The 144179-nt window shown below is 33.6% G+C and overlaps 2 protein-coding genes and 4 pseudogenes across 2 annotated transcripts; 1 reads left to right on the forward strand and 5 right to left on the reverse strand.

Annotated features, from left to right (window-relative positions):
• The first annotated feature begins 2097 nt into the window (after positions 1-2097).
• Positions 2098-39827, forward strand: LOC120197499 (actin-related protein 2/3 complex subunit 3-like). Its single transcript, XM_039199005.1, has 6 exons — positions 2098-2210; positions 2499-2607; positions 2696-2965; positions 18166-18319; positions 33537-33541; positions 39816-39827. The coding sequence occupies exons 1-4, from the start codon at positions 2208-2210 to the stop codon at positions 18306-18308; spliced, it is 525 nt and encodes a 174-aa protein (XP_039054936.1). The 5' UTR covers positions 2098-2207; the 3' UTR covers positions 18309-18319; positions 33537-33541; positions 39816-39827.
• Positions 21931-39013, reverse strand: LOC120197498 (annotated as a pseudogene).
• A 23832-nt stretch (positions 39828-63659) lies between the features above and the next one.
• LOC120197369 lies at positions 63660-67191 on the reverse strand (annotated as a pseudogene).
• Positions 67192-69395: 2204 nt separating this feature from the next.
• On the reverse strand, positions 69396-70490 carry LOC120197651 (CLIP-associated protein-like). The gene is made up of 4 exons (XM_039199095.1): positions 70396-70490; positions 70161-70312; positions 69898-70053; positions 69396-69811 (listed from the first exon to the last, which is right to left on the reverse strand). Exons 2-4 carry the CDS (start codon positions 70164-70166, stop codon positions 69671-69673), a joined length of 303 nt encoding a protein of 100 aa, XP_039055026.1. The 5' UTR covers positions 70167-70312; positions 70396-70490; the 3' UTR covers positions 69396-69670.
• A 17445-nt stretch (positions 70491-87935) lies between these two features.
• On the reverse strand, positions 87936-92320 carry LOC120197383 (annotated as a pseudogene).
• A 25995-nt stretch (positions 92321-118315) lies between these two features.
• LOC120197370 lies at positions 118316-123465 on the reverse strand (annotated as a pseudogene).
• Between the last annotated feature and the right edge of the window lie 20714 nt (positions 123466-144179).

Here is a 144179-nt window from a genome sequence, read left to right on the forward strand (position 1 = left end):
ATTCGATTATAATATGTTGTTTTGTTGAGTCATTGACTATTGATAAAAAGTTATAAAATAATCTCCGACTATAAGACGTTGTTTTGTTGAGTTCTCTAACTATTAAAAGTTACAAAATGATCATTTGAATATTCATATGTTTCAAATTCGTTATTTTTCATTAAGAAAATTGACAGCGTATAAGTTTGATGTTAATTTACTGATTTAGATATGATAAAATTTGATCTCATAATCCCAAACGACTATACAACTCAAATAGTTATATGATCAAATTTTATCATACAACTTAGACGATCGTTAATTTTTTAACGAAAAAAGATGAGTTTGGAATATATGAATGAATAATTAGATAATCATTTTGTAACTTTTAATAGTCAATGGACTCAATAAAGTAAAGCGTTATAGTTTGAGAATCATTTTATAATTTTAATAGTAGAGAGATTCAACAAAGTAACATCTTATAACCAGGAGACCATTTATGTATTTTACCCTTATTTTAAATACAATATTTTGTGGGGTAAATTCTATAGTTCGTCACTGTACTTTACACTCTCTCCTATTTTACTCATCATACATTCAATTTTTCTATTTTGCTCATTGAACTTTACAAATTGAATAATTTTGCTCACTCTATCGTTATCTCTCTAACGTTGTGATGATGTGTCATTTTTTATTATTATTTAATATAAAATAATTGAAAATATAAAGTGTAAATTACATCGTTCTTCACTGTATTTTATTCTCTCTTATATTTTGCTCATCCAACTATAAAATAAAAAACAGAAGATGATCAGATGTCACCGTCGACACTGTAGATGGTGACCATTCGGTCCCAAATTTCATGGGTCGCTTCACCTCGGCACTTTGAGTCCGAATCCGACCTCCATTTTCTCGGAACTTGCTCCGAAGTCCACGAGTTAGAGATTGAAAGTGAAGAAGCCGAAATCTTTCAGTCGAGATTCATGGATTTTGGGACAATTTTCGGTGAAACAACCACCATATTCGGACTCAGGGGTCAAGACGAACCGACCCATGAAATTTGAGATCAAACGTCCACCATTTACGACGGTCGACGATGTTCGAGATGGGGAGAAATAAGATGATTCAAAATGACGTCGTTTTGGTTTATATTTGAGTTTTTCAAAACGAGATCGTTTTGATGCTTGTGTCATGTCATACCATCGTTAAAAAGTTAACGACTAAGTGAACAAAATAATTCAATCTGTAAAGTTCAGTGAGAAAAATATAAAAAATTAAAAGTACAGTGAATAAAAAATGAGAAAAAGTAAAATTCAGTGAAAAAAAAGACATAATTTACCCTATTTTGTGTTTAAACTAATGATGTTCAACTTCCAAATGGAAACTTAATTAAATGGTACCTTAAGTAACTAAAATATATATTGTTTAATTTAACGAATAAAAATGTAAAAATATAAAAAAATATAAGTAACGAATATAAATTAAATTTGATGTCAAGTTTTAATTGAGTTACGCCGAATTTAAGACGTGTTTAATAATTTTGAACATACTTTCGAATTGATCCAAACTTAACTTTAAGCTTTTTAAATAACGAGCTCAACAATAGGCAGACCCAAATCAAGCTCTAGTAGGATAGGATCAAAACGGAGTAAGGCCCAGTTAAATGGTTTAATCTCCAAAGGAATCAAGCAAAGGTAGGTTAGGGAGTTGAAACTTTACTTCAACTCGGGCGTTGAGTTGAAATCGTTTGTTGGCAGAAAGTTGCTCCATCTTTTATTCTGTTTTTCTCCCATTTCGTCCTTATGTTTGCATGGATCTACACCCAATTGGTTGATTTTTCTTGGTTGAGATCAACCATCAAATTTTGTTGGTATAATTTTCGTCTTCTTTCCCCTTAAAGATTTCTACATGTTAATCTTTCTTTGCTCATTATGCAGAATTTACTGGATTTCCATTGCTATAATGGGTTTGTCTTGATTTTTCATTTAACTGCTTCTTTAATTTGATGAGTTTATGTTATATTTTTAATATCTCGGGTCTTGCTTAATTCCATATAAAGAAACTATCTGAATTTAGTATTTCATATGTTCTTTTTGTTATTATATATTGTTGATTAGGGAATTTCTCAGTTTTCTGGAGAAAAGACAACTTTTGATTGGAATTTGGTCTTGTACAGTTGTTCTTTGCAGAAACATTTGGTGTTTGTTTGGGAAAAGAAATCTAAGAAAATGGTATTTGAAGCAATCTCTGTCCTTATTACCCCTTCGCTAGATTGTGCATGTAGTAATTCACAATAATTTAACAGTGATAAGAGACAAACTTAAAATTTTATGTCAGTGGTGCAAATTTTTAGCAAGTTAAATTAAAATTTTAGGGGTGTGAAATTATATCATAGATAGAAAATACCTGAACTATGTGTGAATTTGAAATTTCCATGGGTCTAACCTCACCCTCTCGGTCTATCCTTGATTATGATAATTTGGTTCCTATTCCGATTAGAGGTAGTTGTTAAATGCCAGGTTTATCACTCTAGTTTTGTCGATGAGGAAGGAATTACTAAAGCTTGTGGCTTCCCTTTACTTCCTTTGAAAAGTCACATAAGGGGTCCTGCACCTGTTGCAGATCAAGGTTGGATTGATCAGCTTCATTGGATAGTTCTCGATGTTATACCCATTCTTATCTTTTGAGTTGGTAATTTAAGATGGTTTTTTTGCAGGTGAAATTGATATTGTCGATGAAGCAATCACATTCTTTCGTGCCAATGTGTTCTTTAGAAACTTTGATATCAAGAGCCCCGCGGATAAGCTCCTTTTATATTTGACATTCTACATAAATGTGGCTTTGAAGAGGCTTGAGGGCTGTAGGACGTTGGCTGAAGGTACTATGGCAATCATTAACTTGGGCTTGGAAGACATTCCCGTACCTAGAGAATCTGGTTTTCCTTTTCCAGGGCTCTTTGTGCTTCCACAATCTCAAAAGGAAGCAGGTAATTCTTTTACATTTCGAAATATCATATAAAATACATAGATTATTGAAGTGTTGGGTAATTGTGAAGCATGTTCCAAGTATCATAACAAGTCGCAGTGAACTCTTTTAGTCAGTTAGTTGCCTCTCCTTTGTACTTGATATTTTTGTTGTAGATCTGTAGACATTAATTTTTTCATATTTTTATTAATATTATATTATTATTATTATTATTATTTATAATATAATAATTATTTTATTACAATTCCGGGCCCAACCCGGATGACCCAATATGAGATCCAAACCCTTTAGGGTTTGTGACATTTCAGCTAGGGTTTTCCAACCATAGCCCCAGCCTCCAATGATCCAGAAGCCCAGCCGCCGCCTCTACCGACGTTTCCTCTGCCAGATGCCACAACACCCTTCTGTCGACGCCTTGCTGCCATGATGCTGCCCCAAGGAAGACTCCAGAACGCCAGATGGCAACCAACAGCCATCCCTACGGTGAGTCACCAGCCTAGCTTTGGTGACTCATCGAGGTTTCGCTCTCAGGACCGGTCCAAACAGAACTCCGTGGTGGCTATAAAAGCCACCGAATCCTGCAAAAGAAAGAAAGCAGACACAGAGCAAGAACAACATAAAAGAACAGAAAAAAAAAACAGAGAACCACGAGAGCAACTAAGAGAACAGAAGCCAAACGACACACAATAAATAAACCCACAACAGCAAATAGAAAGAAAAGAAAGAAGAGAGAAGGGAACTTACACCGAGGAGCCTTTACGAGCCACCAGAAACCGAAACGTTTAAGAAAAAGATCCTAGATCTACAACGATTGGTAAGAGTTTAGGTTAAAAAAACTTTAGATTCGGGTATAGAAAAATAGAGACTTCGATTTAAGGGGGGTTTTGTAATTTTCGGCCACCGGATACGGTGACCGACGGTGGTGCTGGCGTCGGAGCAAGGTGGCCGGTCGATTTCCTTCATCGAAGAAGGCAGAGAGAATTTTTATCTCTCTTTTTAGAGAGATTTTTTATCTCCCTTTTTAGAGAGAAAAAGGAAAGAGAAAATGAAAGGCTTAAAGCCATTCTCAGCCGATTAATGGGTATTTAAACCCCTCCCCGAACGACGTCATTTTGGGGAGGGGGTATCTCTGTAATTACCATCAAGGGTAAAACCCTTTCCGTGGCCTTTCTATGTTTATATCTTTACACTTTGGTCACTAAAATCAATTATTGAGCCTTTCAATTCGGTATTTAAATTTTATTTTCTTTACATTTTAGTCCTTACCCGTAATTATATATATTTTAGGATAAATACCTTATTTAGTCCTCTAATTTTATTAGTTGATATTTTAATCATGAATAACAGGTTTTAATTTGTTTTAATTTAATATTTGAATTTGATATTTATTTATTTTAATCCCTAAATTAATAAATTGGTAAAATAACATGTTTAGCCACTATATTTTTAAATAACTAAATTAGGGTATTTCAATAGTATTTTAATTATGTTATAATTTATTCATTTAATTTTTAATACTTTTATTTATTTTATAATTTTATTACCTTTTATATTTTAAATATTATTTAGTCGCTATTCGTATACTTACATATTTACGGTAAATACCTAATTAGTCCCTGGTAATTTTAATAAATTTTATTTTAACCCGAATAAATATAAAGGCTAAATCACACTGTTAGTACATATTTTTTAAATAATTCAAATTAGGATCTTTATGTTTTATATTTTACATTTTAGTTAATAATTTTTAATAATTTTCATTTTTGTATATTAATTCATATATTATGTATTTTAATACTATAGTTTTAATTTTCTTTTAATCATTGTTTAATTATATTTAATTTTGCCTTTATTTTTCAATATGTTTAAATTCTTACTTTAATTATTATTTTTTTATTTTCATATTAGTCATAAATATTTATATAATAAGTGATATTTATTTTATGGTATTTTTAGATAAAAATTCTATTTATAAATTTGATTTTATATAAATCATATTGTCATATTTATTTTTTATACTAAGAAAATGATTGTCTTAAAGTACCTAAAAGTTTTTTTTCTAATATTTCTAAATAAACAAATATCTTACTTTTATAAATTATATCTATTTTTTAATTATTTTTAGATAAATGTTTTAATATTTATTTATTTTTTAATATTAAGAAAAGAGCTGTCTTAAAGCACCTAGAAGTTCTTTTCTGATATTTCTAAGTAAATAAATATCTTATATATAAATACATTAATATATTTCTTAAAACTATATTAATAAATTTAAAGGATTATGAATTAAATATATTTTTGAATTTTTTCCAATAATAGAGAATTTATAATTAATAAGTACCAATTTTGGGTATTGTGGGGGTGTTAATCCTTCCCCAAACGTAACCGACCACGAATCCCTTTTTATTATTAAAAAGAACGAATTTTTGGTTAAAACGCAGAACAGTTATCTTTTAACTGATGTTTTATTAAACACTCTTTTAAAAGATAATTTTTAGGTATTCTACCTACTTGACTCAAAAGGCCGATGGCGACTCCCAAAACATTTTAAAAACCATTTATTCATATCATTTTTTTCGCCAAGTAAAATTTTCGTGCCAGGACGAAAACCAGTTACGACAGCTTGGCGACTCCGCTGGGGACCAGTCAAACTTTGAAATTAATTATAAATTGTCTCTATCGATTAGAAATTAAAAATTCATATATTTAATTTATAATATTTTCTTTTTAAATCTTTTATATATACTTATTATTTTCATATATATATATATATATATATATATATATATATCTTTACTTTATTTTCATGTATTAAATTTTATTATTATTTATTTGTCAGAGGTTTGAACATTTCTCCTCACACACATCACTTGCATTACATAACATAAGCTTTAAAATCAAGCTTGTCCCTTTTAAGTGGGAGTGAAAGCGACGTCTTTGTGAGAATTTATTCTCCGTGTCAGACCTAGTAAGTAACTTCCGGGGTTCATATGCTCTATGTCTTCGTGAGAATTTATTCTCCGTGTCAGGCATAGAGAAATGTGTCCCCTCGAATTGAACTCGATCCGCTTAAGTCTGTGATGGACTAGGATTGAGGGTTTGGCAGCTTAAGGGGGCACCAATAAGGACAGTTCAGGTACCTTTACTTTTAGAACCAAAACCCTGCATATAATAAACCCTAGAAATTCTCCTGATATAAGACAGTACTGAACTCTGTCCGTAGGTGTACACAAATGAGAAATAAACTCTAGTTTTTAATTTAATTTATTTTATTTTTCCTGAATAAATGCATGCGAACTAGAAATCATGCAGTTAGGTTAATTTTTCCAAACAAAGCATGGAACTAGAAAGCATGAAGTTAGGATTTATACCTTGATAGATAAAATTTTTCTTTCCATTAATTGGTACTAACCAATTTATTTTTTCCTTTTTATTTTTCATACATTTTGTTTTGCTTTAACCTATTTATATTAATTTCTTTTGGTTGCATTGCATGATCATAGCATAACCAAAAGGTGTTGGCTTGAAAGACTGTTCATCAAATTGGAAAGAAATCGTAAATGGACAAAAAGTTTTATGATCAAACAAATTACGATGCGACCAAGGAAAGACATCCTGAGGAAACTCCGAGGATGGAAGCAAGCAATGCACACAAAGATCCTGTTATATTAATACCAAAAGTACTCCACAAAGATCCTGCCAGATTGATACCAAAAGTAGTATATGGTAAGAGCATCAGTCAGGGCATTCAGAGTAGAGGAGGTTTTTATGAAGCTCAAGCATGTTATTTGAAGGACTTGAATGACCAAAACAAGAAATTGAGCACAGAAGTGGAAATCGTGCATGAAGATTTCCAGAAGGTCAGTCAAGCCTTTCAAAATATCAGCCTAGGAAACATTCCAGAAGAATGGATAATAGGGGCCACCAAGTTGAAAAAAAACTGCAACATATATGAAGATCTAATCCAAGAACTTCTTGGACAGAAAGTTTCTCTTACAAAGGAAAATGAGCAACTCCGAGAAGTGATACAGAAGATGAAGAAACACCAGATTGTCATGGAAGAAGCTACAGTCCAGACAAGCAATATGACCCATAAGTTGATAGACCAAGCTGACTTTACGAGGAATTGAAGCAGACTGATAATTCAACTGTTGAGCATGAATGGAAACTAACTTGGCTTTAGAGAAGTTAAGAGGGAAAGTTATCCCCTATATGTAAAGTTTTGTTGAAGTTAGAACTGAAAGTTGTCCCCTACATGTAAAAGTTTTGTTTGATGCACATAAACTTTTGTGTTCAATGAAATCTGTTCTAAGATGATCACTCTTGAGTAACACTTTTTCATACATGCATTTGCACTTTGCATCTTTGCATTTTCATTTATACTTTTATGTTTACTTTTGTATTGTACAATTTGCATTTTTATTGTTACATTCACATATTTACATTTGCATTTACATTTACATTTTGCATTTTTTTTCATTTTTACGTTTGTATTTACATTTTTATTTTTGCATTTGCATATTTTCATAATTACATTTTATTTCAAACTATTTTACATACATTCAATCATGACAACGTGGAATAATTCGTGGAGAATTCCATGACAGAATTTTTGAAATCAAAGTGGAGCTAACTTGGTCTTCCTAAATAGGGATAATAGCTATAAATGAGATTTTAGCAATGGTTGGTAGAATCGAGAAACTACAAGAGCAACTTATCAAGACTCAACAGGATATGATTGATCAAGTAAAAAAATTCCAGGGTGAACAAATGGCTCAAGCAAAAAAATTCCAAGATAATTCAAAAGAGCAAATGACAAAACTAATGGATATGGTGAGTATTGTGATCCATGGAGAGAAACCCTTAGAGGATCCTGTTGTGAAAGATTTGAATGGGATTATGAATGATGTAGCTGATGCAATAGAAACAAATGACCAAGAACTCGTCAAGAGATGTGGAAATCCAATAAAGCTCCCAGAAAAGGCAATAAAGATCAAGCTAACGCGAAGCATAGAAGAGGTTCAAAAGCCATTGAAGAAAGCTAAGAAAGGCAAAAAGAAAATGATACATCTCATTCCAATTCCAATCTCATATTTAGATTTATTACCATTTCTTTTTGAAAATGACCTCATAACACCAATTCCTCCAAGGCCTAATACCTATTTGCGTCTATATTGGCAGGTGTCAAGAATTCATGCAATTATCATTCTGGAGAGTTTAGTCACTCTACGGAGAATTGTAGGATTGTGAATTTAAAGGTCCAAGATCTTATAACAGAAGGATTGCTATGTTTTGAAGATGGGAAACCTAAGATCCTAAAAAGCTCAAAACTGGTTGAGAAAGAGAAATTTTTGAATTACTGTCCGTCTCATGATGTTCAAGAGTCAAACATTCAAAGCAAACATTTTGATCATCATTCACATGGTCTTCAAGAAAGCAAAGTAAGCAATTGTAAGGAGACAATGATGTTAAGGGAAATTCTACCCAAGTTTCCTTCAATTCCGTGCAGCAAGTTATATCTTGAGTTACTCAAAGCCCATATTATTACTCCATGTTGAGCTAAGCCTTTGTGGCTTCCATACCCTAGTTGGTATAATGAGAAACTCTTTTGTGATTATCATCCTGGAGCCCGATGACACTCTATTGAGAATTGTGGTCGCTTTAAACGACGAGTTCAAGACCTTTTGGTTCAGGGAATCATAGAAGTGGATGATCAGTCTGTTTTGGTTAAACAATCGGGAATCAAACCCCAAAGTGGAGTTGATAGTATCAAAACAAGTGAAGTACATGCTACAGAGGAAGAAGAAAACAAAGTACTTGAGCCAAAGATAAAACGTTCAACTCTCAATACTTCTCTGATTATAAATGATAGAAAAGTAAAAGGAGAGGTAATTCGAGATTGGCTCACAGGTTTAAGAATGAATGGGAAAGATGAAACTCTGAAGAAACCTCAAACGTCTGTATCAGATTTTTTGAAGACTAGTGAAAAGAGTCTGGTGAATATTACTCCAATTACAGCCACAATATGTGTTCAGAATCAGGACAAGGCTATCATCCTTAATAAAAGTTGTTCTGAATCCAAAAATGAGCTCAATTATCAGCCAGAGAAAAAAAAGATGATGATGGAGACTGCTCAGAATAAAACAGAGTTGTGTATCTGAAGGCTTACCCAAAGAAGTTGACATAAAAGATGATCAAGAAATGGGGGGCAAATGAGGAAAATCTTGGGCCAAATACACACCCAATATTAGAGGAGTAATGATGCATAAACAAGTGGAAGTACTATCTACCACTGTAGTACCTTTTTATTTTCAGCATCTTGTTTGCACTTGTTTTTGTTCCTTTCTTCGCCTTTTGTGCAATAAATAATTTTGTGTTACTTTTAAGGTTATGAGCATTGAGTCAATTTTGCAATCTTGCAGTTCTTTGAATATTAACTGGATTAAAAAACTCTTCATGATTAGAGTTATAATCTTTGACAAGAATATCAAGATTGAAAACCAGAAAAACAAGGACCCTTGATCTTACCTCAGATGAAATATACCCAAACACTATCCTATTACAAATATGAGATAGCCTACTCCCATTGAAAGGAATTACAAAAAAGATTGGTATTTATATATAGGAGCATACAACATGGGGCATCATTGGTGTATTACATTACAAAACCGACTAGAATATTTTTCTATTGATGACGTTCGATTATGAACGTAATCTTCACAAATAGGTAAATCTAGTTTAAGTCAGTTTCTTGAGAATTGAACTCTAACAAAGAGATTTTCTGAATTCCACCAAAACACCTAGACTATAACAGGTTCTTCTTAACAAGCTTAAGAAATTGGATTTGAATACCCATGTTATATTATTATATACAATAAAGCTTGAGTTGTTCCTCTAGAGCAATTGGTTAATCGCCCTGGCTTTATGGATAATATTCAGCTAGCCTATTATACTATTATATGTAATAAAACTGTCCCTCTAGAGCAATTGGTTAATCGCCCCGGCTTTATGGATAAGTTTCAATTAACCTGATAAAGGTGATTATATTATTATATACAATAAAGCTGAATTCAGCTAGCCAAAATGGCAAATGTGTTAACAAATGGACTAAGGGAGTTGTGAAACACCTGTTATGGTCAACTTCACACAAGCACTCAGAAATTTCATTTTTAGGCCGATATTTTCGCACTACTTCGATTAGATGAGTCTAAATGAAAGATTCCAGAGAATTGAAATAGAAGAACTCTAGAAGGTCTAGTGATTGGCAATCCTAGTTGCGTAATTTTGTGCGCATCCGGTTAAAATACCAAGTCCTTAAAGTGAGGCATGTGACAAAGTTCACAAAGAGCGAGAGATAAGTGACATTTTAAATAGATGTAACCATAGAAAATAGGAAATCCATCCTGAAACCAAACCAAATCTTGTCAAAAAACTATAATTCTCAAACATTAAAGAATTGTTGATTCTTTTGATATTCTTTGAATTCATGCTTATGATTTGATTTTATTGTGAACCTGTGATAACCAACATTTTACAAAATTCTTTCATTCTTCGATAAAGAAAGGAGAAAAAACATTTTCAAACAGGACAGTCTCAAATGAGGAAGGTCATTGAAGTAAGTTGTTGCCTATTCTACCTTTATTTAAGAGAAATAATAAGTTAGGCCAAAATGATGAAGCACTCTTGAAATCAAGTGGTCTGAGAAGCCAGAAAGTTTTGAGAATTGAACTTATGATGCCCTCCTGTGACATTAACAACAACTTATCAAGAATGATTACCTTGTTCTAAAGGGAGATACTGAAAGCCCATTTCAACTAAACCTTTCCATGGTTTGGTAAGAGTGGGATATGTAAGTGTGTATCTTGAAGCAGCAGAGGAGGCAGTTACTGTAGCAGTCATTGCAAGAAAATGCACAAACAAAGATTTTCTAGTACATCCCGATGATGTTTATTGCTTCCAGTAAGGTTGTTACACGGGATGCCACCAACAACAAGGTCGAATTCGCCAAATCTACTCATTAATTGCTCCAGTCGATCACCATTCTATTCTTGTACATCTGTTTTCAAAGGTATGCCAAGACAGTAAAATGCAACATCTGTATCACTGATTCTAGAGAAAAGAGACAGAACATTGATACCACTAGAGAACATGTCTCTAGCAGATCCTCCTCCTCATGTATGGTTTTTAAGGAAATCTAGAAGTATTTCCACTTCATCAGGTTCAAGTGGAGCAACTTTTTTCCTTCCAACCCATACCAAATTCCATTTTCGGCACTCATCAAGAACATACTTCTGGACACTCGAAGGTGGCTCATCGTCATAAGCTTCAAGAGCCTTACGGATCCTTTCTGTTAATTTGGCACTTCCTGTACATGTTTGTAAACAGTTCAACTTTGTTCTTGGATCCCAGGAAGGCCACCAGTTTTTCGTCAATGGAAAAGCATCATGTATGGTGTATGGAGGAAGCAGAATAAGAGGAAATATGTTCTCAATTAGCAGATTATGAACATAGCCCCTTTTCTGTGCAGCAGCACAAAAATATTTCGAATCTACAAATTCTGGCTCTACATCGTATAAGTACCGTGACATTTCAGTCCAAGCACCAACTGGAGCAAGTGCCACGTTCTCATAGTAGAAATAAAGAGGCCCAATAGCATCTTCTGGAAGTGTTCTCTGAGTTATCTGATTTGTTTCGGTGGGAACCCCAAAACCAATCATTGGATTTAAAAGAGGAACTGCATGATCGTCTTCATTAAGAAGCTTCTTTTCAAGCTTCCTCTGCTTCTCCCTTTTACAAAAATCATAGCCTGAGTTTCGCCTTTTCTTGTCATTGGGATTATTGCATAATAACTTCCTATTTTCTACCAGAAGAAGTACGTCAGCAGCCTTAGCCATTTGAGCATCACATATAAAATCTATCAACTCTGCAATTGATGAATTCAGACCACATCTCTTCATGGTTATTGAAGCCTCAGCCTCTGAGTACCCTATTTTCGTCAAGTATAACAGTTTATTCTCCTCATCAGAATCAAAATTCAGGATTTCCTCGGTATCAGAAGAGCTATCAATATCTGTGAAATCATCCTGAAAGATCGCTTCATAATCAAATGAGTAGTTATCAGAATCCACATGTTGCATGGGTGCAGATTTTCCAAGAGCCTGTACCACTATATATATGTAGTCTTGCTATTACATCAGATTGCTGTTCACATAAATTGGTTTCTCTCCCACAGAAAAGTATATTCCAAAAATAGCCTTCACTGAAAACAAGGTTCACTATGTCAGCCTAGAATAATTACCAAATGATTTATACCACTCTGTCTGACTAAGATCCCTCCATATTCAAAAGATGGAACCTCATTCAGAAGAGGCACATATCTCAGACATTTCCGTCTGAATAATTGATTCTTAAGTTTGTGACAACATGAAGAGAATTTCTCAAATTACTTTACAACTGTTGATTAGTGACATCAGAATGAGAGTATTCAAGATAAACAGATTTGAGGTACAGATAAAGCCACAAGTACCCATAACAGTGCAGACATTGAGAGTGAATCAGAAACAAAATGTTGGGGCAGGATGAAAGCCCATTTCAATCAGAATTAGGAACGTTTGTGTATTTTGAACGTTCATATCAGTAAATATTGGGGCATGCTGAAGGTCCATATCATCTTGCAAAAAGATCATTGATTTGAGCAAATATTTCCAATGAGACGGAAAGATATGAAGAATGAAAATGGTGAAATAGTGATAGTCGAGCTAACTGTACATAATTGCTTCGTTCATCAAGAAGTTACATTGGGATCATGTTGTTGAACAAATATCTACTCAGCAAGAATGGTTTCAAATACTCAATATTATTAACCATGTGCCACATGACAACGTGTTCTTTGTTAAGCTACATCACGGTTGCATGGATAAAGATGATCCCCAGGCAGACTATTCGATCCAGGATTCAGTTCCTCAAAATTTCAACTTTGAATTTTGTATTCTGTGTGTCGGTGATGATTGGAAATATTTCTTTGAGATTCCTAGCAGTTAGTTTCAATCATATTGTTGGGGTTACGAAACTGTTTTTCACATCAGTTTTTACTTACTTGATGACAGTGAAAAGAGAGGCTCAACTTATGTTATTCTTATTCCCATTGTTACTGGGTTATCATTGTCAGCTAGGCTGAACTAAGTTTTCATCTATTTTGATTTTATCATGTGCATTTCATCCCCAGCAACAAGAATTCCATGAACTCCCTTCTGTACATGGCTCCTATATATGATGTGTTTCTACTTCCTAAAACACTCATTATAGAAGAAAATGTGATCGATATCACACATTGCCCTTGCCCTAGAAAATATCAAGATCAGTTGTCATATCTTATTCAATTCAGCACTAGCATATCTTGTGAATTTGACCAACTTTTTGGTCATGAAACACGCCATCATCTCATTTGTATTTCCACTGAGTTTTATTCTCATGTGGTCTTGTGACATCATTCAAAAGCTTTGAACACTGTGCAAAGAGCTTCTTTGACCAGAAATTTGTGTAGAAGTCACAGCTGGATGAATGTGTTGTCAAATGTTTTACGAGTATTTGAGCATAAACCACAATAAATGATGAATGTGTTTTACGAACCAGTAATTATGGTGCTGAACTAATGTTGTGATCATATGGTTTCCATTTATTGATCCAAGATGAAGTTTGATTTCTCCAACCCCAAGGTTAGAAGTGAGATATGATGAAGATTTCTTTTCACAGAAGGGAACCAGAAATTTTAACAACAAGAAACTAGTGGAGCCAACTAAGGTTGAACGACAGGTTGTTGTTAAGCATCTTGACATGATATGGTCCAAATTGCCTTGTTCAAGATCTGATTAGATGTGGAAACATGAAAGGAATTGGGATAAATCCTCCTTGTGATGTGTTTTAAGAGTCAAAACAGAACAGTCGCTACTCTCCTAATTAATTTGCTGAATCAGACATATCTACATCTACATCTTCAAAGATGATAGATTCTCTCTCCGAAGATGATAGATTCTTTTTCAAAGATGAAAGCTTTATTGGATTTCTACACAAATCCAAGCAAAGAAAGTCGATGTTATCAAAAATAAAAATGGGGCATCAAGGTCATAATTACGGCAAGAGTTCTATAAATGAAACATTTCTTCTGAGACTTTCATGAAACAAAGAAGACACGAAGATACAAGTTGATCAAATGGTTCTTCAGCTTTATGACATATGTTGCTACACTGATATCTAAAGGTAACCCTGAAAATGAATGATAAAGTGAAAGAAGACCAAGTTCACCACTTTGAAGTCAAATGAAGATTGCATCAACATTCATGCATTCATAAGAACATCATTTACACAATAGACAATGCATTACATTGATACATCTGAGTGCATTCAAACATGAAGTTTTACATATCTTCGTATGAACAAGAATATTCATGATGAAAAATACCTTACAAGAAGGTAGAATTCAAAACCTCAAATGCAGGAATCACGCAAACATTTGAAGAAGAGATGGACGCAATCCACAGAAGAAGTATTATTTTGGGGCATGTTACCCAATCAACAAGTTATTTCAATGAGAAAACGATTTCCAAAATTTTTCATTTAATCTTTTATGAAAATGAAATTGTTGAATAGTAAGAAAACGATTTCCATAGTTTCTTACTTATTAAACTATTTCCCACTATCCGTAAGACCTGCAGTGCAGGATGTTTTCAAAAAGCCTTCGGGAGCTTTTCCATATTTTCAAAGCCTTCGGGTCATCTGTAAGCCCTTCAGTGCATGATGTTTTCAAAACCTTCGGGTCATCCGTAAGCCCTGCAGTGTAGGATGTTTTTAAAAAGCCTTCGAGAGCTTTTTGATATTTCCAATGCCTTCGGGTCATCTGTGAGCCCTTCAGTGCATGATATTTTCAAAGCCTTCGGGTCATCTGTAAGCCCTTCAGTGCATGATGTTTTCAAAACCTTCGAGTCATCTGTAAGACCTACAGTGCAGGATGTTTTCAAAAAGCCTTCGGGAGCTTTTTGATATTTTCAAAACCTTCGGGTCATCTGTAAGCCCTTCAGTGCATGATGTTATCAAAGCCTTCAGGTCATCTATAAGTCATTCAGTGCATGATGTTATCAAAGCCTTCTGGTCGTCTGTAAACCCTTCAGTGCATGATGTTTTCAAAACCTTAGGGTTATCCGTAAGCCCTGCAGTGCAAGATGTTTTCAAAAAGCCTTCGGGATCTTTTTGATGTTGTCAAAATCTTTGGGTCATCTATAAGCCCTTCAGTGCATGATGTTTTCAAACATTTCCATCCTACTCAAAAGAAGCTAAATGAAAAAATTATTGTCTTCTTCGTCTTTGCTCTATTCTTGTTCACACAAGAACGAGCAAAGAGGGGTAGCTGTAGACATTAATTTTTTCATATTTTTATTAATATTATATATTTTTTATTATTATTATTATTTATAATATAATTATTATTTTATTATAATTCTGGGCCTAACCCGGATGACCTAATATGAGATCCAAACTCTTTAGGGTTTATGACATTTCAACTAGGGTTTTCCAACCCTAGCCCCAACCGCCAATGATCCAAAAGGCCAGTCGCGCCTCTGCCGACGTTTCCTCTGCCAGATGCCACAATACCCTGCTGTCGACGCCTTGCTGCCATGACGCCGCCTCAAGGAAGACTCCAGAATGCCAAATGGCAACTAACAACCATCCATACGGTGATTCACCAACCTAGCTTTGGTGACTCACCGAGGTTTCCCTCTCAAGACCGGTCCAAACAGAACTCTGTGGTGGCTATAAAAGCCACCGAATCCTGCAAAAGAAAGAGAGCGGACACAAAGCAAGAACAACATAAAAGAACATAAAAAAATAGAGAACCACGAGAGCAACTAAGAGAACAGAAGCCAAACGACACACAACAAATAAACCCACAACAGCAAATAGAAAGCAAAGAAAGAAGAGAGAAGGGAACTTACCACCGAGGAGCCTCTATGAGCCACCAGAAACCGAAACGTTTAAGAAAAAGATCATAGATCTACAACGATTGGTAAGAGTTTAGGTTAAAAAAAACTTTAGATTCGGGTATAGAAAAATAGAGACTTCGATTTAAGGGGGTTTTGTAATTTTCGGCCACCAAATTCGGTGGCCGGCGGTGGTGCTGGCGCCGGAGCAAGGCGGCCGACCGATTTCCTTCATCGGAGAAGGCAGAGAGAATTTTTATCTCTCTTTTTAGAGAGAAAAAGGAAAGAAGAAAATGAAAGGCTTAAAGCCATTCTTAGCCGATTAATGGGTATTTAAACCCCTCCCCGAACGACGTCGTTTTGGGGAAGGGGTATCTCTGTAATTACCATCAAGGGTAAAACCCTTTCCGTGGCCTTTCTATGTTTATATCTTTACACTTTGGTCACTAAAATCAATTATTGAGCCTTTCAATTCGGTATTTAAATTTTATTTTCTTTACATTTTAGTTCTTACCCGTAATTATATATATTTTAGGATAAATATCTTATTTAGTCCTCTAATTTTATTAGTTAATATTTTAATCATGAATAATAGGTTTTAATTTAATATTTGAATTTGATATTTATTTATTTTAATCCCTAAATTAATAAATTGGTAAAATAACATGTTTAGCCACTATATTTTTAAATAACTAAATTAGGGTATTTCAATAGTATTTTAATTATGTTATAATTTATTCATTTAATTTTTAATACTTTTATTTATTTTATAATTTTATTACCTTTTATATTTTAAATATTATTTAGTCACTATTAGTATACTTACATATTTACGGTAAATACCTAATTAGTCCCTGGTAATTTTAATAAATTTTATTTTAACCCGAATAAATATAAAGGCTAAATCACACTGTTAGTACATATTTTTTAAATAATTCAAATTAGGATCTTTATGTTTTATATTTTACATTTTAGTTAAATTTTTTTTAATAATTTTCATTTTTGTATATTAATTCATATATTATGTATTTTAATGCTATAGTTTTAATTTTATTTTAATCACTGTTTAATTATATTTAATTTTGCCCTTTATTTTTCAATATGTTTAAATTCTTACTTTAATTATTATTTTGTTATTTTCATATTAGTCATAAATATTTATATAATAAGTGATATTTATTTTATGGTATTTTTAGATAAAAATCCTATTTATAAATTTGATTTTATATAAATCATGTTGTCATATTTATTTTTTATACTAAGAAAATGACTGTCTTAAAGTACCTAGAAGTTTTTTTTCTAATATTTCTAAATAAATAAATATCTTACTTTTATAAATTATATATATTTTTAAATTATTTTTAGATAAATGTTTTAATATTTATTTATTTTTTAATATTAAGAAAGGAGTTGTCTTAAAGCACCTAGAAGCCCTTTTCTGATGTTTCTAAGTAAATAAATATCTTATATATAAATACATTAATATATTTCTTAAAACTATATTAATAAATTTAAAGGATTATGAATTAAATATATTTTTGAATTTTTTCCAATAATAGAGAATTTATAATTAATAAGTACCAATTTTGGGCGTTGTGGGGTGCTAATCCTTCCCCAAACGTAACCGACCACTAATCCCTTTTTATTATTAAAAAGAACGAATTTTTGGTTAAAACGCATAACATTTATCTTTTAACTGATGTTTTATTAAAAACTCTTTTAAAAGATAATTTTTATGTATTCGACCTATCTGACCCAAAAGGCCGATGACGACTCCCAAAACATTTTAAAAACCATTTATTCATATCATTTTATTCGCCAAGTAAAATTTTCATGTCAGGACGAAAACCGGTTACGACAAGATCAAATTGATTTTGCATGGAAGATTTCAGAATTATGCAAACAAAATGTACTTTCTACTTTATGGTTGTAGTTTTGAATAATATACGAAAGCCATCGGACCAATTAAAAGATTATAACCCTAAAGTTGTTTGAAAAGCCTCAATTTCGGTGAAATGAAAATGTAAAATCTGTTGATTTTCCAATAGTGCTTTGAATATGACAAGTGTTGTAGCCTATAGGAAGTATGCAATGCTTGGAATACTTTGTAAAACTCTTCATTTATGTTTGTTACATCAAACTCTTGATCCTTTGTTATGTTATTTACAACTTTGAGTACTGAGGTCTCAATAATTGGCTACCGTATAATTCGTTGATTTCTTAAATGCAGAACTGCTTAGGAATTATCTGAAGCAAATAAGAGAAGAAACAAGTGGGAGACTGTTGAGTGTTGCCTATAGGCCCAATGGAACTCCAAATAAATGGTGGTTAGCTTTTGCAAAAAAGAAATTCATGAATATAATTGTTCCATGAAAAATATAAATGTCACAAATTCAATTGAAAGTAACTTGTAAAATCCTTCGTAAGATGATGTATTTCGAAATGTCCGTAATAAAATTAACTTGTCCATTTAACCACATTCTATTGATGGAAATTAGTATGTTGGTTATCTTGTTTGCTTCATGAGACAAGGAAGCAAAAAAAAGGATTATTTAAAGCTTTTTATTATGCTTTCTGTCTCTGGTATTATAACTTGGTTATTAGTTAAATTTCTGACTTGTCTACTTGGAGCTTATAAGGAAATACCCCAAGTCCAACCATAAAGACCCTTCAAATACATGGAAAAGCTCACCCGAGTTCGAGTAAATTAGCATACGGAGGACTCGGATTATCTCATATCATTGAGATTTTGCTTATTTGTATCCCATTTTAAAGCTTCAATGCTCATGAAAGCCTGGGACCCAAAGGTAGTTTATATGATGTTTAAGCAATGAATTCTTAAGATTCCTGCCTTTGCTCTGCATTATTAATATTGCAAATGCTTGTTTTTGTCATCGTATGTACCACAACACTGTCTCAGCTCATATTAGAGAACTCTTGGCAAGTCTTGGAGCCTTCAACTGTAAGAATTTCAATTGTCCCTTATGTTCAATGTTGTTCCAGGTACTTGTTCTTCTCAAGTTTCATTCTTGCAGTTGGCTCTAATTTCTTGATTTGATGCATTCGAAGCTTCGATGACATTAAAAATATTAGTTGTGCGTTTCATTCATTGCTAGTCTTGAAGCTCAACCGACATTGCTTTCCTTTGATGGCTATTATCTTGGTTGTTCCGTCTGCTGAAATTGCTAAACTGAGACTTTTCTTTTATACATTATTAAGCCAAATTATATCAACAGTGGATGATTATCGAATGGCTAGAAGTAGCAGGGATTGTGACTAGTATACTATTTTTCAGTCTCAAAAACACTGTCAAGCCTGGCTCATGGGGGAACAGCAAGAGCTCATCTTCCGCCTTCAGAGCTTCACTGTCTTGACATCTCGCCCTCACAATCCCAAACAATTTTTAATTTCTCATTCTCTTCATCCCTCTCATTAGTTCATTAAACTTTAAATTAAATGTATCTTTTTTCGAGTCTCTTTAGTAATTCTCTCAGGGCTCGTTTTTGAGTTTTTGTTAAAGATTTCGAAAATGTTAGAGAAGATTCTGAACATTGTTATATTTGTTCTTGCAATCTGGGAAGAAATGTGGATTTTAACAGTGTTGGTAACCCTCAAGAGGGTAAGAGCTTGCAAGTCTACATTGTTAAGGAAAAGTATTTTGGAAGGGTATCTATAATACCTCTCCTTCCCTTCCTTGTTGAATAGTAGATGACAAGGCCATCGCACACGTCCCGCCGCTGTCATAGTCCTGCTCGTGGTTGTGGTCATATGTATCTTTGACACGTCAGTGCGCTCGTTCTATCTTTTTAGAACAAATCTGGAAAAACAATTAGAATAATATTTGAAAAACTTATTACATCAAATTATCAACTATTACTTAAATGAATTAAATCAGAGTTCATAATTATTTTTTTAAATGGATGATTTTAACTCCAGTTTCAAGTCTATAAATAGAAGATCATTCTTAGCTCTCAAAATCATCCAAAACAATTCATTTGATCTCTTAAAAAATGTCCTAACTCAAATCCTTTTACCCGTAGCTGTTTAATAGAGAAGAGCAGTACCATTGTTGTCCGCTCCAATTTTTAGGTGTTTGAATATTCGGAGATATTATGTTAACCTCGAGAGTCGATCGCTTACTACAATAATTACACACATTGAGACAAATTCATTTTTAAGATAGTGGTTCATACCACGAAACAATTATTCGTTTGATGTTTATTTATTTTATTATTTTTCAAACAATACTAACGATTTTATTTTACAGTATCTTTACCATCAAACAATAGGAAGAGTCAATGGAATCTACCAAATTTGCTAAATTAAGTAAATCCTAAGAACAAGAGGGTTTACTGTAGAAAAGACCCTTAAACAGGTTTTGGTCAAGTTTGCATATCTTAAGTATTGTATATATGAATATAAATGTTAAAGATATTTATGTATTTATGTCATATTCATGGTTTTGATGATGAAATTGATTGGGGGAGAGTTGGTTTAATACAAAAACTGAAAATGTAATCCAAGAGTTGAATATATATTTTAAATTATATATATAATTTCACAATTTATAAACAATGTACGCTCATTTTCAATTTCAAATCCATATATATGTATAATCAGTTATGATTAATAATGTGAAATATTTAACTCTAAATACTTAAATTCATAAGGGTAAAGTATATAAATGGTCCATTGATTATAAGATGATGTTTTATTGAGCCTCTCGATTATTAAATGTTACAAAATTATCTCTCGGCTATATGACGTTGTTTTATTCAGTCCCTTGACTATTAAAAGTTATAAAATATTAACTTGATTGTTCATATGTTCCAATTCATCATTTTTCATTAAAAAATTGAAAATCGTATGAATTGGATGATAACTTGTTGATTGTGATATGAAAAAGTCATTTTAATTATGTGTTCTGGCACTACCGTTGCTGTCAAGCACTGGTTTGACAACATAATGTTTCAAGCACTAGCTCAATGAAATACTGTAAACATAGAGTCAATCAATAAAATATAGCTCAAACGATTATGAGATCAAATTTTATCTTATCTCATTCAACATGTTAACATCTAGCTTAAATGATCATCAATTTTTTAACAGAAAATGATGAGTTTAGAACATATGAATAGTCGAGTGACCATTTTGTAACTTCTAATAGTAAGAAAACTCAACAAAACAACACCCTATAGTCGGGGGATTGTTTTATATCTTTTACTAATCAGTGACTTAACAAAACAATATCCCATAGCCAAGGGAGCATTTGTGTACTTACCCAATTCATAATTAAAACACGACTGAGAATATCAAACCGTGTAAGAAGTGTTAAACTATGATAATGAAGGGTTCAATTATCGCTTAACTTAGGTTTTTTTTCTTCTACATATTAAGGATTACATCCATATGCGAGTTCAAGCCTTTCAAGCCAATACAAGGCTTGAAGCTCTATTAATGGCCAGAAAATGGGGCAAGTTTGTTTGAAGATTAGTAGCTCTGAGCACGTGGAGATGGGAATGACTGCTGTTGTTCCGATTTTATGGCCCTTGTGCGTACGAAGGCTACCGGAAATCGACTTTGAAGCATTGTAGAATGGTCAAGAAAGCAGTCTATAACTGGAATAGTCTTCTCAATCAAACAGATGATATCATATGCAGGCTATAATACTAACCAACAATCAATGTCAAAAGAAAACGTTGAATTCGATAAGCAAATACCTCATGCCAATGACTTTGGGGGCAAATCCCAATTTCTCATGTATTCTAATCGCTATCCAAAACTCGAACTTTACATGGTCTAGAGCCGCTGAGCGAAAAAATATACGAAAAGTTTCAAGTGTTAGCCCTTACAGGGTATTGGAACAGCAGTTTGAGCATCCTCTGAGAGCTATGGTTTACTGAAATGTGAGGGGTTGGAATAAAGCGGTTTTCGCACGAGACTTGAGTCGAACTTGCAGAGTTCTCTGAACTCGGAACCTACCAGTCTTTGTATATCACTTACGAATCTCGGAAAATCGGCTGTGGCATCCACTTAAGGTTGAGATTAAGTTTTCCAGATTTAGCTCCCTCTAGTGGCAGGCAATCTGTGTATTCCCCTTCTAATATAACCCTTGTCAAAGTCAAAATGCACCTCCCCATGTAATCATGCAAGAACAACATTGAAAGAAAAAAGAAAACAGACACCGGAATTTATATGACTTCTAGAGAAGAATCAACAGTTATAGCAAATAATTTACCTTCCCGAAAGTGTCATGGTCCCAGACTTCAAGGATTAGCATATCGTGTAATCCGTCCTCGAAAACGAAATCAAAAGTTTGATTCCAAACAGGATTCGAGCTGTTGTTCACAACCTAACAGAGGAAACAACTATAAGGGACCAAACATTCTTTCTGCCTTAAGGATAGAAAACAATAGGCAAATCTTACCCTAGTTCTGTTTATTGCATCGGATTTCTTCATTGTGAGTACAGCATAGGGATCGGACTTTCCCATTAAATCTACAATCGGCAAATCTCCAGCGGATATCACAGTTACAGACAGAACTCTAATAATGGCCTCTCTTTTCTTATGTGTATCTGCTTTCTCATTTTCGATGCCATCTGTTCCATTTGCTCCTCCATTTTTAAGAACCCTCTCCAAAGAGGTCATTGAAATGTCGGAGGAAAAGGGGTTCTTAAAACTGTTCTCCATGCCAAAGGGACAGTAAAAGAGCTCCAAGTGCACCTAAAATCAGCATAACAATTTCATAGAAATACAAAATTTCTAGGAAGAGAAAACACCTAACCTAAAAAAAAAATCAAGAAATCTTATAATGAGGCGTGCAACCACATATAGCACTTTGTACCTACTGCAGGCATCACAATTTGAAAGAATAAAATGATACCACATAAAGGAATTTCCCTTGAATAAATTCGATTTAGTGAAAATACGTGCAAGCATGTGAATGCTTAAACTATTATTAATTTATTATCTACTGAGGAGGATAATCAATGTGCTCACTTGCCCCCTGTACTTAGTGTATCTCTGGATCTCCAAGTCTTTAACCAGATTCAACCAGACGTCCTTCACTTTACCACCAGGTTCAAGTTCACTTAGAAGTATTTGAGCACACCCAATGAGCTCAGCTGCCTGAACCCCTTCATCATCATAAATTCTTACCACCATGTGCTGAGTTGTTGCATCCTCGATGATAAATTCAAAGTGTTCATTCCATATAGGATTCCACCGATTGTTTTACTGAAATAATTTGTCTTTCTCTAGGAATGAACAAAGAGGAAGCAAGGAAGGGAATGAGAACTTACAATTGTTTTACTTTTTTTTTCTTCTGTCAGGTAAAGGGCGTACAAATAAAACTGCATAGGGATCCGATTTTCCAATAATATCTTTGTTTGTTAGCTCACTTGCCTGGATAAGCTTCACCTCTAGCATTCCAACCGGCTTTAACTCCAAATCACTGAAAATATAAAGACATCAAGTTCTTTGACCGTCAAATTTGCCCCTACTTAGATGTTAAAGGAGAGACAGAGTGAGAAAGCCCTTTGTATGTTGTCCATACGTTAGCCTAAAGTCCCTAATACTTTCTTCTTTTCTACATTGAACAAGATTAATAAATATTATAATGACAAAAAAAGGAAAAGAAATACATGTAGTCTCCAGGCAAAATGAGAATAATTTTTCTCACAGGCCACATGATAGAATCTTCAATAGCAATCATGGATTGTGCTCTGGACGGAAAAAAATATGTTAAATCTTTTCGAGGTATTAATAAACCTTCCATCTCATAGAGTTCAAACCCCCCAAAAATAGACTTAGGATAATATATAACCATGTGAATCATGAAGCGCAATATCAGAGGTCAATTACTAACTGATATGAATGGTACAGCAGTACAGCACGCCTAACCATATAAAAGGAGAGGTACATAAGATTTTTAGATTATGTTAACCGTTAATCATCTCATATAGAATACAAAGCTCACGTGACGCCACAAAAGATTGCATGAGTTTACATATATAGAGAAGTTACAAGTTAAAATCATCTCAAGAGCCAAATCCTAAGGCAAGATATTCACTCTGGACAGTCTAATTGTTATCTAACTAGGCAAATAATTTAGTTTAAGAATAAAAGTCAAATTCATGAACAACTTGCATTAATAAGGAAGGGTTACAAAAGTCAACTTCTACAAGCTGAATACTATTACATGCTTTCTGAAGAAAGTTGATTTACTGGAGGAGAAAGAAAAAAATGTTTCACATATTTTTTTCTTTGATGGTTACAGCAGGGTTTTATACAAGAGTAGAGTCCTAGCTAAGGTAAGAGTTCTAGCTAAGTTAAAAAATATCTACATCTACTATCAGGGCTAGAGCTAGAGTTAGGATAAAACTCTATTATTTACAAGGTATACGTAAAATAACTCACACTCCCCCTCAAGCTGGGGAGTATATATTATAAAGACCCAACTTGGATGTAATCTCGTCGAAAGTCGACCTTAGAAGTGCTTTGGTCAAAATATTCGCTAATTGATTTTTTGAAGAGACATAGTTTAGCCTTACTGTTCCACCATTTACTTTCTCTGCAATAAAGTGTCTGTCAATCTCCACATGTTTCGTTTTATCGTGATGTATCGGATTATTAGCAATGCTTATGGTTGACTTATTGTCACTCTGAAGTTCAAAGTAGTTGTTACATACCTCTAATTCCGTTAAAAGCCTTTGTAACCAAACACCTTCACAGATCCCTAGTGCTATTGCCCGAATATCTACTTCAGCACTACTCCTGGAAACTACGGCTTGCTTCTTGCTTCTCCATGTCACCAAATTTCTCCATACCAAAGAATAGTATCCCGTAGTCGATCTCATTGCTATTAGTTCTCCAGCCCAGCTAGAATTTGAAAAAAAAATTATTGTCCTATCTTCATGATTTCTGAAAATTAACCCATGTCCCGGAGTCTTCTTTAAGTATCTCAGAATTTGATACACAACTTCTAAATGTTCTTCTCTCGAATTATTCATGTACTGACTCACAATACTGACCTGAAAAGCAACGTCTAGCGTAGTTAATGATAGATAAATGAGCTTACCTACCCACCTTTGATATTGTTCCTTATTTACGAGACTACATTCTTTTTGTAACTTCAAATTTGCTTTCATGAGAGTTTCCGAAGGTTTGCAACCAGTCATCCCAGTCTTAGAAAGTAAATCCAATATACACTTCCTTTGGTTTATAACAATCCCTTCGCTTGGTCTCGCCACTTCCATGCCCAAAAAATATCTCAAGGTCCCCAAATCCTTAGTTTCAAATTCTCTTGCTAGTAATGCCTTCAATCTCTTCATTTCCACCAAGTCATCATTGTGATGATGATATCATCAACGTAGACAATTAAGATTGCATTTTTCTTGTTTGGTGCAGTATTTACAAATAGAGTGTGATCAGATTGACATTGTCTATAGTTATGTCGCAAAAGTACCTTTGTGAATCTATCAAACCAAGCCCGAGGATATTGTTTTAGACCATATAACGACTTCAAAAGTTTGCACACTTATTGATTCCTTGGTTTTATTCAAACTCTTGGTGGAACTTGCAAGTAAACCTCATCTTCAAGATTACCGTTAAGGAATGCATTCTTGACATCTAGCTGGTGAATCATACAATCCATATTTACTGCTAAGGATAGTAATACACTCACAATATTGAGTTTTGCAACCGGAGAAAACGTCTCTTGATAGTCTACTCCAAGAGTTTGAGTGAATGCTTTTTCCACGAGTCTAGCCTTATACCGTTCAACACTGCTATCCGCCTTATATTTCACAGTGAAGACCTATTTGCAACCAACTGGTTTCTTGTCTTTGGTAAGATCGACAATAATCCAAGTTTTGTTACTTTCAAGTGCCGAGAGCTCTTCTTCAACCGCCTTATTACACTCAGGATGCTTTAATGCTTTTTCCACTGTGTTGGGATGTGAATATTGTCAAGTTTAGTTGTAAAATTCTTAAAGTCAGACATTAGTTTACCATAAGCAACAAACTTATTAATCGGATGGGTTGTACACTGTCGCACTCTCTTTCTTTGAGCAATGGGTAACTCAATGGTATCAACCAAAAATCCAACTTACTCTGACCTCCTCCTTCAATGTTAAAGAACGCATCGATACACTGTAGAATGTACCAATGCACTTCAAGGGAAAATAGAATTATACCTTTCTTTTGGTCTAAGAAATGATAGATTAGAATATATCAATTGGATATTGTTATGTATCAATGTATGATTATATAGATATCGAGCACGAACAAGTTCTAGAACGATTATCAAGTTAAGATTGATCGAAAGAGAGGAAATCATAAAAGTGGATTGGAACTTAATGAGGCCAAGGTGAGTGCAATTTTAATTGTACTTATATTATTGAACGAATATTGACTTGCGATGAGCCAGTGACGGAGTTACTATGGTAAGAAGTAACTTCTAAAATGTTATGTGATTATTATGTGTGCATTAGTACATAGAAATGGATGTATGTTCTTATAGGTTACATGATATGACATGCGAGTTTACATGAACAAATGAGAAATGATATAAGCCATATGAAATGATCTACGTGAATACATACACTTTAGATATATGTGATATTAATATAAGTAATTATAGGAATATGTAATATAAGTGTTATATGAAATGTGACTATGTGATATGTGAACATAAGTGACTAATTGACATGATCTATGTGACTATTTGAAAGCAAAAACATGTGACATGAAATACATGATAAGAAGATATGATACTCTGTAAGGATATTACATGATATAAAATAAAAGAGTTATGAGTTATATGCATATGTGATATATGTTTACACATACATATGTATGTGACAGAAGAGAAAGAAATATATGATCATATGAAATGTGATAAAGAGCTATGTAAAAGAACAAGTGATATGAAATGTATAAATGATAATGCCCATGTTATGTGATATGAAAGCTAGGGGTATAGTTGGCATGCCAAGAGTCGAGGGTTTACCTATGTTCTACGGAACATATGGACAGAATTACCTATGTCTTTCGAGATATATGAACAATATACCTATGTTCTAAGGAACATATGACAGTTTACCTAGGTTTTTCGGGACCTATGGACAGTTTTTGAGGTTCTTTATGACCTCTGAATAGGTCCTTCGGGACATTTATACGAGTTGTGGTGACAGCTTAGTGGTGCACAACCTCAATGTACTCACACACCTTAAGTTCTCAAAAGTATACATAGGCTAATACATAGACTTTAAAGAGAGTAAATAAATCAATTGATATGATATGATGTGTGTTCGGTTGTGAACTGATAAATGTGTACCATGATGTGTATAGAAATGTTTAGTATAGGTTTATACGATAAAAAGAATTAGTGACATGCGTACATGGGCTAATAAGAGATAACATTGAATACAATGTATGTGATATATATATGTTATAAGATATATGATATGAACATAATGGATCATATAAACAAGGGAATAGAAATATAAATGGTAATAATATGATAATGATAGGAAAGAAGATTATTATATGCATGTGCGGATTTGATAAGTGAATGGATATATGTTTGGGTATGATGTGATAGCAATAATTGTTCATGCATGATTACAAGTTATAGTTTACATTATATGTTTATTGCCTCACTAAGTCATAGACTTAGCATGTGATTGTTTCACACGTAGGTTACAGAAACGAGAAAAAGAGTAAAGAGCAATGTGGAGCAAAACAGTCAGTTCTCCTTACTGAAGGTCAGATCAGAAGAGAAGTGAATAATATGTATTTTAATATATAAAGTCCTAGTTGGCATGTACTCAAAAGAATATAGTGTATAAGCTCTGAATAGTTCTATAAACATTTTGAATAAGTTATATGTTATAAAAGTTATAAATTACTCGCTATTTTATACAAGTAAATGTTTTAAAAAGTCAATGTGACACCTCAGACTCGAATCCGGGTCAGATACGGGTTGAGGGTGTTACAGTGAGCCATTTTTAAAGTTGGTTGTTTCTTGAATTTTTGGTTTGGTTTTGAGTCCTTGGGCAGTATAGAAGTTTAAGAAAGCTTAAAGATGATTAGAAGCTATGGGATTGATGAATTAATGGTGAAATTGGTAAAATGGGTTTTTAAGGAGTTAATGAAAATTGAGTAGTTTTCGGATTTTAAAGGTATAATTGAATTGTCAAAGGTTTGAATAGGGTATTTGAAGTATTAGAATGGATTGGAAACATGATTGAAGAATGAGTGTGATTTTTAGTTTTAAGTGTTCTAGTGAAAATTTTGGATGTTAAAGGGATTTAATGGATACAAGTTAGTTGTGATAAGTATTATTAAGTTTAAGGGTTTAATTGGAGTTAAAAGTATGAGATTTAAGTGAGCTTTGGGTAAAATTCAAAGTGAAATGAGTGAATTATGGGCAAGGGTATCGGTACTGGAAGAACAATATCGATACTGTATGAATCAGATGAACATAATCGATACTGAAGAGGTAGTATCGATACTGGGGGTATCGATACCAATAGTATGGTATCGATACTGTAATTGAAAAGGAAATTCCATAATGCAATTTGGGTATTGATACTGAGGTAGGTATCGGTACTATAGAAGGGAAGTATCGATACTGGGTATAGAGTATCGATAACCAGAAATTATAAATTAGGGGTTTTATTTAGTTGATGTAAATGCTGATGGGTTAACAACTATTTGAGATCCAGTATTCATTTTTGTTATTTTCATATGTAGACTTCGATCAAGAGCAAGTACAGAACGACTCAAAGTAGTAAAGAGATTAAGCGAAAGTGAAAAGGATTTTGCTTAAGACTTAAGTAAGGCAAAGGTGAGTATAATTTATTTATTTTATTTTATATTCTATATGAGGAAGGCTTGCGATGAGACAACCTCAAAGGTTTTCGATCGAAAACTGTTTGAATTATTTTATGTAAATTTTATTGTTTTACTTAAATTGTATTTCATAAGCATTATTTTGATTTCGGTACTATGAGTATATGTGTTCTATGTGAATGAATGATCATTTGAAGAATGCCATGTGAATACTTATATGGTTAAAGCTCAAAGTATGTGTTATGAGAATTAGAGGTATAATTGGCATGCCAAGAGTCGAAGGTTCTACGCGGTCCTTCGGGACAATTCTATGTGGTCCTTCAGGACAATTCTATGGGGTCCTTCGGGACAAATCTATGTGGCAATTTGATGCATATTCTACGTGGCACTTCGATGCAAATTCTACGCGGTAATTTTGACTGCAATTACAGTGCACAACCTAAAAGTACTCACATACCTTGAGTTCTCAGTGATATGCATTGGGCTAATTACACAAATTTGATATGGATTGAAAGTGCATAATAGTATATGCTATTTATATTAAATGTATCATGTTTCCATATTCAATGTTTTCTCCGAAATGTTTAATCAAGTGATTTATTATTTTATTATGCTCATTTATGCCTCACTAAGTCAAAGACTTAGTGTGTGAGTGTTTTCACATGTAGGTTCAAAGAAGACAAAGAGTAAAGCTAGGTCGGGAAAGTATATCTCTGGTGAAGATCAGATCAGACCGATTTGAACAGTAGGTGGTTTTGTTATTTTGACATTTTGTTGGCATGTACTACAAAGGTTTAAATCGTAAATGCTCTAATCTATTTTGTAACTATATTATTTAAAGTTTATGTAAATATATTAAGTATTTATTTTCATCGTGAAATATTAATTTTTGATATTAACTTTTGTATAAGGGTTTCACCACTAAAATAAAAGTAAAAGTTTTAAATTTTAAACGGATTTTCAAAGAGTAAAAGCGTTGAAATGTCAATATGACACCTCAGATTTGTATCCGGGTCTGGTACGGGTTGGGTATTACAGAAATAGTGTAATTGGTAATTCAATAATAACCGGGAAAGACTGAAATTCGAACTCACTCACACGCTCCCCTAGATTTTAGACTTAGAGAAAAAATGTTTGCTTTCAAGGAAGGTAACATCCATTGAAGAATACACTTTTTTTATAAAAGGAAAATAACACCGACAACCCTTTTAAAGCGAAAAGTACCCAATGAAGACACACCTAATGGCTTGTGGATCAAATTTAGACCTAGAAGGGTTATGATCGTGAGCAAAAATTGTACAACCAAAGACACAGAGAGGAATGTTAGCAGTCAAATGTTTAAAGTGAGGGAAAAATTGAGTAAGGATATCTCTCGGACACTTAAAATTAAGAACTTTACTTGGCATCGATTAATGAGATAAGTAGTAGTTAAGAGAGCCTCACCCCAAAGATACTTAGGAACATTGGTAGAAAAAAGGAGAGACCTGGCAACTTCAAGAAGATGACGGTTTTTTCGTTCAACAACCCCATTTTGCTGAGGAATATTGACACATGAAGAGAGGTGGATAATACCTTTTTCCTGAAAGAAAGATGTCAATTCCTGAAAAAAATATTCAGAACCATTGTCAGACTTAAAATGTCAATAGAACCTTGAAATTGGTTCTCAACCATTTTATGGAATCACTTAAAAATGTCACCAGCCTCAGATTTATGAGGCATAAGAAATGTCCAAGTAGTACGAAAATGGTCATCAATAAAAGAAATAGACCAACGAACCCTATTTAAGCTTTTGACACAAAAGTGACCCCAAATATGACTATGTATAATTACAAAAGGTTTGGAAGAACGATATGAAGAAGGGTGATATGTACTTCGTATTTGTTTGGCAAATTGACAAATATCACAAAAAAAGGATGCTGGATTTTTGTTAAGGAAAAGTTTGGGAAACAACTTAGCAAGATAGAAAAAATTGGGATGACCTAACCTAAAATGCCACAAAACAATCTCACCGTAGACATTAGTAAGAGATATCGAAACAAAGGATTAGGGTGTATGTGGTTTGCAATTGAAGGAGAGGCTTCAAGAATGTATAGTCCACCACGAAACCTAGCATTGCCAATCACCGTCTCTGAGCTCAAATCCTTAAATTCACAAATATCAAAGTTAAAACGTGTAGTGCAACCCAAATCCGTAGACAATTGACTAACCAGAAGGAGATTGCAAGCCAAATTCAAAACGTAAAGAATAGAAGATAAAACAATATTGTGATTGATCTGAATAGAACCACTTCCAGCAATAGCCGAAAGCGAACCATCAACGGTTCAAATATTAGAGGAAGAGTCCGTGTGGCGAAAATTCTAAAAAAGTGTCAAGTCTCCCGTCATATGATCACTAGCGCCAGAATCAACAATCCATGAAACTAAATTGGGCGAAGAAGAGGATGAAACGGAACTACCTTCATGCACACTACATGCGTGTTTTGGTTCGACAGACATATTAACCTGTCCCAAGAACTTTTTGTTCTCCTCCGGCTGTTGTCGTGTAAAATCACCAAAAAATTGGGCAGATGAAATAGATTTCGCGTTTGAGAACTTCTTCCTAGCTTCATTGGTTTCCTCAATTTGCACTTTTGAGGAATTTGAGCCTGATTTCTTCTGAAAAACACTATCCATTCCAAATTCGGCAAAGAAGCTTGATGATTTTGGTAGAGTAACATGATTAAGGACTTGTGGGCCCACTGTGATTGGACTCATTAGATTGGATATTTTCTACGTACTCAAAACGAGATGGGAAACATGAACCAATGGGTGCCACATCTACAGCAGTAGAATGGCCCTGATGGTCGCTCGTTGACCGCTTTTTGGAAGACTTCTCCTCGGTAGAGCCGATAAAAATCATCGTGGCAGGGAGAGGTCAAGGCAAGATCTACCTAAACTGATACCATGTAGAAAGTTGATTTACTGGAGAAGAAAGAATAAATTTTTATTCACATATTTTTGCTTTGATGGTTACAGCAGGGTTTTATATAAGAGTAGAGTCCTAGCTAAGGTAAGAGTTCTAGCTAAGTTAAAAATATCTCTATCTACTATTAGGGCTAGAGTTAGAGTTAGAATAAAACTCTAATACTTACAAGGTATACGTAACATAACACACTTTCATTTGGGTTGTATAATACATGAATCAATTAAACCACTGGAACATTTTTATTTCTAACTTCTAGACCTTGTACAAGAACAATCAAACTGAAATTATGTTTGCAAACTAACCCGAAGTCATTCCAAAAGAAACACAGCCAACAACTTTCTGATGGACCACCATATAAAAAAATCATATGCATCAGTTTGGAAGAATTCTATCAGGGTCAAAACATATAGAAACTCTGACAGTAACTGCAGCAATAAAATTACCAGCAGTGAAATCCTTGAGTTTAAAACATATTGGTTATCATGGTTGCATATTCTCAAAACTTGTCCACCAAATTATGTTACCTGGACTTGGGGGGTCCATATTTGATATTGTATGTGCACAGTATAGGTGCTCAATTTTTCTAAGTTTTCCACATATTTGGAGGATCATATCCCATAGCCATGTCCAAATATGTGTCAAACTTGAGGTGTTGGGAAAAAAATACAATAATGCAAAAACTAAGACCATATTAATAATTCAAAGTAGACTGATACAGTACAAAATTCATGTATTGACGTAATATGGCAATCCAGCGTAAAAAATCATGCAAACCTCAATAGCATCAGCAAGTCCAGGAACAGATGACATGTCACCACCAATGACTCAGGGTGAAATCCAACTTTTTCTGCAAGGCACAAAAATGCACAATTCACCTACTTATATCAATTGTGTGAATACAAGTGATTCCAGCATGCAGTGTGTGTAATGAACCTGAGCATACAAGAGCACAATTGTACGCCTTCAGTTCAGTGGTGTAGCTAATCGAAAATTAGCTCCATTAGAATATCATAAACAATCACTTCAACTTAAGTTATTTTTTGCATCAGTTTTTACCAATATTTCATATACGGCAGTGCTACGATTCATTTTTAACAATCAAATCAGCACCAAAATAAAAGGCAAAAGACACATGAAACAAGAATGACCTTCAATTACTCCTCTATTAAATGGGAACTAATGCAATTAACACCTGCTTATATCTGCATGAATACAATTGAGTTGCTCAGCGTTTTGACCTTAATCAATTTAATGAACAGCATACCATTAGGAAAATTCCTCCAAGCATCAGATTGCACTTTCTTTGGTTTCCAAAAGTGTGCAGTCAGGGAAATGTTATATGCATCTCAATCACATTTTTTCTATGTCTACAATTTAAGCTTTTTCTCCAGGGTAAAAACGTGTGCTCAACATTGATTAACTGGAAATATCAGATGCAAATAACACACCTTTTTCCTCAGAGAATAACAAACAGCTCCAAAGCAAGGAAACTCATTCACTAGGGGTTTAAATATCAACCTGAAAACTCCAGTGAATCCGATATCTTTCACCTAAGTCAGATGAAAAAAGGAATTAAACAGTTAGAGCTCGTATTGAGGATGAAAAAGCTTAACAACTTGAAACAGGATGCTGTTATATAAGATTAAATCCATTGCCAAAGACAAAAGCATTAAAATAGAAAGAGAGAGAGAGAGAGACTACAATAGGTATACAAGATGTCAAAAGGGAGGGTGGAATAGTTCCAAGCAACAAATATTACTATGAAATATACATCTAGAGGTTGTGTTGTGGTTCTTGAGGTGTTGTGTTAGTCTGCTTTGCTAAAGGTTTCTGCTTTTAGTGTTGTATTATGTGTTATGTTTTTAAGTGTTATGTTGTGAGCAGTGAGTGGTTAGGGATTGGTTGTATGTTATGATTCAGATTAATAAAATTCAGAGGCACTCTTTTCTTCCTTCATATGTCCTTCATGTTACTAATATAATATGTCGGATATGAAAGGGGTTTTTAATGAGGCCTATCTTCTATAAAAAAAAAGTAATAGCTATAAGCCTTCTGCACGAAGTTTTCGAGAAACCCATAGCTAGAGTGTAGCATATTAAAAGATCCCAGAATACTGCATATGTTTGGTCTTCATTTCTTTCAGTGGTTGAACTCATCCATAACCACTGGAAATTCCTTAGTTTTAGAACCGCCATTCATTAAAGATATACTTTTAATCAGATCAACTGAACATATTTTAGGACCATTCAATAGGATTAGCAATGGCAAACCAGAAATTTGACAGCTTACTACATATAATGATGAAAATTCTAGATGTTGAAATAGAGAGAAGAGTATTGAGAAACAATGGCTTAAGTTTTCCATTGATTAAGAGTGGATATATATACACAAGATGGGGCACATAGAAATAGGAAACTAGCCTAGAGTTAGGGGATTACAACTAATTACAAGGCACATAAATAGGAGACTAGTCTAGAGTTAGGGAATTACAACTAATCACAAGAATATTATAATTGATTACAATAATTTAAAATTTAAATAAAATTTTTATAATTAATTCTCTAATATGTCCCCTCAAGATGGAGCTTCGGAGGAGACACCAATCTTGACCCTTAAGTCTTGGAATCGGCTTCGTGGAAGCGGTTTTGTAAGAGCGTCGGCAAGTTGATCTGCTGAGGAAACATGAGTAACACGAAGAGCACCTGATTGAACTTGACCCCGAATAAAGTGATAGTCAAGTGCCACATGTTTCATGCACGAATGAAAGACTGGATTAGAACAGAGATAGGTGGCACCAACATTGTCGCAGTAGATAACAGGCGGTGTAGGAAGAGTGATGCCAAGTTCTGTGAGAAGGGAACAAATCCAATTGAGTTCAGAAGTAGTAGCGGCAACTGATCGATACTCAGCTTCTGTGGAGGATCGAGCAACTATACGTTGTTTCTTGGATGACCAAGAAATAGGATGACGACCAAGATAGATAATATAGGCACTCGTTGAGGTATAGTCATTTTTGTTTCCACCCCAATCAGCATCTGAGAAGGCATGAAGGGAAAGTGGATTTGCCTTGTGAAGGAATAATCCATGAGTTAATGTGCCACATAGATATGGAAGCAGTCGTTTTACAGCATTCCAATGTTCAGACGTCGGGCGATGCATGAATTGAGAAAGCTTGTTAACAACATATGCTATGTCTGGGCGAGTGAGGCAAAAAAACTGTAGACTGCCAACAATTGTTCTATATTCTGTGCAGTTAGTTAGAGCTGTACCTGAATGAAGTGTGAGATTTCCATCTGTAACAAGTGGTGTAGCAAAAGGTTTTGCACGAATCATTTTTGTCCGGGAAAGAAGATCAGTGATGTAGCGTCTTTGAGTAAGCAGCAGACCGGATGGAGTGGTTAGAACCTCAATGCCAAGAAAATAAGACAAGGTGCCAAGATCCTTGATTGAAAATCTTTGTGCCATGAGGTCAATGTAGCGCTGAATAATATTGGTGTTGGTGTCTGTGATAATAATGTCATCCACATAAACAAGTAGATATATAGTAGTGTCACCTGAGTGAAAAATGAATAGGGAAGTGTCTGCATGAGAGTTTGTGAACCCAGACTCAATGAGGAATTGGCGAAGTTCAAGGTACCAAGCCCGTGGGGCCTTCTTGAGTCCATATATAGTCTTCTTTAGTTTGCATACATGTGTTGGATTGTCTTTATCAACAAATCCTAGAGGTTGGGCCATGTAGACGTCTTCGGAAAGATGGCCATGAAGAAAGGCATTATTAACATCTAATTGTCGCAAGTGCCAACCTCTATTGAGTGTCAGGCTTAGAACAAGTCGTATTGTTGTCGGCTTGATAACTGGACTAAAAGTGTCATGATAATCCACTCCAGGTCGCTGATGAAAGCCTTTGGCAACTAATCTAGCTTTGTACATGTCAATAGAACCATTAGGAAGCCGTTTAATACAAAAAACCCACTTACATCCAACAAGATTCTACAGAGAAGTAGATGGAACAAGCTCCCAAGTTCCATTCTGAACAAGAGCATCAAACTCATCATTCATATCTTGTCTCCATTTAGGATCTTTTAGGGCTTGAGAAACAGTATGAGGCTCAATGTCTGATGGTTGAGGAATGATAGTAGTGAGGTTCATTTTGGTTAGGGGTTTGTTGATGTTGTTTTTCGATCTAGTGGTCATGGGATGGGTATTTTGATTGGTGGGTTGCACTATGATTGAAGCAGAAGAGGTCTCAGAATTGTGTGGTTCTAGTGGTAAATGGTCATCGATGGTTTCTTGGTGATTAACCAAGCTGTGTTCGGGTAAAGGAAGGTCTATTGACAGGGATCAACGGTCGAATGATGAGGAAGGGCAGTGATCTGTTTGGGTATTTTGTGACGGATGTTGACATAAGGAATCCCTTTGTGAAGGCGTATTGAGTGAGCCACTTGAAATTGGTAAAATTTGGACCGGGGGAAGCCATTTGGAAATGATCTCTGAGGTGGGACGAGAGTTACCAAGAAAGACACAAGGAGTGGAACAAGAGTTAAGTTTATGCTGAGAATAAGGACGAAGCCACAGATAACATAAACAACCAAACACCCGAAGTTTAGTGTAATTGGGTTGAGACTCAAAGAGTTTCTCAAAAGGAGATGAAAGATGTAATGTGGGTATGGGCATACGGTTGATGAGATATAAAGCAGTGGCAAAGGAGTAAGTCCAATAAGTTAAAGGCATTGATGCATGAGTGAGGAGAGATAAACCAGTTTCAACAATATGTCGATGACGTCGTTCAGAAAAACCATTATGTTATGGTGTATGGGGTGGTGTAGTAAGATGTGATATACCATTGGTGGAGAGGAAAAGATCAAGGGCTTGATATTCACCACCATTATCTGAATAGAAGGTAACAATTCGATATTTAAATTGGTTTTTGACTAATGCCTTGAAACGTACAAAGACATCATACACATGAGATTTTCGTTTAAGGGGATAATACCAAATATATCGTGTATAATGATCAACAAAAATAATATAGTATTGAAAACCATCAAACAGAATAAACAGGAGAGGTCCAAACATCAGAAAAGATAAGTTCAAGCGGGTGAGATGGGGTTAAAGTAGAAGAAGAAAATAGAATTTTATGACTTTTATTGCATGAATAGGCATTGCAATGTGTGAAGGATGATAACGGACTAGACAATGGTAAAGGAAATTTGGAAACAATATTTTTCATAATAGTAAATGATGGATGACCTAGTCTAGAGTGCCACTCGGACGAAGTGGTCTTGACACTGGAAAATGCAAGCAATGGTGGAGAGGAAACTGAAGGGGATGTAGTCGGCCACTCATATACGCCATCCTTAGGTTCACCCATCAAAAGGATTGTCCCCGTGTTTAGATCCTTCACCTAAAAAATAGAGGGTGAGAATTCAACAGAAACATGGTTATGAGTGCAAAATTGATAAATCGAAATTAAGTTCTTTTTCATAGAAGGGACACAAAGAACATTTTGTAAAGTAAAGGTGAAAGAGGAAGTAGGTATGGTGGTAGAACCAGTATGGGTTATGTGAAGGGACGATCCATCACCAATCATGACATCATCAGATCTTTGGTACGAGCTATGAAGAGAGAGATTGCTCAAGTCAGATGTAACGTGGTGAGATGCTCCACTATCCATCAGCCAAGTAGGTGTAGTGTTGTTTCCCAGAATAACATGATTGGCTCGTGGTTGCTAGGGTGTGGAGGGGTGATACCCCTGAGAGCCTTAAGGACGAGATGTTGGTGATTGTTGATTAGTGACAAGCCGAAACATCGGGCATCGTTTGGCAATGTGTCATTGAGTGTTGCATGCTTGACAACGACCCAAATAAAGTTTGGGTTAGCATTGATCATGAGAAGAAAGTATAGTGGTAGGGCCTGATTGTTGTGAATTGGTGGCTGATGGACGCCAATTTGGATGATTCCGAAAGGCCGTGGGATTTGCCGTGGCTGGTAGTGATAGGGAAGGTGGTTGAGCGGTCTGAAGAGATGCTTCTTTGTTGAGAAGTTTCTCATTAAGTTCAACAAAAGAAATTGGTGTGTCACGGGTATTAATGGCATCAATGACAAATTTATACTCATCACTTAGTCCTTTTAGAACCGATCAATAAGATCCTTATCATCAATTGGTTTCCCTAGAAGAGCAAGTTCATCAGTACGAGTCTTTATCGCCTGCATGTATTCACTAATTGATTTTGAGCCCTTGATACACCACTTTAATTGTTCCTTAAATTGTTTAATATGACCACGAGATGGTTTGGCGTAGGTATTAGCAAAGGTTTGCCATGCATCAAGGGAAGTGGTGGTGCGGGCAATAAGCGGTTGTAGTAAAACGGAGATGGCACCAATGAGAGCGCTAAAAAGGTGACGATCTTGACGCTTCCAGGTTATGTATTCCAGATTTGGAGATGTAACACCATTGACGGTGACAGTAGGTTGTGGTGGAGTTTGAGTGCCATCAATAAAGTGATGAAGATCATAACCTTTAAGAAGAGATTGGATTTGAAGGCTCCATGTGAGATAATTGGTAGATGACAATTTGGTGATATTGGAGAGATTTATTGTAAGGAGAGGATGTAGAGGATCTTGAGAGTTTTGGATAGTAATAGGGTCGTTGGTGGAAGAGGAAGTCGTATGGGAAGCCACTGAAGAGACTAGTGGCGTAGTTTTAGATATATGTATATGAAGGATCGTGGTGTTTTTTAAGGAAAAAAGAGAGGAAAATATGCTCTAGAAGATTAGGCTCTGATAATATGTTGAAATAGAGAGAAGAGTATTGATAAACAATGGCTTAAGTTTTCTATTGATTAAGAGTGAATATATATACACAAGATGGGGCACATAGAAATAGGAAACTATCCTAAAGTTAGGGGATTACAACTAATTACAAAGTACATAAATAGGAGACTAGCCTAGAGTTAGGGAATTACAACTAATCTCAAGAATATTATAATTGATTACAATAATTTAAAATTTAAATAAAATTTGTTATAATTAATTCTCTAAAACTAGAAGCATAAAGCATTAATACATCGCCTGAGAAAAAATTAAATGGGGAACACAAGCAAGAAACCATCAGAAATAAGAAAACTCATAAAGATGATACCTGTACAGGTAGTGATACACCAAGATAGGTCTTGATAGCTAGTACTATATTTGAATTTACGTCCCACTGCATTTCTAACTCTATTGTAACACTATCCCCTCCATCTTCAACAATTCTTACTCCTAAAGATTGACATACTTCATAAGGTTACCAAAACTTCTAACCAATTTTTACTATCTTTCACTCCAAAACTCGCCTGGAAAAGTCTCATTTTAATAAAGAAAAATATAAGTGTTTTTGGATTAAGAAAAAGATGTACACAGTATTTATGAAGATTAAAAAAATTGAACTTCATGGTCCATGGATAACAGATAGCTATATACATTATTCCCCTATACTATCATCTAGGACTAGAACAATTATGTTCCAAATTCAAACTGAATTTTATTTTTAGTACATTCCCTAGAAAATAATGCCATAATTTATTTGCAATGCCAAAAAAAATCATTAACTAACCAGTAAACTGTGGCGCAACAATGCCGAGAGTAAACTTGGAGAATTTCAAAGAAGACAATTGTTGAGTTAATCGATTGACGGAATTGGCCAAGAGGGGGGTGAATTGGCAATTAAAAATTTGGTGGAAGCTTTTGCAGAAAATTGAAAGTAGTTGCACAACGATTTAGAGTGATTCGACTTTCTCAATCAAAGTCTACGTCCACTACCTTAGCTATCCACACTAAGGATTTTCCAACAATTCACTAATTTGTTCTTTCTTTTGAGGCCAAAGAGATAACTTTACAACACCCTCAAGAATATACCCCAATTCTTGAGAACACTCTTTCTCAAAGAGAAGATTACAAATTTGCAAACTTACAAGGAAAACCTCACAAGGTAAGATGTTTGCACAATTCTAGAACAAGAAAAGAACACTCACAAATAATTACAAATGAGCACAAATGGTGTTCTTTGAAAGCAAGATGAATATTGAAAGGAAAATTGGCTTGATTTGCACAAACTTGGTGTTTGATGCTTTCTCTCTTGTTTCTCTATAATTTCTTGTTGATCAAGGGCTTCAGAACTTGTTTAAATACACCTTGAATCACTTATGAACGTTGGGGATGATTAGTGAAGATCATATAGCCGTTTTAGTGTGAAAAAATTAATAAAACAGCTTGGAGCGTGGGGGGAATCGTTCCCCCTCATAGGGAATCGGTTCCCTAAGTGTAAAATTCAAATATTTCGACCGTTGAATAGGGGGGAATCGGTACCCCTATGGGGGAATCGGTTCCCTCCGAGCATTCTGGAAATCTCGGAGCCAAACCATTCAGGGGAATCGGTACCCCTTGGGGGGGAATCGGTTCCCTCTGAGCAATCTGGAATTTTTGGCTTTGAAATGGTTCGAAATACTTTGAAAGATTATTTGAAATTGTTTTAAGATTAAACTTAATTTTACACTTAAGTAAGGATTAAAAATGATTTTGAAATATTTGGAGTAATGTTTTGATATTCGAATAATTATATCGAATATACTTAGAAAATCATTTGGAAAATCTTAAAATTCATTTAACTTAATTTGTTATATCGAAATATCAAAATGTTTTCAACAATCTCCCCCTTTTTGATATAACAAAACATTTTAGTAATTTTAAGATTTTGAAATCAAGTTTTGAAATTACTCCCCCTTACTTTAACACTTCTCCCATTTATCATTTTAAAAACACACACTTCTCCCCCTTTTTGTTAAATCAAAAAGATTCAAAGAAACGTGAAAATCATTTAGCCAATTGATTAGGTATATGTATGCATAAGCTGCTAAGATCACAATCAAGAGAAACGTTAGCCATTAGTTACATAATCAATATTCATAAACAATGTGATATGGCAAAATTGGTCATATTGCTAATAATGATGATGTAAATGATGCAATAATGAATAAATCACACCAAACATATAAGTTCACACCATCCATAAATCCAAACAAATTCACAATCCACAAATTCAAACATTCCAAAATATTCAAAATGTTAAAATAATAAGTTTGGAGTTCAAAGCAAAATATAGAATCAAATATCCGTAGGAGGATCGGGAGGAGGAAAACGAGCTCGCATAGCGGCCATCTCGTGTGAGAGTGCATCAATACGTTCATTCATTGAAGCGTTGTTTGTGCGCATCTCTCGGAGAATCTCTAATTGTTAAGCTCCCATTGTGGATAAATGGGACTCTATAGAAGTAAAGCGCGAATCCATGGTCGCATATTGGAAATCAAATGTCTCCATAAAGGATTAAAAATATGGAGGCATTTGAGTCGATTGTTGTGTGTGCTCCTCGGGTTGCTCAGGCTCATCTTCGGCTTCATCGATATCCCTAATTAATTTTTCAAACTCTGGATCTTCGTCAGCTTTGAGTGGAGCTTGTGAAGAACTAGCTCCCGGAGTAGTTGCAGAAGATCGAACCCATTCACCGGTTTTTTTATCTTTGACCCATCCCGCTCTTGTTAAAGAAAGAAGATTGATTTGTTTCTTAAGAGGAAAGGAGGCATCTAGACTAACTCTAAGCTCAGCTTTAGAAAAGAGATTACTAAGGATACAACCGTAAACTAGTGAAGAACAGAGTTTCTTATTTGGCACTAGGTTAACGGTTTCAACAATCTCAGCAAAGATAATCTCGGAAAGGTTTATTTTTATATTGTGTTCAAAACAATGCAACCACCTAAGATCTAAAGCTCTAAGAGTAGAATATCGACCCCCGGATGGTCGAAACCACCAAGTGATCATGAGATGAAGAAAACGCTCATGAAGATCTAGAACACTTGCACTATCATTTCGTTTATATCGAGAGCCTAAAACTTGTTTTTCATTTGATAAACCTTCATTATCCAAGCCTAAGGCATTGGCTATGTAAGCCGGATCAAGATGGAAATATTGACCTAGGAGGTAGGAACGTACTCCTATGGTTTTGGTTTTGTCACGATTTTTGATACAAACGACATTATAATAGAAGATACGAACAAGTTGATGATAGACAACGGGTTCAAGTTCGAAAAGTTTATCAAATTTCCATTCGTGCAAGATAGGGAGATATTTAAAGTTAATAGCAACCATAGCTTGAAGATGGGATACGTTCTTCCCTAATCTTATACGAGTCAAAATATTGGTAAAACCAAAAACGATAATCTTTAAGACCCGGTTGATTGAAACAAGAATTTTGGATAGTCAAGTTAGGATCAAGATTTGGAATAGGAGGTGGATTTGGAGGTGAATTTGGTTGACGACTAGAACGACTAGATGAAGACTTAGCACGTTTAGGATTGGACAAGGTAAAGGAAATCAGAATAGATTGGATAACCTACAATTTTAAAAACAAATGTATGCAATTCAATTAATCCCAAAACTCAATTGAGTACTCAATATTTCAAGGTTCGCTAAATCAATCCTATTAGGCAAAGTTTTTGAAAAACTTTTGACAAATATGGTTTTGAGAAACAATATATATATATATATATATATATATATATATATATATAATATATATATATATATATATATATATAGTTTCATAACAACAATTTAATCAAACACAATAATTTGAAATTAACATTTTTTTTTTTCGAAAATTTTAAAATTTTGTAAAATTCTTGTGTTTTTGATGAATTAGTTTAACATCTAGTTTCTAATCATTAACAATCAATTCCAGATCACTATTTCAACCTAGAACTAATTAAACTAATCCTATGTTCAAATCAATGAAATAGAGAGTTTAGAAAAATTACCTTGAAGATGAAGATTGAGGGGATTTAGATATGTTTGCACGATTTTAATGATTCCAACAGGTTTAGAAGATGATATTTGATTCGAATTCGGATTAATATCGTTGATTTGAGGCAAGAATGGAGATAGGGAAAGAGTTGAGAGGGAACATCGGTAAGAAGAAAAATAAGAGGGTTTTGGGGTTTTGGGGTGTTCTGCCCGATTTTAACAGAACCCCAGGGGGTATCGATTCCCCTGTGGGGGGGAATAGGTTCCCTCATGGGAGGATCGATTCCCTCTGCACCAAAATGCTAAAATCTGATTTTTAAGCACACAAAATGCTAAATTAATCTTCTCTAGTGGTATAAGCAACTCATATATTGAAAAATAATCATGTTCAAATAATTAAATTAATCTTTAATCGATATTTGAACATAAAATTAAGTTTTCATCAAGAATCATAAACTCCCCCTAACTAATAGCAATGAATGCAATCAAAAATTACTATTATGAGCATTTTTCAGTATTTATTAAAAGTGTTGAATTATTTTAAACACTAAGTGAAGATAGGTCAGTTAAACCTAATTCTCTCCTAAGTGTCCAAAACCTTTCCTTATCTAAGGGTTTTGTAAAAATATCCGCTAATTGATGCAAAGTATCAACAAATTCTAGAACTACATCTTCCTTAGTGACATGGACTCTAATGAAGTGACGTCTAATTTCAATGTGTTTAGTTCTAGAGTGTTGGATGGGATTTTTAGTGAGACAAATAGCACTAGTATTGTCACACTTGATAGGAATAGTACCTACTTCAATTCCATAATCAAAAAGTTATTGTTTCATTCATAAAACTTATGCACAACAACTACCAGCTGAAATATATTCTGCTTCAGTGGTAGATAATGCAACACAATTTTGTTTCTTTGAAAACCAAGAAATCAGCATATTTCCAAGGAATTGGCAAGTACCGGAGGTTCTTTTCCTATCTAATTTACATCATCCATAATCCGCATCAGAGAAGGCATGCAAGCTAAAACTAGAGTCTCTAGGATACCAAAGTCCTAAACTAGGAGTGTCCTTAAGGTATCTAAAGATTCTCTTAACAGCTAGTAAATGTGATTTGTTAGGGCATGATTGAAATCTAGCACATAAGAAAACACTAAACATAATGTTCGGTCTACTTGCAGTTAGATAAAGGAATGAGCCAATCATTGACCTATATAATTTAACATCTACATATTTACCTCCTTCATCTAAGTCAAGCTTTGTTGAAGAGCTCATTGGAGTGTCATGAGGTTTCCCATTTTCCAGTCCAAACTTCTTGAGCATATCTTTGACGTACTTAGCTTGATTAATGAAGATGCCATCTTTTCTTTGCTTGATTTGGAGTCCCAAGAAAAATGAGAGCTCCCCCATCATGCTCATCTCAAACTCACTTTGCATTAGCTTAGAAAATTCTTGGCAAAGAACATCATTAGTAGAACCAAATATTATATCATCAACATAAATTTGAACTACTAATAAATCATTACCTTTATGCTTTAAAAACAATGTAGTCAACCTTTCCTTTTGAAAAACCTTTTTCAATTAAAAATTTGACAATCTTTCATACCAAGCTCTAGGAGCTTGTTTTAAACCATAAGAGCTTTTGTCATTTAAGAACATGATCTGGAAATTTTGAATCTTCAAAACCTGGAGGTTGTCCACATACACTTCTTCTTTTATAAAACCATTTAAAAATGCACTTTTAACATCCATTTGATATAATTTAAATTCATGAAAACATGCAAATGCTAATAACATTCTAATTGCTTTCATCCTAGCTACGGGAGCGTATGTTTCATCATAGTCTATGCCCTCTTTTGAGTATACCCTTGAGCAACAAGTCTAGCCTTGTTTCTCACTATATTACCACTCTCATCAAGCTTATTCCTAAATACCCATCTAGTACCTACAGTAATTTATTACTAGGCCTTTCAACTAATGTCCATACTTTACTTCTCTCAAATTGATTAACTCTTCTTGCATAGCCATAATCCAATGTTCATCATTAATGCTTCTTTAATATTCTTAGGCTATGCATGAGATAAATGCAACATAATTACAAATATTTCTAAGAGAAGATCGAGTTGTTACCCCTTTTGATGGTCACCTATAATTTCACCATCCTTGACATAGTTGTACTCTCTTGGATAAGATACTTCCCTTTCTTCAATGGTTGGATTCTCAAGAGGATCATGAGTTTCCTCATTTTTCGTTTCTTCCTTTGATGATGGTTCTCCAACTTCATGTCTAACATCATTTGTATTTATAACACCTACATCATCATTCACACAAGAATCCTTCCTTGGAAGGGGATTATCATCGAAACAACATGTATAGACTCTTCTACAACTAAAGTTCTTTTATTAAATACTCGATAAGCTTTAGAATTTAAAGAGTAACCCAGAAAAATTCCTTCATCACTTTTAGCATCAAATTTGCCAAGGTTTTCTTACCGTTGTTTAAAACAAAACATTTACATCCAAAAGGATGAAATAGCTAATGTTAGGCTTTTATTTTTGAAAATTTCATATAGAGTTTCTTTAAAATTGGCCTAATCATTACTCGATTAAAAATATAACAAGCAGTATTTGTGGCTTCCACCCAAAAATATTTTGGCAAATTATTTTCACAAAGCATGGTTCTAGCCATTTCTTCTAAATTTCGATTTTTCCTCTCAACAACTCCATTTTGTTGAGGGGTTCTAGGTGCTGAAAAATTATGACTAATACCATTAGAATTACAAAATTCAATAAATCCAAGATTTTCAAATTCAGTGCCATGATCACTCCTAACACTAGTTATAGAGTAACCCTTTTCATTTTGGATTATTTTTGAAAATGTGATGAACTGTTCTAATGCTTCATATTTAGTACTTAAAAAGAACCCAAGTATATCAGAATAGTCATCTACTAAGACAATGCATATTGTTTTCCACCCAAGCTAGTAGTCCTAGTTGGCCCAAAAAGATCTACATGGATCAATTGTAATACTCTACTAGTTATACGTCATTAATGGATTTAAAAGAAACACTCTTTTTTTTTCCTTTAGCACAAGCATCACAGATTTTCATTATCAAATTTAAGCTTAGGCAACCCTCGAACTAAATCACCTTGAATTAGCCATTGCAAAACACTCATACTAGCATGTCCTAGTCTCCTATGCCATACCAACTATCATGTTCATCCTTAGCAACTAGGCATAAATTAGTCAATCAATGAATCTAAATGCACCATGTATATGTTCCCTATTCTATGACCAACAAGCATAATCCGATTAGATGCAATGTCAATGACTTTACAACCATTAATTTCAAATAAGACATTGAATCCTTTATCGCATAATTAACTAATACTCAATAGATTATGCTTAATCCATTCACATATAAAACATTTAATTGTATGGAAGAGTTATTACCTATTGTACCAATACCTTCAATGTGACCTTTTGAATTGTCTCCAAAAGTCACTTCTCCATTTTTGGCGTTAAGCTCAATGAACCGGCTTTTGTCTCCGGTCATGTGTCTTGAGCATCCACTATCAAGGTACCATGAATTTGAATTTTTTTCCCGTGCCTTGTAGAAATGCTCCTTTCCCTACAAACATAGATTAATTTTTGATTTTTGGTACCCAATTTCTTTTGGGTCCATATTCATTAGTTTCCAAAATCCTAGTCCCCTTAGGTATCCATTTGTGTAGAATATTTTTATCTTTAGTAGTAATGAGTTCTTTAGGAACCCACATACTTCTAACGATTTTTCCATTAGAGGTTCTTTGAGGACCTCTATGATTGTAGTTTCTAAAACTTTTCTAACAAAGTTGGATTTTGAATTTCCCCTTTTTCAAAATGTTTTGTTCCAACTTTATCAAAAGAAGTTTTAAGATCATCAATTTTTTTTTTATGATCATCATTGATCTTTGAAAGTAAATTTTGCAAATCTAAATTTTTCTTTTCAAACTCTTCTAGTTTGATTTGCAAATCTTTGATTTTACTTTCAAGATCGTTGTTGGTTTTGGATATGAGTTTGTTTTCATTTTTCACTTTTGAAACATCATTTTTATATTTTAAAAATAATTTCTCATAATCCGAAGCCAACCCATTATATTCCTCTAAACTCATCATAGGATAAATCATCAAAATCGGATGAGTTAGAGGTTACCTTAGAATCTTCCCCAAATGCCATCAAGCACAAGTTAGCTACTTCTTGTTCCTCTTCATCGGAACTTTCTTCATCGCTCCATGTAGCCACATGAACCTTGTGCTTATTCTTTGATTGACCCTTTTTCTTCAATTATGGGCAATCATATTTAACATGCCCTGGCTTTTTTGCATTCGAAGCAAATGATTGGGTCATTCTCTTTCGGTTCATTTTTGAGGCTTTCATTTCGTTTGAATTTTCTTCCTCGATAAGGTCTCATCATTTTTCTGAATCGTTTGGCAAACAATGCTATTTCCTCATCATCGTCATCATTATTCGAATCACTCTCATCTTTTGTGGATTTGAGAGCAACTCCAATGTTTTTCTTTCTTCTCCTTCTCCTTTGGTGTCTCGTCAATCTTGTCAAGGTCCACCTCATCTTCGAGCATCATTTCATGAGTGAGGAGTGACCCAATTAGCTCTTCAAGAGTTAAGGACATTAAGTCCTTAGACTCGATGATTGCCGTCTTCTTTGATTGCCACGATTTTGGGAGGGAGTAGACTAACTTCCTCACAAGCTTTTCATTTGAAATGATCTCTCCATATGATTTGAGACCATTGACAATCGTTGAAAATCTATCCTTCATAGCTTTGATATCTTCATTTGGTTTCATCCTGAAATTTTCATAGCTATGCATTAGAATACTAATTTTAGATTTCTTTACCTCATCGGTACCTTCATGAGTGACTTGAAGTTTGTCCCATATTTCTTTGACGGTTGTACACGATGAAACTCTTCCGTATTCATCTGGTCCAAGAGCACAAAAAATGATATGGATGGCTTTGGAGTTGAGCTGGTTGTCTCTCCTTCACTCCACAACCTTGGATGAGTGAGAGGTTTGATGTATCCTTCTTCTACAGCATTTCATTCTCCCATATCACTTGCTTGAATGAAGTAAATCATTCTATTCTTCCAATAGGCATAGTTAGCTCCATTGAAGAAAGGAGGCTTGTTGACGGGCATCGAGTCGAGACCGGAGTCGAAGTTTGAAGCGGAGGCCATTGATGACTTTGATTATCGATATAACTCTTCCCGAATCGACTCAAGAGGCGATTAAACCTTCAAATGAGTTAGGCTCTGATGCCAATTGTTGAGTTAATCGATTGACGGAATTGGCCAAGAGGAGGGTGAATTGGAAATTAAAAATTTGGTGGAAGCTTTTGCAGAAAATTGAAAGTAATTGCACATCGATTTAGAGTGGTTCGACTTTCTCAATCAAAGTCTACGTCCACTACCTTAGCTATCCACACTAAGGATTTTCCAACAAATTCACTAATTTGTTCTTTCTTTTTGAGGCCAAAGAGATAACCTTACAACACCCTCAAGAATATACCCCAATTCTTGAGAACACTTTTTCCCAAAGAGAAGATTACAAATTTGCAAACTTACAAGGAAAACCTCACAAGGTAAGATGTTTGCACAATTCTAGAACAAGAAAAGAACACTCACAAATAATTACAAATGAGCACAAATGGTGTTCTTTGAAAGCAAGATGAATATTGAAAGGAAAATTGGCTTGATTTGCACAAACTTGGTGTTTGATGCTTTCTCTCTTGTTTCTCTATAATTTCTTGTTGATCAAGGGCTTCAGAACTTGTTTAAATACACCTTGAATCACTTATGAACGTTGGGGATGATTAGTGAAGATCATATAGCCGTTTTAGTGTGAAAACAATTAATAAAACAGCTTGGAGCGTGGGGGGAATCGGTTCCCCCTCATAGGGAATCGGTTCCCTAAGTGTAAAATTCAAATATTTCGACCGTTGAACAGGGGGAATCGGTACCCCCTATGGGGAAATCGGTTCCCTCCGAGCATTCTGGAAATCTCAGAGCCTAACCATTCAGGGGGGAATCGGTATCCCCTTGGGGGGAATCGGTTCCCTTTGAGCAATCTGGAATTTTTGGCTTTGAAATGGTTCGAAATACTTTGAAAGATTATTTTGAAATTGTTTTAAGATTAAAACTTAATTTTACACTTAAGTAAGGATTAAAAATGATTTTTGAAATATTTGGAGTAATGTTTTGATATTCGAATAATTATATCGAATATACTTAGAAAATCATTTGGAAAATCTTAAAATTCATTTAACTTAATTTGTTATATCGAAATATCAAAATGTTTTCAACAACAATATAACCGACCTGTATTGTTCCAGCACCGGTTCGACCTAGGCCTTTATCAGATCAGATGATGCCTATAACACCAAATTTAAATAATCTTTTATATAAAAAAACCGAACTCAAATTTTTTTTTTGTTTTATCTTTTGCATTCATTAAGCAAATCTTGACCTCATTAACGTAACAGGGTCGGTCCAATGAGTTTTAATGCCTTGAACGAGATAATAATTTTATGCCCCTATACTTTTCTTCTGTGGTTGAATATTTTCTCGTCAGTTTTTAGATCAGCGGGAGAAAGATGGTGCAAGCTATGGGGTGTCAAAGGGATCAAAATCAGTTCTATGGAGCTTTGTTTGCATAACAAGATTATTTTACTGGTTTAAATGTTTAAAGAATTAGTTTCTCCTCCCTGTTTCTGGAAGTTAATGTTGTAGGCTACCTTTCTTTTACTATGGCTTTGTAAATATATATATATATATATATGTTCCACTTTAAATGGATTTATGATTGTGGATGCTCAATGTGTTAATGAAACACACAATTAGATAAAAAAAAAAAGCTAATTCACAAAAACATTTTGTCAAACAGTTGGTGTACGTATAGAAATATCAATATTTCAATTAAAACTGATCCTAATCAAAAGCTAAATCCATGAATTTGATTCATTAAATTCAAAAAAACATAATTCCCAATCAGAATATGAGCAAAATAGATCAAACACTCAAATTTTGAACAAAAGATTCAAAAACAGTAAACACATCAAGTGAAGTCCTTTTCACTAAAAAAACACATAAGAAAGTCAACATACCAGTACCAGAGATAGATTGATGGAAGAGTACACCTGCAAAGGCCGAGCATATGATATTGATATCAAGCAATACAAGTGCCCAAGTTGCAATAGCAAGAGCCAAGAGGCCAGAGGACTAGAGTTTGAAAGTAGTAGGTTTAGTATTTTGGACTTTAAACCCAAATTGAAACGAAACAGACAATGTCCGTTTTAAAGCCTTGTCCATTACTGTTTAGAAGTAAAATAGAGTTTGCACATTTTATTTGATGAATGAATTTCAATGACTACAAATGGGATTTTATTTTCTACTACTGCCCCTCAATACATGTTGTCTTGGGCTAAGGCCCAGGTGGCACAGGTATTGGGGCCAGCCCCCGGCCAGATCTTCGTAAGGTGCTGATTAAGCCAAGTCAACTTCTGGCACTACGAGAGGGAGCTTCTGCGGTGCAGCGCCTAAAAAATGGCTAAAAAATGACGTGACCGGTTAAACAAGTGATCGGTTAAAATTTAGACCGATTATGTCATATCATTTAACCGGAAATATTATCAAGTACAATAACATATTAGGTAGCGCTTATATAATGTAATAGGTAGCGCTTATATAATAAAATAGGCATTTAACCAGAAATATTATCAAGTACAATAACATATTAAGTAGCGCTTATATAATATAATATATAATGCTTATATTGACCTATTTTATAAGTAAACCGGTATATTTATACCGATAATATTGCAAATTTACCTATTACATTATAATTATCGGTTTCGATGTTTTTTTGGATCGATACAATTTTAAATGTATCGACACTTTATGCATGCACCTCGTTGGACATTCATTCTGGAAAAAATATTGACACAAACTTAAAAAGTGTCGATACATTATTTAGACATATTTTCTCATAAAACCGGTATATATCTGTCGGGTACATTGTAAATTTACGTATCACATTGTAATTATCGGTATCGATGTTTGTGGGATCAATACTTTTAATAAATGTATCGACACTTTATGCGTGCACCCCGTTTGGCATTCATTATGGACAAAAAGTATCGACACAAATTTAAATGATGTCGATACTTTATGCTGACCTATTTTCTTATAAAACCGGTATATTTATACAGTTGCATTGTAAATTTACCTATTACATTATAATTATCGGTTTCGATGTTATTGGGATCGATACTTTTAATAAATGTATCGACACTTTAAATTCTGGACAATAAGTATCGACACAAATTCAAAAAGTGTCGATACATTATGTTGACAAATTTAAATGGCCATTCAGTCTCGCACATGATGACAACGATATCCATATATCGTAAGTATCAACGTGACTCCTATTATGTATAAGAAACATGTACAACAACCTATTGCTAAATTTTCTCGTCTCATACATAATTATATTCACATATAAAATTATAAATCATATACAACATTATAAATCTTATACAAAATTAACCCTACATTAACAAAATTTCCTCTCTTAGTCTACTTTGATTGTGGCTTACGAGACCGTTTAATATTTCATCTGTATCATCACATAAATGCCAACGTAAGGAGTGAATGATTGAACATTACGTATAATAGTTGTATTCAGTTGTTGAAGAATTGTTCTTAATTTTATATAAGGATAGTTGTTATGATATACATTCACGTTTCGGGACCAATTAGTTAGATGCATGCAGTAGCCTATATCCTCGAGGCAGAGCACAAGAAATCTGGCACTTAAAAATTTACCAAGAGCGGTAGCTTTTGCTCTGCATGAAGACCGAACCTATAATCAACTTTGCAATTATGCCTATCATGCTAAAGAGAACCTGCTGAATAATAGGATTTGCACACAACTGCAAGCATTTTAAATGCTAAATCCAACTCCTCACATGGAAAATTATGCAACAGAGATGTCAGGATTTCCCATAAAATGATTAACATGTCTGTTGCATAATTATTCATGTGAGTAGTTGGGTTTAGGGTTTAAAATACTTGCAACTGTGTGCAAATCCTATTATTTAGCAGGTTCTCTTCAGCATGATAGGCATGATTGCAAAGTTGATTCTAGGTTCGGTCTTTATGCAAAGCAAAAGCTACCACTCTTGGTAAATCTTTAAGTGCCATATTTCTTGTTCTCTGCCTCGAGGATATAGGCTACTACATGCATCTAACTAATTGGTTCCGAAATATGAACGTATATCATAACAACTATCCTTATATAAAATTAAGAACAATTCTTACTGATCGCTTTCAATTTTCTTCAATATTGATACGCGGGGGCTCCAATTGAAGGTCATCATCTTCGCAAACAAAGATTGAACTTTTAACCTATAACCATTCAAAAACAGCAAACTTTAAAACCTAACCCCTCTTTCTGAAGACTAACATTCTAAAAAATTAGGGTTTCGACAACATACCTATCGAACACATGAAGGGGAAAAAAGTGTCCAATCTAGAAATCAATACCCTAGCATTCGATAAATTTACATGAATAACTGATCGTAACCGTTATGAATGCTGGTATTCGTCGGAGTGGAAGAGAAAAGAAGCTTTGGGGTTTGTCAATTTGGGGTTTGCATAGCGTTACATATAAATAATTAAGGAAAAAAACACGTAATTTAAAAACAAATCGACACAAATTTAAAAGTATCGATACATTATGTTAACCTATTTTCTCATAAAACCGGTATATTTATACCGGTTACATTGTAAATTTACCTATTACATTATAATTTTCGGTTTCGGTTTTTTTGGATCGATATTTTTTATAAATGTATCAACACTTTATGCGTGCACCCCGTTTTGCATTCATTCTTGAAAAAATGTATCGACACAAATATAAAAAGTATTGATACATTATGTTCACTTATTTTCTCATAAAACCGAAATACTTATACCGGTTATATTGTAAATTTACCTATCACATTATAATTATCGGTTTCGATGTTTTTAAGATCGATACTTTTTAAAAATGTATCGACACTTTATGCGTGAATCCTGTTTTGCATTCATTCTGGACAAAATGTATCGACACAAATCTAAAAAGTGTCGATACATTATGTTCACCTATTTTCTCATAAAACCGGTATACTTATACCGGTTACATTGTAAATTTACCTATTACATTATAATTATCGGTTTCGATGTTTTTGAGATCGATACTTTTTAAAAATATATCAACACTTTATGCGTGCACCCCGTTTGGCATTCATTATGGACAAAATGTATCGAAACAAATTTAAAAAGTGTCGATACATTATGTATACCTATTTTCACATAAAACCGATATATTTATACCGGTTACATTGTAAATTTACCTATTACATTATAATTTTCGGTTTCGATATTTTTTGGATCGATACAATTTTAAATGTATCGACACTTTTATGCGTGAAGCTCGTTGAGCAAAGGCTCGGACAAAAAGTATCGACACAAATTTAAAAGGTGTCGATACTTTATGCTGACCTATTTGCTCATAAAATCGATATATTTATACTGGTCACATTGTAAATTTACCTATTACATTATAATTTTCGGTTTCAATGTTTTTTGGATGGATACTTTTTAAAAATGTATCGAAACTTTATGAGAAACTTTAAGTTTGGAAACTTTATGTGTCGATACATGTTTGTAAGTTACCGATATTTCTAAGTAGGAATAATCAATAATAACATGCATATTAGCTAAGTTGATAAGTTTTGAAAAAGGTAAGTTGTTACCTTATAAATGAAATTTGAAACACTCCGGATGCTTCAATTAAGTAAGTTGTTGTTTGGATGGAACAAAGGCTCGGGCTAATATTTATAGTGGAGCAAAAATTTATATTGAAATTCAAACTCAAATTGAAATTTAAATTCAAACTCCAATTACATATAAAATGAATTTGAAATGCAGTGTTAAATTGAACATGGAAATTGCATAATTGATTCATACTGTTCAAGTAACATGCGTTATGAACCATCAAGCGGGTAAAAGACAATATTGATTGAGTTCAAAGTTGAGTTGTGAGTTGATAGGATTGTCACACTTGTCACATGTTGGGTATAAAGTACTCATATGGAAAAGATAAATAGATTATTTTGTTATGCACAACCCATCCCATCCGAATGAAAATATACACACAACATAATCAAACCAAGACATACATACACAAGAAATTTATACATAACAATGTTCAAATAATGTACCCACAACGAAAATAATCCGATGAAAAAAGGTTATTTCTAACGAAATCTGGAACATTAGGCGCCTTCAACAAATTTTTCGAATACTCTCGTATGTTACCACCTTTTTCTGATATAATATATAAATAATTTAAATTATCAAACTAATGAGGTGCAATTTTACTAACAATAAACTAAATTCGCATAAGCATGAATAAATTTGTGTCATACCTAGAGCATTGTCGCCAGAATGGGAAACAGCGTCAAAGGAATGTGGACATATGTAATTGTATTTCTATATAAACACATAAATTGTTAATGAATCAATGTATGAACACATGTTTAACTGGAAAAACATATTGCATAAATGTAACTTATCGGATTATAAATCATTTTTTTCGTTGAATCATCGACCAACAGTGTATTTAAGTTATTAAAATAAGGAAACACGTTCCAAACATCATTAAGATCTTTACAGTATGTAACATTATCGTATATTTTGCAATTTGCTTGATCATGTTCACAAATAGTCGAACATAAATATGTAGGAATCATAGACAAATAAAAGTCAGCAAACTGTAATGACATTCATCATACCCAAGTGAATAGAAAATGGTCAGACGGTAAAGGTAGTTTCTCAAGTACAGGGTTGATGTTATGCATGAGATTGTAATCAAGTTTGAATGTTAATATTCAATTGTATATTAACGATTTTGGCTACAATAATTCAATTGCTCAATAGTTCTAACCTCATCTTGGAAGACCAAATGGCAACAACAAAATTGTCTATACAAAAATGCGTAAATTTATATAATCTTGTTCTGAGGACAACATCTACAACATGAAGAAACTGAGATTAAAATTTCTACGCTTATATGTTAAAATAATGGATACAAAAGAACAGAATGGGAACTTTTTGGTTGTCTTGGGAAGTAGGCAAGGACACCATTGATATAAAAAATTACAAGTTTTCTTGCAGGCGGCATTGCAGACACGATATACTTGTTTTGATCATCATCATCTTTATCGTCATCTTTATCTTCATTGACCACTTGGTTGTCCACATCTGTTTAAAGAAAATAAAATACATTTCAGAATGTGTAAATGTTTATAAACATAAATAATTAATTACCTAACTCGTTTGAGGTCGTTGACGTAATTCGTCAAGCAATGGTTGGTCGTCTTCATGGCCAATAGGGTCTATTTCCTCCCTCTCTTGATCTAATCTGACATCATTGAAACGCTTCCAATTGACTTTTTCAACAAAATCATATCCCGCTTTTTTAATAAATAATATGTCAATCTTACGGGTTAATCGAACAGGGGCGTCATGCAAAAAATCATCTTCTTTCTTATTCAATAGATGGGTGATGACACATCCATATGGTAGTGAAGTTGAAATTGTTTCTCCCTTTGTGACCATATATACAATTGTATTAAATATTAGTTTAGCAATGTTTGGAGCCGTTTTTGATTTATACTTTGCTATCCACCAATAATCACTGTCTCGAAGCGTTGAATGTTTTCCCCTAGTATACCGGACATACCAAGTGAGCATTTTGTGAAACACTCTCGACTCTACATCTAGATGAATTGGGTTATTTCTAGCAACCCATTCTACTGTAGTATCTAAATCATTTTCATCTGAATCTCTTTTATTCTCGACACCTAGACCCTCCGCAATAGTATCCGGAGATATATATATATATATATATTCCCATGACATGAGTATTAATTCCTATTATATTAGTCTTATTAGGCTCGTGCTGTAAAGAAGCATTGTTGTAGAAGACTCTAACTAGGTTGGGGTAATATTTTGGTTCTACACCAAGGAATTCAAGCCAACCCCAAGATGTAAATATGGATTTAAAACTAAATGCATATTTATCATCGAACAAGAAACCTAGGTCAATGACACGTTCGGGAAGAATCTTCCTTACTTTTAAACTCCTCTGCCATCTTTCTTTCTCCATATCGGATCGAAAGTTCAAAGTTTTGAACGACCTGATTTCCTCAGAATAAGCGATTGTTTGAGAAGGAGGTTGTGGTTGAGAAGACCTGGGTTGAGAAGAGCTTTGAGAAAGATCGCTCTTCTGACGATAACATTTTGGACCATTTTGGGTGTGGATGATGTTATATTGGAACACAAACACATTCAGGAAAAAAAACTTCAATCTATAAATCAATCAAACCCATAAAATATCGATAAATTTACCTGAATATCTTATTGTCATTGTTATGAGAATGGTATTCGTCGGAGAGGAAGAGTTATCTTCTATCTTTAGGTTTAGGGTTTGTCGATTTAGAGTTTGTATCGATTATAATCTATAAATAATGAAGGGGGAAAACACGATTTTTAAAATGGTATCGACACAAATTTAACAATTGTCGATACTTTATGCTGACCTATTTTCTCATAAAACGAGTATATTATACCAGTTACATTGGAAATTTACCTATTACATTATAATTATCGGTTTCGATGTTTTTGGGATCAAAACTTTTTAAAAATGTATCGACACTTTATGGGTGCACCCTTTTAGGCATTCATTCTAGACAAAAAGTATCGGCACAAATTCCAGAAGTGTCGATACATTTTGTATACCTATTCTCACATAAAACTGGTATATTTATACCGGTTACATTGAAATTTACCTATTACATTATAATTATTTGTTTCGATGCTTTTAGGATCAACACTTTTTAAAAATGTATCGACACTTTATGGGTGCACCCTTTTGGGCATTCCTTTTGGACCAAAAGTATCGACACAAATTCCACAAGTGTCGATACATTTTATAGACCTATTCTCTCATAAAACGGTATATTTATATCGGTTACATTGAAATTTACCTATTACATTATAATTATCTGTTTCGTTGTTTTTGGGATCGACACTTTTTAAAAATGTATCGACACTTTAAGGGTGGACCCTTTTTGGGCATTCCTTCTGGACAAAAAGTATCGACACAAAATACACAAGTATCGATACATTTTCTAGACCTATTCTCGCATAAAACCGATATATTTATACCGGTTACATTGAAAAATTACCTATTACATTATAATCATGGGTTTCGATGTTTCTGGGATCGATACTTTTTATAAATGATCGACACTTTATGCGTGCACAATTTTTTTGGGCATTCATTCTGGACAAAATGTATCGACATAAAATTAGAAAGTGTAGATAAATTAAGTAGACTTATTCTCAAATAAAACCGATATATTTATATCGGTTACATTACAAAATTACCTATTACATTATAATTATGGGTTTCAATGTCTCTGGGACCGACACTTTTTAAAAATGTATCGACACTTTATGCGTTTACCATTTTGGGCATTCATTCTGGACAAAAAGTATTGACACCAATTTCAAAAGTGCCGATACATTATGTAGACCTATTCTAACATAAAACTAGTATATTTATACCGATTAAATTACAAAATTCCCTATTACATTATAATTATGAGTTTCGATGTCTCTGGGATCGACACTTTTAAAAAAACGTATCGATACTTTATGGGTGCACCCTTTTGGGCATTCCTTCTGGACAAACAGTATCGACACAAATTCCAGAAGTGTCGATACATTATGTAGACCTATTCTCTCATAAAACCGGTATAGTTATACCGGTTACAATGTAAATTTACCTATTACATTATAATTATGGGTTTCGATGTTTCTAGGATCAATACGTGTTTTATAAATGTATCGATACTTTATGCGTTCACTATTTTGGGCATTCATTCTGGACAAAAAGTATCGACACCAATTTCAAAAGTGTCGATACATTATGTAGACCTATTCTCACATAAAACTGGTATATTTATACCAGTTATATTATAAAATTACCTATTACATTATAATTATGAGTTTCAATGTTTTTGGGATCGATACTTTTTATAAATGTATCGACACATCTGCTTACCTATTTTTTGGAAACTTTACGTTTGGGAACTTTACGTTTGGAAACTTTACGTTTGGGAACCATACTGGACAAAATGTTGAAAACAAATATTTGTGTTTATTAATTTTGTCATTAAAAAGTCAATTTTTACCACCTACATTGTAAATTTACCTATTACTTGAAAGTTATTGAATTTTGTAATTATTGTACATACCCTCAATATGGAATGGCCATTCAGTGACGCACACGATGACAATTATGATGACATTTGGAATAATGCAGATAACAATCTCTATATATCGTAAGTATCAACATGACTCTTACTGTTTATAAGAAACATGTACAACAACCTACTGCTAACTTTTCTCATCTCATACATAATTACATTCACATACAAAATTATAAATAGTATACAAAATTATAAATCTTATCTACATTTACATCATCGTTTCCTTTTGTTATTCTTGTGTCTCATGGAAGCTTTTGTTATCTCCTCTCTTAGTTGATTTTGATTGTGGCTTACGATATCGTTTAATTTTCGCGATCGATCCCACTGTCCAACCTATATTCAAATTGTCAGTACGTTAAGTATTGTAAACCACAACATTCAATCTATGACTTTTAACAATTTAACCACAAACAAATTTTTAATTCCACTTACAAAATCACTAGTTACCCCTGTAGAACCGATTTATTCCATCCGCATCATCACATACATGTCGCAATCATATCTGTTACAAATTTGAATACCACACATTTCAATTATGAAACCTGCATAAATTAAGTTTTCTATTTATGATAACATCTTATACCCATTCACTTGCTCATTCATCTTATACTCCAGAAATTTGAAATTTTTCAAAGGGAACTTTCCTAGAGATCCACATGCTTCTACCCAATTGTGATTCTTATTATAACTATATAATATTTTCATTTGCATTAAAAAATATGAAGTTATGATCCATACAAATTATGCATTATAATTTACATAATTTCATTTCATACATACCAATCTCTTAGCATCATTCACTCTCTATTTAGCTGCTTCAGATGTAAACAAACTATCATATATTGTTGCAACACGATCTACCATATCCAACACCAACAGATACCAATGTGAATTATGGTAGTTTATTATGATCATGATCTGCAACAAATTTCTCACCCAATTTGACAAAATTCAACATTCTATATCCGAAAACATCATTTGCAATTCGTATGGTGTCTTACCTTCTCACAGTCGGTGAATTTCACATAGTTACCCAATATAGGACCCCAAAAGGTAGCAATACCCTCAACACTTACTTTGTTGTTGGAATCCAACACTGTTGTGCAAATTACGCGACAATCATTATTAATTTACCTTCTATAACACTATTTTTCAACATTTATTAATTTAACTCACCGCTAAGTGGTATGGAAGGTAGCCAATCCTCCGGAGTGACTTTTTGGAATGATAGCATATTGTCTAGGTGAGCAAATCAATAACCTAACAAAATTAATTACACAATCAGAACATATTCAATAAGTTTTAACATTTTGTACTTTCGACTTACCACACCGCCAACCCATTCTGTAGGCTTCAACGTTGCAACGTCGAATACATTAGCGAATTGATTTCCCATTGAGATTACAGAATATATGTATGAATCCGTAGGATTAATATCATGTCATGAAATATTTAAATATTACTCACAAAGCAATATATTTCACTTACCCCGATTCTAACCCACTATTCTATAAATAATCACAAATTGCAACTTCGAGGTCATCAATTCTGCTTGGAATATCAGCTTTTTCAACCTACACTTTTGCATACAAATTTTTGTCGCAACAACATGATAAAGATCAAATTAAGTTTTCTTTTATTGAACTTACATTCTGCTTCTTCTTCTAGGGTGCAGGCCATTCTGAATCCAAATCTGCATCTATAACACTCTCTGGTGTATAGATCACATCGACATCCTTCCTCCTCATTTCCTCCATCCTTTCTTCTTTCTCCATCTTTTCTTCTTCCTCCATCTTTTCAGTTCATCGTAATTTTGCTCTACATAGCTCTTCATCTATTTTATTTCACCATTCAATTTTTCCCTTCATCCAAGTATTCATCAACCACCCCATTCATCCTCGTAAGATCACTCCTCAATTCCACAACCTCCTTCACCACTCCATCAATTTTTTCACCCGTCACCATCTTAAGTTCACCCCTCAACACATCAACTTCTTTCACCACTTCACCCCTCAACACCTCAACTTCGCCATCACTCTAACCACCTCTTCCTTCCCCCATGCACGGATGTGTGCCACTTCGTTTCTTTCATAAGCCGACACTACCTCATAGCCCGACCAAAAATTGAACAGTGCAACCTGTATTTATAATAAAATTTATAATTTTATATAATAACTATACTATCATTTTATATAAAAAAACAAAACATTCTTCAACTCATTGACCTCTAAGATTGCTATGCACCCTTTGAGGTATCTTTGGCTGCCCTTTTTAAAGGTGATTATTGATTCAATCAATCTCGAATGGACATATTCAGCCCAATTGAATTCACCCTTCAAGTCTTCATCGCAAATGAGCTTCATATAGTCCTTGTTTGTTGACGTATCACCCGTTGGACAAAGAAAGATCCCGACAAGGTACAATAGAACTAGGTCCTTCAGCACATCCCCCCCATAAGATCCACTTTTGATTTCCTCTTCAAGTTCATCATATGTCACCTTCTGCTTCAAACCATATTTGGAGGCAAGTCTTTCCAATTCTTACTCTTAGAGACTTCTACAACACTTTTTCCTTCATTTACTACCCCCAAGATGGCTGCAGCACATAGGATCCATAGAGGAAATGAATAATCACCATATTTAACAATACATTGTTCGACATCAAATTGCTCCATCAAGGATCGACACAATTCCCTCCGAATAGGTCGATCTCTTACTCCTACCAACGATCCAAACCCCAATTCTCCCAGCACATTCAACTGACCCTTCTCCTTAAGGTGTTTAATTAATGAATTCACCCTTTTAATGTTGCACCTTATCGACACTTCCTACATTTTTTAACAATATATAATGTTATAGTTCTTATATATTTTGTATCAACGTATTTACAAATTTAATGAATACCTTCTTTTCATGTGCTTTCCTCCATTCTTTGTATTCTTCACTATCCATCTTTGATGTGTGATGTAAGGTTCCTTCTCAGCATCACTCATAGAATTTCATTTCTCCAACACATCATTTCTCACCTAATATTAGGCATAAACATTTCTTAATCAATACATTAACGTTAAATAATACTCAATGTCAATTTCAATTTACATACCGAACCGATGTGTTCGCCACCTTCCTTCATCATTTGGCATTTGGTCATACTGTCAACATTTAAAATTTGTAATCAATTTAAAGTTCTTAAATACTTTAATTCAATTACCATTTCAACAATAATAACAAAAAGACATTGATACTTACTAGAAGTACATATATCTACCCTTTGGTTGCTTTCGAATCTCGGCCTCAATTTCAACGTCATCTTGCCACCAACATTTCCAAGATCCTTTAACTTCATTTTTCCTTCATATATCAGTTTACGTAAATCAAATCAAATACTGGTTACATACACTTCATTCAATATACAAATATCGATAACTAATCTTGTAGTAAAACAATTTCATTCAAAAGAATTTGAATGGCCACTACAACAAGTATCGACACATTTATACAACCTACAATATCATTTTCTACCTATAATATTATAAACAGGTATCCATATTTATTTTCTACATATAATATTATATAATCGGTCTCAGATCCTTCTTGGCTTCGATTTGAAATCTCCAAACCAAACCCAAAAACCGTAATCCCTATTTCCTTCAAACAAATAGGAACACTCAATACTCCAAGTATCGACACATTTATACAACCTATAATATCATTTTCTACCTATAATATTTAATAAAAGTATTGATATTTATATTTTACCTAGAATATCACTTTCTATCTGTAATCGGACTCAAATGCTTATTTACTCCAAAACTCCAAATAACACATAAAAATACTATTTCCGATTACTGTAATAATAAAAAACTAGGGTTTCGATAACGTACTTTCCGATTCGACTTCAGCAACAAACAAACAACTTTGTTTTAGAAATGCCTTCTGAAATGCAATAACAATTACGCTTCGATTTCAAAAGCTCATCCGTTCTATCTATTTTTCAGAGGATATGCCCTTTATATTTTCACCAGATATGTTATTTATATTTAATCGATACAACTATCAAAGTGTCGATACTTTTATGTCAGGTGTCGATACTTTCAATAGTATAATTACCTATTTCTTTGAAAGTATCGATAATTTATTACGCGTACTTGTTAAAGTATCGACACTTTCAATATATCCGGTAGCGCTTTACCGGTTTTGTCATTTCGACACCGGTTTTGTCATATTTTTACCTGTTATATCGTTATGGATCAATACATTTTTATAAAGTATCGACACTTTATAGGCGCTAAAACTGCTTCTCTTTTAAATTCACAAAATGTCGATACTTATATTAAAGTATCGACACTTGCAATATATTCAATCGCTCTATACCGATTTTGTCCTTTAGAGACCGGTTTTGTCATATTTTTACTTGTTATATCGTTGTGGATCGATACATAGTTATAAAATATCGACACTTTATAGGCGCTAAAATTATTTCTCTTTTAAATTCACAAAGTGTCGATACTTATATTAAAGTATCGACACTTTCAATATATCCGATCGCTCTATACTAGTTTTATCATATTTTTACTTGTTATATCGTTGTGAATCGATACATTGTTATAAAGTATCGACACTTTATAGACGCTAAAACTGTTTATCTTTTAAATTCACAAAGTGTCGATACTTATATTAAAGTATCGACACTTTCAATATATCTGGTAGAGCTTTATCGGTTTTGTCTTTTCGAGACCGATTTTATCATATTTTTACCTGTTATATTGATATAGATCGATACATTTTTATAAAGTATCGACATAAACCAACAAGCTAAGTTTGTCGGTTGTAAAAGTTTTTAATATTTATTCATGATTTAGGACCTACTACATTATTATCACTCAACATTTCCGATAGCGTTAAACCGAATTTGTTAAAATCTTTTAATGTATCCGATAACGCTGTATATTAACCTTATATTAATGTCTTTTCTGAGACAACCCCGCTGCGAGAAGACCACCCAAGAAGGGTAGAATTCTCGTCTGCAAATATCTTCATAATAAGAGATGGAATTCTGAATATTCTCCTGATTGGTTCCCCCCTTCGGTTCTTTCAAATCCCCATTTGAGTTAATTAGTGCCGCCGACATAGTTGAAGCCTTGGAATCGGGGCTGGGTAAGTTCTTATGGTTCTTGGAAGATGCTCCATCATTCGATTCATTCTCCTCCAAAGATGAGTTGAAGGGTAAAACAGACTTTGAATTACTCAGTTCAGAGCAGTTCAACAATCTGCTGTGGTTGCAGGCGGCACCGGAGGCCATTTGGAGTTTTTTGTTGGCCATTCAAGCGATAGTCCAATACAAGGCGGAGGAGTTCCACCAGCAAAGGGAAGGTCAAACATCTCAACCCAGTCCGAGTAAACAATACCATGACTTCATGAAACTCCTTTCCCCAAGCATTAATGGGATTCTCGAAAGGTTCTGCTCAGGTCTCTGAGGCCGTTCACGGTCACACCAGGCCAGAAATTCGAACTCCTTGTTATGGTACATCAGAGAACTCAGCAAAAGGTTTTGAATTGCATAAACATGTAGATATATGTTATCAGTGAAGTTTTAGTATATGTAACTTTGTATATAAGCTCAGCATGGAATGGCACTGCAACTGACCTCAAAACGTAAAAGAAAATTCCCATGTTTTTTCGAATCAAGAGGGTATCATCTAACAGGCGAACAAAATGCATTTCAGATTCATCGGCACTAGACTGGTTTTTCAAACTACATATAGCAAAGGTTCGAGATTGTTCTTGATGTCATATGCGGCATGTGTGCTCCCCAAGTGGGATTGTGCGGATATGAAGCTTTTGAATATCATCAATGGTGCCGATAGTAAAGTTCACCTTCTCTTGCAATAGCGAAGCTGGTCAAAAGAAACAGTAATAACAACTCTTAGCCCAAGTTTTTATTTAAGAAAGGTTTAAATATAGAAAACCAGATAGCCAGCTAAACCTTGTCAACGCTATATCTGGTCAACAGCCAGCACTAATTAGCCACTTCTGAGCAACAAAATTTGGGATTAATGGGATAGTTTAGTCTGTTGGCCTCTAATATTCACTGAAGCAAAACATAATTTTGCATGCAAATTTAGACCTAATGAATTATGGGTTAAAAGACTTGTCTGGGAATAAATTCCTTTCGAGTTGGAGAACAATTATAGGAAAAGAAACAGGGGGAGCGAACCTGTCTGGAAAAGCAGCAGAGTTAGACGGGCACATGAGTCACTTCCTTCTGATCGACATTCCTGTAGAGTAATTTCTTGTCACAACTATACAGATTAAAGCTACCCACTGAAGCTCATAGCTTAGAAGAAACTAATTATACATGTGAAACACCTTCAGCTCTCTTTGAACGTGAACTATTAGGCTTTAAGCTTTTCCAGTTCTCCTTGTTCACTGCTCTTTCAATACAGTGACTTTCCTTTTTGTGGTATCTGGTATCAGTCCCTGGTTAAATGTTGGCAGCAGCTGATAGGTCCTCATCGGATCTCCAATTATCCATTCCTTTTTCCTTCATTTCCGAGCAGATAATCTGAGCCTCTTGCACCTTTCCCTTCCCTCTAAGACCAATCACAAGTTCCTTACAAGTAGAGATACGTGGAAGGAAATCATTCTCGAACATTTCTCGATACCAAAGGTATGCTCCAATGAATCCTTATGTTCACATATCCCTTAATTAGAAGTTCATATGTATCAGCTTTAGGAACCAATCCCTTGGCCTTCATATCACCAACAAGATCCTATTTCTAACAAGTTTCCTTCTTAAAATGCCACATAATCAAGCTATTGTAGGTCATTTTGTCAGGACAAATTCCCGATCTACCATCTCGCTATGCAAGGAAGATGCATCTTAACATCTCCACGCTCCACATACAAGTGAATCATCATTCTCGAACATTTCTCGATACCAAAGGTATGCTCCAATGAAATCCTTATGTTCACAATATCCCTTAATTAGAAGTTCATATGTATCAGCTTTAGGAACCAATCCCTTGGCCTTCATATCACCAACAAGATCCTTTATTTCTAACAAGTTTCCCTTCTTAAACTGCCACATAATCAAGCTATTGTAGGTCATTTTGTCAGGACAAATTCCCCGATCTACCATCTCGCTATGCAAGGAAGATGCATTCTTAACATCTCCACGCTCCACATACAAGTGAATCAACACATTATATACAAGTCGATCAGGAGTCAAATGCATCTCTTGCATTTCATGAAACAGTCTCTCTGCAAGCTCAATTCCTTCCTTACTGCATCCACTAATGAGAGGATGATAGGTATGCAAAGTTGGCTTGATGGCCAAACTCTTCATGTTTTCATACAATTCTAGACATTTATGAACATTTCCTTCATTAGAATACCCTGATAATAAGGTGTTGTAGGTACTACACCCATTACTCGTGATTTTGGAAAGCAGAGATTCAGCTTCAGTTACCTTTCCCTTCTTGCATAGTCCATTGATGATTGTATTGAATGTTACGATTGTCGGTCTTGTTTCACCCTTCACCATTTCATCAAAGTACTTGAAAGCATCACTCAAGTTCCCGGCAGCACAATTTCCAGCAATGAGCATGTTATATATCTGCATGTTAGGCAACACACCTCTACTTATCATATCCCTGAAGTCATTTTGGCTTCGAGAAGCATGCCATAAACAATTTATGAGGGAACCATAACTTACAATATTTGGCTTAATCCCATCCTTTTCCATTTCTTCTATAATTGCAAAACACCTATGGGGTTCATTCATTTTCCCATAACCATTAATCACAATGTTGTATGTCTGGACGTTGGGCGAAACACCCTTTTCCCTCATCTTTTTTACCCATTCTTCGGCATTTTCCATCTCTTTCATTTAGAAGAACTTGTCTATCAAAGTATTGAATGTAACACAATCAGGCCTCAACCCCAACTTTTCCATACGATCAACTGTAGAAATGGCTCGATTCATATCACCAGTTCGGCAATACCCATTCACAATGGTATTAAACACTACCTCATTTGGCACAAACCCTTTTCCAATTTCATTCTGCAAAACCTCTTCTGCTTTTTCAATGCTCCCTTCCTTGCACAAATGATTCAACCAATTGCTTAATGTATATCTATTGATCCCAACTCCTTTTTCACTCATTTCTTCATACAAAGCCAATACACTTTCAACATTCCCTCTTCAAAAACCCATAAAAAATAATACTAAAAGTATAACCATCAGCAGCAAATCCTTGGGCTTCCATTTCCTTCAAAACCCATTTTGCCTCATCTATTCTACAGGCATGACAAAGGCCACGAACCAATGTGTTGAAAGTAACAATGTTAGGCTCCACATTCTCCTTTACCATCCTCTCTTTTAAATCAAAAGCCTTTTCTAACTCCCCAACCTTACAAATCCATCAATAAGAGAATTATATGCAACCAAACTTGGCACCAATTTTCTCTCAGAAATCTCATTAAAAGCTTTCTCTGCATCCCTAATTATCTTCTCTTTACAAAGGCCACTAATCAGAGCATTACAGATAAACAAACTTGGACTCACCCCTTTGTTCTTCATTCAATCCAAAAACTCATAAGCCCTTTTCAAGTCCCCCAATTTCATAGCAGCTCGAATAGTTTTTCCATACATGAATTTATTAGGTCTAAAGCCAGACCCTATTATTTCTTCAAACAAATCAAGGGCTTTACCAAACTTATTTAAAGACATCAAAGAGTCGAGCAACAAGTTAAGAGAAGTTATAGAAGGTTGCATACCTTCCTTCCTTGTAACCTTATATAACTCCATTGCTTCACTGTGCATTAGGGATTGAGCTAGCAAGGAAAAGAGAATATTTGAGAAAACAAATTTCAACGAAGGTGAGGTAACAGAGAAGAGGTTGAAGAGATCAGGTGGTGATTTTGAACAGAGAAGAGACTTTGTGAGGGTTTGGGCAGCTTCAGTTTGACCATCTTGGAGTAAAGGTGAAAGCTTTTGAATATGATGGTAGCATTCGTGGTGATCAAGAGAGGTTCCATTTTTGTCGTTGATTTTGGCTGTTGGGATTTCTCTGGTTTGGGTTATTTCAGGTGAAGACAGTGTGGCGCAATTTACCAACTTACAAAGTGACACCCATCTCAAAGTTTTCAACCAATTTCACAGCAACGCCTCTATATTCCGCAGCAATGAGAGCCGTGAAGGCATTTTTATTTGTTTTTCCTGCATGCAATACCTGCATTTAAAACCAGCAAACAGATTACTTAAAAAGCTAATTCCAATATCAAACACCACAACCAAAACTTACAAAAGAATAAAAGAGATGCTACTAATCCAAAAACAACTAAAAAAATAATGTTTCCCTATAAATTACTATAAAGATCTTTCAATTTTATTTTATTAACTACTTGGGGAAAAAAATCAGCAACTCCATCTATGATGCACATTTAACCTCTAGGCATCAATCTTTCTCTTAGTACTGGTTAATTGATCGCAACAAAATCGAAAGCAGAAAAGTTAAAATCGATTGCTGGTTTAATATTTTCAAACCAATCAACTAATTGAATTCACAGTGATAATATAAGATCCAATATATTATTTAAGGTTTCTCACTCTGAATTCTACTTGAAAACACTTCTGCATAAACAAGAACTTACCAGTGCCATGGCTAATGAGTTGATTGAAAACAGGGAGACTCAGATTTCAGATCTGGAAACGAAAACCAAACATAAAATGAAACTATATCAGTACAAGCATTCAAAGGATTGAGGGTAATGAGTGCATTTTTCATGGCTAACATGCAGTAGTAAAGGAAACTGAAGGACAAAAGACAAAGTAGGCTTTCTCCAACAAATGGACGCTCCCTGTCTGCTCTTTTTCAAAGGATCAACTCCACATTTCACTCTCAATTCCCCTAAAATGACAAACCAAAAGATTTAGGGTCAGTTTGTTTCACTGAAAACAGTCAGTTTGTTTCACTGAAAACAGTTTTCGAAAAATGAATTTTTGAAAATGAATTATATTTCTAGAAAATATTTTACATTGTTTGGATGCTGCATTGTAAAATATTTTACATTGTTTGGTTAGTTTTTCTGAAAACAATTTACGGAATCTATTTTTTATAAAAATGTATACATTTTTATATTTTTCTTGTTATTTACCTTTTAAATTTTTTTAAGTTGTTTTTATAAAATTTTATTTTATAAAATTTTTGAAATTAAATGTTCTATTTCTATAAGTACACCAAATAAATCCAATATTAGAACAAAATTGAGAAAATGATATTATCCAAACAGTGAAACAATAACATATAAAGAAATGCAATCCAAATTAAAAATTCAACTTGAAAATATTATTGTATGAACAAAACACATAATTAAACAATGATTCTTCAAAACTTAAAATATAAGTTTGAGATGTTCCATTTTGCTTCACAATAACCTGAAATAGAATATGAATGCATTTTTAGGCATTCTCCATTTGAACATTTAACATGGATTTATAATATTTATTCTATTGTCATTTAATATATTTGACCATTAATAACTTTAAAAAAATCATTTAGATACATGATATATAACAAGTTTCTAATTTCTTTTAATTTTATTTTTTTCAAAAATTAAAATTATTAATTTTTTAAAATACCTAAAATCCTTAAATTACTCAAAATCCATAAATTTCTAAATCATATATGCTTTCATAAAATCCACCACCACCTATTATCTCCTCTCTTCTATCATCATACTCTCACCGGCCGACCACCAATTGCTGTCGAACATTATCGCCTAAAATAGAATGATCATAGCATTTAATCACAAAACTCATTGCCTGAGATCAATTTTTTTATTCCAGCTATCACCTATTTGTCACTGTTAATTGAGTTCCAACTTGTGTATACATTTCCTGGAAAGGAAAATATCTTATCAGAATTTTCCCATCAAATATGAGAACCTTTAATGTAGGACCCATGAAATCTCTAATAGCAATTTGCAAGAATAACAACAGAAGTGGACCTAATGCTCTCAGTTACTGCAACACTTAATAAACCATCCAAAACAGAAATAGTAAAGGAAAAAACTCACCGAATGAATAATTACTGAACAGTTTTTCCACAAGAGATTAAAACTATTAATGGCTTACATTTTTCAATAGAAGCACGCCACTTTGAATAATAACTCATATTAAAACCAATCCAAGGAGCAGACAACACAAGTACAAACACTCTATATTGAGTATTAAATGTTCATGAACGAGAACATGGAATTTTTTTTGCAAAAAAGGGTATAAAACTCGAGTGACGAGCAACATAAATTGAGATGGTTTCTCTTTATTTAATTGTTAAATATAATTACCATGGCTATAAACAAAGTTCAGGTTCCTGTGTTTATTCCTATTAATTTTCTCATTGTAATTTCCATCCTCTAAAGGCATATAAAAAGCTTATTATGAGGAGCTCAGCATGTTTTTCTATAACTGAGAACAGAGGAACTGCCTCTGATGTAAGCCATATTTCAGGCTTTTAGCTGTATGTTCAAGTGTGGTGAAAGTTCTTACAAACCATATGTTAAAATTTTGAATATGACCCCAACAACAACATAACAAAAAAAAGGACAACAAATCAGATTTCATTTGAAGACAGTCAAATTCTTCCTACACATAAGGTCAACAAGTTGCCAAGCTCTTCTAAAAGAACAATAGAAAAAAATGTTTCACAGACCTCAATGCACAATATAGCAGCTTCACGAATACCCGGATTTGGGTCATCCAACAGCTGCAAAATCTGATAAAGGAATTTATGTCAGCTAATCTCTGTGCCATTTCATGACGAAAAATAAAAATCCATTTTGGAAATGTTAAAGAGCATACAGGAGGAAGAATTGCCCGTTGAAGTGGAAGTTCAGTAGATGCAAAAAGACTGACTGATGCTGTAACCGTCCGGGAAAATTCCTCTCGAACTCTCCAACTTCTATGTGTCCAGGCATAAGAGCCAGCTCTTTCAACAATAATTTTTGGAGAAGAAACCTGAAACAATATATACACACACACATTTTAGAAATCAGACGAATTCTTCACCATTTAGCCTAAAACATTAAAGCATCCCAAACTCAGCAAGAAACTGGTAACTTTACCACCATGAGAGTGAGCAGTAGGCGTCTGGCGGCGTCTCTAACTGGCTGTTTGGCGTCACCTAACCGTTCAACAACCGCGGGAACAAGGGCGTTGAAGTGCAACTTCAAATGGTGCTCTATTTCGCTAACAACCGGACCGATACTTGTACCCACTGTATCAAGCAAGAGCATAAGTTCATAATTTAACTTCAAAAAAAAATAGTAATGTGATGGAATTATGATAAAGACATATAACCTTCATCTCAAGTGGTGATCTAGATGCTTCATAAGATCGAGCCTCCATTACCCTTAAGGCTCTAAGACCATTGGTACTTGCAAGAACCTTGAATCCATTATCTGTTGTAGTAACAACAATCCATTATCTCCAGTCGGGGAAAACAAGGTGAAGCTACATATTTGAATCAAATCAATTGAAGTTGCTCCATCAACTTATCAAATACACTATCGACATATCAATTTCAATGAACTTACCATCATATCCTCACCCAGGGCATTAGAAAATCGTGGACAAACAACCCAAACACCATTCTCACTTTAATTTTAAAGAATCAATTTCAAACTAGAACAAACAACATTCCCAATAAATCCTAAAAAATATGATATTTCTTATCTATAAATCGATAGGAGTAGAATTATAAAAACCCATCTCTATCATCTTCTCTTCTCTGATTCATGATTGTTTCACATGAATGAAGTAGCCTATAAAAGTTTGAGTAAATAATCAATTGAACTTAACTCTGAATTTCGTTAAAAATTGAAGTATTAACAAGTTTCCATCACCTCTTACCTATAGAAAATGAAGAAGGAAAAAAGGAGGCATTATGTTTTATTTTTCTACTGAAATAAGGACATAAATGAGAGATACAAATGGGTGTTTGTTCTATTAGAGCAATTGAGGGGGGGAAATAGAGAAAAATAATGAATCAAGAGTGAAATCTTACTCATTGTGTCGCCGATTAAAGAAAATTTTGATGGTTCCGCCGGTGAGGAGAAGAGAAGGTAAGATGGACCATTGGCGAGGAGAAAAGAAGGCAATATTTCAAAAAAAAAAAGAAGGCAAGATGGTACCGCCGGTGAGGAGAAGAGAAGACAAGATGGTACCGTCGGCGATGAGAAGAGAAGGCAAGAAAATATTCTTCTAAACGTGAGAAAGAAAAGTTTATGTAAAATGACTTACCGAGACTACAAGGTATTGTGGAAAAATAAATTCGATTTAATATTTAATAAATTTGATTTAATGCTATTAAAAATGTTGAGTAATAATAATATAGTAAATCTAAATCATGAAGAAATATTAAAAAAATTTACAACCGAAAAACTTAGTTTGTCGGTTTATGTTTATACTTTATAAAAATGTATCGATCTATATCAATATAATAGGTAAAAATATGACAAAACCGGTCTCGAAAAGACAAAACGGTAAAGGGCTATCGGATATATTGAAAGTGTCGATACTTTAATATAAGTATCAACACTTTATGAATTTAAGAGAGAAATAGTTTTAGCGCCTATAAAATGTCGATACTTTATAACAATATATCGATCCACAACGATATAACAAGTAAAAATATGACAAAACTGGTCTCTAAAGGACAAAATCGGTATAGAGCGACCGGATATATTGAAATGTGTCGATACTTTAATATAAGTATCGACACTTTGAATTTAAAAGAGAAGCAGTTTTAGTGCCTATAAAGTGTCGATACTTTATAACAATGTATCGATCCACAACGATATAACAGGTAAAAATATGACAAAATTGGTCTCTAAAGAACAAAACCGGTATAGAGCGACCGAATATATTGAAAGTGTCGATACTTTAATATAAGTATCGACCCTTTGTGAATTTAAAAGAGAAGCAGTTTTAGCGCCTAAGTGTCGCTACTTTATAAAATTGTATCGATCCATAACGATATAACAGGTAAACATATGACAAAACCGGTAAAGCGCTACCGAATATATTGAAAGTATCGATACTTTAATAAGTACGCGTAATAAATTATCGATACTTTCAAAGAAATATGTAATTATACTATCGAAAGTATTAACACTTTGGTAGTTGTATCGATTAAATATAAATAACATATCCGGTGAAAATATAAAGGGTATAGTTAAATATACTTTGAAAAATAGATAGAACGGACGAGTTTTTGAAATCGAAGCGTAATTGTTGCTGCATTTCAGAAGGCGTTTCTAAAGCGAAGTTTGTTTGTTTGTTGCTGCAGTCGAATCAAAAAGTACGTTGTCAAAACTCTAATTTTTTATTATTACAGTAATCGAAAATAGAGTTTTTATGTGTTATTTGGGGTTTTGGAGTAAAGAAGCATTTGAGATCGATTACAGGTAGAAAGTGATATTTTAGGTAAAATATAAATATCAATACTTTTATTAAATATTATAGATAGAAAATGATATTATAGGTTATATAAATGTGTCGATACTTGGAGTATTGAGTGTTCTCATTCGTTTGAAGGAAATAGGGATTAGGGTTTATGGGTTTGGTTTAAGGATTTCGAATCGAATCCAAGAAGGATTTGAGACCGATTATATAATATTATAGGTAGAAAATAAATATGGATACATGTTTATAATATTATAGGTAGAAAATGATATTGTAGGTTGTATAAATGTGCCGACACCTGTTGTAGTGGTCATTCAAATTCTTTTGAAGGAAACTGTTTTACTAAAAGAGTAGTTATCGATATTTGTATATTGAATAAAGTGTATGTAACCAGTATTCGATTTGATTTGTGTAAACTGATATATGAAGGAAAAATGAAGTCAAATGATCTTGGAATTGTTGGTGGTGAAAATGACGTTGAAATTGAGGCCGAGATTCGAAAGCAACCAAAGGGTGGATATATTTACTTCTAGTAAGTATCAATGTCTTTTTGTTATTATTGTTGAAATGGTAATTGGATTAAAGTATTTAAGAACTTTAAATTGATTATAAATTTTAAATGTTGACGGTATGACTGAATGCCAAAGGATGAAGGAAGGTGGCGAACACATCAGTTCGGTATGTAAATTGAAATTGACATTGAGTATTATTTAGCGTTAATGTATTGATTAAGAAATGTTTATGCTTAATATTAAGTGAGAAATGATGTGTTGGAGAAATGTAATTCGATGAGTGATGCTGAGAAGGAACCTTACATCGCATAGTCAAAGATAGATAGTGAAGAATACAAAGAATGGAGGAAAGCACATGAAAAAAAGGTATTCATTAAACTTGTAAATACGTTGATACAAAATATATAAGAACTATAACATTATATATTGTTAAAAAATGTAGGAAGTGTCGACAAAGTGCAACATTAAAAGGGTGAATTCATTAATTAAACACCTTAAGGAGAAGGGTCAGTTGAATGTGCTGTGAGAAATGGGGTTTGGATCATTGGTAGGAGTAAGGGATCGACCTATTCGGAGGGAATTGTGTCGATCATTGATGGAGCAATTTGATGTCAAACAATGTATTGCTAAATATGGTAATTATTCATTTCCTCTAGGGATCCCATGTGCTGCAACCGTCTTGAGGGTAGGAAATGAAGGCAAAAGTGTTGTAGAAGTCTCTAAGAGTAAGAACTATAAAGCACTTGCCTCCAAATATGGTTTGAAGAAGAAGGTGACATATGACGAACTTAAAGAGGAAATCAAAAGTGGATCTTACGGTACCTTGTCGAGATCTTTCTTTGTCCAACGGGTGATATGTCAATGAACAAGGACTATATAAAGCTCATTTGCGATGAAGGCTTGAAGGGTGAATTCAATTGGGCTGAATATTTCCATTCGAGATTGATTGAATCAATAATCACTTTTAGAAAGGGCAGCCAGAGATATCTCAAAGGGAGCATAGCAATCTTAGAGGTAAATGAGTTGAAGAACGCTTTTGTTTTTTTATATAAAATGATAGTATAGTTATTATATAAAATTATAAATTTTATTATAAATGCAGGTTGCACTGTTCGATTTTTGGTCGGGCTGTGAGGCAGTGTCGGCTTATGAAAGAACCGGAGTGGCACGCATTCGTTCATGGGGGAAGGAAGAGGTGGTTAGAGTGATGTCGAAGTTGAAGTTGGATAGACCGAGGAAGAAAGAAAGGGTAATAAATGTAATTAAATAATATTAAGAATATAATCAATGTCTTAATATGGTAATTTAATTTTGAAGGTTATTGGCAAGGAGGTAGAGGAGGCAATGGAAAAGGAAGAATAGATGGTTGTATTGGGGGATGATGGTGAGGGAAAACAGAGTAAATTCGACATTTTGATGTCTGAATTGGCTGATATAAAAAATCCAATTTGATATCATGCAAAGACAATCAAGAGTCGAAGAGAAACTTGAGAGAGTCGAAGAGACACTTAATAGGCATAAGGGGTAAGTGGAAGGAAAAATAGATGGAATGGTGAAAGAAGTTGAGGTGTTAAGGGGTGAACTTAAGATGGTGATGGGTGAAAAAATGATGGAGTGGTGAAGGAGGTTGTGGAATTGAGGAGTGAACTTACAGGGGTGAAGGGGGTGGTTGATGAATACTTGGATGAAGGGGAAAAATTGAAGGGTGAAATAAAAGAGATGAAGAGCTATGTAGAGCAAAAATATGATGAACTGAAAAAATATGAAGAAGAAAATATGGAGGAAGAAGAAAATATGGAGGAAGAAGAAAATATAGAGGAAATGAGGAGGAAGGATGTCGATGTGATCTATACACCGGAGAGTGTTATAGATGCATATTTGGATTCGGAATGTCCTGCACCCTAGAAGAAGAAGCAGAAGGTAAGTTCAATAAAAGAAAACTTAATTTGATCTTTATCATGTTGTTGTGACAAAAATTTATATGCAAAATTGTAGGTTGAAAAAGCGGATATTCCAAGCAGAATTGATGACCTCGAAGCTGAAATTTGTGATTATTTATGGAATAGTGGGTTAGAATCGGGGTAAGTGAAATATATTGCTTTGTGAGTGATATTTAAATATTTCATGACAAGATATTAATCCTAATTATTCATACAGATATATGTAATCTCAATGGGAAATCAATTCTCTAATGTATCCGATGTTGCAACGTTGAAGCCTACAGAATAGGTTGGCGGTGTGGTAAGTAGAAAGTACAAAATGTTAAAACCTATTGAATATGTTCTGATTGTGTAATTAATTTTGTTAGGTTATTGATTTGCTCACCTGGACAGTATGGTACGATTCGAAAAAGTCACTCCGGAGGATTGGCTACCTTCTATACCACTTAGCGGTGAGTTAAATTAATAAATGTTGAAAAGTAGTGTTATAGACGGTAAATTAATAATGATTGTCGCGTAATTACAGCAACAGGCATTGGATGCCAACATCAAAGTAAGTGTTGAGGGTATTGCTATCTTTTGGGGTCCTATATTGGGTAACTATGTGAAATTCACCGACTGTGAGAAGGTAAGACACCATACGAATTGAAAATGATGTTTTCAATATAGAATGTTGAATTTTGTCAAATTGGGTGTGAAAATTGTTGTAGATCATTATCACAATAAACTACCATAATTCACATTGGTATCTGTTGGTGTTGGATATGGTAGATCGTGTTGCAACAATATATGATAGTTTGTTTACATCTGAAGCAGCTAAATAGAAAGTGAATGATGCTAAGAGATTGATATGTATGAAAGAAAATTATGTAAATTATAATGCATAATTTGTTTGGATCATAACTTCATATTTTTTAATGCAGATGAAAATATTAGATAGTTATAATAAGAAACACAATTGGGTAGAAGCATCTGGATCTCTAGGAAAGTTTCCCTTGAAAAATTTTAAATTTCTGGAGCATAAGATGAATGAGCAAGTGAATGGGTATGAGATGTTATCATAAATAGAAAGCTTAATTTATGCAGGTTTCATAATTGACATGTGTGATATTCAAATTTTGTAATAGATATGATTGCGGCATGTATGTGATGATGCGGATAGAATCGATCGATTCTACAGGGGCAACTGGTGATTTTGTAAGTGGAATTAAAAATTTGTTTGCGGTTAAATTATTAAAAGTCGTAGATTGAATGTTGTGGTTACAATACTTAACGTACTGACAATTTGAATATAGGTTGTTGGACACTGGGATCGATCGCGAATATTAAACGATCTCGTAAGCCACAATCAAAATCAACTAAGAGATGATATAACAAAAGCTGTCATGAGACACAAGAATAACAAAATGAAGCGATGATGTAAATGTAGGGTTAATTTTGTATAATATTTATAATTTTGTATACTATTTATAATTTTGTATGTGAATGTAATTATGTATGAGATGAGAAAAGTTAGCAGTAGGTTGTTGTACATGTTTCTTATACACAGTAAGGGTCATGTTGATACTTACGATATATGGAGATCACTGTCTGCATTATTCCAAATGTCATCATAATTGTCATCATGTGCGGCACTGAATGGCCATTCCATATTGAGGGTATGTACAAAACTACAAAATTCAATAACTTTCAAGTAAAAGGTAAATTTACAATGTTGGTGGTAAAAATAGACTTTTTAATGACAAAATTAATAAACACAAAGATTTGTTTCCAACATTTTGTCCAATATGGTTCCCAAACGTAAAGTTCCCAAAAACTAGGTAATCAAATGGGTCGATACATTTATAAAAAGTATCGATCCCAAAAATATCGAAACACATAATTATAATGTAATAGATAATTTTGTAATATAACATGTATAAATATACCGGTTTTATGTGAGAATAGGTCTACATAATGTATCGACACTTTTGAAATTGGTGTCGATACTTTTTGTCCATAATGAATGCCCAAAATGGTGAACGCATAAAGTGTCGATACATTTATAAAAAGTATCGATCTCAGAAACATCGAAACACATAATTATAATGTAATAGGTAAATTTACAATGTAACCGGTATAACTATATCGGTTTTATGAGAGAATAGGTCTACATAATGCATTGACACTTCTGGAATTTGTGTCGATACTGTTTGTCCAGAATGAATGCCCAAAAGGGTGCACCCATAAAGTGTCGATACATTTTTTAAAAGTGTCGATCCCAGAGACATCGAAACCCATAATTATAATGTAATAGGTAATTTTGTAATGTAACCGGTATAAATATACCGTTTTATGTGAGAATAGGTCTACATAATGTATCGACACTTTTGAAATTGGTGTCGATACTTTTTGTCCAGAATGAATGCCCAAAATGGTGAACGCATAAAGTGTCGATAAATTTTTAAAACGTGTCGATCCCAGAGACATCGAAACCCATAATTATAATGTAATAGGTAATTTTGTAATGTAATCGGTATAAATATACCGGTTTTATGTGAGAATAAGTCTACATAATGTATCAACACTTTTTAATTTTGTGTCTATACATTTTGTCCAGAATGAATGCCCAAAAAAATGGTGCACGCATAAAGTGTCAATACATTTATAAAAAGTATCGATCCCAGAAACATCGAAACTCATGATTATAATATAATAGGTAATTTTTCAATGTAACCGATATAAATATATCGGTTTTATGTGAGAATAGGTCTAAAAAATGTATCGACACTTGTGTATTTTGTGTCGATACTTTTTGTCTAGAATGAATGCCCATAAAGGGTGCACCCATAAAGTGTCGATACATTTTTAAAAAGTGTCGATCCCAAAAACATCGAAATAGATAATTATAATGTAATAGGTAAATTTCAATGTAATCAGTATAAATATACCGATTTTATGAGAGAATAGGTCTAAAAAATATATCGACAGTTGTGGAATTTGTGTCGATACTTTTTGTCGAGAAGGAATGCCCAAAAGGGTGCACCCATAAAGTGTCGATACTTTTTTAAAAAGTATCGATCCCAAAAACATCGAAACCGATAATTATAATGTAATAGGTAAATTTCAATGTAACCAATATAAATATATCGGTTTTATGAGAGAATATGTCTACAAAATGTATCGACACTTCTGGAATTTGTGTCGATACTTTTTGTCGAGAATGAATGCCTAAAAGGGTGCACCCATAAAGTGTCGATACATTTTTAAAAAGTTTCGATCCCTAAAATATCGAAACCGATAATTATAATGTAATAGGTAAATTTCCAATGTAACATATATAAATATACGAGTATTATGAGAAAATAGGTCAGCATAAAGTATCGACAATTGTTAAATTTGTGTCGATACCATTTTAAAAATCGCGTGTTTTCCCCCTTCATTATTTATAGATTATAATCGATACAAACTCCAAATCGACAAACCCTAAGCCTAAAGACATAAGAGAACTCTTCCTCTCCGACAAATACCAGCGTTCATATAACAGTGATGATAAGATATTCAGGTAAATTTATCGATATTTTATGGGTTTGATTAATTTCTAGATTTGAGTTTTTTTTTCGGAATGTGTTTGTGTTCCAATGTAACAGCATCCACATCCTAACTGGCAACAAAACGTCAGCGTCAGAAGCGCAGTCTTTCTCAAAGATCTTCTCAACCCAAGTCTTCTCAACCACAACCTCCTTCTCAAACAATCGCTTCTTCTGAGGAAATCAGGTCGTTCGAAACTCTGAACTTTAGATCCGATACGGAGAAAGATGGCAGAGGAGTTTTAAAGTAAGGAAGATTCATCTCGATCGTGTCATTGACTTGGGTTTCTTGTTCGATGATAAAATATGCATTTAGTTTTAAATCCACATTTACATCTTGGGGTTGACTTGAATTCCTTGGTGTAGAACCAAAATATTACCCCAACCTAGTTAGAGTCTTCTACAACAATGCTTCCTTACAGCACGAGCATAATAAGAATAATATAATAGGAATTAATATCCATGGCATTGGGAAGGAAATATATATATATCTCTGGATACTATTGCGGAGGGTCTAGGTGTCAAGAATAAATGGGATTAAGATGAAAATGATTTAGATGCTACAATACAACGGGTTACTAGAAATAGTCCAATTCACCTAGATGTAGAGTCGAGAGTGTTTCACAAAATGCTCACTTGGTATATCCGGCCTACTGGGGGAAAACATTCAACGCTTCGAGACAACGATTATTGGTAGATAGCAAAGTATAGATCCAAAACGGCTCCAAACATTGCTAAACTGATATTTAATACAATTGTATATATGGTCACAAAGGGAACAACAATTTCAACTTCACTACTATATAGATGTGTCATCACCCATCTGTTGAATAAGAAAGAAGTTGATTTTCACATGACGCCCCTATTCGATTAACCCGCAAGATTGACATGTTATTTATTAAAAAAGTGGGATATGATTTTGTTAAAAAAGTTGGTTAGAAGCGTGTCAAGGATGTCAGATTAGATCAAGAGAGGGAAAAAATAAACCCAATTGGCCATGAAGACGACCAACCAATTGGAGACGTAATGATGGAAGAAGCTCCAGTTGGAGAGGATGTCACAATTAAGACGGTGATGGAATACATGGTCAATTTTCGGGAGCATATTGATTTCCTTGTGAGTGGAATGCGAGCCGATATTTCATCATTGCGCGATGAAGTCTCCATGTTGTGTGACGAATTACGTCAACGACATCAAACGAGTTAGATAATTAATTATTTATGTTTCTAAACATTTACACGTTCTGAAATGTATTTTATTTTCTTTTAACAGATATGGACAACCAAGAGGTCAATGAAGAAGAAGATGACGATAAAGATGATGATGATGATGATGATCATGATGATGATGATCTAAACAAGTATATCGTGTCTGTAACGCCGCCTGCAAGAAAACTTGTAATTTTTTATGTCAATGGTGTCATTGCCTACTTCCCAAGACAACCAAAAGGTTCACATTCTGTTCTTTTGTATCCATTATTTTAATATATAAGCGTATAACTTTAATCTCATTTTCTTCATGCTGTAGATATTATCCTCAGATTAGGATTATATAAATTTATGCATTTTTGTGTAGACAATTTTGTTGTTGTCATTTGGTCTTCCAAGATGAGGTTAGATCTGTTAAGCAATTGAATTACTGTAGCCAAAATCGTTAATATACAATTAAATGTTAACATTCAAACTTGATTACAATCTCAGGCATAACATCGACCCTGTACTTGAGAAACTACCTTTGTTGTCTGACCATTTTCTATTCACCTTGGTAAGATGAATGTCATTACATTTTGCTGACTTTTATTTGTCTATGATTCCTACATATTTATGTTCGACTGTTTGTGAACAGGATCAATCAAATTGCAAAACATACGATAAAGTTACCTATGTAAAGATATCAATGATGTTTGGAACGCGTTTCCTTATTTTAACGACCTAAATACACTGTTGGTCGATGATTCAACGGAAAAAATTATTTATAATCTAGTAAGTTACATTTATGCAATATGTTTTTCCAGTTAAACGGGTGTTCATACATTGATTGATTAACAATTTATGTGTTTATATAGAAATACAATTACATATGTCCATATTCCTTTGACGTTGCTTCCCATTCGGGCCACAATGCTCTAGGTATGACACAAATTTATTCCTGCTTATACGAATTTAGTTTATTGTTAGTAAAATTGCACCTCATTAGTTTGACAATTAAAATTATTTATATATGTCATCAGAAAAAGGCGGTAACATACGAGAGTATTCGGAAAATTTGTTGAAGACGCATAATGTTCCAGACTTCGTTAGAAATAACCCTTTTTCATCGGATTAATTTCATTGTGGGTACATTATTTGAACATTATTATGTATAAATTTCTTGTGTATGTATGTCTTGGTTTGATTATATTGTGTGTATATTTTTATTCGGATGGGATGGGTTGCGCATAACAAAACAATCTATCTATCTCTTTCATGTGAGTACTTTATTCCCACCATGTGACAAGTGTTACAATCTCATCAACTCACAACTCAACTTTGAACTCAATCAATATTGTCTTTTACCCGATTGATGGTTCATAACGCATGTTACTTGAACATATGAATCAATTATGCAATTTTCATGTTCAATTTAACATTGCATTTCAAATTCATTTTATATGTAATTGGAGTTTGAATTTAAATTTCAATTTGAGTTTGAATTTCAATATAAATTTCGGCTCCACTATAAATATTAGCCCAAGCCTTTGTTCCATACAAACAACAACTTACTCAATGGAAGCATCGGGAGTGGTTCAAATTTCATTTATAAGGTAACAACTTACCTTTTTCAAAACTTATTAACTTAGCTAATATGCACGTTATCATTGATTATTCCTACTTAGAAATATCGGTAACTTAGAAACATGTATCCACACATAAAGTTTCCCGTAAAGTGTCGATACATTTTTAAAAAGTATCGATCCAAAAAATATCGAAACCGAAAATTATAATGTAATAGGTAAATTACAATGTGACCGGTATAAATATACCGATTTTATGTGCAAATAGGTCAGCATAAAGTATCGACACCTTTTAAATTTGTGTCGATACTTTTTGTCCGAACCTTTGCTCAACGAGCTTCACGCATAAAAGTGTTGATACATTTAAAATTGTATCGATCCAAAAAATATCGAAATCGAAAATTATAATGTAATAGGTAAATTTACAATGTAACTAGTATAAATATACCGGTTTTATGAGAAAATATGTATACATAATGTATCGACACTGTTTAAATTTGTGTCGATACATTTTGTCCATAATGAATGTCAAACAGGGTGCACACATAAAGTGTCGATACATTTTTAAAAAGTATCGATCTCAAAACCATCGAAACCAATAATTATAATGTAATAGGTAAATTTACAATGTAACCCGTATAAGTATACCGGTTTTATGAGAAAATAAGTGAACATAATGTATCGACACTTTTTAGATTTGGGTCGATACATTTTGTCTAGAATGAATGCAAAACGGGGTTCACGCATAAAGTGTCAATACATTTTTAAAAAGTATCGATCCAAAAAACATTGAAACCGAAAATTATAATGTAATAGGTAAATTTACAATGTAACCGGTATAAATATACCGATTTTATGAGAAAATAGGTTAACATAATGTATCAACACTTTTAAATTTGTGTTGATACGTTTTTAAATTACGTGTTTTTCCCTTAATTATTTATATGTAACGCTATATAAACCCCAAATCAAAAAATCCCAAAACTTTTCTTCTCTTCCACTCCGACGAATACCAGCGTTCATAACAGTTACGATCAGTTATTTATGTAAATTTATCGAATGCTAGGGTATTGATTTCCATATTGGACATTTTTTCCCTTCACGTGTTCGATAGGTATGTTGTCAAAAACTTAATTTTTTAGAATGTTAGTCTTTGGAAAGAGGGGTTAGGTTTTAAAGTTTGATGTTTTTGAATGGTTATAGGTTGAAGTTTAATCTTTGTTCACGAAGATGATGACCTTCAAATGGAGCCCCAGCTATCAATTTTGAAGAAAATCGAAAGTGACCTGTAAGAATTGTTCTTAATTTTATATAAGGATAGTTGTTATGGTATATATTCACATTTCGTGACCAATTAGTTATATGCATGCAGTAACCTATATCCTCGAGGCAAAGCACAAGAAATCTGGCACTTAAAGATTTACCAAGGGCGATAGCTTTTTCTATGCATGAAGTCCGAACCTAGAATCAACTTTGCAATCATGCCTATCATGCTGAAGAGAACCTATTGAATAATAGGATTTGCACACAACTACAAGCATTTTAAACTCTAAACCCAACTACTCACATGGAAAATTATGCAACAGACATGTCAATCATTTTATGGGAAATCTTGACATCTCTGTTGCATAATTTTCCATGTGAGGAGTTGGGTTTAGCGTTTAAAATGCTTGCAGTTGTATGCAAATCCTATTATTCAGCAGGTTCTCTTCTGCATGATAGACATAATTGCAAAGTTGATTCTAGGTTCGGTCTTCATGCAGAGCAAAAGCTACCGCTCTTGGTAAATCTTTAAGTGACAGATTTCTTGTGCTCTGCCTTGAGGATATAGGCTACTGCATGCATCTAACTAATTGGTCCCAAAACGTGAACGTATATCATAACAACTATCTTTATATAAAATTAAGAACAATTCTTCAACAACTGAATACAACTATTATACGTAATGTTCAATCATGCACTCCTTACGTTGGCATTTATGTGATGATGCGGATGAAATAATAAACGGTCTCGTAAGCCACAATCAAAATAGACTAAGAGAGGAAATTTTGTTTATGTAGGGTTGATTTTGTATAAGATTTATAATGTTGTATACGATTTATAATTTTGTATGTGAATGTAATTATGTATGAGATGAGAAAAGTTAGTAATAGGTTGTTGTACATGTTTCTTATACAATAGGAGTCATGTTGATACTTACGATATATGGAGATCGTTGTCATCACGTGCGGGACTGAATGGCCATTCCATTACGTCTTCGAAAAAATCAGTTGATGTAGGTTGTATTCTTGTATTCAAACTGAGCTTGACTTGAGGACATGTTAGTTTGTTATGTCCCTCACCGTTGTAGTACCCACATCGCCTAATTTTCTTCTCGACCTTGTTTTTCGGTACTTATTTTTGCTTTCTTTGTTTTCATTGAGGGTCGCGAACATTGTTTACTACACTGCTCTGGTTGACTGAATCATTCAAACCAAACGAGTTTTCAAATTCTTCTGTTAGTCTTTTCATCTCATCTCTTGCGGTTTTGAAAGACGCGTTCGTCTTTGATGCAATGTAGCAAAACCTACTTGACGTTGAACGTAGAGCAGTGAACCTTGTCATTTGCATCACTTCTGGAGGCACATTCAAGTCAACAAAACTGGGTGCAGAAGCCTTCGCATCCTTAATCCACCTACTTTGAATCAAAGTCCCAGGCAAATATGTGTAATCCAAGTGCTTCAAAATGTGAAGTTGATGGCGACATGGAAGTCCAACGGTCTCGAATTTTATGCATGAGCAATTTAAGGTTTTCGTACGAGAATCAAAACTAATTTCAAATGTCCTATTTTTTTTCTTTGTCTTTGTCAAAATATAATGTTGACAATCATCTGATAAGGATTGAATCTCTTCCTGAATCTGGTACAATGTCTCCCGTTGAAGTTCATCTTGGAACGCACGAAAAGATTCACGGGTAAAAATCTCAGTAGCATGGCTTTCAAGGTCGACCAGTTTTGTGATCTGGAAGGGCTTCGTCTAGAACTTAAGTAATTCGCTTTTAACTCGTTCATACACATTCTACTAATCCCATCTTCAATTGCACGAACAACATAAAAATGTGTCTTCTTGTGTTTCAATGCAATCGCGAGTGAAGCATTCATAAACTCACACCTTTGTGTTGAGCGAATATTGGCAAAGAAATGACCGGTTAGATATGCTTGTGCCCATAAGTGTTGAATATTTCCCTTCTCAATCACCCATGGATGCTTTTCGATGTTGAATTTTGAAACAACCAAACGCCATTAAATATCAAATTCCTCGGTTGTCCATCAGGAAGCTATGTATTTTAAAAATGCTGTTGTAAATTTTGGGTCACCAATGTTAGCTTGTGCATTGCGAGAAAGATGCCAAGAACATAATATGTGCTTAGCATAAGGGATAACAGATTTGATAGCCCTCTACATTGCCCTATCCCTATCGGTGACAACTAAAATAGGTGATTTATTCATCATGGCTTCTAAAAAATTTTGTAGCACTCACTCGAAAGATTGGGACGTCTCGTTAGCGATTAATGCAGTGGCAAACACAATTGTGTTATGGTGATGATTGACGCCGACAATAGGCATAATTGGTCGGCCATACAAATTATCTTTGTACGTTGTGTCGAACGCAATTACATCACCGAAGCATGTGTAATCTGATCTCGATGTAGAATCTGACCAAATAAGATTATGCAATGCCCCTGATTTGTCTACCGAGTATGTCATAAAAACAGGGGATCATCATGTTTCTTATAATCAAAGTAAGCAATAAGCGCATTCATATCCCCATCGACGATTTCCTTTGTTTTACCTCTTTAAAGTGCATTGAACAGGTATTTATGTGTAAATCCAACATTATGATAGCCCCCTACTTGCTGCGTTAAATAGTTCATTACTTGTGACATTCCAACACCGACCTCTTTCAATGTTGTTGTCTCATCGATATCAGCCTTACTTACAACTCTATTAGAACGCATAAATGGTGTCATACCAGGTGTGCACAATGCAGGAATTATGTTTCTGATAAGACTTACATATAACCCACTGAACGTTTGAATTTGTTGTTGTAACTACGACTCTAGCCTTGTATCATGTTCTTGTGACTAGCCTATGAGCACGTTGACGATCAACAATATTTACTTTTGATACTCGAAACCCTTCTTTGAAACAAAAAAATTCTTGTGTCTTCACATTCCCTTCCACGTCAAGCTGTGTTGTTCCCTTACATGCACTAAACCCATGTTCCCGTGCGAATCTTTTATAAAAGTACCAAGCTTGATCACGTGAAGAGAAGAGCTGACAAACCAATCTATCAGATTCATCAACATTATGTACTTCATGACATTCCTCGGTTGCTTAACATTGTCTGTATCAGTATGATCTATGACAAAAATTTTGTTGTGCAAGTTCAGTGGTCCCGGAGTTGATAGAGATGTAAGTAAAGGTTCATTGAACATGTTTCAGTCTTGCTTTCAATAGGATGTGATATTGGTAGTTTTAGTTGAAGGGTGGGTACAACATTAATTTCATATGACATATTTAGGTATATACAATAACTAGCTAAATATGTGTCGATACATTTTCTAAAAGTATCGACCCCAAAAACATCAAAATCAATAATTATAATATAATAGGTAAATTAACAATGTAACCGTTATAAATATACCGGTTAATTAGAAAACATGTCAACATAATGTATCGACACTTTTTGAATTTGTGTCGATACTTATTGTCCAGAATATAAAGTATCGATACATTTATTAAAATTATCGATCTCAATAACATCGAAACCGATAATTATAATATAATAGATAAATTTACAATGTAATTGGTATAAATATACCGGTTTTATAAGAAAATATGTCAGCATAAAGTATCGACACCATTTAAATTTGTGTCGATACTTTTTGTCCATAATGAATGTCAAACGGGGTGCACGCATAAAATGTCGATACATTTATTAAATGTATCGATCCCACAAACATCGAAACCGATAATTACAATGTGATAAGTAAATTTACAATGTACCCGATAGAAATATATCGGTTTTATGATAAAATAGGTCTAAATAATGTATCGACACTTTTTAAGTTTGTGTCGATACTTTTTTCCAGAATGAATGCCCAACGAGGTGCTTGCATAAAGTGTCGATACATTTAAAATTGTATCGATCCAAAAAACATCGAAATCGATAATTATAATGTAATAATTAAATTTGCAATGTTACCGGTATAAATATATCGGTTTACTTAGAAAATAGGTCAATATAAGCGTTACAATATTACATTATATAAGCACTACCTAATATGCTATTGTACTTGATAATATTTCCGGTTAAATGATATAAAATAACCAGTCTAAATTTTAACCGGTCACTTGTTTAACCGGTCATGCCATTTTTTAGCCATTTTTTAGGCGCCGCACCGCAGAAACTCCTAGAATACAACGGTAAGTCATTTTACCACAAAACACATCCTTTTTCCCTTTGATAGTAAATTGTTTTACATTGACTCATTTTATTTTGCATTGCCAAGCACGAGACCGAAAACATTTTACACCAAATAAACGGACCCTTAAAATCCAAAGAAAGTGCAAGTAACAAGTTCATTTCAAAACAACAGATAGTGAAAGACATTTTAAAAGGAAACAACTCTATCCTTTCAAAGTGATCTTCATAAAATACATACAAATACATGATACTTCCTATATATTGTTCCACCCCACACTTTTTAGTATTAAAAAGATACCCTTCGATCATAAACTTAAAAAAACTTTCATCAATGGACAATATGACTAAACTACACCGGAGTTCTCGGTGTTTACAACTGCCAAGGTGCAGCATGGAACAGCACCGCAAGGAAAAACACTTCCCACCAAACCAGTACGGACTCCATATCAGGCCACGTAAAGGGGCGTGATGTCCATCTCATTTCCGAGGCATCGTTGGACCCTGAATGGACTGGTGACTGTGCAGTATTCTGTAACCGGACCAGTGAACTAATCACCCTTCCATACAATGCATCCATGCCGGTTTCCCTCAAGGTCCTCGAGCATGAAATCTTCACACTAACACCAATCAGGCACTTGGCACCTGGATTCAGTTTTGCACCCTTAGGACTCATCGACATGTACAACGCCGGTGGTGCCATTGAGGATCTAAAATATGAGGTCAAAGATGGTGCCAAGCTATCCAAGCTCGATATCAGGTATGAAGGTGAAAGCAGTGGTCTTGTTGGTGTGAGAGAGGAGAATTCTAGCAATGAGCAGGTAGGAAAAATTTGATTGGAGATTATAGGTCGTGGAAAGTTTGGTGCTTATTCATCAGCCAAGCCGAGAAAGTGCAGTGTCGGATCTAGTGAAGTCGAGTTCGATTACGATTCGTTGTTCGGATTGGTAATGTTGAGCTTGGAAAAAATGCTGAGGAAGTGCAGAAAGTCCATGTTGAAGTTAGTTATGAGTTAAATGAAGCAGAGTAGTTGTATCAGATTTCACCTTAGAATAGATTCAGCTCTGGTTGGGACTTCATCAAAATAGTCCTCATTTTTAAAACCCATTTATTAGGTTTATGTATTAAGATGGAGTGAAGAAATTGAAATAAAAGTTTATTCTCGTTATTACACAAACTACTCTAACAATTAAGGTGCTCAGTCCATGCGTCCATACAAATACATTTTTTCTAATTGTACAAATTAAATGCCCGACAGTTGAAATATATGTCCAGTACAGCATCCTACCCATAAGTAAACAACACCTACATCTGAAATTCCATTTTAGCAACTGCATTTGATGATACTTCAGATCCACAATGAAGCCAGTCCTTGGCACAGATTAAGGCTTCCACCGTCTCTGGTCGCAATGAGCTTCGGTACTCATCTAGTTGCTTGATCGTTGTATTAAAGACTGAATCTGGAGCGGCAACAGATACTGGAATCGATAAGATGTCACGGGCCATCTTGAAAGCGTCGGATACTTCATCTTGTTCAGCTTCCACCAGCCTAAAACATCAAACTCTTGGACACGTGGCAACAAGGACTCTTCCAAGTACTGATCCAGCTCGGATTTCATCTGCTGGCCACTAGTTTCCATAATGTACATGTCGAAATCCGAAAGTCCTTGGTCAGAAAGAAGGTTCCCTTGATGAGAATCGTCGGCCCTCCCGTTTCCAGCATTCCCTTCTTCTGCGTAAGTTGGTGTCAAAGGCAGTGGAAGTGTTACATACTCGTGAAAGAGCTCATGAATTCCATCATCAACAACTTTGATATACGTGGGAGCGTCTTCACCGTATATTTTTGTGAAACTGAACTCGACAAGCTTCATCTTGAAACGAGGATCCACGACAACAGCAATTGCCAAAATCAAGCTACAATCCCTCCAGTACTTATCAATCTTTCTTGCATCGACTTAGCAAGATTGCTGATGAAGGGATCCTCGTTAGTGATTGAACGACCCAAGTCTGCATGTATTTTCCATGCTTCATGAAAGAATGTGATTGCAGTAGGATTATTTGTAGTTGTAAGGATGGTAGCTGCGTCGAAGATAGGTTTCAAGAAAGTGCATAAAGTCTCAGCCAGCTTCCAGTCTTCCATTGACGGAGCTAGCTTATAATCCGGATCAGAAGTATCCAAACAGTTAAACACTTCCGTCAACTCAGTAGCCGCTGCCAGCATTTGGTATGTCGTGTTCCACTGAGTTTGATCATCAAGAATCAGGGTCTTTTCACTCGGCACTTGAAGCTGGTTTTTAACTTGAACAAACTTTTCATCATGGGATTCTGAAGTCTTCATGTACTTTACACTATCGCGGATTTTCTTGATGGTCTCTTGCCCTGAACCAAGCACATCCTTTGCCATGCTGCTCAGAGTACGAGCTACGCAGTTTCCGAGTAACAGCTGACCATGAAGAATAAGGGGGTTCTTCGTACAGAGCAGGGGTCTAAGATTTTCCAGACCGGCTTCACTAGTTGGACGATTGAAGGTAAGAGAAAACAACTTGCCTTCCAAACTCCAGTCTGACAGGCAGGCAGCAACGACATGACATAGAGCGGAATTGGAATCAGGATATGGTTCCATTATGACATTGAGGACCCGTCTTTGTAACTTCCATTCGAAATCAATGAAGTGTCCAGTTATAAATACATAGCCCAGCGTTTGTTTCGAAGTCCACATGTCTAGTGTCAGACAAACACGCCGGGAATCCCCTCAATAAACTTCATGACGCTTTGCTTTTCCCTTAGGTAAGTTGCAACACAATCCCCTTGAACGGTGTTGAAACTGACTTTGTCAAACCGAGGCTGAAGATTCTGCACAAAAGCTATGAACCCGGGATGTTCAACCATGTGAAGAGGGTAATCGTGCATTATGATCATTCTTGCAATTTCATGGCGGCAACGGTCCTTATCAAATGGGATGAAAGGTGAACTGGGAGATCTGTAGCGTCGCTTTCGTGGTTCACTCCCGTCAACCCTTGGCGTATATGGGGTGGTCAAGTGATTGTTATCTTGGTCACGTTGGATCGCTGGACAGGTACCTTTAGTGATGTGACGTTTGAGGTGGCTGGTCCCTGCTACCTTGGAACCGGTACTGTAAGCAAAACTTTGTTTGCAGCGCTTACAGCATGCTCTTCTACATCCAGCACTCACATGTTCAATGGTAAAGTATTCCCAAACCATGGACTTCTTTTTCCTTCTCTTAGGCTGTGTTTCCGGATGTGGTTCTGGCGGCGTTTCATGAGTGACGAGGGCAAGCTCGTTGTTATTCCCCACTGGGGTTGTTTCCATTTCCGCCATTTTGGACTAGGAAGTAAAACTCGCAGCTGAAAGCAAAAGAGAATTTTAAAAAGGAATTCGCAAACATCAGTATATTTCGAAACAAAAGTGTAGCTCCAATTGCAATTTTAAGGTTACAATGAGGTTTTGCCGAAGCAATCAATCGGTTTCACACATCAAGACAGATAGAAGATTCACAAAGCTCATCAAAACAAAATCTTCTCAGCTTTGAGATGCATCATTTCACAGTGGCCTATAAAATACAGAGGTTCTAGAGAAACAAAGACTTAATTCATTACAACTTTAAGCTGCAGAAACAGTCTAGATTTATGTCAAGGCTGTTGGATACTGAACTAACGGTATAGTCGACGAAAAACAGTACAGACACTGAACTATAAAATTGTACCATCAAATGATATATAACAACGACCTGGTGATCAATGATCACAAATAAGAGCAGCTTTTGTAGGAAAGAGAAGAATTTATCCTAGGTAGTTGAATATTCGATAATGTTATCCAAGTCATAATGCGTAAATCTTATATTACCATCCCCTACACACGAAATCAACACCTATGCAGACATGGATTCGGAATCTCAAACACCAATCACATGAACAAGCTCAGAAAACTGGATATAACCATATCAAACACCTACTAGTACACAAAACTCAACATAGCCTAAATTCGAAATAAGGCGGATAACGGATCTACACAAATTGTTCCATGCTAAAGACATCACAAACATTAGGGAATTTACTTCCCTTTTTTCTCCTTCTCCATTAGCTGGTTGGAAAAATAACATTTTTTTCTTAAATTAAGACATCACAAGTTTCAAGTTCTTTGAATTGCCCGTCCAACTCAGTTAGTAGAGCGCAAGGCTCTTAACCTTGTGGTCGTGGGATCGAGTCTCACGATGGGCAATTCATAATTCTGACTGCCGGAGGTCTTCTACAGAAACTGATCACAACCTGACGTTGGGGGCAGCCTACTATCCTAACTCCCCTCACCCCAGTATATATGAGAATAGGGTAAGCTAATTTTACACGTTTCAAGTTCTTTCAGACAATACCTTCAAGAACTTACTGAGCAGCTATATTTAGCGTAAATTATATCAAAGGTCACCAAATTATGTCCAAATGATAGTTTTAGCCATTAAACTTTTAGAAATTACAAAATAATATTTAAATTTATGTCCAAATAACTTTGAAATGACTATTTTATAATAGTTCAATAAATTTAATGACAGTTTTATAAATTTTAAAAATTCAAAGACCAGAACAATCAAATATGATAAAGAAGCAAATGAAACTATGCCACGTGTCTATGTGTTCCACAACAAAACCAAGTCAATGATAACAACAAATCTAACTTAGCAAATGAAACTACTCTCTAAAGTCATGATAACAAGAAATCTAACTTTACAGGGCTTGGATTGGATAGGTATTTGTCAGATGGACCCACCTGAGGACCAGGGCTAGTAGTCATTTCACATCTAAATGGGCTTCTTCCACAAGTAACCTCACATTTAACATTGCACAAAAGATCTAGGGTTTCAAAGTTACAATAATGAAAAACAAAACAAAGATGGAGAAAATGGAAAAGCCCATATCAAACCCAATTCGATTCCAAAGAAGGTAAACTTCAAACGCATATCAACATCAATAAACACAAAACATAGAAAGGAATAACGAAACCCAGATCAGCAACGAAAGTGAAAAGGACCCATTAACATCGAAGAGGCGAAACCAGAGCTTAAGAATCGGAACTTTTAAAAATTGAAAAGCAAAAAACCCATATCAAAGCATGAGAAATAATCAAACGAAAGCTATATAAATAAAAAACAACAACAACTTCGAGATTAATTTTATCGAGACACTGAAGCACGAAGCGTTTAAAATCAAAACCCATATCAAAAAAACGAAGCAAGCATTAAAGACATAGAAATCGGAAACAAGGGGGAAAACCCAAAATTTACAATTTTAAGAAATGAACACAAGAATCAGGTAAGGGAAGGAGATTTTTACCAGTCAATTGTAAAAGCCCCAAAGAGAAGCGATCCGGGAGCGAATAGGAAGGCCGGAAAGTGAGTCCCGTTGAAGGGGGTAGAGATCTAGGGTTTTGCAGGAAGAGAAAGGGGGAGGAGGAAGGCGGTGGAAGATTTGGGCTTACAGACCCGAAAAAGAGATGCTAATTGGACCTGAAAGGTGGAGAGTAGTTGTTGGTTTAAGGGGGATAAGGTAAAATTTTGTGGGGTTATTAAATTCGAAGTTTTTGCCAAAAAGAAGCAATCTTCTCTTCTTCTTCTTTTCGTTTTGGACTTTTAGGGTTTGGTATGAAGAACCAATTTTGAGTTTGCAAGGAAGCCCAATGGCAAACAATCCAAGGTCAATCTTTTAAACAAAATAAAATTCAATCCTGTTTTGTTTACCCATTATACTTTGATTGTATCAATTTTTTTTTGTACAAATAAAGTTTGAATCAGGGGTGGCTCTCCAGTACAGGATCAAGGCATACCTAAGATTTAATTAAAGAATTTACAGATTATCCATCAAGAGTGACGGTAATAAGATTCAAATATTATCTTATAAACTCAAATTTCTGAATCCCAATCACTTGTACCAACACTCGTTGGCTTAATTGTATCAATTATGATTACAACTGATATACAATTTGTTTGAATTTAGTTTTAATGTTTAATTTGATACTAATTTTTCTCAATTAATACCCTAGAAAAGCTATGTAAGCACTTACAAAATAACTAATTAACTATAAGAAAATAGTAACAAATTCATGTAATACAAAACGTAGCAAATCCATGGTATTTTACTTTATAATCAAACTCACTAATTCAAAAGATGCCAAAAATATGATCAAGATGAACACTCCCATCGTGCTTAAATACAAGGTGTGGATTTTGAGTTTAGATTAGTCTTTATCATGTGTGAGTTATGTTTAAAATTATTTTCGTCTAAATTAAGATATATTATTTAGGGATTTATAATATATTGTATAGGAGAGTCTACAACGAGTGACATTCATTGAAATGCACCACTAATGGCATGCATTTGAAATGCACACTAATATAAAATAGGATAAAATTCATAAATAGTCACAAATTTTTTTAAAATTAATTTTATTTATCATTGAATTTTTAAAAGTTACAAAATAGATATTAAACTTTGAACTGTTAAAAAATAAATAACAATCGTTAAATGTTATTAAGGGGTGAATAACATACTAAATTAATGAAAAACATCTTATTTAGCCCCTCAATTATAACTAAAATTTTACTTTAATATTGTTGAACTTATATTTTGATATAACAAATATTTGAATAATTGATTTTGGACTTAATCAAATATTTCAAAAATAATTCAAAGTCCAAAATAACTTGAAAAATATGTGTTTTTAATTGCTTTATATATATGAAATATTTTTGAGTTGATTAAAATATGTTTAAACTGTTTAAAATGTGTTTAAAACTTTTTAAATGTGAAAAATACTATTCAGACACTATTTGGTACTATTCATGATATTGTTCATACATGGTATTGTTCATAGTTTGGAAAATTTGTAAGAGTTTTGAAACTTTTATTAAGAGTTTCGAAACTTTACAAAAGTTTCAAAACTTTGCACCCAGAAGTTGTTTTAACGGCCCGATTTTCTTTCGATTTTCTTCAACAGTCATATTTTTAAGTAGAGTTTCAAAACTTTTCATCAAAGTTTCAAAACTTTCAAGAATAGTGTGTTTAAAAGTTTCGATACTTTCACAAAATTTCGATACTTTCACAAAATTTCGAAACTTTCTTCGAAGTTTCGAAACTGCATGTGCATTAATCTTCCCATATAACTTCCAAAGGTCATAAATGGCTATTCATTTCACTCCAATGACACTGAAGAAGGTACACCTATTCAAGCTTACAGATCAAGAGAAAAGAGTTATTCATATTTCCTTCATTTTTCTTTGTACATAAGTGTTAGAGCTTATTGAATATCTTTTTTTTTTATTCTTGTGAGCTTAAATCTTCGTAAACACATACATTGTGAGGTTTATTGTTTATATTTCTTATCCTTTGTAAAAGGGGTGGCTATATTTTAGCCTTGAAAAAATTAGAGAATTGTAAAGGTTATTATTGAGCCTTGAAAAAGAAAGAAAAAATTAGTGAATTTGTTGAAATCCTTACGGTGAAGCTAAGGCAGTGGATGTAGACTTTGGTTGAGAAAGTCGATCCACTATATATTTTGCGTCTAATTCTTATATTTTATTGCTTCCACACCAAAGATTTTTAAAGGCCAATTCATCCTCTGTTGGCGGCTTTCGATTGATTGTAAGAACCAACAATTGGTATCAAATCCTCGTCTTCATCAAAGGTTTCAAAACCGGGAGTAAAGATCATAAAGCTCAAAGTCCACCGATCCAAGAAAAATGGCTATCGGGTCTACATTGACAAATTCGAATAAGGCCACTCTATCACATGTCCTCCATTCTTCAAAGGAGATTCTTACTTCCAATGGAGAAATATGATGAAAATTTTATCCAATAATTTGATGTTGATGTTTGGAAAATCATTGAAGATGGTATATTGGAAGTTCCTAAAAGAACAAGAAAAGGAGTGCAAATGAAACAAATAAGTATCAACTAAATGCCAAAGCTATGCACACTCTTCTTTATGCCTTGAATGAAGAAATCTCCATCAAAGTTTCTCTTGTAGAAGTGCTAAGAAATGAGAGAAACTTGAGAATCATTATGGTGTCAAGGAAAAGAGAATGAAATCAATTTGCCTTGTGAAAGATAATGTTCAACTTGTGTCAAAGAAACTAATGCATTTTCAAGTGCAAATCTCCTCTCAAATAACGAATTTAATATTCTTTTGATGAGTTACAAGACGCTTATGATGAATATATTTGGAGTTTGAGACCATGAACTCTAAATATAAGAAATTAATTTTCTTTTGAAAGCTAAAATGAATTTTTGAAAATCAAAATGAGACTTGAAAAGGATTTAGAGCTTTCAAAAGTAAAGATTGAAAATTTTGAAAAAAATGATTTAAAAGTTAACCTTAATTTTTAATAAAAGAAAAAATAAATAATTTTAAATAATTAATCTAGCTTAATAATGACAAAATGCTCACATTGCCATTATCATGGTCGTGATATAATTACTTATCCTATTAAAGAAAATATTTCAAAATTAGACAAATATAGATTCCTAAGGGAACTGGAGCATCGAACTAATATTCAGGACCTAAAGCAATTTGGGTACCAAAAAAATTAAATGTCTCTTGTAGGTGTTGGAGCAATGATGATAAAGGTAAAGATTTTGGATGCTCTAATCACACAAGGAAGGATGGGTAACCTCTAACTTAAAGTTATTGATTTTGTATGTTGGTGGCCTATTGATTTTTATGCATGCATGAGTATTGAGCATGAATGATTACATGTTGTTTGTTATCTCATGTATGTTGAAAATGTGTTATGATGGACATGTTTCAAAATTAAAAGCTTTTATCATTATTTAGTTCATCATAATATATTTTTTTGGTCGAGTAATACTTTCACAATTTCTTTAAATTATCTTGACCATATGTGCTTTTGTTGAAAATTATTTTTCTTTCAACATGTGATATCCATGATTTATTGAATATTTTTTTTACAAATGGAATAACTTTAAACCTATGATGCCAAGTTTGATAATGCTTTAATTTTTTTTTTCAATTGGTATCATTTTTAAAAGGTGCATATGTAAGAAATCTTAAACTTTTTATTCTTACTTGCATATGTCTTATTTTGTCTATTTGCATATGTGTGCCTTATTTTTACATTCTTGATATGCAATGCAATGAGATTAAAGTTTATGTATATGGTCTTCATTGCCTATGATATCTCTCTAACAATTGATATCTATGTTGAATGCATAACATTTTGAAATGCTTTATGCATATGAGTTTTTAATGTCTCATATTGATATTGCATAAAGTATTTTAGACTTGGATTTATTGAATTTCATATCTACTAATGTGTTTCTCTCTTATCTTATTGAATTTAATATTCTTTGAAGTGTCAAAGTTTTGAGCTAAAATTTTATATAGAATGCTATTATTGAGGGGAAGCCTTGTTTTCAAATGATTTTGTGCTTAATTGTTGAATTATTTTTTATTAAAAAAGGAGAGAAGTAAGTGAAAATTAATTTCGCAAAGAAAATGGGGAGCTTAAATATTTTTATATTAAATTCTCTTTTTCAAATATTTTTCTAATATTATTTTGGGTAGTTTTTTCGAAAGAAGTTAATTTTTCATATCTTTTTTCAAAAATGGGAGATTTTGAACTTTTATTGATATAAAAATGATTTGAACTAATATTGATATAATGATTTGATGGACCTAATCAAATATTTCAAAAATAATTCAAAGTCCAAAATAACTTGAAAACTATGTGTTCTTAATTGCTTTATATATATGAAATATTTTTGAGTTGATTAAAATATGTTTACAGTGTTTAAAATGTGTTTAAAACTTTTTAAATATGAAAAATACTATTGAGTCACAATTTGACACTATTCATGATATTTTCATACACTATTACTGTTCATAGTTTGGAAACTTTGTAGAGTTTTGAAACTTTACAAAAATTTTGAAACTTTGCACCTAGAAATTGTTTTAACTACCCGGTTTTCTTCAACGTTCATATTTTTAAGTAAGAGTTTTTAAACTTTCATTAAATTTTTGAAACTTTCAAGAACAGTGTGTTTAAAAGTTTCGATACTTTCACAAAGTTTCAAAACTTTCTCAAAAGTTTCAAAACTTTCTTCAAAGTTTCGAAACTCCATGTGCATGTGGTCTTTATTGCATTTTTAAATTTTCCCAACGGCTATAACTCATCCAACGGTCATAAACGACTAACACTCATTCCACACAATAAAAACACTCCAAGGACACTTGAAGAAGTTTACAACACATATCCAAGCTTAAAGATCAAGAGAAAAGAGTTATCATTCTATTTCCTTCATTTTTCTCATGTATATAAGTGTATAGAGCTTAATTGAATATCTTTTGTTTTTATTCTTGGGAGCTTAAATATTTGTAAAACCTACCTTGTGAGGTTTCTTGTTTACATTTCTTATCCTTTGTAAAAGGGGAGTCGAACCACTATAAATATTGCATCTAATTCTTATCTTTTATTGATTCCACACCAAAGAGTTTTAAAGGTCAATTCACCTCCCTTGGCGGTTTCGATTGACCGTAAGATCAACAATATTTTTCAACATTTTTAAGTAGTAATTCTAAAAATTTAGATTTTTAAAATATAAAAAATAATTATTTAAGATTTAAAAAATATTTTCAAAAAATTGAATGATCAAACAATGAAATTAATTTTTTATTAAGCAAAAAATATTTTATAACTAATTATTTATTTAATTTTTTGTATTTTTAAAATAAAATATTTATAATTTTTCGACTTCTTAAAATTTATATTATTAAATAATAAAATTATTTTTTTTATTAATGATGTGATTTAATCATTTAACTTTTATTTAACAAATTTAAATGTAATTTAAAAATCATACATCCATAATTTTATAATATCATATCAATAATTTTAATTTATATGATACAAATTTAATATTTAGAATATAAAATTAAAAGATGATATTTATTTTATTCATATCTATTTATTTTCAATTCAATGAACCTAATAAGAATTATTTCAATTAAAATTAAGAGTAAAATTAAATTTTAGTTACAATTGAAGGGTCAAATGATATTTCTTAATGATTTTGTGGCCATTTTGTAACAAAATTAAAATTTAATATTCATTATGTAACTTTTAAAAGTTAAATGTTAAAAGGATAATTTTGACATAGTTTAATTACCATTTGTAAATTTTACCTATAAAATTAGTGGTGAATTGCAATAAATGACATGCATTCTGGATTTTTCTATATTGTATCATATATCTATAACATATTTTTCCAATCTTAATAATTTTATTGTCGAATATTTATTAAAATATTAAAAAAAGAGTTTAAGGTTAAGCTTTTTTATAATAATTAAAATAATTAGTATTTAAGCTTATATAATTTTGTTATTATAATTTTTACAACAGTAAAATGGAAAATAAGGTATATTATATTGTATTTGTCAAATAAAACTAGATGATTATAATTTAAAATAAATATAATTATTAGATTAATAATTATATATTATTTTGGTGTTCAAGCATAATTTAAAGTTTTTTAATTAAAGATTTAGTGCCGATGAGACATCAATAAAGTTTGTGAAGTTAAAATAGAAAATTAAAAGGTAAAATAGCTTTTTAATGTATTTTTTCAATATTATTTTTAATGTATTATTAATAGATTTTTTATTAAATTAATGTGATTACAAAGTAATACATATTCTAAATATTCTTAATCATTTGATAAAGAACAATCAATCACCCTCTTGTATCGTTGGTCCTCGAATTTGTAACTCTAGGAATGTAAAGAATTAATTTAATTACTTAATTAAATTGATTCGTAATTTTTTTTAAAATATATAAATAGATATAAATAATAATAAAGGTAAAAAATAATAAAGAAGCCGTGTTCCCCTCCTAATATTCTTCTCGGGATTGGTGGTAAAAAAAGAGAGAAAAATCTCTCATTTCGCTATAAAAACTCATCTTCTCCCTCATTACCCTACAAGTACGAGCTCCCCTTTCTTCAACCTCTCACTCCCTTTAACTTTCTTTGTCTTTTCTTTTTGAAGCCTTAGGGGTTTTTCCATGAAAATGGAAAAATGGCCCTCTTCGTATTCTTCCACAGCTTTCTTGAACTGCAACTTCGCCTTAGATCGTTGGTTTATTTTCTTCTTGTTGTAGGTGCTTCCATGGAGGCAGTATACGGTTCAAAAAAGCTGTGGGAAGATACAGACAGGGCCAAAAAGAAACAAAAATCAAGATCGATCCTCACTGGAACAGCGGCCGTTATATAGCAGCAGTGTGTCCTCTGAAAACGCGACCGCAACTATAATTTAGATTCCAGATTTTCCCTATCTGATCCACTAGCAAGTAGTTTTCTTAACACGATTTCACTACAAGTAGATGAAAGTATACAGATTATAGCTCAGTGGTTCCCGTAGTGCTTTTGCTTTAAAGAAAAAGACAGAAAAATCTCAACCCTAAATGAACATTGTATGCATGAACATGATTTTCAGAACCGGACCGGTTAGCGAACCGGATCGGTTAGCGAACCGGCCATGCTACCGGTTCACTGGTTCAATCGGTCGAATCGATCTGACCGGTCGGAAGAATCGGACGACGTCATAATTATTTTAAAAATTAAATAAAAATACCAAAAATATTTAATAAAAAATATTTTTTATATCACAATTCATATTCAAAGTAAGTCATAACATATATAAGTTAAAAACCATAAAATCAAGTGAAACAAAATGATTCAAATTAACTACAACATAATATTTAAGGTAAAACATATTAAATAATAAATATAATTATATAACTATAATTAAAAAATAAATTTGGGGCTAAAAAAATTATAACAAAATGATATTGTTTGGTTTAATTTTTTTTAAAAACAATCCCACATGACTAAGAAACATAGCAGATCATCCCAACTAACTTCTATAAATAATAGAGGTAATTTGACATTCAAAATCATGGAGCCTTTTGGTAAGCATTGAGTGAACTATTCTTTCACTTCAATCAAGTTCGAATTTTAGGCTTCAATCGAGCTTCTAATTTTTTTTTTGAGTTTAAGCCTTTTCGAGTTTAAGTTTCAATATTATATTTCGAGTTCGAGTTGAACTTCATAATTTTTAGCTCGTGAGTTTGAATTGAGTTGAGCTTACTTTTACATTTTTTAAGTTCGAGTCGAGCTCAGTTGACCAATCTGCAGTTATACTAAATAGCGTCCGGTCATATTTTTGGTCGGGTCACATTTATCATATAACGAATGTTATTACGGTCATTACGGATATCGCGATCGTGAAATATTTTTCGAAGGAGCTGATTTTTTTAATAAGAAAACTTGATTTAAAAAAATTAAAATAACGATATAATAGCAGAATAGCGGTCTACTATTATTTGCCCGCCTTTTCAGCTCTACTGGCATCTCTTTCTAAGAGCTATTTTCATTTATACCTTATGGAGGTGAATTTTTTTATAATTTGTTCGTCTAAAAAGAATCAGTCGAAATTAAAATAATTAACTCAACTTTCTATATATTTTCTTTCCAAAATCCTTCCCAAGTATGTTTGTCTTCCGCAAAATCACGTTTTCGTTATCATTTTTTCGTTTATCAAATTTCAAAGCCTTTGGAATCTCATACCGTCTGGAGGACTATAATCATTGTATTAACTTCTAACATGCTCATGCGATCATCATTAGCTAAATCTGCTCTCCCTATTAACCTATAAATAGCCATCATCATCCTAGACGATTCTAACATTAAGGGTCTTTATATAAATCACCATAGAAGACTAAAACTAGGACTCTCGCTCTTACTTGGGATCTCTTGAACTATTCATCATCTTCCTGAGCTTATATACTCTACTTCTTCCTTAGAATCATCGAATGTGGCTCATCACCCAAATCAAAATAGATGAACTGCTAAAGGTCGCCACGATCCCATTTCTCTCATCAATAATAATCATCGATATTTGATATTAATTGAGAAAAATTAGTATAAGATGATACTCTCAACTTAGTTCATCTCATCTCGTTAGACCGATAACGTGGTATATCTATGGCTGATCATACAGTGTGACGATGAGGAGGGGTTCACTTTGGCTCCTACAAAGGTGGTAAATATGCTATAAATATTCCCTTTTGATCTTGATGGTCAACAAAGTTGCTATTTATCTTTGTAGGGGTGACGCAATTTGCCAAAATGATGTTGAAAATAAGGGCAAAGGAGGCCCCCGCCTTCACGTAGTTTCACTTGCTGTCCCATTTAGCCATTAGCTCCAATGGTTTCAAAACAGAGAGTTACGCCTCAAAAGCGACGTGACTCATCAATTTTGCCCAACACATGGGGGCGCCCATTATTGCTCTGCCTTGCCATTTCCCTTTCACTTTGTCCTTAATGCCATGCCCCTTACTTTCAAATTTTCATCACCCTATCTGCTCTATTATATATATTTTACTAGCGCCAGTTGTATTGAATGGATAGTCAAACTCGATTTATGTTGCACGAATCAAACATCTTAAGTGATTTAAAATTTGTTATTATATTTTGAGGTCTCGGGTTTGAACATTGCACATGCAGGGATATAAACTTTTATTATTAAAACATTGACAGTCTTTGAATAAATACTACCTTATATTCATTCTAAATTTATTAAAAAAACTCACCAATATATTCTCTGTCAAAACTTGAAAGCACCTGATGATGAGTGAGACTACAAGTTTATTCAATGTGTACAAAAACGTGAACCCTCTCTTCCCACCAACAGAATCTCAGTTGCTGATTCAGTACTTGTAATGTTTGCTTTACATAGAATAGTAATTTCAAAGGTAAAATTTGTATGGTGGGAAATTACAATTTATATAAACATCCCAACTACTTTTTTTTAATTATAATTACAATATAAACATACAACTACAGTTAGAATTAATCGATATTTTTAAATATCCTCCAGAAACTATTATCTCTACGCCAGTCAAGGCCTTCGAACAAACCCCTAACTTATTCGAGCCTCCAAGGAGCCCATATCTTTTGGGCAAGTATCTGAGCAAACTATAATGCAAAGACAAGATTTTTGACAAGCTCAAGTGACTTACCTTAACGAAATTCAAGATCTGACGACTATGTCTATTTAATTTGTTAACCAACAAATAACTATAATGACCATATATATGGCACTAGGGGTGTATTTGGTTCAGTTCAATTCAGGATTTTATTAAAAATTGAATCAAACCGCAATAAACGATTTTTTAAAATTAAAACCGAAACCGAAATCGAATAGTATAAAAGTTGAAATCTGGATTAGTCAACTACCTCAACACACATCTATGACACTAGGGGCCCATTGAACTACTTTGACTAGAATGCAAAACTTATTTTCCCCTAACATGAGATAATCAAATCAAAATATTAAAAACATGTTGTCGAGACGGTATTTGCCCGGTGAAAACAAGTGTCGTTATTCTCTAAATCTCGTCTCGAAAAAGTAAGTGTTTTTCTTTTTGCATAAGATAAATCACAATTTGAGGAGTCGCCACCAATCATTTATCGAAGTGTGATTGGTCACAAAAAATGCTTGGTTATATTAATAAAATTTATAAAAATATTATTAAAATAACACAAAAAGGGCCAGCTTAGGAGTCGGTTACGTGTGGGAAAAGGATTATCACCCCCACAACGCCCAAAATTGATACATTTGTTTATTAATTAATGTATTTGCAGTAAAATTTAAAAATATGAGATTAATTTAATTTATGATCCCAAAAAAACATTAAAGATATTATTTTATACCAACAAATCATTCAAATATTCCTATATATTTTATGATAAAAATAATATAATCAAAATACATATAATAAATTTAATGATTAAAACATGAAAATATCAAAATTCTAGGTTACTATTGCAAATACCTAATATAAGTACAATAATTAAATAATCCTAGAATAATATTAAATATTAAAAATATTAAAGCTCAAGGATAAATTGCAAAACAATAAACATTTTGGCCCTAATTCGAAACATCACAAAAAGCTAGGTACTTGTAGTGTAATTTAACCTTTTACTAATCGAGATTAAAATAAAGGTTATTAAAATCAAAGGAAATAAGATATTTTACCTAAATATATATATATATAAATATGACAGGGACTAAAACATAAATAAAATAAAATGTGAAGATCGAATTGAAATGCATAGAAACATGATTTCAGTGACCAAATTGTAAACCTTACAACATACAAGGACCATAGACGAATTTTACCATTCTTGAAATTACGCAGAGGCCCCTCCCTTAAAACGACATCGTTCGGGGAGGGGTATTTATACCCGACATTCTGCTTAAAAGGCCTTACACTTCTCATTTTCCTCTCTTTACCTCTCTCTAAAGAGAGAGAAGCTCTCCCTTTCTCTTTAGCTTTCATTTGCTGGAGGGAATTCATCCACCGGCCGACCACCATATGCCATCGTCGACAACCACCACCGGCCACTGTTCACGGTGGTCGGAGTTTACAAAAATACACCAAATCGAAGCCTAAACTCCCCTAAACCCAAATCCAAGCTTTTTTTTATCTTAAAAATCCTCTCAATTGGCCTGGATATGAGGTTATACCTCAGACGTTTCAACTCTCTGAAAGTGTGTGGATGCTCCGACTGTCGGGTAAGATCTCTCGATTTATTCTCTTTATTTCCTTTCGTTGATTGTGTTGGTTGGTTGTCCTCGTTCTTACTTTTTCTTTATTGCTGTCTCTGTGTCTGTCCCTCTCTTATTGCTGTGTGTCTATCGTTCTTCTTTTCTTTCTTTGCAGGATCAGTGGCCTTTTATAGGCCTTGGGCGCCATTCATAATGATGAAACCTACTCGGTGAGTCATCAGATCTACGGTGGTGACTCATCATAGGGCAATGAAGTGTTCGGCTATCATTCATCTGGGCCCTTGAATCTTCCTCTTGATCGGATAGTGGTAAGGATACTGGCGGTTGGAGCATATGGGGAAACCCCAACTGGGTTTGGGTTTCTCGGGCCTACTGGATTGTCTCTGCCTGGATCGGGTATGGGCTTGGATCTGCTGTTGGGATATTGGGCCTCTCGGGTCTGGACTTGTAAATGGACTACGATTGTGTAATAATAATAACAATAAAATATAACAATAATAATATATATATATATAATAAATAATATAATATAATATAATATAATATAATAAATATAATAATATAATAATAAATATAAATAATATAATATATATAATAAATATAATATAATATAATATAATATAATATAATATAATATAATATAATATATAATATAATATAATATAATATAATATAATATAATATAATATAATAATATAATAATATAATAAATATATAATATAATATAATATAATAAATATAATTAAATATAATATAATAAATATATAATATAATATAATATAATATAATATAATATATATAATATAAATAATATAATATAATATAATATAATATAATTAATATAATATAATATAATTAATATAATAATATAATATAATATAATATAATATAATTAATATAATTAATATAATATATATAATAATATAATAAATATAATATAATATAAATATAATATAATATAATAAATAAATAATACAATAATAATAATATAAGAATAGTAAATACGTAAACTCGGACGAAAATGACAGTCGACATCTACCCCTTTTTTATTTTTGTGTCAACAAGAATAAAGTAAAGATAAAAAGACAAGGAATTCGTCCAGTTGACTTCATGCTTTGATGGGAAATATGCTCCATTCTTTATTCAGGATGGATCAGGCTGATGTATGACATTGTTCATTCGTGATAAGGACGTCTGGTCATGTTTAGAGATAATTGAGATAACACAGTTCCTTCACGATAGAATGTTTGGCTATCTAAGGATGATTGAGATAACACGATTCCTTCGTGATGAGGACTTCTGGCTATCTAAGGATGATTGAAATAACAAGGTTCCTTCGTGATGAGGACTTTAGGCTATCTAAGGATGATTGAGATAACACGGTTCCTTCGTGATGAAGACTTCTGGCTATCTAAGGATGATTGAGAAAAGACGGTTCCTTCGTGATGAGGACATCTGGCTATCAAAGGATGACTTGGCTCATTCATGATGAGGAGTTCAGATCGGCAGATGACACTGTTCCTTCGCGATGAGGACTTCTGACCATCTTTAGAGATAAATGATAACACGGTTCCTTCACGATGAGGACATCTGGCTATCTAAGGATGATGGAGATAACACGGTTTATTCGTGATGAGGACTTCTGGCTATCTAAGAATGATTGAGATAACACAATTCCTTAGTGATGAGGACTTCTGACTATCTAAGGATGATTGAGATAACATGGTTCCTTCGTGATGAAGACTTCTGGCTATCTAAGGATGATTCAGATAACATGGTTCCTTCGTGATGAGGACTTCTGGCTATCTAAGGATGATTGAGATAACACGGTTCCTTCGTGATGAGGACTTATGGCTATCTAAGGATGATTGAGATAGCACAATTCCTTCATGATAAGGACTTCTGGCTATCTAAGGATGATTGGGATAACACAGTTCCTTCATGATGAGGACTTCTGGCTATCTAAGGATGACTTGGCTCCTTCATGATGAATAGTTCTGATCGGCGGATGACATTGTTCTTTCACGATGTGGACATCTGGCCATCTTGAGAGATAAATAAGATAACACGGTTCCTTCACGATGAAGACATATGGTTATCTAAGAATGACGGGTCTACTTCTTTTTACTTTTAAGGGATATCAGACTTAATCTGTGCCTCTTTTTCGAGTATTCATATTAAGTTTTAAAGATTTATCTACTCCACTACTCATTCAGGGGAGATCAGACTAGATCTATGCCATTTTTTTGGGTATTCAGATAAATTTGAAGACGTGTCTACTCTAATATTCATTCAGAGAAGATCAGACTGGATGTGGATTTTCTTCACTACTCTTTTAGTAAAGGCTTGGATCGCTTTTCTTCATTACTCTTCTGTGAAGGCTAGGATTTCTTTTCTTCACTACTTTTCTGTGAAGGCTAAGATGACTTTGCTTCACTACTCTTCCGTAAAGGCTAAGATTGCTTTGCTTCACTACTCTTCCGTGAAGGCTAAGATTTATTTACTTCACTACTCTTCTGTGAAGGTTAAGATTGCTTTGCTTTACTACTCTTTTGTGAAGACTAAAAATTGCTTTGCTTCACTACTCTTCCGTGAAGACTAAAAATTACTTTGCTTCACTACTCTTTCATGAAGGCTAAAATTGCTTTACTTCACTACTCTTCCGTGAAGGCTAAAAATTGCTTTGCTTCACTACTCTTCTGTGAAGGCTAGAAATTGCTTTGCTTCACTACTCTTCCATGAAGGCTAAAAATTGCTTTGCTTCACTACTCTTCCATGAAGGCTAAAATTGCTTTGAGAAGAATCTAGTCCACTACTTTTTCGTGAAGATCAGACTCAAGGTTGATTTGTTTCCACTACTCTTCCGTGGAGATCATACTTGAAGTTGATTTAATTCACTGCTTTGCCAGGAAGACCAAATCCACAATATTGACTTATCTTCATGAGGAAGTCAAGGATTGACTCTACTGGGGAGTTAGGAATAACACAAGTTGATTCTCTTCATGAGGAAGTCAAGGATTGGCTCATCTGGGGAGTTAGGAAATAACAAAAGTTGACTCTTCACGAGGAAGTCAAGGATTAACTGTGAGGGGAATAACTGCCAAAAGCGATCTTCACTCTTTTTTTCTTACTTCAACGTACACTATTGTAAGTCTAGAGTTGTACCAATTTTTTCTTGCCCTTGATAAGATTGGCTTTTCTTTACTTGAACTTGTGTAGAAATTTGATAAATCTCTTATCTTTGAAAGGATGATCTATTATCTTTGGAGAGGATTTTGTTTGATTGACTCTTGAAACATATCTAAGGGAGGATCATTCCTAATTCTTTTCATGTATTCATATTTATCAGATCTCGAACAAGGTTATTTGTATCATATTATATCGAGACATTTAACAACAGCCTCTCATTCAACTTTAGTTGGCTCCACTAGTTTCTTGTTGTGAAAATCTCAACGCCTCTTCCGTGGAAAGAAATCTTCACATTTCTTGAGGTTTTGGAATACAACCTTCATCTTGGGTCAATAAATGAAAACACCATATGATGGTAACATTGGTTCAGCACCATGGTTACTGATTCGTAAAATATTTGACAACACATTCATCCTCTCCTATGGCTTCTGCCTAGATTTCTCAACTAGTGAAGCTCTTTGCATCTCTCCTATGGCTTCTGCCTAGATTTCTCAACTAGAGAAGCTCTTTGCATGGTGTTATAAGGATACCAAAGAACAAAGCTAAATGGGCATACAAGTGGGATGCTTTGGCTTACCAGTATCAATATAGGTGAGATTACTATGATGGACAACATGAACATATATGGTTAGCTCCACTGTCACTGTTTCACCATTTTCATTCTTCATACCTTCTGTCATTGGAAATATTTTCTCAAATCAATGATCTTTCCACAATATGATATGGGTGGATCCGTAATGTTATCATTTGATTTCACAAAATCAATAGAGATAACTCCCTCTGTGATCAATTGTCTAACAGTATTATGTCGATGACATATATGTCTCGATTTACTGTTACATAAAAATTTATTCTTTAGCAATTGTGTTGGTTGTCATAATATATATATACAATGGGCACAGGTTTTTGCCATTCAAGTATGTCCTCAAGAAAATATCGAAGTCATTCTGCTTTTGCTCCAGACTATCTAGACCTACAAACTCAGATTCCATTATGGATCTGGTTATAACCGTTTGTCTTGAGGATTTTCATGACACAACTCATTCTCCCAAAGTGAATAGATATCACATGTATCTTTGGTATCTTGAATATCCAAAATCCAACTAGCATCGATGTATCCTTCTAGGACAATCGGTTCTTTGGAATAATGCAAACCATAGTCTCGAGTATAATGAGATATCTCAATATCCTCGTATCTCTTTAGGTCATTTCTTGTATTGCTTGTAAATCTACTTAAATTGTTCACAGTAACAACGATGTTGGTTTAGTGCAGCTATAAGATAAATTAGACTACCTATGACCCTTACCATCCACTTAATGAACACTTTCACTATGGGTTTTAGACAAATATGAACAAGAATTTATTGGAGTTCTAGCTATACTAGAATCATCCTTGTTAAAATTCTCAAGAATTTGTCCACATAGTGTGCCTGAGTCAGTATGAGACCTTCAGATGAACTTTTAATTTGGATGCCCGAAATCATGTCAACCAATCCATATCTTTCATATCAAATCTTGAATTTAACATATCTTTGGTACGTTTACCATTTCTTGTCACTTCCAACAATGAGTATGCTATCAACATATAACATAGAATCAACATTCATGTTTGTGTTTTTACATATACACACTTGTCACACTCATTTATCCTGAAGTCATATGTCATCATGACATTATCGAACTTCTCATGCCATTGTTTTGTGCTGTTTAAGTCCATACAAAGACTTCACCAATCAAAATACTTTTCTTTCTTTACATGAAACCACATAACCCTCAGGTTGTTCCATGTATATTTCTTCATTAAGATCACCATTTAAAAACAGTTTTAACATCTATTTGATGTACTTTTAGATTTCGCAAAGAAGCAATAAAGTATCATTCTTGTGGATGTTATTCTTGATACAGAAGAGTATGTATCAAAATAATCAAGGCATTCCTTTTGCCGGTAACCTTTTATTTCCAATCTAGCCTTATATATTATTAATTTTCCATCTTTTAGTTTTCGTTGAAAATCCATTCGATCTTTGTAGTTTTATTCCGGAGGAAGATCCACTAATTCATGATGGAATCGATCTCACTTTTAATGGTTTCATTCCATACGTGTATTCCAAAGATCGTATAGAATCACTATATGTTTAAGGTCAGCCTTTAGTATATAAGTTAGGAAATCTGATCCAAATGATCTTTCCTCTAGCTTGTTTGCTCATTCTGGCTTTATTTTAGTTCAGCCTCTGTTGGTCATCTGGACTATCTTCATGTTAGTCTCTAAGGTTCTTTTTATGATATGATCAACAACCCTAGACTGCAAGGGAATACATCTTCAAAAAATGAAACATTCTTTGATTCTATTATTGTGTTCATATAAATCTCAGGATTCTTTGATTCATGAACAAGAACCCGATATGCATTTATGTTTGCATAGCCATGAAAATTCAATCCACATTCTTAGGACCTATTTCACTTGCTTGGTAATGGGGCATTACCTTGGTAAGACACCCCTATTCAAGTGTTTGTATGGAGGTTATCGTGTCTTGTCATTTTCTTCCGGGGTACCTTATTTAAATAATACCACAATATCAGGTCAGTGACTTTATTGAAAAGATTTAAAATTAGAGGATTAAATTGAGTAAATGATAAAGGATACGAAATAATTTAGAAATAGTGTTTAAGACCAATTAGTACAATTGAAGAATAAAGAGGGCATTCTTGTCCTTTAAGGGGAAATGAAATTAAAATCAATTTTTTTAAATTAGATATTTAACAAGGGGAAAAGGGGAAAGTTAAAGAAAAAATAAGTTATCTATTTTCTTCTTCTTCTTCCCGTGTAAGTGCTCTCCATAGCCGAAGGTAAGACTTCATTTAGCTAGTTTTTTCTTTCGTTTTTGTTTGTTCTTGAAAACATTGAGTAATAGGGATTAAGGAAGGGTAAATAAGATTAAAACTAGGGATGGATGAATTATTTGAGATTGAAGAAAATGAGTTTTTGATATGTTGATATATGAGTTTTTATGAGGTTTTTAGTATACTTGATTGTCAAAGAGGTAAATAAGATTAGAAGCCTTGGATGTGATTAAAAACAGTTAGAAAAAGTGGATGATTCTTGGTTGAGTTGTTCTTTGGATATTTGATTATAAGAAGCTAAATGAAGGAAAGTTAGTTGGGATAAGTAATAAGGGTTTAATAGTATTGTTAGAGGTAAAGTAAGGGAATTTGAATAGTATTGTTAGAGGTAAAAGTAAGGGAATTTGACTAAATTTGTGTAAAAATTGAGCTGAAAAATGGAAAATTTGGGCAGGGGTATCGATACTGAAAGAATAGTACCGATACTATACGTTTAAATTGATAGAAATACATTGAACAATATCGATACTTATGTAAGTAGTATCGATACTGAGTATCGATACTGATGTGAGTATCGATACTAAGAGAAAGGTATCGATACCATGGATTCAAGAATGTAGAAATGTTATCGATATTGAAAGGGAGTATCGGTACCATAGTATAGAAGTACCGATACCATGATAGGGGTACGATATTATTGAGCCTGAAATTGTAAGATAGGCTGAATTATAATAGAAATTGAAAATAATAGTAATTTGAGTATTATTTAAGTATAAATGTGAGAGAATATACTAACATTTGTATGGTATGTGTACTAAATGGATGCTTGTGTAGATCATAACCAAGCTCCCGATTCAAGCAAGAATAAGGGCAAAGACAAAGTTGTCGAGTAGTTGGACATCATTACGACATATTAGGGAGGAATATTAGGTGAGTGCATTTATTGTAATTATATGGGATGAGGGAGACTCACACCGAGTCAATCTTTAATGTTTTGATTTAATGTATGTTTTACTGTATTTAATATATGTTTATAATGTGTATTGAATTGATATTATGAATAATTATTATAGTGAGAATTGTTCTAAAATAAAAGTTAAATTCCTAAATGTGATTTGTGGCAGAAAGGTGCCATTAATGCAAGTTAGATAAATAAAAATGTATAACAATGCATAATAGGAATGAAAGGATGCCATAAATGAAATCCATAACGGTGCATTATCGACATGAAATGATTCATAATGAATGTATAACGGTGCATTATCAGCATGAAAGGATGCCATAAATGAAATGCATAATGGTGCATTATCAACATGAAAGGATGCCATAAATGAAATGCATAACGGTGCATTATCGGCATGAAATGATGTCATAAATGAAATGCATAACGGTGCATTATCGGCATGAAATGATGCCATAAATGAAATGCATAACGGTGCATTATCGGCATGAAATGATACCATAAATGAAATGCATAACGATGCATTATAAGCATGAAATTATGCTATAAATGAAAATAAAGTTTAATTATTAAAAATATAATGGGAAAAAGAAAAATATAAAGAAAGATAGGTATGATATGCATACTAAGAATAATTATGATGATTGTATGAAAGAAATCTGGTTTAACTGAGAAGGACTCATCTGATCCTTATAGAGTATGTGATTTAATTTGTTATTAAATAGTTATAAATTTGAGTTTCTTTACAATATTATGTCTCACTAAGTAAATACTTAACGTGTGTTGATTTCACGCGTAGGTAAAAGCAAAGACTAGTCGGGTACGGGGTGTAGTAGCAATTATCATCAATCTAAGGTTGACTCTCATCAGTAACAGTAGAACAATCATGTTTATTTTGATAATTTACTGGCATGTAATCGAAATTAAGAAAAATGTTCTGGAATATATTTAAAGCGATAACTTTGGTAATATGTTTCAACGACTTTTATTGTTGTACTAAAATGTTTTGGTTTTAAATTTTGAAATAAAATTTATGGGTTTTACAAAGGTGAATATTTTTTTAAAAGTCATGTGACACCTACGAATTGTGTACAGAAACGTATACTGGAAATGAGTGTTATATTTATTGGTATCAGAGCTACAAGTTTAGCCGATTTTCGGCCAAAACCGAGTTTAAATTGAACTGAGAAAAAGGATTACATGCCATTAAGATTGTCAAAGTTACTGATATGGTGTCAATTAGAGTGTGATTAATGTCACTCCTTATTAACTTGAGTGTTATTATTATGTATGTATTAATAGATGTTGGAAGCTAAGAACAAAGATAACAAAGTATATAATATTAAAAAGAAGGTCGAGATCAAAATTGATCCAAGAGAAGTTGAATCGGATGAGGATTCAGAGGAGATTTATGAATTTAGTGATGATTCAGAGGTTTCTTTAGGTAAGATTAAATAATGAGAAATATTTAAGTGAAACATTAAAAATTGTTTAAAGTAATATTAATTTGAGTAAGAGGAAATGAGTAAGCGGTAAATACATTGATCGCTAAAAGCTTATAGAAAGATGAGTTATTAGTGGATCAACTGATTATAAGTTGTTTAAGAATAAATGTTAAGTTTTATGGACCTAATAGAGTTACTTTTTAGAGGTAATTTGTGAAAATGGATTTTCTACCCATTTAATACTTCAATGAATTATTATTAAAATTGAGATTAATTCTCGAGAAACTTGGAAAGTGTCAAGTTCGTAATGATAGGAAAAAGACTAAATTTGGTTACTAGTGTAATTTTAGCATTAACTGCTATGAGGTCATTGCTACAAAGTTGTCAAGTCTTCTTATTAAATAATGTGGATAATTAGACTTTAATAGTTGAGATAAAAAATGTTTCAACTGCTCGAGAATATTTTCAATTGATTCGGAGAAGTTACACGGATTACCTCAAGAAGCAAATGAAAGATTTTAAAATAAAATTTTATTCAACTTAATCTCGATTGAGATGATAGCGGTGAATCTAGTGGGTCATGTGCAAATGTGAATTGGTCAGGTAGTAAACATTTGATAAAGATTCCGGGCTATGTTCTCGGTGAATCTGATAGAATTATCATTTGAGAGTTAAGATCATATGGGGATAAGTTGTTTGTCTCCAGAGATGATTAGTTCAGAAAGATGTAGAGGGTATGTAAATTTTTAGTTTGTGGAGAGAAAGTAAAATCATCGCTCAAGGTGATATCGATATTGATTGTTAAGAAAATGATGTCAGAAATATATATATAACTTCTCTAGCTATTGTGATAGATACTCAAATAATTAAAGTAAATTTGTCTGATAATTTCATAAAATTGGGAATTTATAGATGTATTTTTAGATAAATTTATTGGGTTACCTCCAGTTCGAGAGGTAGAATTCAAAGTTGATGGTTATTAAGGTATTGAACATGTTTATGATTTCGTATCAAATGACTTAAGTGAGTCAAGAGAATTAGGGGCTCAATTATAAGAGTTGATTGATCAAAGTTTTATCAACCCAAGTATTTGATCTTGGGAAGTATTTGTGTTATTAGAAAAAAAAAGATAAATCTATGTGGTTATGCATAGATTTTGATAGTTAAATAAGACTCTTTGAGAGAAGAACTTGTATGCCAAGCTATCCCAATGTGAAATTTTGGTTAGCAGAGATGGCTTTCTTTGGCCAGGTTGTTTCGACATAAGGTATAAGAGTAGATTCTAAGAAAAACTCATGATGAAATAAATTGGAAACTCCCAAAGAATGATCCTGAAGTTCAGATTTCTTTGGGGCTTGTTGGTTACTATAGAAGGTTAGTGAAGAACTTTTTGATGTTAGCTTTGCTGCTAACGTTTCTTTTATAGAACGGATAAGGGTCAAGAGAGTTTTGAAATGCTAAAGAGGATTTTAATAGAGAAACCAATATTTATACAACCTGAGCTGGGTAAGGATTATGTGGTTTTTACTAATGCATCTCCCAATGGATTAGTAAGTGTACTTATGAAAAAAAGGTAAGGTTGTGGCATATGCCTCGATAAAGTTAAAGACTCACAAGAGGAATTACCCTACACCTGATTTAGAGTCAGCTGTAGTCGAGTTTGCCTTAAAAGATTTGACGGTATTATCTATTTGGTGAGCGGTGCTATAGTTGTCCTAATTACAAAAGCTAAAGTACTTGTGGAATTAAAGAGAGTTGAACCTGAGACAAAAAGATGGACAAACCTTAAAGAATTAGAAGTGATCATTGATTATCTTCCAAGAAAGGCCAATATTGTGTTGCAAGAGGTACTTAGTCATAAAACTTTTGTAATTTTGCGAGCTATGGACATACAATTAGTGTGGAATAAAAATGGCACTATAGGCTGAATTAAAGATGAAGTCGATGTTTTATTATATCTCATAAGAGAATTATAAAGGAAAGATGAAATTTCTTGATAAGAATTTTATAGTAGATAATGAATAGATGAAGGACTTTTGAGGTCATGTTTGATGGATGTCCGTATATCGTGGGAGAATTTGTATTCCCGACGATTAAAATTAAGAAAGATATCTTTTTTAGGCATTAAGTCCGTTGACTATACATCAGGTGGAAACAAAAGGTACAAGATTTAAAGAGTCGGTTGGGTGGCCTAGCTTGAAAAAAGCCATCACGAAATTTTAGCAAAGTGTCTGACATACTATTAGAGGAAAAGCTGAACATCAAGTATCTTCTGAATTGTTTCAATCAATCTCAATTCGAATGGAAAAGATCTCATGGGAAAAATATTTGTTTTGAGAAGAATTTGCTTATAATAACATTTATTAATCGAACATCAAGATGGTTGTATACGAAGCTTTATATGGGAGAAAAGGTTGAACACCATTTTAACTGTTGAGTTAAAAGATCGAATCTAGTTGGACATGAATTAATGAAAGAAAGGAGTATAAAAGAAAGTTAACCAAGATAATTTTAAAACGCTTCCTATGACAAAAGTCTTATGTTGATCTAAAGAGAAAAGAGATTGAATAACAAGAAAGTGATAAAGTTTTTCTGAAAGTGCCGCCTTGGAAGGAAGTATTGCGGTTGGACTGCATCCGAGATTTTTTTAACCTTATGAGAATTTATCAGTAAGCTCTTGCCTCCCGAAATGGACAAGACCTATAATGTTTTTCATGTATTGTTTACCGATCATATCCAACACATTTTTTACAGTGGGAAAAATAGAGATTCGATCAGATTTGAATTATGAAAAAGAACCAATACGGATTGGACTCGAGAAATCAAGAAATCGCGTAACAAAACAATTCTCTTAGTTGGAGTGATATGGTAAATCATAGAGTTTTTAAATTCGATTTAAGGGGAGAATTGTAATACCACAAATATCAGGTCAGTGACTTTATTAAAAAGATTAAAATTGGAGGATTAAATTGAATAATGATAAAGAATAAGATATGATTTAGAAATAGTGTTTAAGACCAATTAGTAACAAATGAAGAATAAATTATAGAGGATTAAGGAGGGTAAATAAGATTAAAACTAGGGATGGATTATTATTGAGATTGAAGAAAATGGGTTTTTGAATGATATGTTGATATATGAGTTTTTATGAGTTTTTTATTAGTATATTTAACTTGTCAAAGAAGTAAATAAGAGATTAGAAGCCTTGGATGATTAAAAACATGTTAGAAAAAGTGATATGATTCTTGGTTTGAGATGTTCTTTGGAGATTTTAGATGTTAAAAAGCTAAATGAAGGAAAGTTAGTTAGGATAAGTAAATAAGGGTTTAATAGTATTGTTGGAGGTAAAAGTAGGGGAATTTGACTAAATTGTGTACAAATCGAGCTGAAAATGGAAAATAGGATAGGGGTATCGGTACTGAAAAACAATACCGTAGTATAGGTTTAATGATAGAAATTTGTTGAACAATATCGATACTGATGCAAGTAGTATCGATACTGATTTGAGTATCGATAATAGAGAAAGATATCGATACCATGGATTCCAGATATAAAATGGTATCGATACTGAAAGGGAGTATCGGTACCATAGTATAAAATAGATACCGTGATAGGGGTACGATAGTATTGAGCCTAAAATTTTAAGATAGTCTAAAATTGTAATAGAAATGAAAATAAGTACTTTTGAGTATTATTAAAGTATAAATGTCAGAGAATATACTAACAATTGTAGGTATGTACTAAATGGATGCTTGTTTAGATCATAACCAAGCTCCCGAGTCAAGCAAGAATAAGGGCAAAGACAAAGTTATCGAATAGTTGGACATCACTACAACATATTAGGATGCATTAGGAAAGTGCATTTATTGTAATTATATGGGATGAGGGAGACTCACACCTAGTCAATCTCTAATGTTTGATTAATGTGTTTTCTTATTTGATATAGTTTATAATGTGTATTGAATTATATATGAATTATTAGAGTGGGACTGTTCTAAATAAAAGTTAAATGGCTAACTGTTCTTGTGGTTGAAAGGTGCCATTAATGCAAGTTGGATAAATGAAAATGTATAACAATGCATATAGGCATGAAAAGTTGCCATAAATGAAATGCATAATGGTGCATTATCGACATGAAAGGTTTCCATAAATTAAATGCTAACGGTGCATTATTGGCATGAAAGGATCCATAAATGAATGCATAATGCATTATCGGCATGAAAGGATTCCGTAAAGAAATGCATACGGTGCATTATCGCATGAAAGGATGCCGCAAATGAAATGCATAACAGTGCATTATCAGAATGAAATGATGCCATAAATGAAATGCATAACGATGATTATCGGCAAGAAAGGTTCCATAATGAAATGCATACGGTACATGTCGGCACGAAAGGATGCTATAAATGAAATGTGTAACGGTGCATTATCGGCATGAAAGGAGTGCCATAAATGAAATGCATAACAGTGCATTATCGACATGAAAGGATTCCTAAATGAAATGCATGGTGCATTATCGACATGAATGATACCAGAAATAAATACATAACGATGCATTATCGGCATGAAATGATGCCATAAATGAAATGCAACGGTGCATTATCGGCATGAAAGGATGAATAAATGAAATAACGATAATGCATGAAAGGATGTTAAAATGAAAATAAGGTATAAAATTAAAAGGATGACGGAAAAAAGAAAATAAAGAAATAGGTATGCTAGGCATACTAAGAATAATTATGATGATTGTATGAAAAATCTAGTTTAACTGAGAAGACTTATCTAACCCTTATAGAGTGTGATTTAATTTGTTATTAATATCCATGAGATACTATGTATAATTTGAGTTTCTTTACAATATGTCTCACTAAGTAATACTTAACGTGTGTGATTTCACACGTCGTAAAAGCAAAGACTAGTCGGGTACGGGGTGCAGTAGCAACTATCATCAAATAAGGTTGACTCTCATCAGTAACAGTAGGACAATCATGTTTATTTTAATAATTTACGGCATGTAATCAAATTTAAGAAAAATACTTGGAATGTATTTAAAGCGATAACTTTGGTAAAATGTTTCAACGATTGTTTTATTGTTGTACTAAAATGTTTGGTTTAATTTCGAAACAAAAATTTTATGGGTTTTAAATGGGTGAATATTTTTTAAAAAGTTGTGTGACACCTATGCCTTCTGTACGGAAACGTATAGAGGAAATGGGTGTTACAAAAAAGATAATTTTCTGAAAGAACGCTTCCCCCCACATGTTATGTACTAACCTAAGCTTCCTAACAAAGCATTCATCTTTATTCTAGAGTCCGATTTTTATGAAGGTTTTCGGCCTTTCCATAACTCATGGTGCTTGTCTTTTCTTTCAGGAACCTTATTTAAAAGGTAATTTGCTAAAAAACAGCTTCCCCCACATGTTCTGTGATAACCTAGAGCTTCCTAAAAAGTTCATCATTTATTCTAGAGTCTGATTTTTGTTCGATTACTCCATTAGATTGAGAAGATAGGGTGGAGTTACTTTGTGAATAAGTGTTGTGAACAAAATTCACCAATGGTTCAACATATTCACCAAGCGATCACTTCTCACCATCTTAATCATTTTATTAAGTTGGTTTTCGACTTCCTGCTTATAGAGTTTAAATTTCTCTATAGCTTGTTCTTTGCTCTTAAGCAAATAGACATAGCAATGCTTCGTGTTATCGTCAATGAAGGTAAAATATTTATTCCTCCTCTCGTTATACATATTTAAGTCACAAACGTCGTTATGTATTAGATCAATAGGTTCATTATTTCGTTCAACTGTTTGAAATGATGATCTTGTTAATTTTGCCTTAGCACATGTTCACATTTATGTTATAATTGATGTGAAACGAAGGGATGTATTTCAAATTAATTAACCTGTGCAAGGTATCATAATTAACATGAACAAGCCTACCATGCCATACACTAAATGACTTAAGCATATAAATGGAAGAAATTATTCTTATTCATGCTTTTGGCTTTTACAAAGATTGCATTCAGTTTCCACATATCATTGGATACAAACCCTCTGCCCACAAATATTCCCCTTAGACAGAATCAACTTTTGGGATTCAAACCATCTTAAAGTCGTGAACACTTAAGAGTGTCCAAATACAAGATTCTTTCGTATGTCAGGAACATAATATATCTGTAGTTGATTTCTTTCTAGAAGTCATCTTCAAGACCACAATACCCTTACCTTGATCTTGGAAGTCGTAATATGCCCATGTAGGGCTTCTCCCCATTCGCAAGGTACCAACTCAAAAAATGAATCCATGTCACAATATTGATGTGTGCTCCATAATTGAGCCACCATTATTTTGGGTTAGAGTCAACCAAGTTAACTTCATACACAACAATAGATCCAAGTCCTCCACATTCTTGAAATTCTTCCACACCATTTTCCTTGTAAGCCTTGCCATATTTTAGTTGCTGCATTCAGTAGACTTGCGCCCCATCTTTCCGCAGCTGTAGTACTTTCCTTAGAACTTTCATTCGTGGAAATTCCACCTTTAGGTCCCAACTTTGACCTACTCTTGGGATGTTTTCCATTCTTGAAGTCCTTGACTTTAACCACGCTTGCCTTAGCCTCCTTGAAGTATTCTTATTGAGCTTTTTGGCATTAACTCTATTATCCTCTTCAATACGAAGTCTAACAATAAGTTTATCCAGTGTCACTTCCTTCTTCTTATGCTTTAGGTAATTCTTGAAGTCATTCCATCTGGGAGGTAGTTCTTAATAGTAGTTGCAGCTTGGAATGATTTCTTATTACCATATTCTCAGCGAGAATTCCATTAATAATCAGTTGAAATTCCTTAACTTGCTTTACTAGTGGTTTGGAATCAACCATAACATACTTCTAGAATCCAACAACTAAAAACATTTTAGCTCCAACATCTTCAGCCTGATTTGTGGTCCAATGCATCCAACAATTTTTGTTGTCTGGTACGTTGAATACACTAGATATAGTGAATCATGTAAACAGTTCAAGATAATTCCTACACATGAAATCAGTGTGCTTCTAAGCTTCAACCATATTGAAGGCGGTGATATTATCCACTCCTTCTCCATCTTTAAAGGCACGAGGATCTTCCTTCAGGTACTTAGCATAGTTCATCTTGGTTAGATAGAACCATCTTTGTTGCCATATCTTGAAATTTTCTCCACAAAATTTCGATGGTCTTTCATTGTGTTTAACTACCACAGTTGATTGTTTCGCATTCGGATTCTAAACAGGAATCATCATTCTAGTATCCAAGTTGGGCAACCCATTGGAATATGTTGATTCCATCATTATGTAAAAGAAGCGGAAACTGAATTAAACCAATGTTACTACACTGACAATTTCTGTCAAAAGATTTGTCCACTCTAAGCAACCCGTTAAAACGACAGGATAATTCTTGAAAATGAATTAATTTGCTTCGATTTTTACACGTTTTTCGACTACTCTCGGATTTGTTTTTAGAAAGGTAGAAGAAAAATATGTCTTAAGATTGTTATACAACCCAAGACGAAAAAAAAAATCAAATTTTATTAATAAAGTAGAAGAAATAGTTTAGAGTTAAGAACCCAATAATAATTGGATAACGAACTTGAATTAGGTTGAGGCCTGCAACAATGCAGTTTCCTTAACATATTTCGGCCACTCAATGGTGCTCGAGATATCTTAGTCGTCTGTCTCACAGGATACAACAATGATATGATCAGTGCACAGTAGCACAACTTATGAGATCACAAACTGAATCTTGCTAGAGACTATCACTTAAAATATGAGGAAGAAGAGAGTTTTTGAACCATGTTAACCTAGTAGGTTAGCACGGTATTTATAGTGTTTCACAAGAAAGGCAAATTGGAAACAATATATTCGGGCTATTAATTAGTACCCGAATAAAATTAGAAACAATTAATTAATGTCGCCTTAAATAAAATTTGGATGTTAATTAGCATCCAAATAAAATCAGAAATAATCAATTAACACTGTATTATATCGAATATATTCCTGAATTGCAAGTCATAACATATTTAATATTTAAATTAAAGGAAATAGCATAATTTTTTTTAATTCAGAATATTCAAAAAATAAGCTCCACTTAAGGAAAGTTTTTAATTCGTAGAAATAGTTTAGGATAAAGAACTAATAATAGGATATCAACTTGAATCAGGTTGAGGTATGCAACAACGCAGTTTCCTTAAGACATTTTCGGCCACTCTTTGGTGCTCAAGATATCTGGTCATTTGTCTCCCAAGATACAACAATGATATGATCTGTGCACAGTAGCACTAGCACTAGCATAACTTGCGAGATCACGAACCAAATCTTGCTAGAGACTATCATCGAAAACATGAGAGGAAGAAGAGAGTTTTTGAATCGTGTTTAACCTAGTAGGTTAGCACGATATTTATAGTGTTTCACAAGGGAGACGAATTGGAAACAATATATTTGGGCTATTAATTAGTATCTGAATATATTCGAAAACAATCAATTAGTACCTTAAATAAATTCGGTTGTTAATTAGCATCCGAATAAAATTGAAAATAATCAAATAACACCTAATATATCAAATATTCATGAATTGCAAGTCATATCATATTAATATTTAAATTAAAAGGAAATAACATATATCCCTTTTAATTCAGATATTAAAAAAACAAGTTTCACTTAAGGAAAATATTTAATTCATAGTAGGTAAAATATATGCAAAGCATGGCTAGTATTCACGTCTTTTCCATATATTATAATTATTTTAAATTTTATATTTATGAAGATATTGATAATTCATATTATATTTATTTTGATAATTTATATATTTATTTCCTATATTGAAATTATTTATTCACATAATAGCATATGTTTTAGTTGGTATTTAATATCAGTACACATACATCATATTCAAAAAAAAAGTTGATTGTACATGAGGCCTCTAAGTTATGATCTTCATTTTGGACTGATTTTCCTTCTAATAATCTTTAATCTTTAAAATATTTTATATCGGTCCTTAAAATACTAGTATCATTTCATTTTTGATTCTCTTGTTAATGTATTGTTAATCTAACGATTTTTAAAGTCTTGGGAATTAAACTCGTGACCTTTTCAAAATATTTAATATATTTTCGAAGGTACTAAGAATTGTTCTTATAATCTTTTAAAAAGTAATCTATATAATGTTTTGAGAATTTTTTGAAAGATAATGATTTCAATTCTCATGACCTTCAAAAATAGATTAATTTTTTAATCAGAACTAACAATATGTTATAATAAAATGAAATGGTGTTGATAGTTCAAAGTAGGGTTGTAAATGAGACGACAGATCGCGAGCTACTCGAGATCGACTCGATCTTGGCTCGATAAATACTCGGATCGAATAGACTTGACTCAAGCTCGAACTCGACTCGAGTTCTTAACGAGCCGAAACGAGCTACTCGATACTCGACTCGAAAAGCTCGTGAGCAGCTCGAAAAAAATGTTATATATAATTTTAATTTTTTAAAATTACATTAAAAATACATTATTGATGAATAAAATTCCAAATGATCGAATACTCTTTGAATCATACTCAGCAGTATAACCTTTGGAAATCAAGCCTGTAGTGTCAAGTAATAATTAAGATATTAAGTAGAATAACATTGATTTGTTCACAACACCATACAATTATGGTAATAGAATTTAGAATGGATAAATTTGTACTAAAAACTTGTTCGAAATCCTCCCGTTCATCTCTATGCCCAGAGAGAGAATAGCTACTACAACATCCACTACTTTTCTCCACTGTTCAGTTTGTGCCAATGTTTTTAAAACCGGACCGGACCTTGAACCGGTGAAGGTACTGGTTCACTGGTTCAACCGGGTTCAACCGGATTTTATATAAAATAATACATTTTTAAAATTTTACATAATATTCAAAGCAATATTAATATATATATATATAACACTTTTTTTAAGTTTACAATATTAAAAGGTATAAAAATATCACAAGTCATAACATATATAAGTTAAAAAACATAGAATCAAGTGAAACAAAATGATTCAAATCAACTACAACATAATATTTAAGGTAAACATATTAAATAATAAATATAATTATATAACTATAATAATAATAAAAAATTGGGGCTGAAAAAAATCATAACAAACGATGTCGTTTGCTTTAATTTTTTTAAAAACAATCCCACATTGCTAAGAAATATAGAAGAGCATCCCAAAAGTCTAAAGAGTAAAAATATGAGAACAAAACAATCCTACATGGCTAAGAAACATAGAAGAGCATCTCAACTGACTTCTATAAATACTAGATGTAATTTGACATTCAAAATCATTGAGCCTTTTGGTAAGCACAGAGCGAACTATTCTTTCGCTTCAATTGAGCTCGAATTTCAGGCTTCAATCGAGCTTCTAATGTTTTTTTGAGTTCGAGCCTTTTCGAGTTCAAGTTTCAATATTATATTTTGAGTTCGAGTTGAACTTGATAATTTTTAGCTCGTGAGTTTTTGAGTCGAGTTGAGCTTACTTTTAAAGTTTTCGAGTTGGAGTCGAGCTCAGAAGTACTTGAGTTCGACTCGGCTCGTTTAACAAATGACGTCGTTTGGTTTAATTTTTTTTAAAAGAAAAAAAGAGAACCGGCGGTTCACACTGGTTTTGCCGGTTTTCAGTCGGTTCACACTGGTTTTGCCGGTTTCCAGCCGGTTCACACTGGTTTTTTCGGTTTTCAGCCGGTTCACCCTGGTTTTGTCGGTTTTCAGCCGGTTCTACCGGTTCTTTACCGATTCTATACTCATCCGGTTTTGGAAGTTAACCGGACCGGACAGGCCACCGGTTCACTGTTCAACTGGTCGAACCGGCTGGTCCGGTCCGGTTTTGATAACATTGGTCTGCACCCTTAGCTTCCTCATCTCGACTTCCAATGCTTCATTTTGCTCTTCAACTGATTGGAGCTTTTCCTTTAATTGAGCTGTGTCTGTTTTACTTGCTTCTAGTTCATCCCCTACTTGGCTCAACTTCAAAGTCATTTCTTCCTCCTTGGATTTAGCACTCGAAATGTTCAAGGTTGCTTCATTGAGCTACTTTTTCAGGTCCTTGTTTTCTTGAGTAAACACACTAAGCTCCTTTTCTTTCTCTTCTAGCTTGGATTTCAGCTTATTTATCTCATCATTTTTCAAAGCCAATTCATGCAAAGATGGTTTCTCCGGCTCAAATGCTGCTGGTGGTGCAGTTGATATCTCTATCGCTTTGGTTTTCTCTTCTCCTTGATCGACTTCTTCAACTTCCACCTTAGGCTCAATCGTTGCTTTTTCCACCGGGACTTCAAAACATTAGTTTCTCGTTGATTGTCTTCAGAAACTTCATCTCTAACGATGCAGTCGGAATTCTTTGAATTTCGAGTTTTTTTCAGAGAAATATTTTCATTAGGTTCAACAAGTTCTGGAGCTTTCGACTTCTTGGTCTTATTTTCCATCTCTTGTTGTGAGTTACTGTTTCGGAATTGTGTGCTCTGTAGAATCGTGTGCTGAAGCAATATCCCACATTGGGGAAGAACATTAGTGGACCACTTATTTGATATTATAAATAAAAGGCAGCTACCTCCTTTCAACATACTTTGTGGGCGAGTTCGAGCTTGAATCGAGTTCGAGTTTTGAGCTTCAATCGAGTTCGAGTTTCGAGCTTCAGTCGAGCTCTTGAATTTTTTTTGAGTTTGAACCTTTTCGAGTTCGAGTCGAGCTTGAAAATTTTAGGCTCGCGAGTTTTCGAGTCGAGTCGAGTTTAGATTTAAAGTTTTTGAGTTCGAGTCGAGCTTGGCAATACTCGAGCTCGACTCGGCTCGTTTACACCCTAGTTCAAAGAGTGATATAAATTATTTTAAAGTCCATTGACTTAAACTAACATAATCATTTCATTTGATTCTCTTGTTAATGTATTGTTAATTTGATGGTTTTTAAAGTCTTGGGAATTAAACTCGGGGCCTTCTAAAAAATGTAATATATTTTTTAAGGTATTGAGAATTGTTCTTGTAATCTTTTAAAACTATTTTAATATTTTGAGAATTTTTTTGAAAGATAACAATTTCAATTCTTATGATCTTTAAAAATAGATCTTTTAATCAAAACTAACATGTCAATAGAATAATTAAAATAAAATGGTGTTGATAATTCGAAGAGTGACATAGAATATTTTAAAGTTCATTGACTAATTTGTAATGGATGATATAGACTAGTTGAGATGCAACAAACTCTTCTGTTTTTTTAACCATAAGTGGTGTAAGAGAGTGTTATTCTTCTTAGAAGTCTCAAATTTAAACAATTACGTCTACAAAATATGTACGCATCAATTGAGTTTTCATTGTTATAATTGAGAGTGATTCAAACATATTTTATCTTATAATTATTTCGTAAAAAAATAAATTTTTGTCAGAAGTAAAAGCATCGAAAACAATAAAGGGTGTACGTTAAAACGGGACGGAGAGTGGATGGAGATGGCGAAGAGAAAAGCCTGTCTTCATCCGTTTTGTGGGGGCATTGTACTCATTCAACAGCTTGCCCATTCTTACAAAACGCATGGCCTCACTATAAAAAGTCATTTTTGAAATGGGCCCAAAGCCTCAATTTTGTAAACTTACCATCCATCCACCTCTTTCTTTCCCTCCTAAATTTCAATCAAAGATGATAGCTTTGATATTTAGTATTTTTACTTTGATTTTCAATAATAAGGTTCATCTACGTATCTACTTTTATAATGTTATTAGTTATTTCAAATGATTATCATCTCAATTGTATAAATTAAAATATTAATCTGATTTTTTTAAAAAACATTATTTATAACTCATTATGATGCATGAACCAAGATACTTCAGTGATTAAGGAATGATTGTTATTATTAAAGGTCATAACATGATTTTGAATGCATTGTTTGAGCATTTATTTTCAAATGATTGATAATATTTAGAACAAATACTACATCGTAATCGTCTCAGACTAATAAATGGTTCATTATTAGAACTAATTGCTGATATTATGAAAGACGGTCAGTTTAAATTAATACGGCGGATCTGAACTAAGCTTGCAATATTGATAGAATTTTTTCTAATTTTGGCCTCGTTTCTGGTCGTAATGTCAATAAGCACAACACGAATCTATTATTTTCCCGCAACACGGATGAGGTGACCAAACGAATGATCAGTGATCGACTTGGCTTTCAGATTGTTACTGATCTCAGGAAATATTTGGGTACTCCAGTTCGCCACACCGGAGTCACTCAGGAACGTTTTCGTTTCATCATAGACAAGATTCACAAAAAGGCTTAATGGATTCTCTGCTAGATCCTTGTCCTTCACTGGACGCTTAACTCTTGCTAAGTCCGTGCTTCTTAGTATACCATCTGACCTGATGCAAACTAATTTGCTTCCCTCCACGATATGCAACGAGATTGAAAAGATTGTTCTAAGAATCATTTGGGTTGGTATTCTCCAGGAGCGTCACAAAATGACTGAGCTACGTCCCGATTCCATTGCTCGTGCTAATTGCTCTACCTTTTGGCGCTCTTTGGCTGGTGTTTGGTCTTCTTATTATGAAAGTGTGGCTCGGTCCTTAGGTCACGAATGTGGAAGTCTATTTGGAGGTTAACTATCCCGAGAGGCACCTTGGTTTTCTATGGTTAGCCGTACAAGATAAATTGCTCACGAATGTAATTCGTGCTTCTAGACAACTCACCATTGACGCTTCTTACCATGCTTGTGGTGCTCGTGAGGAATTTTTAATTCATATAGTTTTGAGTGATTACTCTTCTATACGCAACCTTTGGTCCTCGCTCCCTCCTGATTATATTTCCAGCAACTTTTTTGAGCTCCCCTTCGAGCTTGGATCTTATAGGGGATCTTTTCCAATCGTCCATGCCCTTGTTTGTCTCAAGGTCCTTGGTGTCATTTGATTGCTTCCATCACTTGGCAATGTTGGAAGAGAAGAAATGCTCGTCTTCTGCAATAACAAGATAGAAATTTACTCCCTCCTTCAGCAAAGTTTATTCTGGGCGAAGATCTACAATCAGCCTTCTTGTCACAATCATTCTAACTATTCACCCCTGCCGGAGGGTGGATTTGTATTAATTCTAATGCAACCGTCTCTCAAATTATGGGTTTAGTTCTAAAGGGGTTGTATTCACGATCATGAAGGCCGTCACATTTTGTCTTTCTGGAAGAAGCTGGGTGTATTTATTGTCCTAAATGAACATAGTTGAACGGCTTAAACCATAATTGGACCAACTTTTATTCATCGTTGATTAACATAGGATGATTATAAGTGATAGTATATGTTCTAAAGACTTTTAATCATTTGATAATAAATGCTCAAATGATCTATGTAGTTAGTGCTCGAACTCGGGACCTTTAAAATAATAATTGTCCTTTTAATAGTGAGTTAAGTTGGTTCGTGCATGTATAAGCTTATTATACACAAGAAATTAAAAGATTATTATCTCTTCTCACATTATTTCCATACATAGTTCTCTTATTTTTATTTCTGGTTTTCATAATTTTATAATATGTTATCGACACGAGTGCTTAGATTAAAGAATATCATACGATATTTATGAGCTTGGATTTGGAAGAAAGTGCTCAAATTAATCTAAAAGTTTTGTATTTTTCATTAGCTTGGAACAAGGTACATGACACGCTTTATCATGATATCCACATATGTATATCTTATGATAATACACGTAATCATTATAAATAATATGATCTTATCATATACGAATTATGATTGTTTTTAGAGAGATGATATGTATGAAATATTGATATGTTAATTAAAAAAATGAAATATTGATATGATAGAAAATTGACGTGTGTGAAAAAGATTAAAAGTAATATCCATACGAAGTTTTTGGTACTCTTTGTGGGTTCATCCACATGTAAAATAACTTTAATATTCTCCTTTTTTTTAACTCTATGTATATAGGGTTAGAATCTATTTACACTTAGTGTACTATTTAAAATCCTTTTAAAATCGTTGGAAGAGGGAAAATTAAAGGTTGATATATATATATATATAATATATATATATATATATTGATCACCTACGTTAAGAAAAATAAAAATGATGTCAAACATGACATTTTTAATTATTTCAATCATGACATGACATATCTTATGATGATGCATCAATATCACCGCTAATTTTTTAAATAGGATAGACTAAAACATAATCAAAATGTAACATTAAGTATGATTTAAAATATATAATAATTGAGTGATCAAATAGAAACTAAATAATAAATGGATGACTTAATAAGTAATTTACTCTTTTTTGGGAATAGGGAGCCATTACCTAGGTAGGCCTAGGCCTAGATACGCCCCTGAATTCATTAGGAACACTCCTATTATTTCTCTAGAGTCTTACCTTTATCACTCTTCTAAGTAGTATTAGAATTAGATTTAGATTTATATAAAAAACACTCAAACATACATCCTTTACATAGTTTGTTGCAACAACAAAGTAGATATAAGTATTTCATTTTACTTAAATTAAAAATTAATTGACATTTCTTTTATGAGAAATATATGGGCCATAGGCTTTCCAGCTTAAGGGCCGAAATCTGAAGTATCTTTTCCCCATTGACAGCTACTGTATTTGGGCTTTAATTGTGTCATATTGTTTAGTATTTTTTTGGACTGTTTTCTGTTGTTTATTTACCAAAAACCACACAATGAAACTAATTTGGATCTCGAGGAAAATTAAAATTGAGGCTTATAAATCCGTAACCAAATTTGAATATTAAAATTTGAGTAAATTTTATTTTAATCATTAAAATTTTCAAAAAGTTATATTATGATTACTAAAGTTATCAATAAATATGTGTTGATAATGTCTTTCACGGTGATGATATCAAAAAAGAGTTAATATCAATTTAATCCCTTAAATTCTAAAAACAAATACATTTTTGCACGTTACATCAATTTGATTCTGTTTCTAAAAATACAATCTTAAAAATTCTAAGAGATTTTGTGTTCAAAATTCAGAATACATCGAAAATTAAACAAATTCTAAGCCTCTTTGAATAGGTTAGACCATGGCATGTTATCCGAAACCAACACTTTCCATTAGCTACAAACTTCACAATCCCAATTTGCAAGTGTCTAATAATTATTCTCTTCAATTTTGGCAAAGAAAAATAAACGAGAAATATCGTGGATTGATCCACAATTCAAGAATTATTGGAATGAAGTGTAGAATACAAGAAATGCATCTCAAAATCATTTACAAAAAGGGTGAAATCAGCTCTTGTTAACTCATTATTATGAAGGGTTACTATTACTTGAACGTGCATTTCAAAAGTCTTTCTCTTAAGTTTCTTTAATAATCTTGTATTATTTCTTAGTATCTAAAACACAATTATTATACTTTTGACATGCTAACAGAGGGATTACAAACTAAACACCCAACTTAGATATTAATCATTTGTTGTTAACGTATCACGCCACCAAGTTAATGATACATGATCATTTTGATTTATTGATAACTTTAGTGATCATAACATAACTCTTGAAACTCAGTATCCCAAGTAAAGTTCATTCAATTTTTAATGACTATGGGTGTGGTTTACCCTTTATATTTAAGTAGAATCCTTTGGTTTTTGGCCCATTACCGTAGCACAGTAAAAAAATCTGGGAAATAAGGGTGTGATTTATTTTGGGACTACGACATTTCTACAGTACATGGTAAACTCGAGGTGACGAGTTCTATCGGATAATATTTTTATTCGTGGCCTATCATTTTAATATTTTTTTAGAAACTCGTCACCTTGAGGTGACGAGTTCTATTAAAAATATTATTTTTTTCTTCAGATTTTTAATTTGGATTTAAAAATAAAAAACGTTGGAACTCGTCACGTCGAGGTGACAAGTTCCTTTGGTTTCAATTATATAGTCGTTTAGATTTGAAAAATAGTTGTTGGTAGCCGTTGGAACTCGTCACGTCGAGCTGGTGAGTTATTTTGGTTTCAAATATATATACGTTTAGATTTGAAAAATAGTTGTTGCTAGCCATTAGAACTCGTCGTGTGGGCTTGACGAGTTTCTACATTCATTTTCAGAAATTTGATCTATAAATAGGGGTTGGGTTAGTTGATAGAGCTATAAGATAACTAAATCTTGCATTTGTGGGAAGAATATTTCAGGCAATTTTCGAAAGATAATTTCGAGTTTGATTACTCTTATATTGATCATTCAGATTCAAGCTCCTCTTCATATGAGGAGTGAGTGAAAAGTCAATAAAGTCGGTTCTTGATGAACATAAGGAGATGAAAAAGGGGAGGAAAAGAAGAAGAAGAATGAAGACTTACCAAACTGATGCAGCAACGAATTATTGAGAGGAGTGAGGAAATGAAAATAGTAATGTAAAAATTGAGAGAAAGAAAATAGGAAAAGTGTTTATTTTGTTGAAAAAATGTTTGAAATGTTGTATGAATTTGAGTTTAGATAAATGTTATAGTTGTAATTATATATGAAAAGTAAAAAAAGTAAATATGGATACTGACATGATAAATTTCCAAAATATGTACAACATATATCATGGGAATACAATTACGAAGGTTTTATCGGCCTAATCAATGTTTTGGGAGATGTGGACAGTGCTTCCTATTGTGGCCTTCACCTCTGCATTGGCTATAAAGCTTTGGCAAACCTTGCTCTCACTGAGGATAATATATATCAGTATGAATTCAACTAGATTCAGGATGACCAGTCAACTTCCTTCGTATTTGGGGATTGGCCAACCATTCTTCAGAAATAGTTGGTGGGCAATATGCATCGTTTGGGAGATCATCAACGTATGAGTATGGGTTTACATTTACATGCATGCATGCAGCAACCGCGTGAGCATATGGGTGTCTGAAGGCTTGAAATCGACCACAATCACACCATTTTCTATTTAGATTATCAGTGTAAGTGGCATAATTCCCACTCTCATGTGGTCGAACAAGTGCTTGGACAATGTAATCAGATTCCAGTCTAGCGAAATTATAAACATACGTTGATGTGCATGTGTTTGATTTTGTTCATTGCTTTCTCCAGATCTGGAGCCCAATTTCTTCCTTCGTTGAGCATTTCTTCTATTGGGCCCCTTTGTCTGCCCATACTTCACCTAATTTGAAGTAAGTCCCATGAACAATACTTGCTACCAGAAGATGTCTAGTCCCTTTATGCACTGAATTAATACATTTAGTAAGATTGGTGGTCATAAGACCGTAACGTCGACCTTGATCGTCATATGCCTATGAGCATTGATAACCCCATAAAAGGCTATATTTCATGCCTTTTTACATAGGTTGTTGGCTGTTTAAAAGCTCATCTCATTGCATATAATTGCATATAATATATTCATTTGCATTTGGTGGTATTTTTTGCCTTATTCTATATTTTTGAGAAATTGGTGCTGCTTGAGGAGGGTCTGTCCTATTGTGGTGATGTGCTTTAGACTTTAGGTAAACTGGTGGGAGAGGAAAATTATGTTGCATTAAAAGGGACAACATTTCGGGGCACATTAGAAGACAAAAGGGGGAGATATTTCATTGTGGCACCCCACATGTGATACCCTACCAGTTGAACCCTACACGTGAAGGGTATACTCACTTAGGGCAAGATGAGAGATGAGGGCACAAAACCCTAGGAGCCCTCATCACTATATAAATTAAAAAGACACCACATTTATTAAAGAATAAGAAGTGAAATAAGAAAGAGAAAAAGAAAAGGTGACCACTCTTCATTCTTCTCTTCTCCATCATGGTGACCTCCATTGTTGAAAGCTTCAAGGGGATAAAGCTTATTGGACTTTGAGAGAAGAAACAATGCTTAGGGTGGTTCATGGTGTTCCACTGCAACTTTCTACTTGGGAATCTTCTTCCTTCTTTTTGTTCCTTGTTATTTCCTTCATCTTCTTCTGAAATGGGTTGTATTAAATGAATGATATTGGATGTTTTTCACCCAGCCATGAACTAACAAAGTTGTCTTGGGTTTATTTTGGATGACTATGCTTTCTTAAATGTTATAACATTTTTAGTTTACCTTTATGCTTTGTTCATTGTTTAATTGCTTAGGTTTGTGAGAGCTTTTAAGAGATAGCCTTAATCTATGTTTGATGTTTGATATTGAGAGAGTTAGGCTTAAATCTACATGAACAATGGGGTGGAACTATTAAGTAAAGCCCTAACTTGCCTTAGAGATAAGGATAAAGCTTCAATGACTAAAATGAGTATAGCTTGAATGATAATGTCTTGCTAAGGTTTACGTTGAGTAGTATTGCTTTAGCGTTATTAACCTCAGGTTTCTTACGAGAGATAGTTAGAGAAAATTTTAAAAACTTTGTCGAGCATTGTGTAAACTAGAAATTGTTGATATTCGTTTAGGGTAAGACATATAACTCCAAGATAAGCCTAGTCGTTTAGCCTTATTGATTGTTTCATACGTGTGAGGTTAGATCGTGGTCTTATCTTTTGCATCATTTCTCAACATAAAATTCTGCCATATCATTTACTATTTTAATCTTTGCTACAATATTCAACCAAAATTAATACTCATCACATCACTCTCTTTCACTTGTTTAAACCATTTTTATTTAGCTTGTTCATAATTTAGGTGTCTTTACTTGATTTCCCTTCAATCCTTGTGGAGACGATAGTCACTCATCACTTTATTATTTGTTCGATGTGTATACTTGCACAATTTGTTTATCAAATTTAGTATATGCACACATGTAACAAGTTTTTGGTGATGTTGTTGGGGATTGGCAATTGGTGATTTCAAGTATAATTTTTTGCACTATTTGTTTCTTAGTTTTTGTTCATATTTATTAGTTATATTTGTTCCCTTTTTTAGGAGTTGAGTTGTTTTATGACCTGATCAATTATTAAGGAACCTTTATTTTCTTTGGTACTTGAAATCGAATAGTTTCTCTGCCAATGAAGTCATGTTCAAAGAACTTAAAGAGCCATGTACAGAGTTCGAAACCAAAGCAGTCAACACGTTGAGTATCTAGAAAATCCTGATGTCGTGACAAATCCTAATGAAAGAATTGTTGCTCTTCCACGCACCATTGAAGATCATTTAACCCCCATATTGGACAATTTAAACCCTGGAATTGTAGCTCCCAAGATTCAGGCAGCTTACTTCGAGCTTAAACCTATCATGTTCAACGTGTTAAATTTGATAAGACAGTTTGGTGGCATGCCTAATGAAGATGCAAGGTCGTATATTCGGGCTTTCTTGGAAGTTTGTGATTCGTTTAGTCAACAATGAGTACATGAAGATGTATTGAAGCTCAAACTATTTCCCTACTCCTTGTGTGGTCAAGTTAGAGCACGGTTGAGTGATGTTTCATCCTGTTCAATGGAATCATGGGTAGATTTGTGTAAAAACTTCATGTTATGTTACAACCCACCCAACATGAACACCCAACTAAGGAATGACATAGCATTCTTTCGTTAAGCTGATGACGAGTCGATATACGAGTATTAGGATATATACAAGGGGTTTATTTGCAAATGCACAAATCATGGGTTTCATGATTGGACACAAGTGGTTATGTTTTACAATGGTGTTAATACTCCCACCAGAATTATGCTTGATGCTTTAAAAATGGTATTCTGTTGGACAAGGCACCTAAAGAAGCTTTTGACATCTTAGATAGGATTGCAAATAATGACTACCAATTTCTTTCTTCTAGGTTAGGAGCAAGAAGAAGAGCTCAAGTAACCTTTGAGTTTGATGCCAAGGATTATGTTTCAGCTCAATTTTCCACCATTACCAACATGTTGAAGAATTTTAAATTCCTTAATGAAGTGAAGGAGGTCAAGGTCACAAGTGTTTCTTATCTTTTATGTAGTGGTAACCAACATGTAAGTGAGTGCCCCAAAAATCACGAGTTTATCAACTATGTGGTAAACTTCAACTGAGGTAACAACAACCTATATTCAAACACTTACAATCCGGGACGGCGTCAGTACCCTAACTTTTCATGGGTAAATCAAGGGACCAACAATGCAAGTAACTCAAGTCGGCAACAGATCTAACTGAACCCCCAAGTTTCTAGCAAAATATGCTGTGGAAAAATGCCAACAAGGGGTCAATATCCTCATCGATACACATTATTTGGAAACTACTTTGTAATACCCAAAAAATTTAGATAATGACCAAAATGCAAATTTTGAAAATTTGATGGTCAAAGTAGAAAGTTGGGAAAAGTTTAAGGAATTAAATGGTAATTTTTCCAAAAAGAATGTTATTCCATAAATGGATTTAATTAGTGACCTAATTATAAATTTGGTGACCAAAGTATAAACTTTGAAAAGTTTAGGGACCAAAATGTAATTTTGGAAAATTACAAATATGTCACAAAAATAAGAAAATAAAAATATTATTTTCACATTTTTAAAATGTTGGAAAATAATATTTAGTGGTTTAATTCCATGTTTAATTTAGACCGTTGGATTATGGTGACTAAATTATAATTTTTGGAAATTGCAAGACTAAAACGGTAAAGTGGAAAACTATTTTGTTCTTCTTTGACTATTGAAAGATGATAAGGCTGATATTTCCCTGATTTGGATGATAATAAGGATAAGTATTTAGGTTTTATGGTAATTATGAAGTTTCATTAAGGGTATATTGGTCTTTTCTCAATTGAATGAATTTAATATTCATTAAATGATTAATTAAAGGATGATAAGCATGATATCAATCTAAAATATCATGCCAAAGTGTTCATCTCTTCTTCATGGACGTGAGATAGCTTCCAAGGTAAGAAAATATTTTATTTTCAATTTTTGAGCTAATTCCTTTGGAATTGGAGTTATGCCGTGAAATAGCAAAGTGATCTATGCAAAAAACGCTATCATTTGGTATCAATATTTCTTTCTAATCTTGATGGATTTCAAATATACCAAATATAAGGGTTTATGTTCATGATAGGGTTCATGAAATTGATGATGAATCTTGATGTTTTTGAAGTTGTAGATTTATTTTCAAGCTTGATTTATGGTTATAACATGTTCAATCTTCTTATAAATAATTCTTTAAAATTCGATCAAAAGAGGAAATTGTTGAACTTTGTGTTATGATGAGAGTTGATTAGATATTTGATTTTAAAGATGTTATAAGGTTGATTGAAAGTTGATTTCAAGCTTGAATTGAATCAAAATCAAGCAAAATCATGAAAAACATAGTTTTGGAATTTTAAACCATTAGGCCTTGGTCTTAAAGGATGAGAAAAATTATGGAAAATTATATAAGGTCTGGAAATGATGTAGAAAGTATTCTACAAGCCTTGGAAAAATTTGGGGATCATTTTGTAATTTTTGAAAAGTTGGGGGATCAATTCGGTAACTTTGGAAAAGTTGTGAATGGTTGTATAATTATTTAATAGTTGATGTACTACACTGGAAAATGCTATTTTGGAATTGAAATGAGTGTTTAGATGTGAAATATGACTATTTTGGAAGTTTGAAAAGATTGGTAATTTAAGTACAACATCCGCATAGTTGGGGTACTTAAATGTAATTATGCCTTTGTAAAAGCATTTGAATGGTAATAATTTCAATGCTGGAATTTTTTATATTAAGAATCTAAGTGATAAAATGGTTAAGGACCATTTTAAGTAAATTGGAAAACTTGGTTCCAATGTTAAAATGAATTATTAAGTGTTGAGTATTTTGATAGAAAATGAGTTTGAAATATATTATGGAATTATTTTGGGATATGTTTATGTTAGGACAATACTAACATATGTATTATTATGAATTGTGATTTATACAGATCATGATTGATTTGCGATTGAAGCAAGTCAAGTATAAAAAGGATTTATTGTGGACAATAGTGAGGCACAAATATTTGGAAAATTTTAAAGTGTCAAGGTAAGTGCAATACATGCATGAAATTATACATGGATGTTTTATACATCATCAGGAAGACTTGCGATAAGTCGACTTTGTTTATATCAACATGATATTATGTCATTTTTATAACTTCGATATGACATTGATATGCCATAGTGTGAAATTATAATACATTGATCATGAATATTATTTCTGGTATGAACTGCCCAATGTTAAATGATATTGATATACTTTGCCATGGATGGATCAAATAAAAACAAACTACATACCAAAGTAGGTTATTGAGGATCAGTGGTATTAATGGCATGCCATAGAGTCTAGCAGCTGCATATTAGGTAGCACTAGAGTGTTTAGGAAGGCACATAGTGCAGGCCTCAAAGTGTCTAGCGAAGACACGGTACAAAGCACTACGGTGCATTATTAGGTGAGCAAAGCTCGACCTCAGCACTTCGATGCAATATTTGACTCCTATACAGGGTTCCTCATACAATTATACTTTGGGTTATGGTTTATTGATTAATAAATGGTAAACATGAAAATAAGCTTACGAGCTTATGGAATAAATGGTAAGTATATTGGTAAAATAAGCTTACGAGCTTATGGAATAAATGGTAAGTATATTGATAAAATAAGCTTACGAGCTTATTGAATAAATGGTTTATGGTATATTGGTAAATAAGCTTATGAGCTTATGGAATAAATGGTTTATAGCATTTTGAATTTTGACATTGAAATTCATGCATGAATTGTATTGCACTGTTTATTGCTTTAATACCTCACTAAGTATATACTTAGCGTGTGATGATTTTCACGCGTAGGTAAAAAGCCAGTAGTGAAATAAAGAGTTTAAAGGGACCTCAAGCATCGTGGAGTATATTTTAATATCAGTATGACATCCTAAGATGGAATTTGAATTAGATAGTGGCATGTAATTAATAATGTTCGATTTGTTTTGTTGAACAAATTTGGAAACAAAATGGTAACTTTATAGTGGAGAAAGGTTAAGTTTTTATGAGTTTTATATATATTTTGCTGAATTTACTGTAGCATTTACTGTAGTAGTGAATAGTAATGAACAATACTCACGTTTAAAAAATTTCCAGAATACTATAAGGGTATCGATACCATGCTACAGGTACCGATACCCTCACTGTTCATGATACTATTCATAAAAAAAGCTTTTGAATTAAATTTGTTATAACGAAACATAATTTATATGATATGATATTTTTATAATATCAATTACTATTTTAATAAAATAAGTTTTAAATCACTTTTGAAAATATAAAATGGTTTTAGAAATTCGGGTGATATCTATAATCTGTATAGAAATAATTGTACGGGTTATGGGTGTTACATACTTTGTATAATTTTATGACAACTACAAGATATCTAATGCAAGACAATGCTACGTCCATAAAGAATTATGGAGCTTTGCTGTAAAGCCAATACGCATCATTAAGGGCTTTGGAGACCCAAGTGGTTCAGATCACACAAGCTTTGCACGTGCGTCCCCAAGGTAGTTTTCTTAGTGACACTAAAGTTACTAAGGCTCAATGTAAGGAGTAGTGTATTACCCTTACTTTAAGAAGAATGACACAACTCAACAAAGGAGACAAGTTTGGGGGTGATAAAATAACAAATGAAAGCCCCATAAATGTCCAAAAAGAATTAGAGTTGCAAGATGATGTGCCAGTGGATAAGGACAATAATGAAGGATAGATAATTCAATCATCTGATGAAAGACAGAAAGATGCTATAACAAAAGAACAAATCTTACTAGCTACAGAAGAAGTCAGACCCCCACTATCATTCCTTCAATAACTGAATAAGAAAAATCATGATCTTCAGTTCAAGAAATTTGTAGATGTTCATTACCAACCTATATTACTATCCCTTTTCTAGAGGCTATTGAGCAAATGCCCACATATGCGAAGTTTCACAAGGATATCGTCACCAATAAAATAAAGGTTGAGTGATATTAGACTGTTGCTACAACAAAAGAGTGTTTTTATGTGCTAAGCAAGTTGCCACCAAAGAAAAAAGATCTTGGCATTTTCATCATTCCTTGCACTATAAGTGATAACTACGTGGGTAAGGCTTTACGTGATCTTGGATCGAGCGTGAACCTGATGCCTAAGTATGTGTTCTTGAAACTGGGAATGGAAAAGGCAAGACCAACTACTGTCATTTTGCAATTAGATGATCGATCTTACTTTAGGCTTGAAGGAAAGATTAAGGATGTCTTGGTAAAAGTGGATAAATTTATTTTTCCAGCTAACTTTCTCAGCTTTGATTGTGGAGAAGATGATAATGCACCTATCATTTTGGGATGACCATTCCTAGCCACCAGCCAAATTTTAATTGATTGTGATAAAGGAGAATTCACTATGCGAGTTATTGACCAGAGCATCACCATCAATGTGTTCAACACTCTCAACTTTGCGGATGATCATGAAGAGTGTCAATGTGTTATGGATATGGATGGGATGGTGGAAGAAGAAGTGAAAGAACTTTGCTATAGAAAATTCTTGCAGATCGAGGACTATGGTGACTTTAATGAAGATGATGACAATGAGCTCGAGGAATTCCCTCTTGAGGTGCAAAAATCTAGCCTACTGATCTCTTGTAAATGTATATGCTAAGGCAGGAAAATATGTACAAGTGTACACAATTGATGCAAGTAATATAGTAGTAAGTTGAGTATCGTCTCCACTGGGATCGGTGAGAATTTTTTATGTTTTTCTAGAGCTAGAGCTAGGTGTCACAAGCTAGTCCTACGGTTCTTGTAAAAAATGAAAGCAAACGGGATCAAATGGTATAAACAGATGGAAAAGTATTGTCGAGGCAAGAAATATTGTATAGTGTGTGTTAGAGTATGCTCAAAGACCAATCATATGATGATTGTAATAATAATTTTATTTACCGATTTTATTGAATAAAGGCATTGCCGCTATTATTTTCATTTATATATATGTGTTTAACATAAACTGGAAGATAATAAAGTCCATATAATGACATAATTGTTATTATTAAAAGATCCCTAGTCAAGTATTATTATGGGCATGGACAATAATAATACGCTTAAGACTAACATGTTATTGATTGATGACAATGAGTTGTCATTGACATAGAGATGTCAGAATTGATACATGATTATATTGTTAAAGAACAATGTATTGGATTGACCGACCATGAGCATGTCTTGGATTATTATGTGACAGTCATAACATTGCTCATGGTGATGACTATATGTATGATCCTCAGACTTAAGATCAATACTATCCCAACATATATTGTTGTATGTTTTGATGCAGCTAAACAAGCTCCATAACTGGTTGCTCTATAAAGACTGTTATTGAATATATTTCAATATATGTAGTGGGTGTGTATGATTAAGATATGATTTGTCCTTCATACATAATAAGAAATATATCACATGCCACTTATTTTAGTAAGACTAGAAATGCATGGCCATTCTCGAATAAGTTGATATGAGATATCATAAACTATTCGTTAATTAAAGTCTACTCTAGATATCAAGAAACAATAGATGGACTATACAAGTGTGACTATTCCAAGACTTGTGCCTATTCCAGATATAAAGGACATAAGCATGTAATACATAAAAGAGTAATCACCAAGATGATATGTCGAATCATATTTTCTTGTAACTTAGGTGACAATGATATATTTCTAGATGTCACTCATTGTATGTAATATTAGAATTGTTCTAATAATTACTGCTAACGTTACAAGAACCTACAAGGTCACACCCTAGGATTGAAACGAGCAAATATGTACAATTTGTTGTACGTTATTAAAATATATGTTTTAATAGTCTTGAATATTTAATTTCAATTAATTAATTAAATATAGATTTATTTAATTTGAAATAATAAAATCCCCAATATGATTAGGGTAACTTGGATATAAGAGGATTATTAAATTCTAATTAATTAAATATAGATTTAATTAATTTGAAATAATAAAACCCTAATATGATTAGGGTAACTTGGCTATAAAAGAGTGTGTTAGATCTAGCAGCCGTTTTTGCAACAAACACACAAACCCTTCAGCCATTTCCTCTCAAAATAGTTTTGGGGAAAACAAATATTGCTCTCAATCAGGTGAACTGAGTAGAGGTCGAGACGTGATTTCGTGGAGGCTTTCGATTCGAATCGATCTATACCACCGTATTCATTGTTGTTGTTGCTCTTTTCAAGGAACCCACTGTAAGTATTCGCATCTCTTCCTCCTGATTTCGGTTTTTCGTACTTGGATCACTGGTGAGACCGTCAAGTTTTGTTTCCACTGCGTCATGGGGTGCGCCGACGGTCAGAACAGTGTGGTGTACAGAAAAGTTTGGTTGAGGTAAGAAAAGTATGCAAAAGTAAACAAATAAAAGTTGTCAAAGCAAATAAAGATGTTGAGTTCAATATATTCAGAAAAACCTCACAGAATCAGACTTCTTATGGAGCACTTAGGTTAGTTTTTCTATGGCGAGAAGTTATTTTATGCTAAGAACGATTTGGTATGCTACGCTAAGGCTGCCCGACAAGATTACTAGAGTATTCAAGGATGGATGCTGCGTGAACTACAACCCTTGGTTTGTCAAATTGTTGCTGTGAAAAAACCCCTCAATATAATTTGTAGTCTTTGTCTATCTTAATCAAGCATTTACCCCTTTTAGTCGAATGAAACCCTCTCCTTATCTCTAAGGTGGATTAGAACCTCACTATCCCGGATCAGTTTCGTTGTTCACGTAGATCTACCCTAACTATCTCAATATTAGGCATATATTCCTATAAAAATGGCAATATCTCGAAAGCTTTTACAAAGTCTAGGAATGTTTTGCCGAGGCACCAGGCAATCTCTCAAAAGCTCTTACAGTGTCAAGGAAAAGTATTCAAACAATGAACAAAACAACATTTAGCATAAATAAACTGCATAATTCATTAACAAGCAAATAACGTGTAAACAAAGCAATAGCCAACACCAAGTAAAATAGTTCATGGTGTGGTGAATATCATCCAAAAATCATTCTTTAAGTACAACCCTTAACATGATATGAAGATGAAGAACAAAGGAAGAAAAACTCCCAAAATAAGAGCTCTACTGTGACATTCTGACCACCACCATGCCTGCTCCAGCGGCCAGCCTCACTCGAGGGCCTGATCGCTACTCCGATGAAGCCCGACTATGGAGGGTACCAAGGACGGTCGAGTGGGGAATGGTGGAAAGGTAGGGTGCTATAGCTGCTTACTCCAAGCTTAGGGTATATTCTCTCCTTGATTGCATAGCCTTTTGAAAAGCTATAATGAGGTATTTATAGTGTGAATTTATAGGATTTAGTGCCCTTACCCTCGTTGACATACCCATTTTATGAATTATAAAGCAACTGGTAGTGGTCCCCATTAAATTACTAAGGGCATGAGTAAAGTGAGGTTGAAGCTGGGCAAGTGACGTCAGCAGTGTCGTCATGCTGTGTCAGACTTGCATGATATCTCTCGCCTAAGAAAGAAAATATGTTCCTCATTATCGTTTTTTTCTTCTCTACTGTCCCTAGCAAATTGATTTGTCTCGGAAAATAAATTGCTCATTCGTCATTTTCTACATCAACACAACCATCAAACAACCTTCTTCTCAAGCAGCATCAGTTAAACCAAATAAAGTTTGCCTCAACAAAACTTATCCACCACATGCAATTATATGCAACTAAAATGTTATGACAAATAGATTTTAGACAAACAATAACCTAAGTAAAAAGACTTAGAACACTGTCTTTTACGAAGTTATCACACCCCCAAACTTAAGCTATTGCTAGTCCTCAAGCAATGGATAACAAGCAGTGTAAAGATTAAGTGTCACGACAAAGTAAAAATTAGGATAATCATGTGGTTTAACATTTCAGTCCTCAACAAAAAGTTTGGCCTCAATATGCAAGGCTTTACAAGAAGTTAAACACATTTCCCTAGGTCAAGACTCTTTGTTTGTGTGTGTGTGTGATTGTATCTATTCTATGGTATAATGTATTTAGAAAACTCCTAAGTAAGTTCTTCTCTTTTTCCAAGGCATCAAATAATTCACTAAGAACAATTTCACTCCTATTTATTCAACATGTAACTTCATACTTTGTGTTGTCATTTTTTTAGCACACTGTCCAAGGGGAGTTAGCTCATCACACCTACCATTCCACAGTCTACGTGAAAGGGAGCATACCTTTCACCCCCAAGCTAGTCAGGTAGATTCATCCCATGACGACTTTCATTTACTCATAGCTAGGGCAACCATTTATTTAAGGAGTTTTCCAGGTTATGCCAACACATAGAGGAGTGTCCTTCTACAGTTATACTGAGGAATTTATTTTCAATTCAACACAATTCAAAATATTAAGGAGTTCGACACAATCTTTTCAATCATTTAATGCCACGATGCGCAAAAACATGCTTCCCTAAAAATTTTCTAAGCACCTTAAGCAGAGAAAACATACAATCATGTTACAAGATCACAAAGCATCAAGTCATATCCTTCAAAAATCATAAAAATTTTTGGCCTAGGCAATAAGAATTTGTTTTCATCATCGGGCATTCTCAAGTTATTCCAAAAACTATCATAATATACTCGTGCTATGACAAACAAATTTCAACCAATCATTATCAAATGCAACTAACTAAGTTTGAGACAAAACACATCCCCTAAACTTGAGGGGTGCATTGTCCTCAATGCATGAAATCTAATGTAAGAGAAATTACGCTACAATGTAAATATAAAGAAACTACATTACCTCATTATGGTGGAAAAGGTCAGCTGAACGCGTGGGTACTGCGTCGCTTAAGAGGAAGGGTTGGTTCATTCTCTGTCCTCTGAAGAAAGCGAAGATGGAGATGATATAGCGATACGACATGCTGTGTGCTTGAGGCGACGCCAGGTCCTTTAAAGACTGTCGGATAGGGGCATCTCCTCGGTTTAGGAGGGCTCGACAGGTTCATTGGAGGGCTGACTTGCTTCAGGGAGGATAATTGGTTCAGTGTTGAGATCTTGTGGTTATTCAGGGGTTGGAATAGTACTAGGCTACTCTGTAACTGGTTCAACAACATCGGTGACTGGGGCAAAATATGCAGCGTCAAAAAATTTGGGAGGTATTTCCTACGTATGCATCGAAGATGAAGAGGACGAGCTGATGTACTAATCCGTTTAGCCCTGGTCTTCTGCATGGATCGAAGAGACTTGCGTGGCTAGATGGATGACATCAACTGGGGAACTGGGCAAAACTTCTAGTACCGAGGCGAAAAATGTGTGGCCGCATGTGGGTGCTGATTTTTACAATAGTTCTTCAGGGAATGACGACAGGTCTTCAGTTGTAACTGGTAGCAGTTCCTTGAAGAACGTATTCAATTGTATATTTTTGTCCTTGACATTATTGAAGAAGGTCTGCATGTGACCCTTAAAACATTACAGACGCTCCCGTGTTTCTCGAGTGTTGGTGATAATAGCCACCATTCTCGCCGCAACTACAAAATTGGCTCCTCATTCCAATCCTTCATTCGGAGCATTATCATCAAAACTCATTATCTTTGGCACCTTCTTTTTAGTGTTTCCCTCCTTCGATTTGATAAACTCCTCCAAAGGTTTCTCAGAGACCCTTTTTCTTCCGGTATAAAGCGATTATTAGATTCAGAAAAAGTAAGTTACCTCTGGCCCACTTTGTACATTTGTGGACCTACTCAAAGATGATCTCACCCACATCGATTGAGCACCCGTAGATAATACAATGTAACAACATCAATCACTGTAGCAGTACTGTGGTATTGTGCAAGGTTGGCATCAGTTTGCCCTTTAAAAAGTGATTCCACAGTTTTGTGATCGGTTTAAGGGCTCGGTGATCCACACACTTTCGGTTGGGAGCATTCCCTTCAAACTTTTCCCAGCTAAAACACAAATCCTCCAGCACCCCATCGTATGTTTCTAAATCTTTCTTAGCCAAACAATTCTTATGTTGATTTTCAACTTTGCCGATCTTGAAATATCTGTTGATGGTTGAGGGAGTGAAACGGATGAACTTCCCTCGCACATAGACAAAGTGTTGGAATTGGTCTCCCAGATGTGCCTAAAAATCTCGGACCAACGCTGGTACCACCACCTTTGGATGTTGGGAAAACTTTTCTTATTTATGTTTTCAGACAACGTCTATCACTTCTGGCTCGAACGGTTCTTGATCTGCTGCAGGGAAGACAAAACCTTCCTCCAAGTAGACTTGGCATTTTTGCAACACCTTTAATATGGTATATGCCTCAGCACTGTTGAAGCATTGGAAACATGCAGCCGTGGCGAAAGAAAATGACGCACTTGGATTTGACTTAGAATGAGCTGTCTTTTAAATTTTATGTAGATTGCAAAGATTTTGGTAGGCAGCTATGGAGGGTTTTGGTGAAAAGGGGAAGAAAATAAAAGATGAAGTTGAAGAGGAAGTGAAAGAGGTCGGTGAGAGAGAGAGAGAGAGTAAAGTATATAGTTTTTTTAGAATATGGGTGGTTTATTGGGGGTATAAAGATAAAAGAAAAAGAAAAGGGGATTTGGTTATTAATGAAAAAGATTTTTAGAGGATAAAAGGGAATAAAATAATAAAGGAAAAGAAATTTTCCCTCTCAAAAGTGTCGTCAATTAAGATATTAAGGTTTGCTTCCTTCCATGCGTTAGATTCAACCCTAAGTTATCATTTATCATCTGATCACCAATAGAAACAAAATTAGAAAATAAAATCAAAATAAACAACTCGTGCAAAATAAAATGAGGAATTTTTATCTACATAGTGCAAATTATGTTGCATAAGCAGCAAAATTTGTTCAAGAAATAGGAGCAAAATCTTAGGCGTCATGGAGTAGCGACGCCGTTTTATCTCGCAGGATTAATGCTTCGTTATACACCTCTAGTCATTGACCATTCATCTTGAAGGTAGACTCATCATCCATGTTCTTGATTTCATATGCGATGTGGCTATGCACTTGATGTACTATGAACGATCCTGGCCATATAGACTTCAGCTTGCCTGGGAACAACATGATGCCATCTATTTTTCTTTTCTTTGTAAAGGAAGGAATTTTCATATGTCTGAGCTCTAAATATGTCCATCTCATTCAGCTCAAACAATCTTCTCTCTCCAATAATCTTCTCTCTCCAACAATCTTCTCTCTCCTTAGCTAAGTGTTCATGTTTGGTGGGTTATAACATGACAAAAAGCTTTTACAAAGATCAGCCCATGACTTCATCGAATGAGATAGAACACCACTCAACCAAGCCCTAGCTCGATCACGGAAAGAGTAAGGAAATAACTTTAATTTCAACACATCTTCATGCACTCATTGTTGGTGAAAAGAATCACATACCTTCAAGAAATTGTCAATATGCTTCCTAGCATCTTTATTTGGCATGCCCCCA

This window comes from Hibiscus syriacus, unplaced genomic scaffold (genome assembly GCF_006381635.1).
Source record: "Hibiscus syriacus cultivar Baekdansim isolate YM2019G1 unplaced genomic scaffold, ASM638163v2 tig00117048_pilon, whole genome shotgun sequence".
In the NCBI taxonomy this organism is placed as follows: domain Eukaryota; kingdom Viridiplantae; phylum Streptophyta; class Magnoliopsida; order Malvales; family Malvaceae; genus Hibiscus; species Hibiscus syriacus.

Bases quoted from the DNA above. Each gene is read 5' to 3' on its own strand.
- LOC120197499 (XM_039199005.1), top strand. The intron at 2,608-2,695 runs GTTGGATTGATC...GTTTTTTTGCAG, and splicing joins TGCACCTGTTGCAGATCAAG to GTGAAATTGATATTGTCGAT. The intron at 2,966-18,165 runs GTAATTCTTTTA...TCTTAAATGCAG, and splicing joins ACAATCTCAAAAGGAAGCAG to AACTGCTTAGGAATTATCTG.
- LOC120197651 (XM_039199095.1), bottom strand. The intron at 69,812-69,897 runs GTATGCTCTTTA...TTCCTTTATCAG, and splicing joins AACGGGCAATTCTTCCTCCT to ATTTTGCAGCTGTTGGATGA.